General features: G+C 37.9%; 1 protein-coding gene across 2 annotated transcripts; it reads left to right on the top strand.

The window, feature by feature from the left end:
- The first annotated feature begins 4,434 nt into the window (after window positions 1-4,434).
- On the top strand, window positions 4,435-93,032 carry LOC149181296 (uncharacterized). Of its 2 annotated transcripts, none has more exons than XM_089416544.1 (6): window positions 4,435-4,790; window positions 5,229-6,220; window positions 8,523-9,237; window positions 89,531-91,316; window positions 91,497-91,580; window positions 91,724-93,032. In XM_089416544.1, the coding sequence occupies exons 1-6, from the start codon at window positions 4,729-4,731 to the stop codon at window positions 92,900-92,902; spliced, it is 4,818 nt and encodes a 1,605-aa protein (XP_089272670.1). In that variant the 5' UTR covers window positions 4,435-4,728; the 3' UTR covers window positions 92,903-93,032. The 2 variants fall into 2 exon arrangements, with proteins under 2 accessions (XP_089272670.1, XP_089272671.1); XM_089416545.1 differs by having other exon boundaries at window positions 4,436-4,790; window positions 5,237-6,220.
- The last annotated feature ends 51,147 nt before the right edge of the window (window positions 93,033-144,179 follow it).

Here is a 144,179-nt window from a genome sequence, read left to right on the forward strand (position 1 = left end):
AATATATTAAATCCGAGTTGTCTTTAGTGAGACTTTTTGGAAGCTTTTCCAGTGGGTTTTTCTAGTCTAATTTCTCTAAAGCTTGATGGGTAACCCCTGCACAATCAAAGCGCCTTAGGGTTTCACGCCGTTGAATCCATATATACAGTAAAAAAACTAGTTTAGATAACACAAATCAAGATTTCACCTCAACATTTTCTGTAGGATTCTAGAACCAGAAAATTCAAAAAATCCCACTAAAAAGAACTCTTATTAAATCTCAATCCATTTTTTTTTTTTAGTTTCAAAAATTTAATCTTTCTTTAAATCAATAATTTTAGGGATATGATGAATTTACATTTGTATTATTTTATTTTTTTTCTCCAAACATTAATTATACATATATTTGGAATGAAAACACAGGTAATTTGGAATACTTTCCCATATTTTCATGGATGGGAAATAACTAAACTATCGGGAATGGAAAAGATTCTAACCGATGATTAAAAACAACAAGCACAAGAAATTGAGAGTACTTTCCCATATTTTTGTGGATGGGAAACAACGTAAACGCGGCCTCACCCCAAGGGAATTCGAACCTATGATTAGAAACAACTAGCAACAATATTAAAAAAAACTAATCCTTGGGGATGCATTAATTTTATACGTGTGTTTATTACTAAGAAATTACATGAACTCAAGTGTTATTTCATAGAAATGTATTTATGACCCAATAAAAGGTAGATGCTGCAATGGAGCATTAGAAGAGTCCTTAGCTATAAAATAAAATTAAAACAAATAATGCTCACTCCATTATGGAGATAAATATGGTAAAAAAACCTTAAATAAAATGTTTAATAAAATTGAATATAATAATAATAATATTAAAATATAAATTTGACTTAATTAAAAAATAATAATAAATAATAAATTAGGTGAATTCAATTTATTATATTATAATTTCTTTTATCAACAAAATTATAAACAAATTTTAACAAAAAACCATAACATAATTATTACAATAAAAAGAAATTTAAATGATTATAATTCATATCAATAAATATAATATCTTACCATTTCATATTTAAATTTAGTTAATAAATATATTAAAATTCAATACTTAGAATACTATCTCTTTCTTTCATTCACATATATTAAAATTTAAATTAAAAAAAAAACCTACAGAATATTTAAAAAAATGTTATATTACGGAAATTTTAACAGAATTAGAAATAAAAATATTATTATATAAAAAGATGTTAAATTTATATATAATATAAATTATACCATAAAGAATTAGTATACTTTCATATTTTATTTTTTTTAAATGGGACGGGCTAGTTCGCAGAAGAAGCGGTATTGGGTCCTCTTTTTTGTACATATATACATATCAGTCAATGCTGACATCTGTCACATCATATTACATCCATCAATATTACCATATGCTCACAAAGATACGCCGCCCAGCATCACAATTGGGGATCCAACGCCCTCGGGGTGCGAGAAAGCCGACTGCCCCGACAGCCGACCATGCACTCATGTGCAATATACTTTCATATTTTATATGTTACGAGGGGATTAAATTTACATTTTAAATTTTGCATTAAAAAAAAATCACACATCAAAAAAAAATTCACACATTGAGAGTTTTGATCTTTTTGGAAGTCCGTAAGAAAATAATATAAATTTATGCTAATGGCGCGGAGATGCACTTTACAACCTAGTATAGGAGTGATGTGTACGTGTAATGTAAGCAAGTTTATCAACATTTTTACATTTCGGCTTAATATGTTGAATTTATATTAAAACATAAAAAGTAATAAAAATAATAAAATTTAGTTTGTTACATTGTAATTTTGTTGTTATTAATAAAATTACGAATATTTTTTTAGATAAAATAAAATCATAATATACATATTACATCAAAATATATAACTTATAAGTAGCAACAATAAGTTAAAATCCATTTTATCTTATAAAATAGAATAATGATTTTGTAACCATATTTAAATTTAATTAATAAGCATATAAAAACTTTAATAATTACAATATACCAATATGTTTAACTATGAATATTCCCATCCACTTTGCCATAGATATTATTAACTTATAAATAAGCTTTGTTACAATACAATGTGCCAATATCATGACTCATCAATACAACATGCCCAAAAACCATCTTTCATTTCACAATCAAAATATTCTATTTGAATTTAATTTTATACAAATTTTTTGGTTAAATCTTAAAAAAAGAAGATTATAATTACTTTTGAGATATACCTAGACCTATATCACATTAAAATATATAAGATATAAATAGTAGCTATAAATTAAGATCCATTTTACCATATAAATTAAATAATATTTTTTAAACATATTTAAATTTCATTAATAAGCACATATAAACTTAGTACTTACCATATACCAATATTTTTAACTATGGATATCAGTAACCTTACCATACCATAGGCCAATAAGATGGCTCATCAATACCACATGCCCAAAAACCATCTCTTATTTCACAATCAAAATAATACTTACAATATAACAAGATTTTTAACTATGGATACTCACCCCACTTTACTATGGATAATATTAACCATACCATACCATGGCTCATCAACACCACATGCCAAAAACCACCTCAGTTCACAATCAAAATATTGTATAATAATAATAATAATTATTATTATTTTTAAATTTATTTTTATTACATTTATGGGGCAAGAGACACTCTCCATCCTAGTATGGAAGCAATATTGTATATAAAAAAATTAAACAAAAAAATAAAATTAATAATTAAACCAATCTAGTTCCATCTTAACTCTGAATCTATTAAGCTCAGAGAGGTATCAAATCTCTCGAGGTGCAAACATTTTTTCAAGTTTTGCACTCGGAAGAGAAGTTTGCACTCAGAAAAGAGGTTTGCATCTTGAGAGATTTGATCCGTTTTGGCTCTTGATAAATCTCGAGTTAAGATGGATATAGACTAGTTATTTTTAATTAAAATTAATTTTTTTCACTACTATTACTTATATCACATTATCTTACATATTCTCATTATATTGTTATATTTTTTTATTACAAAAAAAACATCACAGAAATAACAAGAAATTATATTCATGAAAAACTTTTGCTAATTCAGAAATTGGTTTTGAAATGCATGTCCAGATGGTATTTTCCTGCACAATACTCTTGATATCTCATGCATTATGAGATATTTTTGAAAATTATTATTTACATGTTATTCTGGTAAAATGGTTATTATTTATTTTCATTTTCAATATTGTTGAGTTATTCAATATCTTTAAAAATTATATTTTATTCATTTTCAATATTATAAATTACCCAATATTTCTAAAAACATATTATCTCTTCATTTTTAATATCATGAATTATCCAATATCATAAAAATTGTTATTAATATAATATTAAAATCTATCCTAATACAACTACATACTAATACTAATATCTTTGAGATATTAATATCATTAAAACATTAAAATTTCATAACCCCATATAATCATAAATATAAATATAGTACAGACATCTATGAAATTGGATGTTGCTAGTATTCTTATTTGCCTCCCTTTTCACTAAAATTTTAAAATTTCATAACTCCATGTGAACATGAATGTAGTTTAGACATTTACAAAATTGGATGTTACTTAATATATTAAAATTTCATAACCCTATATGAACATGAATGAATGGAGTTTAGACATTTATAAAATTGGATGTTGCTTAATATTTTTATGAGTTTTAGGTAAATATTACATTTTTTTAAATATGATAGGATGATAAATAAGGTTTAGACATTTACAAAATTGGATGTTGTTTAATATCTTAAGTGGAAAAGTTTTTAATAAATTTGGGAAAAAATGGTGTGTATTTTTAGTTTTTTTGCACTCTATTGTAGTGGAATTAGGAAAAAAAATTATTTTGGAATGTGATGCTTTGAGAGATATTAGAGACAGTTATAGAAGTATGTTAACATCGTTTCCTTGACATTGTCTTTTCAATGAGGGGTATGTTAACATCGGTTCCTTGACATTAACTTTTCAATAAAGAAATGTTAGAAAATTGAATCAACTCATAGTAATAAAAAAATTGAATTGCAAAAAACGAAAAACAAAAAATAATAAACTCATAATCTAAAAAGCTAATAATCTCATAATCTATTTCTCATCAGGTGAACATTAAAATTTCATTCATTCATTTTCACTAAAACCAAAACCACACATGGAATTTAAGCATCTACCAAATTGGAAGTGGCTCTAAATGTTTGCTCACAAATAAAACCCCAATTCATGTGACCACTCGTTTAGAAATCTCGTATTATCACTCTACCGTCGACTAACAATATATTTTAAGTCAACTGACGGGCCAAATCAAAAGACGGAATCTGACCAATTGAAAAAACACACGACCCTTTTATTTTCGTCTGAGCAGAAATGTGGTCATCCGGTTCGATTATCGCTCCGTGTCAGTGGACAGAAAATCTACATACGAACAAAACATTACAGTAGACGATTACCATATCTACTGACGATCAGAGCTCCCGTCAAATGACAGACAGCCAAAGAAAAACAAAGGAAGAAAACCGATGGGAACTCGCAGCTAAGGTAGCTCCTAGCAATGGAGCGATACTGTTCTCGATTGGACACGAAGGAGAGGGGGCGAAACGGAGTCTAGCGGGCTCGATCCACGCGGTCAAACTATCAGAATGATCGGCCACGGGAAGAGCTTATGAGAGATTCTGAATTTGCTAAATCTCGAGCGAATTTTACAAAGATCGGGCAAAAACACGGGTAAGAGACTTTACTGATTCTTAAATTTACGAATTGCGTTTGGCCCGCGGTTTCCAGCCCTGCAGAACCTCCGGCTACCTGCGCCGGTTAAATTATGGATCCTGCGGTTCGATTCCTGCACGAGTTTTAGTCTGTAAGCGGACAAGACTCGGCTATGGTCTTTCGTACTCGCAGGATTTACAGTTGCAATGAAAAGTCTGACTAATTTTTTGGCACCTTTAAAGTTTTGGTTTTTTCGACAAACATTTGAATTTCGAGGGTTACAAGGGTTCCATGCTTACCAAGTGAAAAAATTAAGGAAAATTTGAGTCTTTTCCATTGCCTTTTAAAGTCTTGTTTTTGTGTTGTTGAGGGTTTGAATTGCAAGGGTTAAAAGGAGTACATGGCCACACAAAACGTTGGAATGAAAATTAATTTGTGACCATCGGCGTTTGCAAGGGTTTCAGAAATTTTGTTCACTATGCCTCGTGGCTCTAGGCATAAGTCTCACAGGCAGCATCACAAGCAGACTGTGAAAGATTCGGGAGATTCGGACGAAGGCGAGAATACCAGATATGGCCCGGAGTTGCTTCCGGACGCGAAAATAGAGGGCAAAAGGGGAAGAGATGAGGCGAAGGTCGAATTTTCGCGAGACAGACATGAAATCCAAAAGAGAAAATCACAGCCACAGCCAAGAGAGCTTGGTCCGGGCAGTTCTTCTGCGACCTATTTTTCTGCGAAGAAAAAAAGAGGGGAGCCCACGGAAGTTGTTGAAGCTGATGCCTCTGCAGATCGATGGAATGGAGGCGAGGCACAGGGTGATGCGCTTTCTTTGCTTGCTTATCTCCACTGCAGTAAAGATAAGGATTTGAAAACAGATTCAGAGAGTTCGGATAGAAATGTTGGGGTTGGCGATGATAAGGACGATGCAAGGATTGAAGATAAAGGAAAAAGGTCAATGAAAGGGAAGGGGCCTGATACAGGTTCTGGTAGCACTAAACCGTCTGTGATTGATACTCCCGATTTACTTCAAGCGAATCCAAATGTGAAGAGTGGCAGGATTAAGGGTAGCAGGAGGAGAGAAACACAAGAGTCTATACTTGATCAGGGAAACTCCTCGAGATTGGCGGAGGAGTCACCGCTATTGGAAAAGGCGATTTCCGATGCTTTGAACACTACGATGAAATTGGTGTCGGTAAGGTCTGGAACTAAGGGGAGATGGGACAAAGGCTTGCCTAAAAAGGAATTGAAGGAACCTGATGAAGGGGCATTGGGCCGTGACGTGGAATGGAGCTCAGATCGAGAGAAGAAAGTTCGCATCTCAAAGCCTGAGAAGGCAACTGGTTCCTTGGCTGTGCCTCTCAAGAATTTTGAAGGAAATAGGAAACAGGTACTTGAGAAGGATGGTTTTCCGGAAGAGACACTTTTAAAGCAAGAGCAGAAACATCCAGGTAAGTTGTGCTCATTTTCTGTGTTTTGGAGTATGCTTTGTACACTTCGTTTTATGAAAGTAAATCTAGCAGAGGATAGTTGAGTGAGGTATTCGTTTTTTAAGAATTAAACTTTGAATGATGATCTGTTGGGACTTGAGAGCAAAATTTTACAAAATATTCCCCTTTAAAAGGCTGTTAGTTGATTGATTTATAAGTTGGCAAATTCTATTGCATCATCCTTAGTTATATATTATGTTCTGCAAGTGTTATGCTGAAAGTACATATGTATGATGCTTTATATACTTTTTATACTCTGTTGATTATTACTGCATATTATTGCAACAAGCTAGAGTGTGTAAAGTTTCCCACGAGAGTGAAAAAGGTTATGATTCAGGCATACTGTGGGTGGACAGATTTGGGAGATATTTTTTGTATTTGCTTGTCATAAACTGTTCACGTAAGAAACAAAAATAACAGCGTGTATTATGTATCTGGTATTAATGCTAAAGAGACTATCTATCTGAAATATAAACTAGCCTGTTCAAATATTTTGATTAATAGTTCTTTATGAAGCGTCCGGATGTCTTATACGTTGCTATGTTAACAGTGGGTTATCTTCCAAATGAAAGTGCAATGTTTTGGCATGCACCCTTTGTTGTACTTAGTTATCTATCATTCTTAGTCTGATTCATGAACTTATTACATTATAAGTGTAAAGTTGTGTCATCAACCTTGCATTGAATTAATTTGTATCATTCATGCCTGACATAGATAAAATACTGCTAGTCTGTTGGAAACCTATAGTAGACTGTAATTTTATTCTCTCCAGGCACTTGAAAAGTCATTTAAACTTGTAATTAGGGATAAGGTTCAGATACTTTTTTGTCTTAAAAGTGTATCTCTTTCAGCCACTTTCAACCTCTTACTAGCATTTGTCTCTCTAAACAATGAGCTTGTAGAACAGACTCCTTGTCTTTAGGTAGCATTACTATAAATATCTAATATCACCATTTGTTCTTCATTATAATTATTTATGACTTTGTGAAGACTCTATGCTTTGTCATACCGTTGGATTTTTTGTTCACGAGAATGCTTTTGGATCCTACCCTTTGGGAATTTGCTTTAGTATCAAGTCTAATTAGCGACAGCTATTAATCTTAATGATACCTTTTTGATGTTTTGTTTGCACTAGGGTTTGTTTGATTACATGTGATTTCAGGTTAGTTATCCATCTACAAATAGCAATAACGTGGCTATTATCTCTTTATTTCTACTAGAGAATTTAAATCTGGAAACCATAATTTAGTTATGGCAGGGGCATGCCATTCTATTATCCATGACATTTGTTGTAATTTTTTTTTTTCAGTTAATGGCTGAAAGTCAATACTTTCACCTTTGGATGACATCCAGGGACTGTGCACAAGTTGCAGTACTCCACTGTAGGGACCAAACTTGAGCAGGAGGAAGCTGCCAAGCTACTATATCTCACAAATTCTTAATCGTTTTTTCTAGTGAATGACAATTGAACAAACTTGTTAGTAATTACTGTTGCACAGACTGTATTCTGAACATGGTTCCTGAGATTTGTTGACTTCTAATGTTTACTCTGAACAGTTTTCTTAGGAATCACAATCCTTACATTTTCCCTTGTTTATCATCCTTGTCAGAGACCCCGACATAAGAACTGCAACATGTCTTCCTGTGAAAGTAGACTGTAGGCTGTTCAATATGTATCTTCTCCTAGGTTTATTGTAGTTTGATATATTGCAGATATGACTTTAGATTAAGATGGGTGCTACGTGCTACTATGGGAGGCCTCTACCTGCTGCTGTATATACTACTTGCATTTATTCTGTTTAATCTCATGTTATCTTAACTTTTCGTTGCCTGTTAATTAAAGGTTCTTTTCATGGAGTTAATTTTGCAGGTTAAGTTTTTGTGGGGTATTTATTTTTATGTATTTGACTTGTGTTTTCTATTTGATTAGAAACATGCATTTAGAGTTTAATGGAAACATTGTGATGAACAGCAAAATGGATGAGCATTCTAAAACATCTTACCTCTAAAGTCTTACATCAAATATTTGGTGTAACCTTATTGTACAGCACTTACATTGTAGCAGGCAGTTTGTGGTATGCTTGAATTTACTTGATATTTTAGTTAATGGTTTAGAGTGGCAATGACATTTTTACACACACATATATTGGTGCCTTGGCTTGTTTTCTTATTGAGAGCAATTTGAATTTATTTTTTCAGCTTTGGCCTTCCACCAATAATTGACCTTAAGGAAATTTCATGTTACTTAGACTGTTTTCTGCAGAGTGGCAACTGCAAGATGACCTCCGCAATATCGAACTTGAGAAGGAACTTGAAAATCGCATACAGCGACGAAGAGATGAATCTGGTGAGAGGGACAGGTGGCGGGATGATGATAGAGATGGAGAAGGAAAACGCTTTTACAGAGATGATCGACAAAGGGATGACAGGTTCAAAGATCAGAGGCAACGGGATGATGAACACAAGGATGATAAGTATAGGGATGACAGGAATAAAGATGACAAGTATAGAGAAGAGAAAGATATAGAGGACCGTTACAAGGATGATAAGCTTCAAGATATTAAACACAGGGAACGACGACCATCCCGAGATGCTGTTGCTGACAAATATGACAACAAACTTTCCAGAGAGGGAAGTAGGGTGTCAGATAGTCGCTATAAGGAAAGCAAGCATTATGACAGTGACCGAGATTACAGTTCACATCGTGATGAGCGGTACAGTCAAAGCAGAGATCAGCGTGACCAAGGCCGACTAAGCCGTACTCATGAAGACTCTAGAGAGACTAAGGACTGCAGAAATAAATTTACAGCTGGTGAAGGTGATGGTAGAGGATTGGATACAGGTCATCAAGATGATAATCTAGACCATGAAAAGCCATCTTTGGTTCTTTTGAGCTCTCAGGCAGGTGACAGTATAGATGATAAACAGAACAAAAGGCTCCGTGGAATTGGTTCGGACACTGATAGAGAAGAATACAGGTAAAATTCATTGTGTATGGACTGTAGTTTTAGCTTATTGGGTTCCTCTCCCCTGCTTTTTGGTTGCAGAGTGAATTTTCGTTTGTATGGGCTAGTTCAGTGCAGCATTAATCATGAAATGATGCATGGAGAAGTCAATGTTGAGTGCATATAACATTTTTCTGACTGTCAATAAGTTCATGCACACAGTTCCTATCTTTGGATGACCAATTTGTCTTCAGTTTCTTGTATTTTAAGATATATTTCTTGGGCATATATTTGAAATTTTGTTTGATGCTAATGTTAGAGGACCAGCTATATGTTGTGCACAAGGTGAGGTCCATTTCGTATATTCTCAATACACTCTTTAAATTACATGCAACAGCTGCTATTCTAGAGATAAAACATCTCATAAGAACCATCCACTGTGATTCACTTATCATGTTTGAACTTTGATTTTGAAATTTTGACGAAGTATGCAGAGAATGTGTATGCAAAGTTGAGCAGAGGGGCACGTTGGGCTATTGAGATGAGGCTTCAGCCTCTATGCAGTTGGGACAATTAACAAAAGTGAGTTTTGATAACTCATGGACAAGGGCACCAAGGATTAGGGTGGAATCAGCTGTGGACTTTGATGGGCAAGTGGAAATAATTAGGAAGGGTAGTATATATCAATGTTTAGGATCATAGAAAATGTACTCAGGTCTTTTTTTGACAACACTTCCAAGCCAGGTTTTGGTGATGGAATCCATTGGAAGGTTTTTCGTAATTTTTATTATTGATTAACCATTTCCTAACTTCAATTATGATCCACTTACACTGCAAGTGCTAGAGTAGCATTGTTTGCATTGTTCTTTATTTTATTGAGATTGTGAGCATACGTTGGTATATTGCTACGAGTTTGAGTGCTGTTTAAAATGTTTAGTATTTTTTGTTTTTGTTTGTTTGTTTGTGTTTTTTTTCTCTGGTTTTAAATTCTTTTTTAGTGGGTAGAGAAAAAGGAATTAAATGTATATTAACAGAGATGGATCACAAACACTGGCACCTCAGCCATACCTGTAAGTGTAGGGAAGAGACTGGACCAGTCGCATTCTAGAACTTGGATCCTTGAGTATTATATTAGGATGAACAAATAGGAAACTAAATCATTCTGAAGGATTAAAACGTTAGCCACTGTCCCTGGATTCCCCTAATAAAGCTTGGGAAATCTGATAATTTCCTGTGAGCTCTGGGGTCTTGAAATAGGTGCTTCAACTGTAGAAGATCCTTTTAATATGGGGATATCTAATATTTTTTTGATAGATAGTGACATTTTCATGGTTGGTCCTTATCCCTTGTAGCAATTGTTGGATGCAGAGACTAGTGAGGCGTTGCCTTGAGCAGTGATGCTTATTTGTCATTTGCCATGTTCTTAGATCACTTATCTTAAGACTTAGATCTATTTTTCTAAATTTTTTAAATATAATAAGAAATACAATGGTGGTTGTTGATTTTGCGAATTGTGATTATTATGCTAGGTTACAGCATTTTCAGGTATCATTTATAAGATTTCAATAATTTATGTTAGAGTTTTTCATATTTATTTTAATTTGAATCTTTTAGTATTTTGGGCTTGGTCCCCCATGTTGAAAACCCCAGAGCCCTTATGATGTTCCTAACATTTTGGGGGTGCTTCCATAGGTAACCCCAGAGTCCCCTATGTTGTTCCCTAATTTTGGTGGTGCTTCCATAGGTACCTCGGATGCATTTCCCTCTGCCCACATCTCCACTCCTTGGAAACTTCGTGGAACAGGGAACAAAAGTAAGCCTTTCTCAGACCCCAATCCAACCTTATTTTGGTTCAGATATCTGTCACTCTGTGCGCCATTTTGCTATATTCACCCTTGCTCTATCCATGAGCAAACTTTGCATACCTGGTGTATAATGGTTTAGATTTTTGTTAATTTTATAATTTTTTATTCCAAGGAAAACCTCGTGGGATTCCCCCACATTCCCGAGATATCTGGATGGAGGGTGGCTCAACTGCCAGCCAAAATAGAAGATGTTAAACCCAAGGGATTTGACTGGATTTGAAATTTTGAACCTTTAGGCTGTGACTGAAGGTCTCCCCAACAGCTCTATGTCTTGGGCAGATGGTTCAATCGATTGAGCTAATCCTTGGGGCTCTAATGGTTTATATTTACATGACGTACATTCGATTGGTTGGTTCTTCATCACAGTTTATTTCCCAGTTCTGATCTGATTTGAGATTTTGGCTTTTCCAGTTCTGGTCTGGTTTGTTAATTTAGCTTTTCTGGAAGTGTTATCGGAACCAGTAGAATCAGCTGGTCTGATTGGTTTGACCCCCAAACTGGTCTGGTTAGAGGCTTGTAACTGGTTCTTTAGTGGAACTGGCCAGTTTAGTACAGAACTGGCCTTTTTTCACGAAACCAGCCTTCTTTCATTTCATCTATTTGCTTAAAGTTTTAACATTATCATTAATTGTTTCAGGATGTTTGAGAGTGGTTCCAACCTCATTTGGTTTTATATGTTGAAAGTAGAATTCTAGATTCCACTCAAAATCCAACATACTTAACAATTTTTAGGATTTCATGATTGGGGGGATTGCAATTTTTTCATTGGATTTTGTCATGTATGAGGGTATGGAACTAACATTTAATCAAGAGCACCAAGCCCCTTATGTACCTTGGCATTGATTGAACTCCTTTGTTATGACCCTAGTAAAAATGTACCCATCACTTGAACAAAGTCTTGACTTGACATGTTAAGCTTTTTCAATCTTATTTTAATGCTTAGAGGGTGATATTGATGACAAAGTTCCCAATATTGGCAATGATTTTTATGATATGTAGGTATTTATTGTAGCAAGCTTTTTTTGGATGCTAGAGGCCATCTAGAGCCTGTTTGTTGATGTATTTTCGGTTCAGAGATGGATTGCTTTTGGCGATATTTTGGTTATATGCACCATCAAATGTTATATAAATGATAACTTTTGCGTATTTGCATATAAATCATAGTTTTAAAAACCGGAACCGGGAATCGAACCGGTCTCATATTTAACCGTGATTCGAACCAGAACCGGATCAAACCGGATTCAATAAATTGGGAATTGAAAAAAATACATAAAATGTTATTTTTTTAATGAAAAAGCATATTTTTAAGATTGCAAACCATTATCACTAACCTTTAAACAAATTATGGAAATTCTTCTCATCTATATACCACCATGTAAGGGTGCATATATCAAAATGGCACCAGGTGTGCAATACATATCAATGATATCATCCACAAAATATATAACCAATGAGGCTCTAAATGGCCTCTAGAATCCAAAAACAATGCTAAAAGTCAAGCTATTAGGCCACTAGCCTACTACAAGTACAAAATACAAACTCAAACTCAAAGTACAAATAATTGATCAACATGATCACTCATCAAACTCATCACCACTACTAGAGATGGGTTCATCAGCAGGAGCTACATAAACATCATCTGGGTCAGAGTTTGAGGGCACCTCACACTCCTCTCCAGCCTTAATAGCAATACTAGGCCTAATAGAACTAGAAGCACGAGTTGGCCAAGCTGCACGACTATTTCTCCCCTCACCAATACCATGTGCCATGCTTGGTCCTGGTGGTTCGCTTCCTCCAGCTATTGGTTCAACTACTAGATCTGCGTTGGGATCAACACCCCTCGACTCCATGGCATCAATATCAAAATCAACTCGATGAGACTCCACCCATTTTGAAGAAGGATCAATATCATCCAACACAATGGGATCTATATCAGGTTTTTTGTTTAGCAATTGGTTGCGCCTTAGTCGAAGGTTGTACTGCACGAAGACAAGAGCATTCAATCGTTTTTGTTCCAAATGATTTCTCTTCTTTGTGTGAATCCGTTCAAAAATAGACCAATTGTGCTCACACCTAGAAGCATTGCAAGTTTGGCTGAGAAGTCTAATTGCAAACTTTTCAGTTGAGGGTATTGGCTTCTAAACGACTCCCACCAATGTGCTACAAAGACAAAGACTAGAGTTAGTTCATTTTTCAACAATTTAGATGGTAAGCTTGAACTTTGAACAATTTACAAAATACAAATTACAACTTCAATTTTAAATAATTGAACTTCACAAAAAAACAAATAAATTGGAATTGCTTACCTGGTTGATCCACATCTCTTGCAATCTTTGCTAGATTTTTGCCAAATGTGCCTGTGGCCCTAGAGAAAGCAGTGAGTTGTTGATGTATTTCCAATTGCTGCGACTCATCAGGTACCATGCGCTCCAAGCACTCATACAACCCATCTTTGACCTCCCCAGTATGATCTTCTCCTAGCTTAGCTTTATAATGATACATTGGGTTCAGGAAATACCCAGCTGCATGTATAAGACGATGGAGTTGATTGTTCCATCTGTTATCAATGATCTCCCAAATAGGCCAATATTTACCTACTTTATGTTTTTAGGCTGCCCGTATCTGCTCCTTTGCCTGATCCATAGCCTCATAGGCTATGGATTCTAGAATAACTTTGGTGCATTCCACATCCACCTTTCTTGCTATCAGATTTAATACAATTACGAAGAATATTGAGGCTATGGATTCTAGAATAACTTTGGTGCATTCCACATCCACCTTTCTTGCTATCAGATTTAATACAATTACGAAGAATATTGCCAATTTTATCAAATTGCTATTCTTCCCAAAGATAGATGGGAAGGTCTTGGAGCCTTACCCATGGAATTGTGGCTACAGACATCGTCGTCAGTTTGAGTTCTGTTAAACATGGCTTCATAAAGAGAGGCCAGTTCTTTGTCAGAGCTAGATGCCATCTTCTATCTTTGCCCCGAGGTCTTCGAAAATAAACTAGAACAGAACCTGTAGCACAGAAATTGATGAAAGTTTGTCAAACCAGTTTTTGTTTACCCATATTTTTACATCTTTGCTACTAGGTCAATAACCATTGAACCGGCAGATGAGAGCATTGTCTATGTAAAGAAGGGTTCCATATCTGATTGGATTTGAGACTAAGGTAACTGAAACTGTTTCCTACTCCTCTGTGGAGAGTTTCAAATGGTATTCTTGATGATTGACAGTGTTTGGAATCTGGATAACTTTGGTGCATTCCACCTCCACCTTTCTTGCTATCAGATTTAATACAATTACAAAGAATATTTTCCATTTTATCAAATAGCTATTCTTCCCAAAGATAGATGGGAAGGTCTTGGAGCCTTACCCATGGAATCGTGGTTACAGACATCGTTGTCAGATTGAGTTCTGTTAAACATGGCTTCATAAAGAAACCTGTTCCTTGTCAGAGCTAGATGCCATCTTCTTTTTACCAAGGGAAAAAATCGTAATTTTATTAATGAAAACAAAATTACATGTTGTAGCTGCGTACAAGAAGTCTGAGTCAAATACTAATGATCATAAGTTCAGACATACAAAATAATAAACTAAAAGCCGAGGAGAACTTTTCTCCATTTCTTCTTTTCAACCTTCTGCCATTCTCCTTGAGATGGCGTGGATGAGACGATAACTAGTTGATTTTCTTCTATTCTTGAGATTTCCTTATCTGAATTTGAATTTTCTGGAGTATGCTGACATTTGATTCCTCTATTGCCCTTTTCTTCAGGTAGTCTGATTAGCTGATTTGTGGGGCGCTGTAATTCTGTTGGTATGTGTGTCTTTTCGGTTTTTTCTTCATTTTGTTGAAAGTGTTGTTCTTCCTTATTTGGGCTGGGTTCCTTTTATGCTTCTTCCTCTTCCTCATCTGTTTCATTTGGGGGAAATTGCCATCCTTTTGGTTGTTTCCCTGATTTCTTCTTCCTTCGCTGCTCTTGCTTAGCAGCAGGGCACATATTTTGTAAGTGTCTTGTTTGGCGGCATATACGGCATCTAAAGGATGTATTCTCGAAATCCAGGATTTGAGTCCAGCTCTGTTTGTTGTGTATCAGTTGAATGCGATCCGTAGACCTTTACTGAGGTCCACCTCCATACATATGCGTGCGAAAGTATAGATTCGTTCTTCCATCTTTTATTCGTCGGTCTTTATGTATTGTCCTAAGATATTTCCAAAGCCTTCTAGCACTTGATTATGCCATAAGTGTAGGGGAAGCGCCATATTGGCATCCTTGATACAGTCATGGTGTTAGCATCAAATTCTGGAAACCATGGAGTGGGGAAGAGCCCCGTCGATCCCCAAAACCATGGGCCGTCCTATAGGATAATATCTCGCTCTTCCGATGATGCGAATTTTACAATGAAGAAACCTTTGGAGCAGAGGTGTATCTCACAATTTGTTGTCCAATTTGTGAAGATCCAGTGAAAAAGATCCATTGGCTTTGGCCAAAAACTGTTAAACCTGCAGATGAGGGCTTGTGCCTCATAGGTTGTGCAATATTCGTTTGTTTCTGGAATGTCTATTTCCAGTTCTGGAACATAATTTGCCTGCTCCACAATGTATGGGTTGGGATTATTATGTGTCTGGCTTGAGCTTGCTGCTGTAGCTGCTGCTTTCCCTTGGAGGATGTTTTTGTAGGAGAGACCAGCATTATTATGTTCCTGATTTGGTTCTGTTCCTTTAAGTAATTTAGATCCAGTAACACCTCCTGTCCCATTGGATTTACTTGATCCGGCTGCTCCTCCTCTTAGCCTCAAGTTGAGAATGATGGTGGTAGAAGGTAGTATATTGTAGTCATGTATACTTCGTTCATCCTGTACTGATGTACCTCCCTAGATCAGGTTTTGTAGCTGGTATGGATATCCCAGCCTATTCATAATATTCTGTTTCAGTTGTGGAACCCTGTCAGAAGCCTGTATCCAAAAAACTGTGGATTTACCTTTTGGGGTTTTTACGAAAATTTGGAAAGAATTTTGTTCTTCCTGTTCTAAGAATTCAATCTCTTTATATGCAGCGGTCTGTGAGGCTGAATCAATCTCCAACCCTTGAGACCAGGAAGCGTTTCGTTTTGTATCGATCTACATAAATGAGGTGCGGACCATCTTTCTCGTCTTCGATTTTCCAATGCCACAAGTCGTGGGTGCCTCTGTCCCTTCTTTGCCGCAGTCCTCTGCTGTTTCCTCCCTCCCTGTACACTGGAATCATTCGGATCCGGAGAGAGTGAAACAGATCTGTCCATATCGGGGATCGATCTACTACACAGCGCTCTAGATCTGAGGGATCTGGCCGTATCGGAGGCTGATCTGTTATTTGAAGAACCAGATCTCAGGACTGATCACTTATTCCCGAGAAAAAAACCAGATCCGTCCCAAACGGGTGCTTATCTACTTCTATGGATCCGAGTTCTTTGATGGAGTGAGGTAGATCTGAATCGAAATTCCCCAAATATCTTAGAAAAAGGTCTTGCAGAAAAAAACGAGGCTTCTCAGATTCTCAGCTCGTTTGCAGCGTGACCCAAACCTTCCAAAAGGATCTTCCTTTGTGTTTTACCTTCACGACAGCGGACCGGCATAACCGAATTGTGGACAGGTTTCCGGATCTGGCCATTGCAGGGGCCGATCTACCTTCCAGAAGATTAGATCTGATAGATCATGGCCTGATCTATGGCACAGTCTTCGATCCAAGAAGGGGGTGATCATCCCTGTCCATTGGAGGGAGCCATTCATCCTCTGGGAGTTTGTACTCTGGTTCGTGGCGGATTCGTACGAAAAACCGTGTGGCGGTGTCCAAAAAAGCACCTTCAGGCACTCTATGGATATATCGAACCCCCGTTCTGTGTTCGCCATTGCTGCCCGATTCGCTGGGCTGGTGAGCAGCGCTGGTGCGAAGAAACCCTTCAGAAAATCTCGCCATCCCGAGCTCCTCTAACACCACCTTTCAAAGTAATGGTTCTCTACCAGCTAGATGCCATCTTCTATCTTTGCCCTGAGGTCCTTTAAAATAAACTAGAACAGAACCTGTTGCGCAGAAATTGATGAAAGTTTGTCAGACCAGTTTTTGTTTACCCATATTTTGACATCTTTGCTACTAGGTCAATGACCATTGAACCGGCAGATGAGAGCATTGTCTATGTAAAGAAGAGTTCCATATCTGGTTGGATTCGAGACTAAGATAACTGAAACTGTTTCCCACTTCTCTATGGAGAGTTTCAAATGATATTCTTGATGATTGACAGTGTTTGGAGCCGGATGGGGAGACCATTACTGCTGTTCATTTCATCGTGTCTCTTTAAGAGACTTCTGGATGAGGATTGCTCCACTGTTCCTTGGGCTTTTCAGCAGCCTTGAAATCCTTTGAACCCTTTGTAGAAACAGGGGCACCACCACTGTTGAGGAAAGTGTATGGCACTGTTGACTTCTGAGGATGTCATGCTGTCTTCTTATGGATCTGCTCAAGGTATCCAACCATAAATCTTCTGGAGATCAGGCTGCTATCTCTGTAGTTGAGAGATGCTCAATGAAGTGTTTTTCAGGCTCTATTTCTGGTTGCATAAGAGATCTTTTGAAACCCTAGCTGCAGGCTGGAGCTGGTTAAACCCAGTCTCGACCATTCCTCCTATTCCCTTGTTGGCCTCCTGTTTATCTTTTTTGAAAATGCATCCTAAGACTTATAGTCATTGCTGACAATACATGAAGAATAATACATCATCAGCCATTAAGGTGGCTTTGAATGCTTGAATGGTCAGACAAGAGTTTCTGATCGCTGTAAATGGTCTGTAGTTTTTTTAGGTTGCTCTAGATGGGCTGTAAAATTCACTGGAGGTGGAGCACTGCTAAAAATGTGAGATGGGATGCATATTTGCTGTTGAATAGGCTAAGCGTTAGGTTGAGTTTTTTCTCTCTTCTGGATTTGCACAACAAATTTGTCTTAGACTTAATGCTGCATGAGTGGGATCCTGGATGGTGAGGCTGTCGGTGGAGAGATGGTTTGAAGGTGGCTACTTGGGTGCAATAGACAGTAAATGGGGAGGCTATGGAGGGAAATTCGATGAATGGGGAGACCATTGAAGGAAAATTTGGGTGGGGTGACAAGAACTGCAACAAGCAGGGTCCGGAAAATTGATGGCAAGAGAGAAAGCTTGTTGGAAGTTATGATTGGTGTTTGCTGTGAAAGAGGCTGCCATGAGATACCACTGATGGAGCAAGCCTGCTTTCCAGGAAGACAGCACTGGAGATTGTTAGGTTGAAGTTGATGGGGAAGAAAACTGAAGAATTTTTTCTTGGTGAAAAAGTAGAGTTGATGGTGAAGACAGCACTGAAGACTGTTAGATGGAAGTTGATGGGGAAGAAAACTGAAGAATTTTTACTTGGTGGTAAGGTAGAGTTGAAGTGGATAGTAGAAAAATGCAGCTGGATTGAACATGGTAAAAGTCTGGAGGACATGGTGAGTGAAATAACAAATTTGTTTCAGGCTGCAAATCTCAATAAAAGATCAGAAATTCTGCAGAGTACCAGATGTTGATCCAGAATCCAAAAGGAACTGGAAGCATTGGTTCAAACGTAGTGGTGGGAGACTTTGAAAAATTAGAGGTTAAGAGCCAAAATAAGGCTTTGATACGAAACTGATACAAGCACACACACAACAGAAATAACATTTGTGAAAGAGAATGCAAGGGCAACTGCAGACATGCATTCTCTTTGATTATAACCAAAATTGGACACCAGGATAAATCATAAGATTAAAGGATTAAAAAAATACCTAGATATAAAATAATATGAGTTTCCTGGTATAACAGTGCACATGAGACAGCCAACCATCGGATGGCTAAAAATATGATGGTTCATGCACCCAGGGTAGATTGTTGATGCATATGTCACACCAATACTACATATTATTTCTGTTATGCAGGAATTTTATCATTTTTATTTGACATGTGTGAAGACATAATTAAGATCTTGCTCCAATTATTTGCAAACTCAGCTTGACAATGATACTCTCTCTTGTTTGAGATCCTGCATTATGGATATTATCAAAGGATTTCTTTGACCAAAAGTTTTTGTTAGAGATTGTTCATGGAGCTGTTTGGTACAGACATGAATTTTTTTCTCCTGGTTAATTAAAACAAGTATACATTTTTAATTGAATAATAATATTTTTTTTTACAAAGATTGGGCAGTGCTTAGCTTGCCCCATGAAAGATTTGATATGGCCTGCATTATATTTTCAGATCTGCTCTGGCAGTTCGGATAATTTGTGACATATTAATTGGGGTAAGAGACCCCAAATTATCAAAAAATTCCTTGAATGTTTGCAAGGTTTTCTTTCTTGTTTTCCTGCCTTTCTTCATTCTGGGGGAGGTCTTGTTAACATTATCCTCCATGGTTTTTCCCTAATGTCAATTTCTCCTAAGGTAAGGGTCAGCAAGCTGCATCATGTTTGAGTTAAATAAAGCAATTAGCTCTTCCACAAGTCTTGAGCCCTGGTCTTCCTTTAGTGTGGTCAGTTCTTTCCATCTCTCCATCTCTGTTCTTGTTTGGAGTCTGGATTTTGCCTTTCCCATTGTTCCTTCTTTGCACTCATTTATATTTGCATCGTGATTTAATTTCTTCCCTCACTTTGACTATTTTGCTTTTCTATGTTTGTCATTTAGGATTATTGTTATATTCCATCCACGATTTCCCCTGATTCTGGCCAAGCATTGGTGCTGTGCTTTTCTGGTTTCTCCAACTCTTTGATTATACTCCTGTGTCTGGCTTCATATGAGTTGATTCGAGTTTCTCATGGTTTGTTCTGGTTCCTCTTTGATTTCTTTTGGCTTCATCCTTTTGCCATCTTTTCCATGTCTGGATTACCATATTGGTTCTCTGTGTTTCCGGCATCTGCAGCCCCTATTTTCTAATATTCTCTTTTAATAATATTTGCGTGGGGACGGTATCTTTATGAAGTGCCCATATTCATGGAAATGACAACACTTAAAAGGAATATATTGATGTAGTGACCTAGGGCAATTTTTGCCTTAGGGTTCTTAAGACTGACTAGGGATTACTGCTTTTCAATGCAACAGAAGCAAATATGTCCATTGTAATATACTAGGGTTTTCAGATAACTAGGATTTCAAATTTTTTAAACTGATAGTCCATTCAATGGTACAGAATGCTACCATCCAAACATAATGCCACTGTTCCACAATAACTTTCAATCACAATGTTGCAACAGTCCAAGTTCAAAAATTTCAGTACAAATGAGTTCTGCAGGCTCAAAATGCTGTGCAAATTAAATCTGATCCACACTTTGGAAATTACTCCACTACGACTATCTAGAATATACCAAGAGTACCTTCAACCAATTTAGTCAGTATCATTCCAAAACAAAACCCTAATAAATCCAACCATTAAGCAGAAATTTGATTTGCTGGCAAACACTACACAAATTCCAAAAACCCAATTGCCTCCAGTCCGCACTCCAATAATCTTGGGGATGTGCGCGTATACCCTTTGTGCTCCCACAGATTCTCTATTGCATTGTTACAGGTCTTCCCTTCCTTCAGGACATCTGGATCGTGAATTTTTTCTTCAGAAAACCTACATATCTAATCAATGAAGATCAATCTGCCACAGGACCCACAAGTTTGCTATCAGACAGACCCCCGCACTTCCTCAAAAAGTCTCGTTCCAGGGATTCGCACTTCAATTCCAGACTTTGGATAGCAAGTAATTGTGTTCTTCTGAATACCCGATCAACTATCAATTCCAAAAGGCTTGCTTTGCTCCAGAATAAAATTCAGAAACTCGGCTTCAAAAACTCAACTATCAATTCCAAAAGGCTTGCTTTGTTCCAGAGTAAATTTCGGAAACTTGACTTCAAAAACTCGTGCATCTCATGAGAATACTTCAGGAACCCTCAGACTGTTACAAAGCCTTTTCTTGGTCTTCAGATTGTAACTATAAGAGTCACGATTAGACGCTGAGAGGGTTTTTGGCCTCAGAATGTGTGATCCACTGCAGAATAATATTCCCTTGCCACAGAGCAGATTTGTGGGGCTCACGTCTTAAGTCTATTGCGATTTGATAATTTTCGCTGGCCCACTGAAATAGATCCGACTTAGATAATTGGGCCTCAGTCCACCCTCCGTAACTCGCCAATCTAATAAGAACCAGCCTCTGGGATTTGTGGCTTACTTCACAAAGAATTGACTGCCAATACCTTGAACTCTCCAGACCTTAGTTTCAGAGAAGGGTTCGTCTATCCTTAGTTTCTTTAGTACCTTGCCACAGACTTGATCACAAAAATAATTCGTTGCTCCATATATGAAGAAAAACCCTATGCGAGAGCAAGAATCAATACCAAATAGAACTTCGCTGTCTGTCCACACTTGATGATCGAAAATGAATTCAACCCTCTTATATTTATAGATTTCCTAGAGGGGTCTCTTCTTCTTAATTGATTGAGTAAATTTTACTCCAAACCCCAATTTTGGGTTTCTTTGCCCAGCTGCCCCAAAACTCGTCCAAAATTGGAAATTTTGGGGTTTTCCCCTTTATTGAGGACTGTAGCCTACGGGGATCGATAGGCTATTTCGTCCTTCATTCATCCTCAATTCGTAGAGGACATTACATCCATGTACAACAAATATTCATTCCACAATATTTCTAGAAAAATATAATACTCTATTAGAACACATTTAATTTTAAGGGCTGACTGCCCAATCGCAGTAAGTATATTCAACAAATAATTTCAGACACAACAACTTAGGGTTGGCTACCCAATTTAACAAATGTATCTAGTCAATAATTTCCCTAATACAATAACATCAAAATTTGATAGTCCAACATTTAATTGTAATAGTGCGAAGTCTATCTAACCAAGTGTTACTAAATGGATTACAACTCACTTCCTAATGACTCTCAGCAGTTGTGATAGAATGCACCGTTATAGGATGGTCCAATTACTATTAGAGGGTCGACTTCTCTGGTGCCTTTCATCAACAATGCCTTAACATAATTTTCTTGAAGCAACCCTTTGCTTATTGTTCGAGTGCTCACGAGGTTTGCTAAACATTGTACATAAATTTGTCTTATGCAACTTCCGCCATCACAGTTATTTGCTAACCGCCCATTAGGTATGCTGCGACCCACGTAGTTGGTCAAGGTAGTCTTCACACTAGCGGCGTAGTTGTCGGAGGGCGTCGTCACTGTAGTTTATGTTCGCTGCCGTGTAAATCTCAAGCGACATACGATCTGGTGAGCCGCTACAAACAATTTCTTGATTTGCGAGGTAAACCACCGCAATTGTCACCAACATCACCTTCGCTAACCCACTCACCAGGTAACCGGTTGCATGGATGTTTTCCATTCTTCAACCCTTCTGCTAAGAGTCGCTATCTCAGTTGTCCAATTGGCTGACAAAACAACCTATGCTTGACATAACTATCGTTTGTTCCTCTTGTATTAATCCGTTGTTGAGTGGTGTGCCACACATAGACGGATAGGGTGTATCAATATATTCCCACGTTCATTTAATCCACGAATTCCACAAAGGTGGCCCTCACCACTTGTGGAAGAGAATCTTTGGTAGCCACAAGAAAGAGTTGGCCTTCACTGCACTTTGAACAATAAAATATTACAAAGAGATCACATCCCAACGGCCAACTAGTCTAGAAATGCTTCAGAATCATTCTTCCCTCCAATCTAGGACAAATCCGAGTTGCCACAAAGAGAATAACCTACGCTAGAACAAGATAAAAGATAAAGAATATTAACTAGGGTGGAATCTTTCACCACCAAAATTGATAGGAGGAAAGGGGTCATAAAACCCTCAAAGCCTTAGGCTCAAAGAAAAACAAAGACTAATGATCCAATCCAATGATGATCCAAAATGAATTCAACCCTCTTGTATTTGTAGATTTCCTTGAGGGGATTCTCTCCTTAATTAATTGAGTAAAATTCACACCAAACCCAAACTTTGAGTACCTTTGTCCAACTGCCCCAAAACTTGCCCCCTGCTGCCCAAACATTGGGTATTTTGGGATTTTCCCCTTTATCTAGCACTATATCCTATGGGGATCGATAGGCTACTTCGTCTCTTGGCTAATTAATTTCCCGAGAATATTACAATCCCCCCTTCTCGACATTGCTTGCCCTCAGCAATGGCAAGTCCATTGCGGCTTCCTTCAATGGAATCACTCTTTTGGCAAGGATTCTTCGTCTTCTACTTGTTGTGACTTGGTTGAGTATTTCTGCAGGATTTCAAGCAGTCTCCTCAAAAGCTTGGCTTTGGAATCTCCAAACTCAAATAAGGTTTCATCGCCATCCATGCCCTCTTTTGCAGATTCGCTTCCTACAATCAGGTCATCAATGCTCCTTGTCTTCATCCTTCTTGGTTGATTTCCCTTTGAGCAATGTTTACAATTTGCATAAACGTTGTTGCTATAATGCATTTTCTTGGCATCTGAATTACTCACTTGACGAATATGGTCATTTGGTGTACCTTCTGATGTGGATACAGACTTTGGGAAGCCCTGCTTACCTAAAGATGCAGTTTGAATGCCTGAATTCCCCCTGATAATCTTACCAGAATATACAAGTCCCTTATAAGCAAGGATAGCAGATGCTTGGGCACAAGCTACTGTAATTTCAAGGTTGTGTTCCATATGGGAGGTTCAACAGAACTCCAGATAGTTGAAAAGAACTTTGATGGATCAAATGAATAAATGGTATGGGAAATGTCTGTAGGATTAATCACAATTGCACCCTCGTGTATTCCACTATTAGTGATAGCTTTGTTTTCAAGTATATGTCGTGCTTCTTTAGACTGACAAGAACAATATAATCCTAACTCCACTCCCTTGGCTAGTTCATCCAATGCATGCATCAATGCATTGCGAAAAGCCCTTGCACTGGTCTACTTTGCGTTTTGTGAGAAATGAGATTGAAAAGGTACCAATTGAGATTCCTCGCACCAACCAAAGGTGGCATCACCAAAAAATGCCACTAACAAACTATCATTTCAAAAGTATTTATTTGCAATTTTTGAAGCAATTATGGGATCGAAATTCTGTCCAGGCCACCTAGGATGGCTCCTTACTTTACCCCGTACCAAGTCCCCAATAGAAAATTGATGCTCTGATACATAATTAACAAGAGTCAATTTTTCAAACATAGAACCTCTATTAAAGGACCTTCTATGATGGTGTTTATTTGCAGTTTGTGGTAAAGGTGATGTTGATGAGCAATCCTGGGTATTTTTCTCCTTTCCTTCCTGCAGATTGGATGTTTCCCCGTGTCCTTCTGGTTGCGTTATGTCCCTCACAGAAGAAACTTCTTTTTCTTGATCAAAAGCTACTCCCTTGGAGGTGCCTTTCTCATCAACATTTCTTGAATGTACTGCTGCAAATCCAACATTTATAAAAACATTTTCTACAGAGGGTTTTTCAATGTTACCGACTTGGATTTCATCTTGAAGTTGTTCATTTAGTTCCACTTCCTATGACGTAATGTTGCGAACATCGCTATTGGGATTAAATCGGTGAGGGAAAAAAATCAGAAAAATCGGGAAAAAATCGGCAAATACAAAAAATATTCATTTTTTAAATATCCAAAGCATCTACAACATAAAATAAATACATTGACACATAAATATGATAAACGAACTAATATATAAGATGTGTAATATCATTGGTAGTGCTACATCACACATAACAATGAATCATGTCCGGAATAGTAAGTCCTGACTGCTGAGTCCCAACTCAGCTTCAAAATATCAACAAAAAATATAATAATGTATCTCATATCATGAGTCATAATGTCATATACAATGAAATGAACCAAATAACTAATACTACTGATTTCCTCTGCCCCTCTTGCGAGAAATGCAATAACTTTCCTTCTAGATGTAGATGCTGGTGGAGTTAGTAGTGGACTCTGCTGTGCTCTAGAAGTTGAAGAACTAGGAGCTACAAGGTAGACCACGTCCTCTACTAGTGACATGGGTAGCTTGGGTAGGTGGTGTCACCTCCTCCTCCTTCGCCCCCTCCACCCCTTCCACTACCTCTTGCTCTAACCAATCATCGATAGACTCCATGAGAGGCCTCTCGGCCTCAACCCTCCATGCATCAGTGGTGTCACTCGCATCCAATGAGATGACGTCCATATAAGGTGTCGTCTCAAGTTGCCTAACCCATAATCGAAGATTGTAGTAGATGTAGACGATGTCATTAAGTCGCTGGGACTCCAACCTGTATAAAGGTCATAAAATAATAATTATAAAAAAATATTATTTAATGAATTCAAAAAATTAATTGGAAATTTGGAATATTTTAAGTTTTAAGTTTAACCAGTTGCGCTTCTTGGTGTGTATTTTTTCAAATACACTCCAGTTGCGCTCGCATCTTGAGGAGCTACATGTTTGGCTGAGGATTCGAGTGGCAAGCTTTCGCAGATGGGGTACTCTGGCACCATAGTTTCTCCACCATGCATTTACAACAAAATTGCAAATAAGATAAACATAAGAAAAAAATGAAATTTGAAAGTTGAAGCAAAGTATGAAGTTATGAACTTGAAGAGACAATGAAATATGAAACAAACTAAAAAATACTTGGCCTCTCCCTCTAGTTTGCGGCTAAATGCCAAAGCACGCCACTCATCTGAAAGAAACATTCTCTTCACATCCTACATAGAATTCAAGAGGGATTAAAGAGATATGAAAGTGGTGGCAAACCATGTAATGGCGGGGTGCACCAACTCCTTGTTGTTGGTGAATTTTCTCATCAAATGAAGCACAGATGCATGATTATATATAAATTTTGTAATGCTTTTTGATGAGTCAACAATATCTTTGACAAAATGAATTTTTCCTAGGTCCTCCAACATCAAATCAATGCAATGTGCAGCACAAGGTGTCCAAAATAAAGTAGGATGCCTCTCCATAAGCATCTTGCCAACAACAACATAATTTGCAGCATTGCCCGTTATGACTTGGACAACATGTTCTGGACCCACCTCCAAAATAAACACATCCAGTAAATCACATAATAATTTTGTATCTTTGATATGTGCAGACGCATCAACAAATTTCATAAACATTGTCCCCTTGGGACAATTAACCAAGAAGTTTATAAGGCTTCTCCCCTTTTGATCGGTCCAACCATCTGACATCACAGTGCATCTCGTTGGTGCCCATGATGTCCTAAACTCCAATCTTTTGGTGCAGTCAACCTTTTCATCTTGAAGAATGCGGCCTCTAAAGTCATCATAAGAAGGGACTTTGTACCGTGGGCCAACAATTGCAATAGCATCAACAACAGGTTGGGAAAATGGATTATTCCTTGCAACGCTGAAAGGAATATCACTCTAAAGAAGAAACTTGCCCAACAACTTGTCAGCTTGTTTTTTCTCCTTTTTTTAAGCATTGAAGAGATAGATTGTTATGAACCAGCTGTGGTTCTAGGAACAAAATATGATGAGGTAGCTAGAGGGTTGGTTGTAGATATTGATCCTGAAGTAGAACCAGTGCCACTCTCATATTCACCTCCTAACACTCTATTCTCTGCTAGTTGATTCCTCAGATCTGACTTGGACTGTTTGGTTTGCTCTATTTCTTCCAATGATATGAGGGCTCTTCGGATGATTTCCAGATTTGTATTGGTGCAAGGCCCTACCTCATGTCCAGGGATTTGTGCAAGGTGATACTTCAATCTATACACCCCCCCGTCATATGATGCCCACACAACTTGCAAGACAAGTTTGCTCTGTCAAACCCTCCATCAGGTTCACCAAATTCCCACAGAGGGTTCAATTTCCTTGGCATGTTTGTAACTTGTTTGAACTCTTGAGTTTTAATGTAAGATGAAGTTTGAAGTAGAACTTAGGGCACAAGAAGAATTGCAAGTTAAAAAAAAATTACATACAACTCATTGGATTTTTGACCAAAAAAAAACCTCAATTCAATGCAACCATAATAGAAAAAATGCACATTGAAACCCAAACAATAATGATGCAAAAAAATAGAGCAGAAGAAGAAATTAAACTAATAAATCTAACAATCAAGTTTTTGCATTTTTGACCAAAATGAACCCTTTCCACTCTATCCAAAAAAAATGAAAAAAAACACAGTCAAATCCACTCAAAAGTCATTGATAATCAATGGGTTATAGAAACCCATGCAAAAACAAGAAAAAAACAAAAAAAAGGCCAAATTTGGTGCCCATACTTAGAAACCATGCTTTATCGAAGAAATTTGTTCCAAACTCGAATTTGTCTTGATTGGGATGCTAAAATCCAATGTTATCAGGCTCGGAATTGGCAATAAATCGGCGAGGCAAAAGAGCAAAGAGTTTTAATCAGATCGCGAAAAAATCAGGAAAAAGTCGGGAAAAAATCGGTATAGTCAATAAATAAAGGTATGCACATATATTGAATTAAAAAAAAAAACCATTTTCATCAATATTCAATAAAGCCATGTCCAAACAATGCATAATATCAATGGATGCCCAAAATATCATAAATGAATAAGTATCTCATATGTGTTATGAGTCCAAACATGATCCAAAGTACTGAGTACTTACTCCTAACCAGTGACTACATAGAACTAGAAGCATCTGCTTCTAAAAGTTTATAAAATACTGCATACTAATCAGTGAAAAAACGGTAACTGAAATCTCTTGATTGCTATTGAAATGAGACAATAATGAGTTGCTACTAAAATCTATGTCAGGGCACACGCTGAAGCTAATGTTGGAACACACTGCACACTATGTCTCTGTTACACTACGCCTCTATGCAGAGTAATCTGAAATTGAAACCATGCCTCTATTACCTTCTCGGCGTATGAGTTGTCGGGCCTGAGCAGTGAGAAGTGAGTTACGGACCAACGTCTAATTTTTAACCTAACTAAACCACGCAGCGAACAATGTGGCAACGCTAGAAGTTAAACCCTTGCTCACCGAGTCAAGGGCTGAAAATCGCCTCAGTCGCCTAAATCGTAATTAGTCGGTGAGTCGTGAGTCAAGCTCACGTTGACCATGAGTCAAACTCGGTCAATGCGAGTTTGACTTGCCCATAGTTGAATCAGATCGTTTGAGGGAAGAGCAGAGTTTGACTCGCGATTAATCGCGAGTGATCGGAGATTCATGTTTCAATGCTAAAATCTTTCATTTTTCTCCTCCTTTGTCCTTGTAGTCGACTTCCTCTCCTCCTCAGCTCTCAAACAAGCCCGCTGTCTGCAAAAAATGACAAATAAAAACCCAAAATTCGCTTTAAAAACGCGCTGTTTCGGACCCCCATGATTTTTTCGCATCGACTAGAAAAAATCGTGATTTTTTGAAAATAAAAAAATCGCCGAAAACATCAGCGATTAAATTGTTTGGGTGAAAAAATCGCGATGTTCGCAACACTGCTCTCACGAAGAAAATGTATTAAGGCATGATTCAGCCTCTGGTTCTACACATGGATTTAAGTTTCCCACCATAGGGTGATGTTGCATATTCGAAGGTTGGTCTCTTAGTTCTCCTTCTAACACTTCATCAACCAAAGGCTAAGAGGGGTGGGATTCAACAACGTGGCCTGCTGCTGGACAAACTTAGGTCACACATGTATTGTTCTCCTGATGCTGTTCCACAATAGTCCCACAACTGTTCTGACAACATCCTTGGTCAATAACAGTGGCCCTGAAGTCTCCATCTTGATTTGGCTCCTTAGGCTCGACAAGTTCAACTGCCAACTCTCTTAAAGCACCATCTTGCTCTACAAGGTGTTCTTTCTTTCTAAAGTCCACTGCATCTGATTCTTGTTGCTTTCCACCTATACCCGTCTCCGACTGAATACTCTCCCTATGTTCCTGAACAAATACAATTTGCTCTCCCTTATTGTTCCCTGAAACATGTTGCACAGATTCTTCAGGTGGTTGCCATGACATATTTTTGAGATCCTTCTTGTCTTCTAATTTTATTCATGCCATTCAGCAATCCAGAATCATCATGAATCTCATTTGCCCCATTTTGTAATCCATCATTGACTTTCGTGTCCACTGTCTCAACACCTGCATTCAATAACTCATCCTGTGATCGAATAGACAATCCACTGCCTACTCTGTTTCCATTTCCTGCATCACCTTGTGTAAAAGCATCTTCTATGCTATTTTCACCAATTGGAAAACAGGGTTGTGAAAAAATATCTGGCATTATATCATCTGTCTCATGGTTACCACCCACATCATTAGAAAGGACTTCCAGTCCTTTTCTTCCTTCCACAATTGAATTTGAATTCAAAAATTCGACATCCAGATTTCTTCCAGCCTCATCCTGCAATGGAAGAAGAGATTGTTTTCTATTCACTAACTCATCCTGCAAACTGACAGAAAATTCATTGCTTAGACTGTTTTCATTTCCTGCATCACCTTGTGTTAAAACATCTTCTCTGTTAATTTCACCTACTGGAAAACAAGGTTGTGAAAATACATTTGGTGCTATATCCTCTGTCTCATGAATACCACCCACTTCATTAGAAAGGCCTTCCATTTCTTTTTTCCCTTCCACACTTGAGCCCAAGTTCAAAAACTCAACATCCAGATTTCCTTGAGGTTCAAGCTGCAATTCAACTTGAGGTTTTTCTCCATTCAGTGGCCCATCCTCTGATCCAACAGAAGAATCATTGCCTACTGTACCACTTTCACAATCAAGATGTTTCCCCAAACCTATCTCATTTTCACATTCAAGGGGTGCACTAGCTGTGGTAGCTAAGGTTGGCATTCCATCTTCCAGTTGATGGCTGGACAATCCATCACGACCATTATCTTCATTCCTTTCCTTCCTTTTAGGGGGATACAACCACGTCCATGCTTTTGCCACTATCGTAGTTTCTCTTGTACTTTGTTTTACGGGCTTGGGCTTATCATCAGTGTCACTTGATTTGTTTTTCTTACAATTAACTTAAAGATTGACCCATTTCCAAATACATGCCTTCTGTTGTGTGTTCTTATCATCAGGTTCAAGGAATGGATCCCCTTCATTGTCCGTAGATGTTACAGCCTTTATGTTAAATTCTTCTAATTTTGTATTGGTCACTCTGTTCCCTTCTTGCAATCTTTTAATAGTTTCTTTTTGCTGCTCTTCTAAGTTCCACCAAGACTCTGGAAATTCCTTGCCAAAATTTTTATCCAGTTGCTCCATCTTCAAACACCATCCAGGCTGGTAGGATTTCCGCTCTGATACCACTGTAGTGACCTAGGGCAATTTTTGCCTTAGGGTCCATAAGTCTGACTAGGGATTACTGCTTTTCAATGCAACAGAAGTAAATATATCCATGTACAACAGACATTCATTACATAAGATTTCTACAGAAATATAATACTGTATCAGAGCACATTCAATTTTCAGGGCTGACTTCCCAATCACAGTGAGTATATTCAACCAGTAATTCAGACACAACAAACTAGGGCTGGCTGCCCAGTTTAACAAATGTATCCATTCTATAATTTCCCCAATGCAATAACATCAAAATTTGATGGTCCAGCATTCAAATGTAACAGTGCCAAGTCTATCTAACTGATTGTTACTAAATGGATTACAACTCACTTCCTAATGACTCTTGGTAGCTGTGTGACAGAACACACCGTTATAGGATGGACCGATTATTGTTATTGGAGATGGTACAGTTATTGTTAGAAAGTCGACTTCCTTGGTGCCTTCCGTCAACATTGACTTAACAAAATTTACTTGAAGCGACCCTTCACTTATTGTTCGAGTGCTCGCGGGGTTTGCTAAACATTGTACTTAAATTTGTCTTATGAAACATCCGCCGTCACAGTTTTTTGCTAACCGCCCATTAGGTATGCTGTGACCCATGCAGCTAGTCAAGGTAGTCTTCACGCTAGCAGCGTAGCTGCCAGAGGGAGCTGTCACTATAGTTTATGTTCACTGCGACATAAATCTCATGCAGTATATGTTCTGTTGAGCTGGTACGAACAATTTCCTGATGCGTGAGGTAAACCACCACACTCATTGACAATGCCAACCCCACCTTCGCTGAACCACTCACCAGGCAACCCTTTGCATGGATGTTTTTCCTTCTTCAACCCTTGTGCTAAGAGTTGCTGTCTTAGTTGTCCGATTGGCTGACAGAACAAGCTACGCTTGACGTAACTGTTGTTTGTTCCTCCTGTTTTAATCTGTCACCGATTGGTGTGCCACGCACAGACAGATAGGGTGTATCAATATATTCCCTCGTTCATTTAATCCACGAATTCCACAGAGGTGGCCCTTGCTGCTTGTGGAAGAGAATATTTGGTAGCCACAGAAAACAGTTGGCCTTTGCTGCTCTTTGAACAATGAATTATTACAGAGACCACATACCTACAGCCAACCAGTCCAGAAGTGCTTCAGAATTCTTCTTCCCTGCAATCTAGGACAGATACGAGCTGCTACAAAGAGAATAACCTGTGCCAGAACAAGATAAAATAAGTTTATCAACTAGGGTGGAATCTTTCACCACCGAAATTGATAGGAGGAAAGGTATCTTAAAACCCTTAGAGGCTTAGACTCAAAGAAAAATAGAGACTATTGATCCAATCCAATGATGATCCAAAATGAATTCAACCCTCTTGTATTTATAGATTTCCTTGAGGGGATTCTCTCCTCAATTAATTGAGTAAAATCCCAACTTTGAGTTTCTTTGTCTAGCTGCCCCAAAACTTGTCCTCTGCTGCCTAAACATTGGGTATTTTGCGGTTTTCCCCTTTATCAAGGAATATAGCCTATGGGGATCAATAGGCTACTTCGTCTCTTGGGCAATTAATTTCTCAGAAACATTACAGTTGATGACCTTATATCACCAATTGGTATCGATCATATACTGAGATTGCTGATAGATGGATATGTATGCTTTATCAAGTTGTTTGCAAGACCAATTGGCCTAAACAAAGTATATAAAAATACAACAGAACAATAGAGCAAAGAGAAGGTATGAACCAGGTGATGGTAGGATCTGTTTTGGACTTATCTAGACTCAGCCTCCTTTTCGTCATGCTGAAAGCTGGTTACCCATCCACCACTGACCTCATGATCCTGTCTCTAGCATGTGTTATTCTTGTAATTAGTTTTGTTATAATTCCTCTTGCTGCTCTCAATGCCCTTGAAAAACTGTTTACCAGTCGTTGACTTGAGATTTTCATCCTTCTCTGATGGGAGTACACGCTTCACATTCTAACGCGAAGTGCTGTTCTGTTTCCAGCTCTCCTTTCCCACAAATCAGACATGCTCTTTCTTACCGTGGATCCTCAATTGAGCTATCAGTTGTTTCTCCCCAAATAGGATCTTAAGCTTCAGGGAGTCCCGAGGTCTGATTTCTTCGTTTGAGTGGAAGCTTTCAATGTGATAGTGTTGCCTCCTCTTGAATTAAGCTTCTGGGAGTCTTGAACTTTGATATTTTCCTTTGAATTGAAGTTTTCTACGTGATATTGTTGCTTCCTCTTGAGGTATATCCTCCATTTACCTTTCCCAGAGCCGTCTTGTAAGTACACTTTTAGTTCCTTTCTGTCCACTCGGCTACATTCCTCCACTATATCCTATTTCTTGAACCACATTTTAAATTGTAGATTCCAAGTATTCTTTCTCCATTTCAGCACCTCTTGGTTGATTTCGACAGAAATCCAATTGCTGTCCACACCTGTTATGCTTTGTCTATACAAAATCACCTTTCTTAGCACTTCCAGCTCTATGTGCTTCAGGGAAGTTTTAGCCAATAGTATCTCATAAGGGGTGCTGGTTTTTACTATCAAAAAATCTATGGCGATTAAATTCTTTTGTATCCTCTGCGTCTCTCCATCTGATTCCATCAGTTTCTTAAGATACATGGACTCCATACCTCAAACTCATATAGTAGCATGGGGGTGATCAATGCCTGGAAAAGGTAACACAGCGTGTTCCAATCCCTCCACCTCTTCAATGTGCACATGACTCAACTCTGTCTCTCATTGAATCAGTGATCTCCAATTTTTAGTATTTGTATCAGGAACTGCTTTGGTTTTTTTTGATTGTGAATCACACCACCTTGGTCTTGTCTATGTTTATCTTCATCCCTAGTTTCTACACGAAGCTCTCCAAAGCCAGCAAGTGATGTTGTAAGTTGTGTAGTCTTTTGAATGTCAAGTCAACATTATCTAGGTACAGTGTCAAATGCTTTTCTGAAATGAGCAACACCAAAGCTCCTCGTTTTTGTTCTCCTGTGTATTCTCTATCATGTGCATTAATGCGGGGCAGTGATCTATAGTGGAATGCTTTGGTCTAATTCTGGCATTTCCCTTGGCCTTTTCCTCTCCTCTGTTTATTTGCTGATTTTCCTTTCTACCATTCGTCCAACTAACTTGGAGAATACTGGGCTGATCATAAAGGTCCTGTAGTTTCCTAGGTTGTTTTCTATAGTTTAACTCTCCTACCTGCTTTAAAAATGGGCAAAATAAGGCTTGCTTGTTGAAAATAGTAGCGAGAAAGGCCCTTATTTGATTTGTGCTTTAAGCAAAGGGACCAGCACGAGTTTGTCCTTAGCATGTTCGAGTTCCCTATAAGTTAGGACGAATTCCCATAATTTGGGATTCGTTCCTAAAAGTTAGGAGTTATGAAGCAGTTAACCAATGCGTTGAAATGGAGGGCTGAGTTTGTTGTCTTCTAGTGCGAGTTAATTTGGGAAAGGACGAGCTAAGAGATCCTTAACTTCTAAATTAAGGCAGGACGAGTTACAACAGCTTGATAGCCTTTGTTAACTCCTCAACCAAGAGTTCGATTTCCTAAAATAAAGGCTTGCCAGATTTAGCCTTTTTGAAAAACTTAAAAGGAGGATCAAGGCACATTGTTATTCATTGTTTTGTGAGCACGAGTTGGTGAGACAAAGCAATAGAGAGCACAGGTTTGTGTGTGTGTGAGCTTGTGAGAGGAAGAGTGTGCAAGAGGAGCTTGTGCACAGATTGGTAGAGGCTATTTTTCCCTTGGGAATTGCGCTAGCAATTAGGAGGTATTTCCTAGTTAAATAGGAGCAGCCTATGCACATAGATTGAGGGAAGCAGATTAGGGGTCTTGCAGTTGTTTCAAGCTTAGGACAAGCAGATAAAACCAGATTGGTTTCCAGTGAAACAAAGTTGTATTGTAAGAGATCTGTTGCTCATTTTTTATCAATAAATTTCTCAATCAAGCAGAGGGTTCTCCCAGTTGGGTTCCCTAGAAAATTTGTTTTTTTGGCTATCGTGTGACTGCATTTAATTCTGTTCTATTCTGCTGCAAACAAGTAGAGAAATTCTGTGTCTTAATGAAGAGAAACTAGTTTTCAGATTGTTCATTAGAGCAGTTGCAGAATTTTCGTGGATTTTCTACATTGTTGTTCAGTTGTCTGGGAAACCTTCCTTGAAAATTTGAGTAATGGAACAATATGCTGGCTGAGATCCTTACCCCATTTCAAGTGCTCTGCCTGAAAGCCTTTGAATGTTTTTCACTCGCCCAAATCCACTCTTCTAGTGCCTACCTTCACATCTGACTTTCAAAACTATCTCTTTCAAGCTGGTTTTTTGTGGATTTTTCCTCACAGATGGGTTCTTAATACTTATAAAAGGTTTTGGTGTGGTAAGCCATCGTTCTGGTGTTATATTTGTTTCCTGCACCAGTTTCCTCACCTCCAGTTCTGTCCTAGTGGCTCCGGGGACTTTTCCTTTCCATCCTCGGCAGCTTTTCTTGCTGGGTCTTACAAATTTGCTCTTTTTTTCCTTTATGAGCAGCTTTTATGCAGTGAGGTTCTCACTCTTGTTGTCTTTTCTGTATGCTGCCTGAGCTTCCTTGCAGTCCTCAGTAAAACCAAAGGAGAAACTCATCTGTCACATACTTTATTTGTTTAGATATATCTAAATAAACACAAAACCTGGCATAAGTGGTCGTCATTCTTTTTTTCCCTTGTCATCTCCAAGGATCAGAAATTTGCTCAGCAAGTTTCCATCCTTCCAAAATCTGTTTGCATCAAAATTCCAAATGGAATGTCTTACCTACAAATTTCAAAGATCCGATAGCTGCAACCAAAACCATCTTTTAGACGGTGAATGAGTCCCATGGCATTTGGAAAATATGGGCCTCCATCAAAGATCTTGCCTCTCTTTCTTACTAGAGAGGAGAGTAGTAAAAAACCCCTTTGCGCATAGGTTTAGATTGATTTTACCATCTGTAGCTCATTGTGTTGATATTTACAATCTCAGAGTTTTTTCAGAGGGTCAGAACCTTACGAGTCCGCTGATTATATTGTGGTTACTCAGATAATCAACTTTATTTTGAAATTTCTCTGATGTCATTACTTGTTTTGTCCTCTTTTCTAACTTCTTCAACCATCCCGAGACAATGGTCAGAATGTTTTGCTCTGTATTTGTTAATTTTAGGTATGTTCTATGCTAAGAGCAATTTATTTCAATTTTTCCATTTAGCTCAAAATCTATTTCAGATTAGCAATCACATCAGCATCATAGTAAATTGCAGATAGAACATAAGCATAAACATCAGAAAACAAACCAAGACAATAGGACACAAGATGTGGCGCCAACCAGGGACAAACCCCAATGTGGGGAAACCCTTGATCACTTCTTCTTCTTCATAGTTCAGCAGAGCAGTGCAGGGCACTGATGGCAGAGATAGTACAGTCTGGTTGATGGATTAGCTAGAGTTCTCCCTAGTTGAGAGGGAGTGTTAAAATTGGCAACTAGGGTCAAACTCCATGTGGGCTTCTTATTCATGGCAACTGATATTTTTCTTGGATTCCTCTCGTCGAGAGGTGTAGGATTGATCTAAAGATCGTCCGATTCCGACAAGTATTCATGGAGATATGAATTTATTTGTGTTATGGGACAATTCATCAAGGTCGGCTAGCAACCAAATTGCCCCCACTTGTGCTCAACGTTTTAGCATAAAAAGAGGTGGCTTGCTAGTCATTTGCACGCACACTCTTCTTGTTAATGAATCGTGCTACCCTTTGAAGGGTAGCATTCCCTACACCCTTTCTGGGATAGGTGGCATTGACTCCAAGTATAATCTCCATGATTGTTTCCTTCTCTATCAAATTAGAGAGAACTTCCTTCTATCCAATGAAGTGCCTTGGAACACTACTATTAATAAGCCAGATTCCCAAAGAGTCTGGATCAGAAGTAGCGGAGAGGACCAATATAAGATAATACTTCTTTAGCTTATCAGAAACAACATTTGATTCTTCATACCTAAGGTTCCTTGCTTTCTTGAAGAGTTGGCCATTTCCTTGATGACCTGCATTCCTTTAACCTTTGCCATTGTACTTGTCATTCCTTGAATTGTTCAAGATGTCCCAGGAATGATTGTTATCATCATCAAGTGATGTGTCCCTACCATTCGGACGCTCCTTCGCATAATAGCCGAACTTATTGCAAGCAAGGCATCTGCGTTTCCTTACACCCTTAGATCCGGACATCCCATTGAAGTGATCTTTAGGTAGGCCATCAGATGCTTCTGCTGCGCCACTCTGATAATATTCTCTACTTCGACTTCACCCTTGGTGAATTTGAAGAGGGATTAGGAACCCATTGAGCCTTTTTGTCCTTTCCAACTGTCTTCGGTGATTGCTCTTTCACTCTTGCTTGGGTTTTGTCTTCACCTCAACTATGATACCATGTTAATTTTAGGTATGTTCTATGCTAAGAGCAATTTATTTCAATTTTTCCATTTAGCTCAAAATATATTCTAGCTTAGCAATCACATCAACATCATAGTAAATTGCAGATAGAACATAAGCATAAACATCAGAAAACAAGCCAAGATATGAGGACACAAGATGTGGTGCCATCCAAAGACAAACCCCAATGTGGGGAAACCCTTGATCACTTCTTCTTCTTCATAGTTCAACAGAGCAGAAAAGAGTAGTGCAGGGCATAGTGGCAGAGATAGTATAGTCTCGCTGATGGATTAATTGATGGAGTTCTCCCTAGTTGAGAGGGAGTGTTAAAATTGGCAACTAGGGTCAAACTCCATGTGGGTCTTCTTATTCATGGCAACTGATATTTTTCTTGGTTTCCTCTCGTCGAGAGGTGTAGGATTGATCTAAAGATCATCCGATTCCGATAAGTATTCATGGAGATATGAATTTATTTGTGTTATGGGACAATTCATCAAGGTCGGCTAGCAACCAAATTGCCCCCACTTGTGCTCAACGTTTTAGCATAAAAAGAGGTGGCTTGCTAGTCATTTGCACACACACTCTTCTTGTTAATGAATCGTGCTACCCTTTGAAGGGTAGCATTCCCTACACCCTTTCCGGGATAGGTGGCATTGACTCCAAGTATAATCTCCACGATTGTTTCCTTCTCTATCAAATTAGAGAGAGCTTCCTTCTATCTAATGAAGTGCCTTGAAGCACTACTATTAATAAGCCATATGCCCAAAGAGTGTGGATGAGAAGTAGTGGAGAGTGCCAATATAAGATAATGCTTCTTTAGCTTATTAGAAACAACATTTGATTCTTCATACCTGGAGTTCCTTGCTTTCTTGAAGAGTCGGCCATTTCCTTGATGACCTGCATTCCTTTATCCTTTGCCATTGTACCTATCATTCCCTCAACCATTGAAGATGTCCCAGGAATGATTGTTATCATCATCAAGTGATGTGTCCCTACCATTCGGACACTCCTTCGCATAATAGCCGAACTTATTGCAAGCAAGGCATTTGCGTATCCTTACACCCTTAGATCTGGACATCCCATTGAAGTGATCTTTAGGTATGCCATCAAATGCTTCCGTTGCGCCACTCTGATAATATTCTCTATTTCGACTTCACCCTTGGTGAATTTGAAGAGGGATGAGGAACCCATTGAGCCTTTTTGTCCTTTCCAACTGTCTTCGGTGATTGCTCTTTCACTGTTGCTTGGGCTTTGTCTTCACCTCAGCTCTGATACCATGTTAATTTTAGGTATGTTCTATGCTAAGAGTAATTTATTTCAATTTTTCCATTTAGCTCAAAATCTATTCCAGATTAGCAATCACATCAACATCATAGTAAATTGCAGATAGAACATAAGCATAAATATTAGAAAACAAGCCAAGACAAGAGGACACTAGATGTGGTGCCAACCAGGGACAACCCCAATGTGGGGAAACCCTTGGTCACTTCTTCTTCTTCATAGTTCAACAGAGTAGTGCAGGGTACTGATGGCAGAGATAGTACAATCTGGATGATGGATTAGCTGATGGAGTTCTCCCTAGTTGAGAGGGAGTGTTAAAATTGGCATCTAGGGTCAAACTCCATGTGGGTCTTCTTATTCATGGCAACTGATATTTTTCTTGGATTCCTCTCGTCGAGAGGTGTAGGATTGATCTAAGGATCATCCGATTCCAATAAGTATTCATGGAGATATGAATTTATTTGTGTTATGGGACAATTCGTCAAGGTCGGCCAGCAACCAAATTGCCCCCAGTTGTGCTCAACGTTTTAGTATAAAAAGAGGTGGCTTTCTAGTCATTTGCACACACACTCTTCTTGTGATCTCTTCCTATCCACTTGTCTTTGGGTTTTGGTGGGAGGAAAGATCCTAAGAGATAACGTTGCCCTATGTGAAGAAGCCTTATGGAGAAAGCTCTACGCTATCATGGAGAAGGCTAAACACTGGTATTAAGAAGCCTTAACCGCTAGCTTAATGATACCCTAATGCTGCCCTAAGGAAGATCATATCACAGCCATGGAAGGAGATGCCCTATAACATTGTCAAGAAGGTGACATGCAGCAAGGAGGCCTATATGCTAAAGTGAACTCAATGCTGTCCAAAAGAAGTCTATCGGGCCACTTCCCTAACCTTAGACGCAGTCTTCTATCTGCAATCTCTGAAGAAACTAGGCTGCAGTTTAAAGAGGGTCTTTATGTGCCCTGACCGCTGTCAGTTCATGCCCTAACCGCAGTCATAGAGTTGGCTCTCCATACACTGTTCAAAGGGACCTCAATCCACTGTCCAAAGGTGAGGTCTACACGCAAAAGAGACCTAGCCGCTGTTATATGTGTGCCCTATTCACAGTCCGGATACACCCTAAATGCTGGCCTTATTCTGCAGCAAAAGAGAGACTCCATGCTGCCCTAATCCGCAGCAAGAAGAGGATTTCTATAAGCTGGAAAGAGGAAGTCTTCAATAGCTCTAGATGCAGTCAAAAGGAAGTGTATTCAAACATGCCCTAGCCGCAGTCATACCACAGCCAAATGATGCCTAATCTGTCCACTGTTTTGGACAGGGACAGTGTCCAGCTTCAAGCATATGACGTGAAGTAGAGTACTGAAAGATGTGTGTGCAGCAATGCGTGATTGGACAACATATGATTAGGGCTATGTTGACATAAATGCAAGAGCACAAATTGTTGTATGTTGCAGACTTTGATTCAGATGGATGGAACAAGGGGTAAAGGCAATAAACAGTAAATGTAATCACTGCATTGAAGACCTGTTGAAAGGATCCGCAACTATAGCCTAGCTGCTCTGCTAGGCCGCAAGCCATAGCAAGCAGCTAAGGCTGGTGAGTGTAAATGGTTGCAGCATATTGGAGGCAGTGTGTACAGCAGCATGTATGGGTACAACAGTGAATGGTGCAGCATAGTGCACAGTGATGGGTACAGCAGTGAGTGGTGTAGCATAGTGCACCGTAATGGGTACAGCAGTGAGCGGTGTAGCATAGTGCACCGTGATGGGTACAACCATGATTGGGTGCAACTCAGTGATAAGAGCAGCTCAGTGAATGGGTGCAGCACAGTGAGGTGCAGCATGGTGATGGAGTCGCCTTAGAGGATCAGTTGAAGCAGTATGCCTTCACCTGAGTCCAGATCAGCTACCTCATGTGACATTTTCTAAGAGAAGATCTCTGCTCTTATTTTGATAAGTCAAAATACTGACTTCTGATGTATATGTACTATCTCTCTCTCTGCTGAACTATTGAAGAACATATAAGAAGAATTGATCAAGGGTTTCCCCACATTGGGGTCTGTCCCTGGCTGCCGCCACATCTTGTGTCCTCTTGTCTTGGCTTGTTTTCTGATGTTTATGCTTATGTTCTATCTGCAATTTATTATGATGCTGATGTGATTGCTAATCTGGAATATATTTTGAGCTAAATGGAAAAATTGAAATAAGTTGCTCTTAGCATAGAACATACCTAAAATTAACAGTATTGTTGTCTTTAATGTTTTTCCTGAGCAAAACATTTGTCCTGGCCCTCAAATCATTGTACCTCCAGTCATTGTCCCCATTGTGAATTTGCTCATTAAAGCACTCTGAAACGGGAAGGACTTAGTCTGCTCCCTCTTACAGCCTTCCAGCGTACTCGACTACTTAATTTTCAATTGCTAGACAATTATAGGCTGATGTGGAAAACTAGTAAACTGGATACTGCAGGCAAAGATGCCAATACAGAACTAATACAAGTAGGATAGGATTATCGAGATAACAAAGATGTGCTGCTAGATGCCTGTTAGAGGCAAACTGTAACGTTTGCGTCTCTTGCTTAAGGGGGATAACTACAACCACTATAAAACTTCTGCTATAAAGAGTCCTGTGAACACCAGACACCACCATGAATGAATGAAGTTAAACATTAACGCTGGCTGATACACAGGCTATGGGGACTGAAAATGGCACAATTACAGTTAATGGGATCTGTGGCAGACTGCTGTGAGAGCCAGAGCCAGAAACATTTCTTCTTCTTGCTAGGCATATTGCTGTATATGGAGCTGGATTTTGTCATTGAACTTGGAGACATGGCAGCCTAATCATGCTTATTTTGTGATTCACGTATCACAGGGCTCCTTTTTTGTTGTGCCATTGCTGGTCTTGCTCTTCCTGGCATGTGCCACTGTGGTCATTGTGTTTATTTTTTAAACTTTTATTGTTACTTCAAAGTTCTAAGCTTCTACTCGCCTTTTCCTATTATTTGTTTCAGTTGCCTAACATGTTGCTGATTGTCTGTTGTTTTGTCTTGCAGTTTTTGAGATTCTATTGTGTGCCTTTTGTTGCTAACTGTGGCCTGTCTTTTACTTTTGTTTCCTAGTGGTTAAGAACATGTAAAGAGGGGGCTAGAGTATGTACGCCTGCATAGACTTTACCAGTGAAATTGCTGCATGGAGGTGGGTCCCTTGTCCCACAAACAAGGGGTCTCATACATCAATTTGGTCTCTGGCTTGGCTGTGACCTTAAAAATAGATTATTATTATTCTAATAATAACATTATCAAAAGATCTTAGCTCGAGTGATTTAGTAAACAATTCGTTTCCCCAGCGGCATGGGTTCAAGTCTCTGGATACATGTTGTAACTGGCCCTTTTGTGGCATTTATGAAATAGTTATTACTCCAACGAATTACTGATTCACCATGGCGAAAAAAAAGAAGAAAAAGTATTATTATTATAATATTTATTTTTATATATGATGTTGCTCTGGGTAACTTTGGTAACTTGCCGTTGTTAGATGGTGCTCTTAAAAGTTACTGGATTTACCTGTGGATCTTTTAGGAAAATGCTATCTATGTTGTTAAAACTTAATCCTATCAAACTTAAATTATAAGATCTTGCTTCTTTAGGTCATTTCATTGAATTTCCAGTTAAAATGACCAACTTTATCTATGATAGCAGAGACTTGAATGCAATGATAAATACGATGTTCTCTTATGAGACCTATTCAATCAAAACAAAAGTAAGGCAAGTGGATTTATCGTCAAGTATTTTGCAAAGTGATTTGCCTTTGGTAAAAGCATTTGATTAGAATATTCCAATTTGAAACTGGGGCCTATCTTGCATTACTACTGTTTTCTCATGAATGTCAAAAAGGATCTTTGTTCAGATGGAAATTATGAATGAAAATTTGAAGTCCTGTGAAGAGATCTTGGTACAATGTATAAGATAAGATAAGATAATTTTATTGATGTCCAATGAATGACCACAAAAGTAGGCCAACGAGACTGAAAAACACAAGTCGTATGAATACAGTGTGGAGTGCAAGTGCAGCTCCTATATAATGCTGAAAACAACATAAAGAAAGAAAGAAGCCCACAGTAATACATCCTCAAGATAAAACTGTGTATATAACTGTGACAAATGTATGGTTGATACAAAATACAAATAATAAGTATGTCCATGGCTGGAAAAGTGGAAAACTCAAGAACCTGTCAAGAGAGAGAGAGAGAGAGATGAGATGATGAAGCTAATAATGTCAGTCTCTAGGGTCTAATGGCTGAAGGTGAGTGGGGTGAACTACGTACTGGCATGCTGTCGCAGTCCTCTGGAATCAACGGGGGGACCGGCTGAACAATCTTGGTGGGGATTTAGGATTGGGGGATAGTCCCTGCATCCAAGGTTAGAAACTCTGGATAGATCTCTGGGTGCTCCTCCGGATCTGGTAGGTACTCTGATGAGTGGAAGGTGCCCTGCTTAAGGTCTGTCTGCTCTGAGGATGTATAAACTGATGTACAGTTCAGCACCTCTGAACTGGTTTCAATGATATAGACACGTGGTCTCACCAGTCTACTGTCTGGGTCATGAATGCCAATGCCCCACCAAGTTTTCAGGATGTGGGGACATGGGAACATGGAGATGCTTCTAGGAGAGGTGTGGATGCCCTCAAAATTTTAGGGAATGTCACAGCCCTGCCTCAAATATTAATTTTATGAGAAAAATAAGAAAAGATTAAAAGGAGAGATGTTTACTTTTTATAAAGATATCAAAATTATGGTATAAGTTTGCTGCTGTCCACTTTTTTTTGTCTCGAAAAGCTTGCTTGCCACAAAAATTAGTTTGCTTTTCAACCTCCTTAGTGTGCTGCTGTTAGTGGACAATGAATGGATGAGGGTTTATGTGCTTAAAATAAGTTAATTTGAGTGTGAAAGGGACCCACTGGCTTTTCTATCATTTAGGAGTCAACAATATTTTTTTAATTAAATTTTTATATATATTTTTAATTGCCATAGCCTGTATTAATGAGAGGGAGCTTCCAGGTGTACTTGTTATCGGATACTCTTGGGAGTCCCCACTACTTAGGGATGTGTCCCCAATAATAATTGGGAAGCCATTTGAGAGAGTTCGTTTCCAAAAGTAACTGTTGGTATCTAGTACTCCCTTGGAAGTCCTTGGTACTTGGGAACATCACTCTCAGGCACTGGGGACATCTCACCTGAGCAAATGTTCTCAGCGATGTACCTTGCCAAACCCCAATTTCTGGGGGATGTCAGGGGATGCCCCGGAAGATGCTTCCACACTCACAGATTGTGGAGAGCATTGGGACTTGGGATGCATTCCCCGGATCACTAATTTCAAAATTTTGTGTCAGAGAATTTTTATTACAACCTTTCTTGCAATGTTTTAAACATATAAAAGTGGTTTTTGGATATGATCCAGTTAGTACTATTTTGCGAGGCCATGTTCAATGTAGGCAGAAGTGGACATGAATCCTTCCATTTTTTTGGATTAAGAAATGGTTAGTTGGAATGGCATTTGTCATTCCATTTTTGTGGTAGACAAGTGGTTCAATGCAATTAATTCTACTTGATGTCACACTCAATGGAAGCCAATTGACAAAAGTGAAGAGAAGACGAACTTGGTCTTTTTATTAGTGAGTGGTGTAATCATTTTTGCCCGAGTTTACGGGAAAAACTGTTAGAGCCAATTATGATGATGACAGAACAACAATACACACTTAAGTAGAAGTTTCTAGAAAAAGAGAACTGCTTGAGAAATTCTGATCCATGTTGGGTTAATAATGGATGTTATTTTTCAATGACAACTGTTGGAGTCAGCTCGCCAATTTTTTGCAAGCAATGTTTAGATACAAAGTGGGACTCAGCTCACCAATTTCGATGTCTCAAATCATGTCTATCCCCATGAAGAGTTGTCTGCATGTCAAGATAATACTATTTGTTGACAAGCAAGGCTGAGGCTCAGGACTCAAGAAAACCATTGAATGCGTGAGCAAATTCTGTGCAAAGACTGGCGATAACAAAACCAGATTTGATGATGAGTTATTTGTAACATACCTAATTTCTATTATTTACACTTAACAATTTTTATGCAGAGGTACATCCATTAGGATACTTCTTGACTACGTACCTTTCACATATATTATATTTATTTCTGTCTATTGGACTATATTTGGCTTTGTTTTTTTACCTATGAACCTTTTACATATATTATATTTATTTTTGTGTATTGGACTATTTGTCATATTTTTTATACCTTTGAATGCCTATAGCATGGAGTGACTGCTGCAAAATACGTCACGAGTGGTATTCAGACAGTTCTTCCTGCCACATGGTTGTCCATATGCTTCTGCTGATGAAAATGAGGAATGCTTCTGTGAAAAGGAATCCCATTGTTGTGGACACTGGAAATGGCTGCCATTTCAAACAAAAAGAATGATTACAGTAAAAATTCCTACAGATCTTTCCAGGACATCTGCCTGGATATTTCTGCCACTCCAGAATTCACAGTGTTGTGGAATAATGCTGTTGCACAACAGGGAAAATTTTAGGAGCTAATATTAGCAGGTGGGCTAATTTTCCATGCTTTTTCCAAAAAAGAGATTCATTAATTTCCATTTTTTTAAAGAAAAGTTTCGCCCAAATTTTATGATATAAAACTATTTTACCTTGAAAATTTCCAACTTTTATATAGAGAAACTGGTTTTCTGCTAACCTTCACAGAATGACAAAAGTTGGTAATGAAGAACAACAATAAATTTATGAAGAAGTGAAAAACTGTACTGAATGTTAAAAGTTAAAACAGCTATCACTACTGGCATGGAAGAAAAATACAATAAAAATAATAAAGGGCAATGACATTTAAAAGAGAATCTAAACTAAGCAATATAGAAGTACAACAGTTCTTCAAAATAAACACTTTAGGAAGATAGATAAGACAAACTATTTTATTAATGTCCAACTAATGACCACAAAAGTAGATCAATGGGCTATGGCAATGTTGAAATGAATGATAGAAATAGCTTTAGAATACAGAACCTCCCTCTAAAGAATCGCATGATGTATAAGACCGGCTTTTCTTTACGAGTCACTTTCCAAAATAACAATTATTATTTAAAAATAAACGATGTCCTCACTTGTATGCTACCATTTAACGCTGAGATAACAGACAGTTGTGCACCACTTCCATTCAGCGGTCCTGTCTTTTATTTGCAGGCTGCTGTACTAATTTAATTTAAAGGAAATTATAAGATGTAGGTGAAAATAAACAACTGCTATTCATGACCCAATACACAAGTAAAGTCATTAGTCTTCTTTTAAATTAGATAAAGTTCAAATATTGAAAGGTGTGTTGTCCAGGATTCATAGCTAGTTAAAGAGGTTTGAATGAGGTCTATTATCTATATCTAAGGCGGCAAAAGGCATTTTTGTAAATAAGGAATTGAGTATATTTTCTAGAAAAGAGGTTTAATAGATTTCACCGAGGTCAAAGTCCAAAGATTAAAATTTTATAAAGGAAATATTAAAATAAAAAGGTAAAAAATATTATATTATAATAATCATGGATGTGTTAATCCCCAGAATGGAGTTATTTGGGAGGCAAGAAAGGGATGTTCATGTATGGCTGGAGGAAGTACAAAGTACAAACAGAAGGGATGTTTGGCATGGTTGAGGTCTATGGGGAGACAGGTAAGAGAGTGGTGGAGGCCTGGAGCCATTATGGCTCACCGTCCATGCACAAAACTTGATGTTGCTTACCTCCATCAAGGGCAATCTTTAAGCAGGTCTATTGTGGTAGGAGTGGTCACTGATACGGTTGAATTGATGATGGCTTAAGGCAGGAGAATTGTCACTAAAGAGAAGAATCGGGTCTGGTCAATTCTGCAGGGATTTCACTACATGTTCCAAAGGCAGTGGGTTAATATGCTATGAAGGCTTGTTCCTGGCCTTGCTTACTGTTATTTGAATTTGGCCCCTAGCTGCCAGCTTTGGGTAGCCACTTTTGGCTCATCACTTGGTCTGTCTCAGCGCTGCGGGGGAGTGGTCCCCCCCTCGAATCTGCTCCCGAAGCGTGCTCCAAGTGAGAGCGCATCGGGAACGACTTGGGAGGGAGCGAATTTCGGGAGCGCGTTCCTGCAAAAAAAAATATGCTCCCTGGCTTTCTTTGCAATTTTTTTTCACCAAACACAATTTTTTTTTCAAAGAAACAAGAGTTTTTGAGTGGGGCAGCCTAATATTCAAGCATATGGCCCTAGTATTGATATGCAATTCATGGTAATGTTAAATTGTTAAAGTAAAAGTGGCATTCCTTTTATTTAAAATTCTAACATTACCATGAAATGACTCAGGATGTTTGAGAGTGGTTTTGAGAATCTGACCTCATTGGATTTCATATGGAGAAAGTAGAATTTTAGATCTCATATAAAATCCAGCAGACTTGTTAGTTTTTCAGGATTGGGTGGATTGCAAATTTGCAATGTTTCCATTGGATTTTGTCATGTACTAGGGTATGGACCTCGTATTTAATCAAGAGCACCAAGCCCTCTATGTACCTTGATGTTAGTGACATTGGTTGTCAAAATCCTCTATCGTGATCTTACTAGAAATGTAGCCATCACTCAAACAAAATCTTGACTTGACATGCCACATTTTTTGTATCTTATGTAAATGCTTAGAGGGTGATATTAATATCAAAGATCCCAAGATAGGCATTGATTTTGATGATATGTAGTTATTTGTTGTAGCATGATTTTTTTGGATGCTAGAGGCCATTTAGAGCCTATTTGTTGACGTATTTTTGGTTTGGAGATGGATTGCACTTGATGCTATATTGGTTATGTGCACCCTTGCTATATAAATGAGAACTTGTAATTTGTGGATGTGTGGTTGATGAAGATTATAACTACTAGATGAATGATGTTATATGGTTTAATCCATGTTTTAATGTTTTTTTCAGTATTTCATCATTCTACATGCTTTTGTTGACATATATGCATCAAAATATATAAAAATATATACTATATAAGATTCGCTTGCAAAATTGCTCCTGACCTAGGAGCTTTTATATACTATATAAAATTTGCTTGTAAAATTGCTCCTGACCTAGGAGCTTTTGAAAGTGTCACTCTCTGCTCCCGCTTCTGCTTCTGCTCCCAAGCAACCATGGTCTGTCTCAGTGGCATTGAGGGTGGATTCTCTCTTCAGAAAGGATGGGAAGCAAGTGGCAATTTGATCAAGGGGATATCAGCCAGGGCCTACATTGAGGGAGGCTGAGGAAATGCAGATAGTACTCTGCCCCTCCTCAGTCACTTGAATAGGGTTAAATCCTTGGCGTTGACAGAAGCAAAGAGCTTACAATAGTCATTTTCTTGTTGAGTAAAGAGGGAAGTAGAAGAAATTGAAAACCAGGGTGAGGGAAAAGCGGGTCATGACTTCCAGTGTTAAGATAGATGAGGAGATACTGCCTTGGGTTCCAGAATCTGGTTTTTCTCATAACAGAGAGAGACCAAATAACTAAAGCTTTGGATATGTACTGGCATTTGAAGACATCCATTGCCATGACTGTGGAAGTAAATTGGACCAACTAGACCAGAAATATAAGAACTCAATCATAGCAATTTGGGGTCAGAGCCAGGGAGTGAGGATCTAGATGAGGATGGATGACCTGCAAGGATGGTGGAACAGAAGCAGGGCAGGATAGAAGCTGTTCAATCTGAAGAAAGCAGCCAGGGCCAATCCTGGGGAGGTATACCTCCATCCTCATCAGTGTGGACTCAAGCTCAGTATATGATGATTAGTCTTTGTCATACCAGGTCTTACTGCTGGGTTGTATGTAGCTTTTGATTTATATGTACCACTGTTATCTTCTACAAGTAGGTCTGGTCGTAAACTGGAAAACTAAGCTCTGGTTTCTGTTACTATCAGTATTTTGCGAAAGCCCTTTATGGGACAGGACAAATCTCAGAATAGCCCTAGTCCCTTTTTGAAGCACTGTAGCGCTGCTTTCTCTGAGAGCAGGTTACTATAGGAACTGCATGTGAAACATTTTGTATATTATTAATAGAATTCAGATAAATTAAAAAAAAATCATGGATCAAATATTTAAGGTAGAACGTGAATGATTGAAAAGAGTATTGATGGAGCTCTGAATGAAATTTTCAAAGAAAACTTTTGAGACATGCGATTAACAAAATGATAGCAAGAACTTGACTAATGAAGTCAAGCAATTAGAGAAGTTCCAAATTATTAAAGTATAATTTGAGGAAAAAGAATAAAAAAATTACAAATTCCAAAACAAACTAAAGAATTAACTCAATGTTTGTTTTGAAAAGATAAAAAAAATAATTGACCTCAATAGAAATTAAATGAAATTTGACAAGATGTTAAAGAAGAAAATTTAAAAATTAAAATGCAAAATATTGACAAATTTCTATTAGGAAAAGATGAAGTTTTCTGTCTAAAAAAATGATATCTTGCTTCTGGAAGTTAAATGGTTAAAACAAAGGAAAAGGATGTTTATGAAAGTTGAAGTACAACTTGCTGACAAAGAACATCTACATACTCATTTACATTTGAAGATCAAATTGTTGCTACTGACAAAATCAACTGAATTATATTGTGAAGATATTGATACACGAACTAAGGTTAATAAGGAATGTCCTAAATTTGAGATCAGGAAAAAACCTCCTACAATAGAACCTTATCATCATGCAAACAAAAGAGTTGTTGCTCTAAAGTTACATTTCATCAACATCCACGTTACTGTGAAAACACACTTCACATTCCAGAATCCAGAGAATCAGAATTCTAGTATCTTTCTGAAGATATATTCGATTCATAATAAGAGAATTCTCATTCAAAAATCTTATCAACAAATACCTAGGATGGATTGATGCTCTTACAATGAATCATTGTTGCTTGGATCTTCCGTGGTTATTTCATCTTATGCTTCAAGTCTGAAGCCTTTCTAAAGGGATGGGCATGTGATATATCTAATTACTATTATTTACTGGTAATAGTTATTATGTGGAGTTGTGTCCATTAGGGTAGTCATGCCTCATTTCTATATGATAGTCTTCTGGATGAGAATATGATATATCTACTTACTATTATTTACCCTTAATAGTTATTACTTGCGCTTAATAATTATTATGTATAGTTGTATCTATTAGATTAGTCATGCCTCACATTTCTTATATATATGGTAGTCTTATTGATGGCATATGACTGTACCTTGCTTTCATATTCATTATATTTATTTCTTTCCAGTAGATTATTTGACAGATGAATGCCTATGACACAATGCAAACACCACAAGGTATGCCAGTCTATTCGAAAACAGTAATACATTTAACATACTAATATATTATTAATTCCCACAAGTCACCAAATTTGGGCAATAGGACCTGGGAAAGAAGACATACAAAAAGAGAAAGGGATCACCTAAACTAGAGGATATACAAAGATATAAGGTTGATCTTGGCTAAAGGCTGTAATGTCCTCTCCAAGTTGATGGGCTGAGGAGGATGAAATAGCCTATCCGACCCTGTAAGTTATAGTTTTGATAAAGGGGTAAAACCCAACTTTTCCAATGTTGGGGCAACATTGTGTAAAAGTTGGGTCGGCTGCGACAAAAAGACCCAAAATTTGGGGTTGCACTCACATTTGGGAGCCCATAGAAAAATCTATAAATAGAGGGGAGATGAAATCAAATCTTCATCATTGAATTAGATCAAATACATCTGTTTTTTTGAGCTGTGGTTCTGAGAGTTTTAAGACCCCTTTCCTCTACTAATTTCGGTGGTGAAAGATTCCACCCTAGTTAGTTCTATTTTCTACTTTTCTCTGGCAATAGCGATTTGAGAATTCTCTTTTTAAGGAGCAATGAAGTATTTTATGAAAAAAAAAAATCTGTGGAAAGGAAAATCATGTCACCTTGAAGCTGGAAAAACTTCTCAGAGGCTACTTTCTAGAATAGATTGAAATTTTCTTGAGGCCAAATCCTTGCGAGGTCATCTTGTAGTAGAGGAAAATCCATTTGAAGTAGGCCAAAGTGCTCTTGGGATTGAATGTCATCTTCTAAACAGTTTATCAGGTCGAAATTGTGGACGGATTCAATGATAGCCATTCTGTGACCATTCAAAATTGACTAAGTATTAATAGAGGCCCTTCAAGGTAGTTCAAGCCCTCACTAAGGCTAGATGAAGGTCTGCAGCAAGCACGAAGTTCCTGAAGCAAACACAGTAAACAATAAACCTTGAGATAGATTTTGGAGGAGTTCTGAGCAATTTAAGGACAGCCTTAAGTTTGATCATCCACTCAGACACCTCGCTCTCTCCTTGAGGCAAATCAGATTCCATTCCTGAGTTTCAGTTGCATCTCGGATAGTTCGTCCTAAAGAAAGTCAAGTAGTTTCTCTGGTCAGAACCGCATAAGCAGTATAGTGTAGCTCAGATCAGTTGATAAGATGCAGTTGATCAGTAATCAAGCTTTATTGAATTCAAAATTAGATTAGAATTGTTTGAAATTGTACTGGAACTGGTTGGATTTATATTGGATTGTTGAATTCAGACTATATTAGTACTGTTGAATTAATGAACGATTAAATTATAGTCTTGCACTGTATGGTTTATCGTATTGCTGAAAGAACAATACTGTTTACTGAAGGTTATATTGGTACTGAAATAGTGTCATTTTCTGAACAGAAAAATAATTTTGTCGAAAACCTTAGTTGCTTAAGAAACCCTAGGGCAAAAATTTCCCTATAATATTGTAGTGGTATCAGAGCAAAAGCATCCTGCCAACTTGTGAGTGCATGAGCTTGTATGCTTCCAGAAGATACAAGCAATGTCATTGTAAGAAGAAAGAGAAATACCTGTCAGCTAGCCATGGGGGATAGAAAAGGGCAAGGGGAACAAGATCCTGGTGCCCTACTAAATGTAATACTCCAACAACAGCAGCAAATGACTAGCGTGCTAATGCAAGGTCAACAACATATGGCTAAGGTTATTGTCCAAGCCATAAATAAGCTTGGTAATAGTGGTTTGAAGTTTGAACACATGTAATAGCACTGGTACTGAAGGAAACGACAACCATAATCCTGGCTCCTCTAATGCTGTTACTCAAACACACAGCAGGACTACTAGTGGAAGGAGTCATAGACCCGTACTTCCTCAATTTTTAAATAGTTAGACAACAACAACCAAAGGAGCAACAAAGCCAAATGGAATTTTTGACGATTACTTTCAGGAGTATGCAACACTAGAAGGGAATACTCGGGAAACCATGACTTTCTAAGAATACAACAACATCAAATACAAAAATAGACCCAGGGGACAACCTAATTTTGATTTAATGCCCAAGGTAAGTAAACTATTCCACCCTTTTTTTGATGGACCATCTAAATGTTCTGCAAGAGCTTGGGTGCAAAATTTGGACACCTACTTTAGACTCGATCTGATGTTAGAAGTAGATGCTATCCAATTTGCCACACTACTCCTGGAAGGAGAAGCACATGATTGGTGGTATCATGGATTGGTTACGTTGGGGCATGCAAACATCACTCCTTATGTAGACTTTACATAAATATTCATAGATATATTTGATCAAAAGAATCGGATATCCACTTCAAAGAACTCGCACAACTCAAACAGACAAGATTGCATGAAGAATACATCACAAAATTCAAACGAAGTTTTGTCATGGTGACGAACATATTTGAAGAAAGACTAGTCATGCTCTTCACAGAAGGATTATCTGAACCCCTACAAGGCTGGGTTAAGGCATTTGATCTCACCACTCTACAAGAGGCCACCAAGAAGACTTGTGATAAGGGGAATGCATCAACTAAATCTAAGGCTCCACCCAAGCCCCTCATCCCTCAAAAATATATGGAGAAGAAACCTTTTCAATGAGACAGGCCCAAAAGGGACAGATTGGATGATGAAACCCGAAGCGAAGTAAGGTAGAAAAAGATTTCTATCACTTGCAAGGAACCATGAGAGTCGGGACATTGATGTCTAGGCAAAGAAAAAATCCACTATATTGAAGTTGTCTTTGACGACGAGAATGAAGAAGAAGAGCCCACCCTAAATGGTGAGCTTAACAACCCAAAGAAAGAACAAACCCATGATGAAGCTAAAGAAGAGGAAAATCCCTGTGAAGAGAAGAAACCCCAACTGCAAGTTACGATTTTGTCTCTATCAAGAAACCCCAGATATTACACTTTCAGGATTAGGGGAGTTATCAAGGGACAACACATCACAACATTTGTCGATGGAGGAGCTACACACAACTTCATTGATGTAGCATTAGTAGCAAAGAGAGGGCGTCCCACAAAAGAGGTCGAAGGCCTTGAGGTGATAGTAGAATATGGGTACAGTTTGCACTGCACACGAGTAATTCCAGGTTTGAGTGTAACACTTGGTAATTACACTTTCAATAGTGACTTTTATGTAATAGATCTTGTAGATATTAATGTAGTGTTGGGAATGGTTATATTTATTGCGAAAGTTCATTATGGATTACCTAAAGTAGTTTTGGGAGGCATGGCAAATGGTGGTCCACAAGTCGATTTTGCCAGAAAAATGGAGGCTATATTTAGACATGGAGATGTAGCATATGTTGCCAAATGCATGATTACAAGCCAAAAAACACCCAATAGTAGCAGCGCACAGTACAAAGTAGACGTTTAATGAGTGCTGGACAAGCATGACCATGTTTTTGGTGATATTCCCTTGGGATTGCCTCCTAAAAGAGGATTTGAACATACTATAGAGTTGGAAGAAGAGGCTAAGCTCATAGTTATTACACCATATCGACACCCAAAGAAATTTAAACATGAGATAGAGATGGCAATCTAAGAATTATGAGCAATGGGCCACGTTAGACACATCTCAAGATTGTTCGCCTTGTCAGTAGTTTTGGTTAAAAAGAAGGATGGAACGTGGAGGATGTGTATTAACTACTGGGCATTCAACAAAAAGACCATCAAAACCAGATACCCTATTTGCAGGATCGATGAATTACTAGGTGAATTACATGGAGCAATGTAGTTTTCTAAAATTGACCTATGATCAAGATATCATCGAATTCGGGTTCGAGAGCAAGATATGCCAAAAATAATGTTCTAATGCCACTATGGACACTTCGAGTTTTTGGTCATGCCATTTGGGTTAACCAATGCTCCTACCACATTCCTATCTTACATGAACAACATCTTCAACAAGCAATTAAGGAAGTTCTTACTAGTTTTTTTGACGACCTTCTCATATACAACAAGACATGAGAAGCTCACTTGGGACACCTAGATGAAATTTTGAGCATAATGCAACAACAATCACTTTATGCCAAGGCATCAAAATGCAAATTTGGAATGATAATTTCTTTATTTGGGACACATAATTAGTGTGAAAGGAGTGGAGGTACATCAAGAGAAGATTTAGGCAATATTTCACTGGCCAACACCCAAGAATCTGATAGAGTTACAAGGATTTTTCAGAATTTGTAGCTATTATCAACGATTCGCCAAAGTCTTCTCTCAACTAAGTGCAACATTAACAGATTTGACAAAGAAAGGAGACTTGAGATGGACAGATGATTCAATTAAGATATTCAATTAGCTTAAGGAAGTAATGAGCTCATGCCCAGTACTAGCACTTCTTGACTTCAGTCAACCTTTTGTATTAGAATGCGATCCATCAGGAAAAGGAATAGGAGCATTGTTAATGCAAAAGGGCCATCCAATTGCATTTGAAAGTCAGAAACTCCATGACGCAGAGAGACTTTAATCCATATATGAAAGCTGGCTATTATGCATGCCTTGGCAAAGTTCAGGCAATACTTGGTGGGAAACAAGTTCGCAGTGAAGACAAACCACAACAACTTGTGCCATTTCTTGGAACAAAAAGACTTGAATGAATGACACTAGAAGTGGGTAAGCAAGGTCCAGGCTTATGATTTTGATATTGAATATGTAAAAGGAAAAAATAATATTGTGGTTGATGCACTCTCTAGAAACTAGCAACATGTTCTCTCATGGAGCTCACAAAACACTGGAAGGCTCACCTCTCGGTGGAATATTGCAAGAACAAGTTTGCCTTAGCTCTTATGGAAGGACTCATTCAAGATGACAACTGCAAGATAGTCAATGATATTGTTTACTATAAAGATAGGATATACTTGGTTACTGAATCTACACTTAAGGAGAAAATCTTGGAGGCTACACATGACATACCATTAGTTGGACACCAAGAATTCTTCAAAACTTATCGATAGGTCAAGGAGTGGTTTTCATGGAAAGGTATCAAAGATGACATATTCAAATACTTTAAGGAATGCGTGACATGTCAACAAGATAAGGTCGAACAAATGCATATTGTAGGTTTACTCTTAACCTTTACCAATTCCAGAGCCAAAATGGGAAATCATCTTAATGGACTTCATTACAAAACTACCCAAAGCACCAGGCAAAGATTGCATCTATATAGTGGTTGATAGGTTGATCAAATTTACACATTTATTTGCCATTCCAACTGAGTACTCGACCAATCAGGTAGCATAATTGTTCTTCAAAGAAGTTTTCAGACTTCATGGACTACCTAAAAATATACTCAATGATTGAGATAACAGATTTATGGGAGCATTTTGGCAGGAACTCTTCAGGCTAGTAGGGACAAAATTAACCCCAAGCACCAACTATCATCTGCAAACAGATGGCTACACAAAGATCGTGAATAAATGGATTGAGGGATACTTGCGTAACTACGTGACTACTCAGTAGAAAGCATGGATCAAATGGCTATATCTCGGGGAACATTGTCACAACACTGCTTTTTATTTCTCTGTTGGGATGACACCTTTCAGAGTAGTGTACGGTTATGACACTCCATCCTTTATTGACATTGTCTTCAAAGATAGTAGAGCCCCATTAGCTAAAGATTGGATACAAGAAAGCCAAGACATTCTTAGGACACTCAAAGAAAACATGCAGGCTACCCAAAATTGGCAAAAGATATATGTAGATGAGCATCGAACACAATGCAACTTTGAAGCAGGAGACCTTGTTTTCTTGAGATTGCAACCATATATGCAATTTAAACCCAAGAAAAGTGGTGTAAAAAAGATGAAATCAAGGTTTTATGGACTTTACAAAGTTTTCCAGAAAGTAGGAGAAGTGGCATATGAGATAGAATTGCCAAAAGAAAGGATAATTCATAATGTCTTCCATGCATCATGTATTAACAAGGCTGTCAGGTAGCGGTGCACTACTTCTATCAAATTGCCCCCTTTGGATGAAGAGGGACTACGGGAGCTAATCCTAGAAACAATCATGGCAGTACGAGAAAAAAAACTATGGGGTAGAGAAATTCAAGAGTATCTTATCAGATGGAAAGACACACCAAAAGAAGATGCACATGGGAAGGAGAACGAACTTTACAACACTTGAATTTACAATTGCTTGAGGGCAAGCAATTTCGAGAAGCGGGGGCTGTAATATCCTTTAAAAATTGATTGGATGATGAGGACGAAATAGCCTCTCCAACCCTGTAGGCTATAGTCTTGATACAGGGGTAAAAACCCAACTTTTCCAATGTTGGTGCAACATTGTGTAAAAGTTGGGTTAACTGGGGAAGAAAGACCCAAAATTTGGGGTTGCACTCACATCTGGGAGCCCATGGAAAAATCTGAGGTGAGATGAAATCAAATCAATGTCATTGAATTGGATCAAATACATCTGCTTTTCTGAGCCATGGCTTTGAGGGTTTTAAGACCCCTTTCCTCTTCTAATTTCGATGGTGAAAGATTCCACCGTAGTTAGTTATATTTTCTATTTTCTACTTCGTTCTGGCAACAACAGGGAATTCTCTAAGGAGCAATGACATATTTTATTGAAAAATTTGTGGCAGGGCAAATCAAGTCAAGTGAAGCTTCACGGTGACTTGATTTGCCTTGCCACATATTCCATAAAATACGTCACTGCTCCTCAGATAGAGAATTCCCTGTTGTTGCCAGAACGAAGTAGAAAATTGAAAATGGAGGGGAGTTAAAATCAAATCAATGTCATTGAATTGGATCAAATACATTTGTTTTTCTAAGCCATGGCTTTGAGGGTTTTAAGACCCTTTTCGTCTTCTAATTTCTGTGGTGAAAGATTCCACCCCAGTTAGTTCTATTTTCTATTTTCTACTTCATTCTAGCAACCACAGGGAATTCTCTAAGGAGCAGTGACGTATGTTATGAAAACATTTGTGGCAAGGCAAATCAAGTTACCGTGAAGCTGGAAAAATTTCTTTGAGGCCATTTTTTGGAACAGATCGAAGTTTTCCTGAGGCCAAATCCTTGCGAGGTCATCTTGTAGCAGAGGAAAACCCATATGAAGTAGACCAAAATACCCCTGGGGTTGAACGTCATCTTCTAAACAGTATATGAGGTTGAAATTGTGGACGGATTCAATGATAACCATTTTGTGACCATCCGAAATTGTCTAAATATGAAAAGAGGTCCTTCAAGCTAGTTTGAGCCCTCACTGAGGCTAGATGGAGGTCTGGAGTAGGCCTGAAGTTCCCGAAGCAAACACAAAAAACCTTGGGACTGATTTTGAAGGAGTTCTAAGCAGCTTAAGGACAGGCTAGAGTTCGATAATCTACTCAAACACCTCGCTATCTCCTCCAGGCAATTCAGATTCCATTCGTGAGTTTCGGTTGCATCTCAGACAGTTCCTGTAGAAGGATAAGGGTTTTGTTCTGAAGCTACTTAGGAAGTTTCTCTCGTCAGAACCGCACAAACAGTATAGTGTATCTTGGATCAGTTGATCAGATACAGTTGATCAATGATCATTGATCAGTAATCAAGCTTTGTTGAATTCATAATTAGATTAGAATTGTTTGAAATAGTACTAGAACTGGTTGGATTTATACTGGACTGTTGAATTCAGACTATATTAGTAATGTTGAATTGATGGATGATTAAACTATAGCCTTGCATTGTATGGTTTATCGTGTTTTTGAAAGAACAATACTTTTTATTGAAAGTTATATTGGTATTGGAATAGTTTGTGTCATTTTTTGAACAAAATTTTTTGTTGTTGAAAACACTAGTTGCTTAAGAAACCCTAGGGCAAAAATTTCCCTAGAATATTACAAAGGCCTACAAAGAAATACAGGGAGTGGTTTCTCTTAAGGTTTGAGGTCAAGAAGTGAACAATATGCCACATTGAAGCTGTACTTTTGCTGAGCTTTCCCTTAAGATCAATGTGGAAAAAGTCGAAGTCAGGATTAAATCGGCCAGGGTCCAAAAGTTGAAAAACTCGTTAAAGTCGGGAGTTTTTGAAAAAGTCCGCAAAATTATAAAAACACTAAAATTTTTTTTTTTTTTTTTTTTAGCATCTAGAGTATCTACAACATCAAATAAATGCATTTCCACATAAACATGTAATGAAAGCTAATATATACTTTGTATATGAAGTCTAGTGCTAGATCACATATTAAAATAGTGAATCAACTCTTGAATCTTGAGTCTTGTTTGAGTCTCAACTCTCAAGAGTCAAAATATTAAAAAAAAATATAATAAATGTTTATCATGAGTTATCTACATGTCATAAAGTAATCAATCACTGAGATCCTCTGCCCCTTTTATGGGAATAGGGAATGTTTTTTACTTTTACTCTAGAGGAAGAAGGCCCAACCCCTGGAAATACAAATGGAGTCAGTCGTCCTCTAGAAGCCGATGAAAGAGGTGGCCTCTGTCCTATGCTGCTGCTGCCCATCCTAGATGGTGTCACCTCCTCCTCATCATCCTCATCTAGCTCTGCCTCCTGACCCTGATGTTGCTCCTCCTCCTTTACCTCTGGCTCTCCCTCCCCTGCAACTGCTACCTCCTTTGGATCCACATTTATCCAATCCAGGATCGAGTCCGTGGTCGGCCTCTCATTCTCGACCCTCCATGCAGTAGTGGTATCAATATTGTCCAATGAGATGGCTTCCACATCAGGAGGTTTCTGAAGTTGTCTCACCCACAATCGAAGATTGTAGTAGACGTAGACCATGTCATTGAGGCGTTGGGACTCTAATATGTATTAGGGTCATAGATTGTAAATTAGTACTTAGAAAACTTAAATATTAAAAATAATCAAATGAATTCAAAAGATTTAATTTGAATTTTTTTTACCTGTTGCGCTTTTTGCTGTGTATTTTGTCAAATACACTCCAATTGCGCTCACACCCAGAGGAACTGCATGTTTGGCTGAGCACTCGAATGGCAAGCTTTTGGATATGGGGTACTCTACCACCATAGCTTGTTCACCAAGCATCTGCAAGTTAAAAGAAAATTGAGAAACATAAAAAAAACATTGAAATTCTAAACTTGAAAGTTTGAAACAAACTGAAGCTTACCTGGAATTTTGGTTGTCCTATTCTTAATAGCCATGGTAAAACCAAATGTGCCAGCTCCCATCCTATATACCTCCATTTCTTTAGAAATATCTTCACGTTCTTGCTCTGATGCCACCATACTCTCAACACAAGTGAAGAATTCATTCATCACCTCGACATCAAATCTGAAACCACAAGCGTAAGCAAATGCAGGGTTGAGGTAGATACCTGCACCATGAATGGGGCGATGGAGGGTATTGTTCCATCGCTCATTAATCACTCTCCATATGACCTGTTGTTTCTCTAACCCCTCGTCTCCCTCATCTTCATAATAAGCATGAATGGCTTCTTTGGCCCTATCCATGGCCTCATACAAGTAGCCCATTGCGGGCTTGTCTCCATCAACCAACTGAAGAACCCTTACCAAAGGTCCTGAAATGGCACACACCTCCTCTACTCCTGCCTAAAAGCTTTGATCATATGAAACGAGTTTGCATATGCCCTCTCCCTTTGGTTTGCGGCTAATAGATAAAGCACGCCAATCCGCTGAAAGAAACATGCTCTTTACATCCCACATAGAATTCAACAAAGACTAAAGAGATATATGAAAGTAGTGGCAAATCGTGTAATGGCAGGACACACCAACTCTTTGTTGTTGGTCAATCTTCTCATCAAGCTAAGAACAGATGCATGATTATATATAAATTTTGTTATGCTCCTAGATGATTCAACAATATCCCTCACAATAGGATTCTTACCTATATACACCAACATCAAGTCAATGCAATGAACCACACAAGGTGTCGAAAACAAGTTAGGATACCTCTCCATAAGCAACTTGCCAGCTGCAACATAATTTGCAGCGTTGTCCGTTATGACTTGGACAACATTGCTTGGGCCTACTTCTCGAATGAAGATGTCCAACAACTCACATAATAAACGTGCGTCTTTAATGTGTGCAGATGCATCAACATATTTCATAAACATTGTCCCCTTGGGACAACTAACCAAGAAGTTAAGAAGGGTCCTACCCTTCTAGTCTATCCAACCATCTGACATGACTGTGCATCCAGTGTGTTTCCATGATGCCCTAAACTCCTCCAATCTAGAAGTGCAATCTGTCTTTTCATCTTGAAGAAGAGGTCCTCTCAATTCTGCAAAGGTGGGGGCTTTGTACCCCAAGCCAACGACAACAACAACATCAAACATAGGTTGGTAGAATGGGTTTATCTTGGCAATGTTGAAAGGAACATCACTCCATCGAAGACACTTACTGACCAACCTGTCAGTTTCTGCCTTTTCCTTTTTTTTCAAGTGCCGATTTGATGACAGGTTGTGCACCAAGTGTGGTTTTAGGAACAAAAAAAGATGAGAAAGCTGAGGGGTTGGGACATATGGGTGTGGAAGGTGATGTTGAAGAAGCACTCTCACTTCCCCCCACTCTTGAGGCCCCTACAAGTTGGATTTTTAGTGTTGCCTTGGTGTCTTTGCCCTCCTCTTTATCCATCAACGATTGAATGACTTGTTAGATGATTTTTGGATATGGATTTGGGCAAAGGTCTACATTTTGCCCCGAAATTTGCCGCAAATGGAATTTTAATCTGTTGATACCTCCTGACATATGCTTGCCACAAAACTTGCAAGTCAAATACATTCAATTGATCCCCCCAGATTCGAGTATAGTATCAGGTTCACCATATTCCCACATAGCGTCCGAAAGCCTTTGCATTTTGTTTTAAACTTTGAACCTGAATTTGAATTTGGGCACAAAAAAAATTGAAAAAAATTAAAAATTTCCCATCACATAAGAAGCAAACACAAATGCAATTGTTGATTTTAGATTTTAAATGCCTCTTCTCACTCACTTGAAGACACTCATGTTTAGTAAACAAGGGTTTCAATTTTTGTCATTTGATTCTTGAAAGTTGAAGTTTTGCCTCAATCTAGATTCTAAACAATGTTTTGATTCAAATTCTAGGCAAAAATAAGATATAAACAAACTAATAGAATTATAGAAAGATTTAAGAAGCCATTTGTGTAACAAAGACTAAGAGAGAAATTAAAATACATACTTGGCAGTAGCAATTCGGCACTTTGAATCTCTCACGTTGAGCAGTGGACAAATCTCCAAATCCCCACCACAGAACTAGAAAATCTCCTCTTCTTGGGCAATGGCAAACAACTACTCTCTCCATAGGGACGAATGGGAGCAAAAACAGCAAGCAAATGTGTTTTTTTTTCGGCCTCTTATCTGCGGCCTGGGAAAGATGGCCGACTTTTTTGGTTGACTCACAATAAAATCGGGATTAATTCGATTAAATCACAATTTTTTTGTTAGTGAAAAAATTGGAAAAAAGTTGGCCGATTTAATCGTTTTGATGAAAAAAATGGATTTTTGGGATTTAATCCCGACTTTTTGCCGACTTTTTCCACATTGCTTTAGATTGTAGATGAGGTCCAACATCAAGTGCTCCTTTGAAAGTTAACAGGACCCATTTGGTTCTTTAGATTTTCTTAAATAATGGGGTAGTAAAACGTAGAGTTCTTGGATGGAGCTGGCACTGGGGCATTGTAACATCTTTATAAACTGAGTAAGCTTTCTAAAGAAAATCACAACACACCTCTAGTCCTCATAATGAATCAAGGATCAAAGTGTGAGGATCCCTAAATGTACAATGATATCATGGATCTCATAGTAGAACTAATAGGAAAAAATAACAGTTTTCTTTTGATTCAGGCTTGCTGTTGCATAGTTTATATATTCACTAGTCAGAAGGTATGTAATGGCGAGTTTCCATCATTAGGTTAATGAGAAGAGATCTTGAGTGGATGAAGATGAGAGTGAAGGCTATGGGAGGGTTGGCTCCAAAGGTAATTCAGAGTGATGATAACATATTCTCAATCTGGAGATAAATATAGTATAGTGATGAAGTTTAGGATAAAGTGGCCCTCTTGGTGAAATCCAATTATGCCTCAGATATGCTATGATCTCTACCATAGTTGCATTATGGATATCTCTTTCATATTACATAGGATCAGGGATATAGAGACTGGATGGTGGAAGATTGTCAATATCAAAGCCAAAAGAACACAGAAAAGTTGCAAGCTCTGCATCCCAAGAGTGTCAGTAGCCATGCTTGGCCAGAGACATGGAAGACTGTAGTGCAAGAAAATAATACATCTGCATGCCAAGACCAGAATCAACTAGGCAATGAAGTTGGTGCAGGAAGGTGATAATGTGAAACAGTGCCCTAGTGATAAAGAGGGTAAATTATGAACTGTGCAAAAATCTATACTAAATTGAAGCATATTTACTGAAATCACCTATACAAACTGTTGATCACTGAGTCAGGACTCAGAATCTTCGAACTGTATGAGAACTGTTTCTCCTTTATGGAAACGGTTTGGCATGTGATGGATCTGTTTCCTGGAAGAGGAAATGGATCCTTTGTAAAACAATTGCCTATCAAATTGTTAAAAACAAAGCCACATAGAAAACTGAAGGGAATATGGGGGCAAAGATGACGGGGGAGGGGCCCACAACCACAGGAAGTAAATCTAAACGTAAAGCAAAAACTATATTAGCAATATCATTTTTCACATTGATTTGCAAACTCTGAGTGGTTGAAACATGAAAGTACTAACAATAACAAGGATTTGGAGAGTATTAGCATGGGCACACAACCAAAGGAATTAAACTTAAACCTGAAACAAAGCCTATCTCAATGATATCATTTTTCTTATTCACTTGCAAACTGTGAGTGGTTGAAACATGAAAGCAGTAACAGTAACAGGTATATGGAGCACTGTTGATAATATCGGCGATATTTGAAAATATCGCGATATTTTCGACAAAACGATATATCGCCGAGAAAATATCGCGATATTTTGAAAATATTGGCACAATATTGGCTATGTCTAAAAATTTGAAAAAGGTATTTTTTATGCTTGCCGATATTGCCGATAAGATGTTTTCTGGACACTCACCAATATTTTGCTGATACCGATATTTTCAACACTGATATGGAGAGCATTAGCACAATAACAGTGAAAACATAATGTCAGCGATTTGGAGAATGAATATGGCATAGCAGCACTCATTTTGTGAGTTTGAAGTGCAACATATTTAGGCATCTTCTTTTTCACCCAGAAAACCCTCCTTTCTATGATTTTGATTATAATTTTGGAATGTACGATGTAATCTCCTGGTCTTGATTTTGACATATCTGAAATGAAAATATGAAATTAGGGTTCACAAATTTTGTTTATTTTGAAATCTGAATTTCTGCTAAAAGTTTAATATTTTATTATTCAGAAATCAGAAATAATTCTGAATTTGTTCACGGATCATTTTATGAATGATGAATCCAAAGCTTGAATATGAATTATGGCTGTATGAATGATGGAGTTAGAAACAGTGTAACCTCTAATTTTATGTGTTTTCCGAAACATTTTTTTTACAACATATAAGTTAAATACATATTTATAAAAGAAATTAGGATTAGTTTGCTAATTCCCTGATTCCTAATTTTGGGATGGTTGGCACATCCACACCAGAAACTTCTGCTGAAGCCTGATTCTGATCACACCCATGATTGGTGTAACATTGAGAGGTGCCTACAACTCTGTTAGAGAAAGTTGAGATATATTTTGCAATATATGTAACATGATGGTAATGTAGGAGCCCAATGTACTTCCAGAAATCGACCAAAGTCTTGTAACAAATAACAAGCAAGTTATAGCTTAGATCAATGACATGGGATTTTAGCGCATCCATTATTTCTGAATTCTATCGGATCTAAAACCTCAGAAACATCACAGAAGGATTCCATGTAGTATAGAAAAGTTCATTTTCAAGGCGTTGAAAAACTATCCTAGGTCCACTGAGGAAGTTCGATACAACAAAGAAAAAGGCAATGTTCTCTCCAGGAGGTGACAAATATATATCTGATGGCATCAGAAAAACTCACAGACATGGCGAAACAAATATACATTGAGTTCTGAACATCATAGGAAGGATGCAGTTTAGTACTGAGAAGGTGCAGGAAAACTATGCCGGGGCCAGTAAAGACGTTTGATACAAAGAAGAAAAATGCAATGCTCTCTGCAGGAGGTGACAAATATAAAAGATTGGTTTCCATGTAAACTTTATGTCGAAGTGTGTCTATTATATTGTTCGAGCCTCTAAGCTTCTCTGCCACTTTCTGACATGTTCACTTGGTTTTTACTGCTCTTGGGTCTTGAGTAGCTCATTTAAAACTTGTTTGGTTTTTTCCATCTCTTGAATGTCATCATTGTTTATTGTTGGTTATTTCTATTCATTGTTTCTGTAGTCTCTAAGAATATAAAAGTAAAAATAATAATGACAAAATCCCAACAATAACAATTCATCCAATGCAAAATCATCATTGTGCATTGTAAATAGTAAAAAAGTACTGAATTCAAATTTGTAAATGAAATAAACATGATTTATATTCATATTATTATTGAAATACATTGATTCATAACCATAAATAAAACAAAAATACAAAAATACTGATACATTGCTTTCAATTATTTTTTGGAGATCAACTGTGTGCAAGAGTGTGAAACACCCAATGTTTTGAGTGAATATTCTACCCGTCGTCAGGAACAAAAGAAGATATAGAAAGATATCAGAAGAGAGTGCCAAGGTTCCATTTATAAAGAAAAGTTAATAGCAGTTGCGAGAGATGTGAAATAGCCATTGAGGAAAATTCTTAAAATACCTATTTAGAACTGTCGAAGATAGATCTAGCCTTATTCTTGACCATGGTGTTTACCAATTTTTGTACTCCTGTGGCAAATCATACATAGGGAAAATAGACAGATCTTTCAAGGTCTGCCTCAAAGAACATATAGCAGACACTTGCCATAATCATATCTCTAAATCTGCCATCATTGAACACTCTCATAACTTGAAAGACCTCATCTGCTTTGGCCAAACCAAAGTTCTTGCCACTACTCTACATCATTCGGTTTGTATCATTTGGGAAGTAGTTGAAATTGAAAAGCATCGTAATTCAATCAGGAATATGGCTATAAACTCAGCAAGTCCTGGAAATCTATTATTCACTGACTCAATAAAAATTCACCCTTCTTTAGGGCTAAATTCTTTCTTCTCTATAGTCTCTCCCTTTTTATTGTCTTGGTTCTCTCTCCTCTGTAATCTCTCAGAATTTAGCTTCCTTAATTTTTATCCATCCTCAATTTCTTAACACTCCCTCTCGTTCTCAATTTTCCTATTCTCTTTTTCATCTTAAGGTTGCTCATTCATAATTTATATCTCATTCTATATCAATTTAACCTCTCTCATTTAAGGTGAGAATTTATTAATATTTAACTCTAAAATTACTTTATAAGCCTAAAATTATTATACATTTTTCTTTATATCTTTATTAGCTTTCCAAATTTTCTTTTATCTTCACATTTGCTTTTAATTTAATTATTTTACTTTATTCAATTTACTCAATGGCTATTTACCCTCTCTCACAACAGCTATTAACCTTTCTTTAGAAATTAAACCTTGGCACTCTTTTTTGATACTACAACTTCTTTTGTGCCTTTGTGCCTGACAATGGGTGGAGTGTCCACTCGAAATATTGGACGTTTCACACTCTTACACAGAGTTGATATCCAGAAATAACTCAAAGCATTATGAAGAAATGTGTAAACTTTCTCAAATATTGATAGATTGATTTAAATTCATCATTCTAGAATCTAATTAGTACAAAGAAAAATAGTAGATACTGAAATCTGAAATGGTAAATTGAAATTACTCAAACTCAAAAGTAATCAGGAGTGACAACTGACAAGTCAAATACTCGGTCTAAGGTCATTAGTATCTAGAATCAAGACTCAAAAATTAGCAATGAACAATGAATGTTGGAAATAAAATGAGCATCAAGGAGGGAAAGCGAATAATAATGATAATTATTATCCAGTTTTAAGATCATGGTCAAGCCAGTCACCAAATTGGTGTATGAGACCCCCTTGTTTTTGGGACAAGGGACCCACCTCCGTGCAACGATTTGACTGCTAAGTCTACGAAGGCATACATACTCTAGCCCCCTCTAGTTTTGAACATGTGACCTCTTAGAAGGAAACACATGCTCTTAACCATTAGGCCCAAGGTAAATAAAAGCAAAAGTCAGGTAAGTTTTTTTTTTAATATATTGCTTCTGTTTATTTTTAATATACTTTTGATTTTTAGTTTTTCTTTTTTAAAGCCAAAATTTGGGGGAGGGACACCCAGATGCCCCCCTTCATGGGGGGTGGGGGGGGGTTGGTGGGAATGCATAGAAGTGCCCCTTTTGGGGAAACAGGTCCTCTGCATTGGGGAAATGTTTCCCCACATTTTTCTAAGCGCCCCCATCTCGAGAATGTCAGAAATGTGGGGGGCATGACCCCACCTTGTTGGATGCGTCCCCATAGAACACTGGTATTATGTTTTCCATTGACTACTGTGGTTTCGTTTATTCTCAAGCATATATTCATTAAGATAATTGGATATGCAGGTTATAGTGATTGAATGAACACGGAGATCAAAGTTCTTTTTTTATGTTTTGTATTTTAAGGGATAGTAGATTAACTCTCCTATTATGGTAAAGCTTTCTAGACATGCCACCTCCTCTATCTCACATATGGGCAAAAGTGTGGCAATCTTGCAGGGGAGATGTGCCTTTGTAAGAGAGTTTTTTCTGGATGTAGCGAGGACCTGAGAGATTGTAACATGTTCTTTTTAAATCCGTTGACTTTCATTGTTGGGAAAAAGTGTTACTCAAGCAGTCAGTATTATTCTTGTGAACTATGTTTGATCCCTTCCTGGTTGGCTTGTTAGAGGGTGAATACGATAACCAACTTGGGGTGCTATACAATAATGTAATGAGGAATGATTAACTTGAGAGAGATGTGCATTGTATACAGATCATCATTAAAGATTTTTTTTTTCCCTCCACCTACATCTCTCTCATGTGTATTTCTACATCCTAATATCGTACATGGTATCGGGAGGTGGTGTTGGATTATTAGTTCTTCAATAATATTTAGGAGACATATTTTTATACAGTCACTTTGATCATATGTTGTCTTTGTCTATATTTTTTTGTGTTTGGAAACATGAATGAAAATCTTTGAAATTATGTTTTTTTTATAAAAAAAAAAAATATTTAATGTATTTTTTACAACGACTGAGTCATTGAAATCAAACCGGCCGAGTCAAGTCGGAGTTGGAGTTGACCCTTGGTCATTTCCGAGTCGGAGTCGGAGTTTTAAAGCATTGGTCTATATAGCATCTGGCGTACTTGTACGTTATGCTAACTTGATCCTTTATCCTCTTTTCTTTTTTGTGAGGTGATTACTTTCATAGCTCCTTCATGCTTGCCTACCCTTATACAGCAAGAAAAATTTGCCTTTCCATGAAAGAATTTTATTTCTTATCTTTAATCTCAATTCTTTACCAATTCCTGCTATGAATTATGTTGTCAGTTGGGGCTTTGACATCATTATTATGATCTCGGACCGTCATAGAGACAACGACTGCACTATCAATAACTGATATATCTATAATAACAGATCCAGTACACTCCATTTACCAATGGAAATACCGATAAATGGATAAATTATAGTAGAACAGTACACACTTCAGTAAATTCAGCTGCAACAGAGATAATAGCATCTAAAAACTACAAAATGCAGCGCTGTAAACTTCAGATCTGCACCAAATACCAACACATTGGACAGAAAAGTTTACTGTGAAGGTATTAGATGTTAACCCGGACCAACTTGAAGAGCAGTATGGGTGCGCTGCACTTGGCCAGATGCCTAGTTTCTCATAGAATACTCATACAAAACATTCGCCAAACATGTACCATTTTAAGGCTTAATAGCCTGTTTTTAGCTAATACTTCTACCTGTGCTTCATGGTTTACATGTGGGATAAATTGATTTACATGATAAATCTTATTCAGGTAAATCTGAATGTATTATCTTTAAGTTCTCTTACTGAACTACCATATACAACCTATGATGCCTCTAAAATCCTGTGCTAACCCTCTGAAATCTTTGGTCTCCACTGCTCCATTTTTAACCATTGCTAGGCATTTCTTCCTAGCTGGAGACAGCACATAGTATTTTGGCAATGTTGACAGAGCCCCCTTGTTGAATTGCCTTGTAAGTTGTCCCTAAAGCAATTGTTATAGTGGATGTGGAAGTATTCTTGGGTGATAGGCATTCCCCATGTAGCATTTTTAGGGTAGATCTTTGCACTGAATGAAAACTTTAACAATTGTTGTATTGGATGTGGAAGTATTCTTGGGTGACAGGCATTCCCCATGTAGCATTTTTAGGGTAGATCTTTGCACTGAATGAAAACTTTAACAATACTCTGTTCCTCAATTTTAGCAACCGAAGGTGAATCGACTTAATACTATTTGCAGTTTCAGATAAGATTTGGCCAATTTTATTATTTCACTCTGCTCCAATATCAATGCAGTCATATTCATCATTATCAACGTAGTTATCAAAAAGTGGCTGAGTAGCTCGAGAGGAAGCTGAGGGATTACTTGAATTGAATTTATTTGAGACTTTCATTTGTTTGATTGTGTTTCAATCCTCTCGGACTGCTTTTGTTTAGCAGGCACTTTCTCGTTCCTGGGAAAGGCACTAAAGTTGTTCTCCTTCCCATTATTTTTGTGGTATTCCAAATGTTGGCCATAGTTACATGCAGGAAAACTTTTCACTTTTGATACGGAAGCTTAAGCCTCCAAATGTTCTTTGCCATTCAAATGTGTACCAACTTTCTGGCATGGATGAGTTCTTGCAAAATAAAAACTGGAGTAGGAATCATAGTTTGCCTACTGTTTTCTGTGTTTTGAACTTGTCATGTGAATAGCATTCTTAGTCCTCAGTATATTATTAGTATCTTCACTGTCATTTCCTAAAAAATGAATGGATTTTGAAAGGGTGGCTTCAAGAGCTTGTTTCATCAAGCTCATTTTAAGAACCAGCATTCCTTACAATCATCCTCAGTGTTATGATGTGGAAAAGCTAATCCTACCTTGCTGATTACTGTTGCAACATCATTATGTTGGAGTATCATTTGTGCCTCTTTTGTCATGGTTGCTATCACTTTGCCCCAGCCTATATTCATGCCAACAGAAGTGAACATCTTTTTACCAGAACCACCCTGGATATTTTACTTGACAAGAGAAAGGTCCAGCAGTAACTGCTGCCTTCTGAGTATCACTTCTTATTCCACAAAGAGCACCACATTTTATGAACTTTGCATTATCTCAAGCATCTCCAGTATTGTTAAAAAACAGAGGAACGAGAATACTAGCACATAGTGAAACTGCTTCATAACTCGTCCCGATTTTTAGGGAACTCGAGCGTTCTAAAAGAGAACTCGTTGAGATCTCTTTGACTAAGGCACACGTCAAAGAAGACCTTCACTCGCTACTTTTCAACATAATGTTCCCTACTCAAAGGGGTTGCTAATTCTTGGGCAGATTTCATTAAGGAGTAATAGTTTCATCTAAAGATCTTTTAGATGATGATGTTGATGCATGTTTATGTTGAAATATGTTAGTGTACTCTACTTGTTTGGCTTTACCTGTTCCAATATGTGATGATTTCAACTCCATTATTGAAGTTGTTCATTATTTGCTAGAGTTGGTTGTTTTATATAAGAAGCATTAGTGGTGTGATGTATACTTCGCTGCTATTAGAGTTGGTTCATAGTGACGTTTATTGATGTATGACCACTTGCTTATGAAGGGAGGACCTCTTCATTTTCCATGATGTAGATTCTACTCATGTCTATCGTATTTGCCCCTCCATGCCTTATTGATGACTCTACAAATGATTTTCATCTTATGGTGGATCATGTTTTATACGTTATGATGTTGGTCTTTATTGGACGTACTGCATTCATCTTTAGCGTCAGAGAGAACTTGAGCTACTCTATCACCTTTAGTCAACCAGCATGCTTCATTGTATCCTTCTTCAACATCTCTCTTAGAGGCTACCTTTGTTGGATTGTGTAGCTCTATTTGTATTAGAAGTATAGTGCTTATAATTGGATATTCATAACCCAATCCTAGATTGTATTTCAGCTTTTATGTTCAAGCTCCCTCAAATTTATCCCTTTTGCAACTATGACCAACTCTATTTGAGTTGGGTATCCATAAACCACTCCCACTTGTATATCATTCGTCATTTTTTAGTTGGATGTGCTATTCAATGTTGGCATTTCTCCTAGGGATGCTTAAATTAGTGATGATGATGGTTGGGTAATCATAAACACATTCATGTCTTGATTTGGGCAATCATACTCCCTCTCTATTTTATACTTGAGTTGGTAATCCATGGAACCACTCTTATTCATATTTTAGCTACCATTGACATTATATTGAGTTGTGCATATATATAACTATGCTTTGAGCACATCATAATCTTTTTCCATGATCCCATGCTCAAATTAAGGGGCGATGTTGAAATGATGGTGTAATCTTCACTTGTGTACACATACCAACATTACTTGTGATTAAGGCTATGAGCCTACAAGTGTAACACACGCATTATATTGTAGTTTTCTAACTGTTTTGGGTAAGGTTGACCTAGTCAACCTCCTTTGGGCTAGTGCCTATGTTGTAAGAAACATGGGATTCAATGTTGTACTAGGTGTGTTTGTAAGTAACACCAACCTAAGCGTTGAGAGGGATCAAATCTCTAGTGGTGCAAACCTCTTTTTTGAGTGCAAAACTTGAGGAAATATTTGCACCTTGAGATATTTGATCCCTCTCGATGCTCAATAGATCCAGAGTTAAGATCGATCTAGGCTGGTTTGATATATATAAAAGCTTGGTGGTTAAGAAAATCTATTTGAAGCTCCGTTGTTAGACTGTAGAACCTAATAAGCTCCTTTGCTATACCGTAAAACCTAATAAGAATATATACCTCTATCTTTGCAAGAGTCAAGGATATTAACTATCCTTTGTTTATTTTTATATTGATGCTATCATTCGATCTCCTGAATAAAACTCAATAACAATTGTATCCAAATTAAGTTGTTATGAATATTTGAGAGACATATTCCAGCAAATTTTCATGTGGAAGTTAAAACTAATGGTTGAAACAATCTAAATTGAGAAACTCCAATAAATTTTAATGCAGACAAAAAAAACATAAACAAAATGTAGGACTGCATGTACAATATTTATTTATTATTTATTATTTTTATTTCGTGTTTCCTTTTCGCTTCTCACTCGAGAGTAAAATTTCAAAGATATAAAATAAAATCAAAAACATATAGAACAACCTAGAAAATCTAATCTTTGAAGGCTATGTAACAAAGTGAGTAAGGCTGATTTTCCCAAGTTTTACCTAGAAGACATGCATCCACAAAGCTATAAAGTCTTCGTGTAATGTGCCTTTATTGAGTGGTTTCCTTTGCCAAATCGGATATGAAAATTGTTTAGGGTTATGATATTTGTTGTGGAAATTAGGATTTATTTTGATCTAGCTAAAAGCTTTTATTGCAATGAATGTCTCACATTAGCGAAGAATACCTTTAAATAGGCTACATTAGAGAAGAATACTATGGGGAAAACCATGGGTTGATAAAACTTGGAGCCCAAAAACCTCCATGCATAAATTTACTATTTTATCTCAATCTTATTTGAATTATTAACTATTGTTTTTTTTTGTTTTATTTTCTTTTTAATTTTTATTTAGTTTTATTTAAATTTAAAATTTTTAATGTAATTTGACCATTAGAGTAAAATACCATGGGTTGTGACACTTGGAGCTTAAAAACCTCCATCCATAAATTTACTATTTTATCTCAATTCCGTTAAAATTATTAGTCATTTATTTTTAATTTTTATGTAATTTGACCATTAGAGAAGAATACCATTGGCAAAACCATGGGTTGCAAAAACCTAGAGCCCAAAAACCTTTGGTGAATTTACTATTTTATCTCAATTTTATTTTTAATTATTAATTATATATATATTTTTTTTATATGTAATTTGAAATTTTAATTATTAATTATTAATTATTTATTAATTTTATTTTATTTCATATGTAAGTTGATGAAGTAAAAAATGTTACATAACAATGAACATAATATAACTTAACATATGTATACTCATGAGCCCGAAATTAAAAAAATATTCACATAATTAACTCCTGCACATCTCACATCAAACACCTACACATCTAACATTTAACGCCTACACATCTATCCCATACTGGACTATAGAGCGCCTCTTGATGCAATGGCATGTTTCCCCCCGTTGTCACGAATCCTTTTTGTTGGACACAACACCACTATGACATGTGCTGGACCTGAGTTTGACTTGTGTCTTGGGCATAGGACACAAGTCAAACTTGTGTTAGGAACATGCCAATTTCGTGATATGTGTCCCCAGAAAAATCCCTCCATGTTGTTTATAACTTGCTTTTGGGTCTATTTTGCGCTCATTAGTTTGTTGTTTTGGAGTTGTAGGAGCATTTGGATTGCAAGCAAGGGAGAGAAATGAGTTTTAGAGGAGATTCAAAGTGTAGGTAAGTGGATTTGTCTTCCATTTTTTTTTTTTAAAATTTTGCTACAGAGATTCATTTTTGCTTACAACAGTCTATTTTTATTCATATAATGGCAATCATGGCTCAATCAAGGGCAATTGGAAAAGGGAAAAAGAAGGGGAGGAATGCCCCCACTGATAATGCCCCCCCCCCTCCAATTTCATCAGGGTCCACAAGTGTTCCACTAGTTGGAAGTGGGGTTATGGGACTCTTCCATCTTGATCTGTGGTTCTAGTATTTACCTTATTTTGTATTTGCTATTTACATTCCCGCCTATAGTATTAATGACTTAGTGAGTCAGTTTTTATGTAATACATTTTGATTTTGATGACTTAATGAGAAAATTGCAGTTTATGGTTCTTTTTTGCAAGTATAAATATTCTATTAATTCAAAAAATAGTTACATCGTGAGGAGCATACCTTCAAAACTCCATTAGCCGCATTCCTACTCGACTTGTTGGCTAAGCGGTAATGACAAAAAGATACTGACAGAAACAAAAGGAAGCTGGGAGACCATACAGAAATTGTCCAAATTAACCAAAAGAGCCCAAGTATTAATATGCAACCCAAAGTCATCCTTGATCATCAATATTGACTGAAGCTGGGTCATTCGAACCATTGGCATGTGGCAGATGAAAGGCCTCATGAACGTGTGCTTCCATGTGCGCCATCCGACCTTCAAGGTGGTCCAGCCTCTCTTGAAGCCTCTTCTATCCTCAACGAAGGGAAACCAAGCAATCCATCATGTGCCATTGATTGTGCTGGGTGCCGTTAATAAGAGCAATGACCTCATTGTTGTCATCATGACGGTCACGGGCCAACTGCTCCACCAATGCTGTAACCTGGTTTATTTGTGATTTTAAAGAATCAAGGACAGAGTTAAGTCCACTCGCCCAGGCGAGATAACATGTTGCTGCTCCACCTCTTCTCTATAATCTTGGTTCTCCACTCGATGTGCTATACCATCATTGTGAGGACTAGCGTCTCTTCGAGATCTCCCACATTGGCATTGCATTATGCTCTTGCTAGCCCCTGCACACAACCCACTCAACGAGCCCAACCCACTCGCCCTAATATCAAGATGGATGAACTTATGGAAGTCTTAAGACTCCTTGCCAACTAACGAGCAAGCTCCAACAAAGGATTGCCAAACTACAAAATACCCTTGACGCGAGTCTGACCACCTTTCGACCACCAAGCTGAGCCGAACCAACAACCCCTCCTGACAGAGCCAGCCTACCACCAACAACGCTGCAAGCCTGGACTACTACCGAATTCTCCCACCTGCACGAGACTCCCTGACCTTACTTCTGAAATTGAAGTTTTGTGGCCTCTGTGAACTACAAACCTGCTACCCCACTAGTGTACCAGATGCACAGGGCTACTGAAGTCAAAGGAAATAGCTGCAATTGGGCAACCATCAACCTCTGCCACCACCCCAGCCAATCCCCACCATACACCAGACACTACTACAAAGACACAACCAAATATAAAGATAAATGATGCAAGAAAAACTTTACCTAAACCCAAGGGAGCGAAGAATCCTCAGTAGCCGACACAAACGCGGTTCGATCCACAAGGTGAAGCACGCGCCCCAACTCCAGAAGCTCGCTCACGACCATGACTACCCAAAATGAGCTAGGGTCCCAAATGATTTCCCTTAGCACCACCTCTTTGACAGAATTGAATCCATTAACATCTGAATTATCGCTTGTCTTTGAACTCACAGAACGGAGGGTAGGCTATGGTTGTGGCTGGTAGCCACCCTGCGCTCCAAGTATGAAAATCCCCACCAACAATGCTCTTCCCATTCCTTGAAACCAATTGTCACGGATCACAACAAAACATGGAGCACAAATAACCACCTTTTGTTTGTCAAACTTCTTATTTTGTGCGCCCTAGCTAACTTCTTTGACACTCCCTATTGTCCTTGTGAGGGAGGGGATTAAATGCCTCTTCATGATCCCTTGTCCCTTCATTCATCGCCCTCATCAGGGAGCAATTCAAAATTTATGGTTTTAATTTCTTTTGTGTTTGTCAATTTATTGTCATGGATGTAGTAGTAAGTACTAGTTGTATCATTGATGATTGTATGTATAATGTATGATTGAATTTGTGTCATCATCAGGTAAATGTTTTAGTTTCTAAATTGAATCTTTGTCCATATTTCATTTTTTTGTGTGATGCACTAATTTGATATATATATATATTATAATGTGTCCTCTGTGTCATATTTCGGGGGTCACTGTGTCACGTGTATTTTTGTGTCCTCTATGTCTTGTGTTGTTGTGTCATGTGACTTAGGTGTGTTTTGTATGAAAATGTGTTTCGAGTCATATATATGTCTCCCACGTGTGGGAAACATGTTTTATATGGCTTGAAATGAGTGTCCATGTTGTTTCATGTGTCTATACAATGCGCTTTCTTTGAAAGAGGATTTCACTCTTATTTTTCACAAAAATACTAGCAATTAAGGGTAATTTAAATTCTTGAAGTAAAAGTTGGCATTTCCTTTATCTTTCCTTTTTGTCCCTTTACCTTATTTTTTAACATTACCATTAATTGTTTTAAAATGTTTTAGAGTTGTTCCAACCTCATTGCACTTCATATTGAGAAAGTAGAATATCATATCCCATAAAAAATTTAATAGACTTAATAGTTTTAAGGATTTTAGGATTGGTAGTGTTGCAACATTTTCAGTTAATTCTATCATGTATGAGGGTATATGATTTTGGAATTTAATCAAGAGCATCGAGCCTTTTATGTACCTCAATGTTGATGGTTTTGATCGTTGAATTCCTATTTCATGGCCTTAGCCAAAATGTACCCTTAAGTGAAACCAAAATCATTGATTAGTCATCTTAAGCTTTTTCTACCATATTTTAGGGGTTGGATTAGGCATTTTCATTAAAATCGGGCAGTGGTGATTGATGTCTCTAAAGGATCGAGGTAGATGCAAAGGCTAGATAAGATAAGTTATGATAATTTTATTAATGTCCTTGTTTATCTCATGTGATGTCAACAAGAAGTATCTTCAACTTTTCTTACTAAAATGCAAAGGGTTATACTAATGATCTTGCTCATTTATTCACAATGCTCTTTTTTCGAAGTTTCAATATAATGTACTCTTTATAAAATAACACATTTATGGGGGTGTATCGTGCAAATTAGGTTAGCACCCACCCATATGAGTGTATAAATACAAATTGACTCTCATCTGTATTACACTTTATTCTATTTTGAGCTAAGTGCTTTCTTGTGTCATTCTTTAGCATATAGGAATCTACATCTTGTGTTTCTCTTGTTTTGGGGTCATCTTCTCTTCTTTATGTTTTTATGGTTGATGTTGATTTAAGGTTGTTTGGTTGGTTCCATTTTATCCTTGTTTATCTCATGTGATCTCAACAAGAAGTATCTTCGTTTTTTCTTTCTAAAATGTTTACTTGTACTAGCCTTATGGTGCTAGATGTGCACCCCTAATCTGTATGTAAGCATTACTAGACATTTCTTCTCAACTAGAAATAGTACATAGTCTTTAGGCATTGTGATAATGTAACTCATCTAATGGACTTCACATTGTTACATATGGATTTCACTCTGTGTTGCATGGGTTTGCAAACCTGGGGGCGGGGTTCTCGAACCCATCCCGAGTTCCTGTCCCCAAGAACTGGGAGCTGGAATGGGTACCTCAGAACCCAATACTTAGTATCTTCGCGCTAGGTTCTTTTGTGTAAACGGCTTCGCCAGACCCCCAAAATAGGTGCATAAACCCTGAAAATGGGTGCGTGAGGGGTTCTTGGCAGCGTTTTTCCTTTGTCTAGAAATCCTTTTCTTCTCACATTCCACATAATGGCTTGTCGCTGGGTTGAATAAGTTCATGGTAGTTCAAAATTCCAGTATCAAACAAACGATAGAGAAATGATTTGGGTATTGGATATCCATATGATATATCAGATGGAAGATAGTCTCCTCTTGCCAAAGAGTAGCTTACAAATAACTTAATAAGTTTAATGCATCCTTAATTAGCCAATTCACTATAATGACATTTTTACAGTTGAAGTTGGGTTTTAGATATTGCTAGGTTAGTGCAGCGGGATTATTGTACCATACTTTTATCTGGACTCTGAATATGGTAGAATCATTCTGGAAACGCTGTTATGTTATTTTTAGTGCAAACCCTATTCTCAGCCTTCATAGTTTACAGGGATGTAGTTAGTAGGTCCACTAATATATAAGGTGTTGTTCATGAAAGGGTTGGTAGAAGGATGGCATTATGTTATCTGGAAATATTCTCGGAGGGACTGATAATAATGACTGTAAGGTCAGCTTCATCTATAGGTATTCTTTGACTCATAGGAATCAAATCATCATTTCTAGCATGAATATGTTGTCCCTGTTATTAACTTTATTATAGACCTTAACAACATTGTGTTTCAACTTTCAACTTAATAATGAAGTGTATGTGTATTTTAAAAGGATTTTAGTTTGCCAGCTAGTGTCATAGATGAGTATTAGATTGTTAGGTTTCAAGTTTCAACTTAAACAATTGTTAACATGTAAGTTGAAAGATTTCAAAATTTATATATATTATAATTTATAAAATATATATATATATATATATATATATATATATATATATATATATATATATATATATATAACATACCCCTGACGAACCCACGTACCCTGTTTCAAAAAGCGACACACCCATCCTTGAACCCATGTTTCCTGACAACATACATTTCTCTCCTTTTTGAACTACGTTCTCATTTATTTACGAAACTTCTCTTTGAAGATCTAGAGCTTGAAAAATCAGGATTCAGTATCAGTCTCCTTTCATTGCTTCCATTGCTATTTCATAGGTGTAGGTAAGACTTTTAGTTAACATTTGCTAGTGTTAGAAGGGGACATGCTACATTGCATGGGGAGTGCTTCTCGACTTTTCCATGCTTTTGGAATAGGTAAAGTTAATGGGGCATATCTCCCCATGTCCTTGTTTTGGGGAAAGTTGAGGGGACATACGTGGTGGGGACATATGTGGATTGTTCCACATTTCTAGGGGACACTTGGGCAATGTTTCCCCTAAAAATAAGGACATTATAATGACCATTATTGTTGCCTAATGACCTTATAAGAAAGATTGTTTTGAAAAAAAAACCTAAAGCACTTATAGATATTTATTATTTATTTTATGCTTTCATTATTCATGTTTGTGTCTTGTCATTGTTTTTCTTAAATTATAATTTTAGGATTTTGGATGGTGTCTCTTTTATCAAGGACCCAAAGGTTTTACTTGACATTTCGTGAAATGTTTGGGGCTGTCTCTACATATCCTTCATATGTGTGTCCCCATTTTCATTTGCCCTTCATCCCCAGACATGTTTTTGTGCCCCCAACTGTCCCGAGATTTGTTTCCTTTCTTTTGTGTCTCTGGATCCCTTGAACCTGTTTCCTTGTTTTAACATTCCCCCCTCTTCAAATACTTGGTGGAAAACTGGTATTAGTATTTGCCATTTGAGTGTGATATTAAACATATGACATTGTACATTGTAGTTTGCCACTTGTGCATGTCTTGTTTAACGAATTTATTGGGTCAAATTCCGATTTTCCATCGGAGAGCATCTTATTTTGGAAATTGGCGAGTTGAATTGTATTTTATTGACCCACACCATTTTAGTGTGATCACCATTTTTGTTTTTCCTAGCCGAACTAAAGTGCACAAAAGCATTTGTTTTGTTGTTCCACAAAAGAAAATTGTTTGCTTTTTGATTAAGAATTTTCATGTTAGCCTTTTTCCAATTGACTGTTCTTGAGCGTATTGGTAAAACTGAGTTTGGTGTTTACTTTTTGTCTAAAAACCATCTTGATAATGGAGCTATATATAGATAGGGTTAAATGCATGGGTGATACATATGCATAATGAAACACACTTATTTGGATGGGATCTTTATTAACGAGTCACCACATTCATGCCTATGTATCACTTCAATCTACATATATGAGATCCTTGATAAAAATTTGAGTGCTTATGTTTGAGTAGTGTTAGGTAGCATTGATACTCAGGTATTTTCTTTCCAACTTGTTTGTTACATTGAGTAAATTCCTCATGCAAATATCAAGTTCTTTTTTCTCTACTTACAGTACGAAGGGACAAGTCCCTAGAACTAGGAGGTGTCTCATGCATTAGGAGTGGAAGTGGGGATGCCCTTCTTGCACTATGGTTTGGGAATGTTCCAGCTTGTTTAGGGATGTACTCTATTCCCCAAACACACCTTGGTGGTGTTTTCTTTAAGTGTTGTGCACGTAGTGCCCCCATAACAGTCACCGTGGTCCTCATTGACCCCCATAATAGCAAATCTCAAGTCCTCAAGTGGTCACCATGCAAATCTCAAGTTCTTTTTTGTCTACTAACTTTACTAAGGGACAAGTTCCTAGAACTAGGAGGTGTCTCATGCATTAGGAATGGAAAAGGGGATGCCCTTCTTACACTGGTGACTGAGGTGTGGGATCTCTCCAGCTTGTTGAGGGATGTATTCTATTCCCCAAGCACAATAAGGGGGTCTCCTCTTTAAGTGTTGTGCACATAGTGCCCCTGTAATAGTCACCATGGTCCTCATTGATCCGCTTAATAGCTAGGCCAACAATAATATATATGATAGTTTAACTTTATATAATATTATGTATCATGCATAATATAATTTGTTCTTGATTTCTTTGTTTGACAATTATATATTACTATTAACATTTTTTGTTATGTATAATATATTATGTATCATATATAATATAATATATACTATGCAAATATTATAATACATATATATTATATATCATCAGAGTAGAAATCATGCCTTCCCACATGGATTCTCTGCCAAGAATTTGATTATGACAAATTGCCCCTATTGAAGATTCGATTCAGTTTCAAATTTTCTCCGTGGGTAGTATGAATTTCAAGTTCACCCTTTCATATTCTTTTGTATAGCGTCTACCATTCTGGTCGCACCGTTGAGCTATTTATATTTTTGGCTCCGTGGCTCACTCTACAGATTTGTTGCATCTTCAATCACCGATGTTCATGGTTTTGCATATTTGGAATTCATCCAAGTATGTTTGCAATCATTCTTGTGAGATTTCCAGCTTTTGTTTGACAATCTTTTATGCCAAGGTCTTTTTTCTTCACGCCTCTCTGATGTGCGCTTTGTCATGATACTTCATTGTTGATTGATTGAATGCTTGGCCTACTCACCATTGTGGGTTGGCATTTGGCATTTCTTTTGCTGTATGTAGTTGTGGAAAGCAATCATGCCTATGCAATGCCTTAATTGAGGGCCTCCTAAATAATGTGATCATGTCTCAATGTGTACATAAAGTACATTGCATAACAATAATACAATACATACTAATACTAATAATAATTCAAAGTTCTCGAATGTCTCTTTAACATGTGACCACACATCAGATCTCGTTGTAAAAATCATACATTATAATAAAAAATATTTTGTCATATATGGGTTTTAATTGTTTATCTTAGTGTTGGATACTCTTAGTTACTGAATGCATCTGTTTGTAATATTGGCATTAGAGCTCATTCGAAGGGATCTTTCATTGCTGTTCAAAGTGTTACAATCTCCAAAGCATACAATAAGTTTGGATATTCTTATTTATTGAATAGATTGGTCTGTGACATCGATATTAGACTTCCTTCTAAGGTATCTTTCACTGCTGTTCAAAACGGTCCACTTTGCAAGGTATACAAGAAGTTTGATTCCTAGCTTGTGGCCAAATTTTTCTTGGAAGCAAATTAAGGAAGAACAACAAGACAATGTCCCATTCATCTCTCTGCCAATAAACTATTTTTACATATTAGAATAATTACATATGAAAAAAATAATTGTAGAAATTGCTGCAGAAATCACTATAGAAATCGATATGCACAACCTTCAGTTGGTTCTCCTATTGTGCCACTACCATACAAAGTCACTGTTACCCATTTAGATACATGTGTAATCCTAGGTGAAATTTTCTCCTATTTGGCAGTTTTCCAGCCAATATCCCTACCATGATCCACATATAGCTAGCCTTAGATGCCTCTCATTCATGATTTGGTGGGTCGTCTTTTATGAGGTACCTTAACCTTTTTTGCATTTAGATGCTTTCATTCAATGTTGTAGGCATTCTAGTATGGATCACACGTTGAAATTGGATTATAGAATGCTATTGGTTGTCCCTAATCTAGTTTGACCTTCCTTAGGGTCTTTTCTTTCACGATCTAGGAGGGGCACAAATAGGAGGCCGTGAAGATGGTAGCGTTCTAATGTTATTCATACTTAACACTTGTCATCTTTCCCATATATTTATTGTCTGATCTTTTGATGGGTTTTTGTTAGTCGCTCATATTGGTTCACTGTTGGCCTTGTCCTATGTGAAGAAGGGGTTAAGTATACTTGAGGATGATGCAACCGTAAGAAAAGAAAGAGCATGAGCCGAATGTTAAAACGCAAAAGAATGGCAAAGGATGTAAAGCAAACAAAATCCAAATTTAGCTTGAGCTCCACCACCTCTTATATAACACATGTCTCCACAATTATTCATGCATATCACACTTATCAAAGTAAAAGAAACTCTCAATAAACATCCTGACCCCAATGAAGTGATAAACTACCCATCATTAAGGGGGTTTTGTATGATCATTTGATAAATCCATAAAGCTTGTTAAGCAATCCATATCAAAGCAACAAAGAAAAAGGAAATTATTAGGGGATTAGAAAAACAAAGGTGAGGAAAGGTAACTCTAGTAGCTAAGTGCTCCCTCTACAAAGGTGCTCATGGAGAATGGTTTTATATAACCTATTATAAGACTATGACAACTTTCATGATTTAAACCCCAAGCCATTACACCTATCACTTACACCTATCATTTGAAAGGATTGGCCTAGGTGTTGTTTCTTCCCTTAGGATTGGAAGCACCTAATAATGTCATGTGATAACCCTCCCATACCCAAGTGAGGTAACTTGTACACAATTATAAGCTAGGTGGACATTTGAAGACGATACTTGTGTGAAGCACTTTGATGGCTTTGGCATGAATATGGTCCACCTAGATGATTTTATGGTTCTTGTACCCATGCTGTTGATCTCACTTGATTCCTTTGGTATGTGCTAGATGGTTCTTGTTGGTGTAGCTAGGATTCCTTAGGGGATAAGTGATGATTCTCCAACACATTGTAGGGCATTTCCAACCCCATTGCATGATGATGTAGAACACTCGATGGAGGAAATTGGAGCCTTGTTGAGGAGAGTTGGATTAGATGGTGACTTTGCATTGTGACCCTCCTCCAACCCTAGGACCTTAGACATTGAGCTTTGGTGCCAAGAAATTGTGTTGAGTGATGGTGCACCCTTAATGGTGATTGATGGTGTTGATCAGTTTGGACCACTTTGGAGGGGTAGATGCACATTTTACCTCGATGATGTCATGCTATTCCTTTAGGTTGTCATCCTAGTTCTTCATTGATGATGACGTGAGCCCTTTTGAGGATGACACAGGCTTTGTTGGGTTATGTTGGTGATATGCCACCTCATTTGGATGGAGATCCATGACATAGGGGATAAGACATGTCCCTTAAGTTGTTCCTTACACTTTTTCATGGAGAGACATGCCCTTTGGATGATAATGTCACCTTTGGAGGACATTAAACTCACGCATGTGGGCTAATTGAGGTTTAATTATATATTTGTTCATTCATTTTTCCCTCTTCAGGGTTCAACTTCTGGCCTATCCACCTTGTACCATAGATTTTATTATATTTTTGAGGTTTGTAGCATATTTTAGGGTAAATCGACTTTAGATACCCTCAATTTCCCATGGATCATTGTTACACTTGTTCATTAGTGATCTCTTCTTTATTGTGTGCAATGGAGGATTGGTAGAGTGATTTTTTCTTGGGTGGATCTTGAATGTGTGATGTGATCTCTTTTCATGAATGCTTATGGTGGATCTTGGATGTTGCATGTTGAAGCACATTAGTTTTCTTTACTTTATTTTGGTTTTATGTTGCATGGGATGTATGTGTTTGTGCGAAGTTAGATTATTTGGTATTTATTTATTGTTTCATTATCCCTTGTTGAACTAAGCCCTTCCTCCTATTATTTGAGGAATAGAGAGGCTTTTTTGTTAATTATTATTATTATTATTATTTTTTTTTTAATTTTTAATTTTTATTTTTATGTTAACTCTTAACAATTCAGAAATTTGAGAACCGAAATTGAAAACCCTAAGGTATGTTAGTTTATTTGCCCAGTTTTGTTTCAATTTAGAATAACTCTAAAAAAACCCTAGAATAGTGTTGTAATATGTATTATGGTTTCCATTTTCCCTAGATTGATAAGGCACTAGTCTTTATCATTTGTGGCATTCTATTTGAAACTCTAAATTTTTTTGTCTTCTTCTCATGGTAACATAGGTTTAAATTTCAGCACAATCTTGGGTTATTAGCATTTGATGACCTTTTGATGTATGCCCTAGGGTTCAGTTGTGGTTTAAAGGTGCATTGGAGAAACTAATTCAAAGTTTGCATTTTCAGGCTTTTTCTAGGGCTGACATCATATTTTATTGGTTGTTATGTGCTATTTTAATTGTCAAATTTTGTTGTAAATGCCCTTAGTTTTCCCTTAAATATAGCCTTCATTTCATATAATTTTTGTATGTTTTTAATGGCTAAATTTGCTGCTGTTATAAATTATTATTTTGCAGCAATTTGTTGCTCAAAAACCATAGTTTTTAGCAGGCTTGAGTTTTTCTTGAATAGGTATGTTCAGGGAAGCTGTTTGAGACTCCTTAGGCTAACCCTAGCCTTTAGATTGATCCATAGGTCCTGTGAACCCAAATCTTGGATTTCCTCTTTCGTCCATTGCAAACTCTAATTTGACATGCCCTTATTCAGTGGATATTTTCATTGTAGGAACTTTAGGGGGCACTTAGCTTAAGCTCCTTACTTGATCCCTAAACCCTATCAGGGAAACCTCCCTTGTGTTGGATTGTGTCCTTCAGTAAAAAGAGTGAAGTAGTTGCTGAAATGAGATTGCGAACACTCTTGTGTGTTGCATGCTGTCTAGGTCACTTAGTGAGGTTTTCCACTAGCTGCTATATTTTGTTATAACAATCACATACCAAGGGAAAAAGGAGGAAAAATTGTGTGGGGCAAATGGTGGAGTGGGAGATCTCAGGCATGTGAAGGGTTAATGAGTAAAAATATTTGTCGTTGATAGGATAAAGTAGAAAGTATCATGTTAAATTATTTACTATTAAGCTATCAGGGCTATTGATTTAAAAGGGAAGGAATACTTATTTATAGATGTCCTCATATTGCTCATGCATGCAGACAAAAATATGGTAAATAAAATTTAAACTACTGATGGAGGGTTTATGGACACATCCATCACATAAATAATGAATATAGATCAATCTCTCATAATCATTCATTGTGGCTAAGGCAAGTCAAAGGTGCCATTAATGGAAAGCATCAAGGGAACCCAAACTGAATTTTCTTATCCAACCTTTTGAAAAGAGGTTCCTTGCTAGGAGCATTGATTGTTTAAAATGTGAAATTACTAAAAGATTATTCAAATCAGTCAATTATTACAGTAGAATAAGCACAGCTTTGAAAAAGTTTCAAAACATTGATAGTTTTATGAGATGTAGATGAGGAAATCAGTTTCCTAAATTATTTAAGTCAAATCTTGCTTAAAGAAGTTTAATGATTGAAGTGAATGCAAATGCGAATTCCAAGGCTTGACAAAGAAATATTCATTGACATAGTTAAAAATATTTTTAGAATTCAATTTATAAACATTTATAGGGAAACCCGTAGAGAATCCATTGGAGCTGAAAACCCGCTGAAAACCAATTGTCATTACTAATGAATTTTTATGCATCAAAAGATTGACAGAAGTGTTAGATAAGGGGTGTTCTAAAATTGGGATCAAGCAACAAGAACTTACAAGGAATACCCAATTGTCACCCTAATCACAAAAGTTGTTGCAGGGAACAATCAGCTTCCCGACATCACTTGAAATAAAAATTAGTTTACAATTATAAATATTGGGAGTCCAATTTGACTTATTTTCTACATTTTGAGAATTGCAATTGAAGATGTCCTAATGAAGTCTTTGTCCGTATAGTTCTGAAGTGAAACAATCTAGGGTAGATTGACCCTTTTATGGAGCAATATTGTTCAAAGCTTTGAAGTCCTTGCCGCCTTGTTTCCTCAACTGAGGCAACACCAAGAGTAGCTCATTAAGTGAAAATTACAATCTAGAACGAAGTGGTAGCCTTTTCCTGACCATGCTTTGAGGACAAATCATCCATTTAAGGGGGAGGACATGTAATGTACATAAGTACATTACATAGTAATAGTACATTGCATAATAATAATGCAAACTTATGGGTCACGAGTCATGTCTCTTCCGCATGTGACCGTTCAATGTTTGTATGAAATGTCAAATGCCATTGTACAAATCAATCGATCATATTATCAAATATATTTGATCTTATATGGAGTTTAACTCTTTATCTTATGTTGGATATTTTTTTATAACAATCTAGATGTATTATTTTCTGATTTTCTAAAATTGTGAATGATTTACATGTTTTTTTGTATTAATGAGATATTTATTGCCATCATTTTTTTCAATTAGACTTCTATAATACATTTTTCTCAAATTGTACTGAATCCAAATCGGAATTCAGTAATGGTATAACTATATTATATATCGTAACATATGATATGAAATGATATTTTAAGGTCCGCGAGACTAAAAATAGTCTATGAGACCATTAGTTCCCTGTTTTTCGCTCTTTGCAATTCAGTCCTTTTCCGATTCAAATTGATGATGAGCTGACCCAACCTTCCAACAATCTCCTCGCTAAAAAGACAATGCCAAGAAATTGATGCTAACATGTTCTCATAACTTTCTCTGATGTCTTTGAATGCATCACATTCCAAAATGAAATGTTTTTCCAATTCCACAGCCCCAAACGTGCAAAATGTGCACACCCTTTCTTCCCAATCTTCTTTAGGCCTTTTCCACTGTCTTATTTCACACCGAAGTTGATGTGAGTTGGTCCTTATTTGAGCAATAAGAATCTTTGCCCTCCATGAAATGCTAGCTCCAATGAACTCTTTTTGTTGTAAATCACACGTAGGGTTGAATTCCTCAATGTAATATTTCTTCTTTCTACCCAACTCTTTTCCCCATACCTTTTTACGAAACTTCTCCATAACAAAATCCTTTAGCTCCTTGCTATTTGTGGGACAGGCATTGAGGTAGATATCCCATTTTTGCATCCATGTGTAGTTTTGTTTCATCCATATTTTCTTTCTTTCACTGATGCCTTCATTGGAGATAACATTAGGTCATCTACCTACTCTCATTTGTTCAATTCTTTTTAGGTATCTTATGAGCCACACCATAGCAATTGCTTCAATGGAAGTTACTCCTGTTTCACTCAACGTTATCTCATAAGGTACTGAACTTTTTATTTTGAACTTGCTCATGATCAAGCATTTTTGGATTTTCTCAATTTGTTTCCATTTTGAGATGGGAGTGCTGCTAGCCCACAATTCACACCCATATAGAATCACTGGACAAACTAGGAGTCCAAAAAGCACTTTAATCATTTTCCAATCGCATAACTCTGCCTCTCTACATCTGTTTTGAAGAGCATATAGTGCTTTCCACCCTCCTAAAATTCTCTTCTTTCTGCAGTCCTCCCAATTGAGTTTGTTGTTGAAATCAATCCCAAGGTACTTGTACTCCTTTACTTCTTCAAGAATGTTGTCTTCAAAGAAGAAAGTATGCTGGCTATGCTTCCTTTTATTGGAAAAAATCATTATTTTGGTCTTGCTAGTATTGACTTGCATCCCCACTGCTCTACAAAAATGCTCAAGGGCATATAAGTGCATTTGCAATCCATGGGCCGATTTAGAAATCAATACAATATCGTCAGCATATAAAAGAAGCTTTATCACAAACTTCCCCAACCGAACACCATCTCCTCCTTGCAGATTTAGCCACTCTTCCAATTTATCAATATATAGAACAAAAAGAGTGGGGGATAAAGGGCAACCTTGCTTGACTCCAATGTCACTTCTAAAGCTTTCTGAAATACCTGCTGAGGTTCTAATTTTGATTGATAGAGAAGGTGTTATATATAATATTTGAATATAAGTGTTTTCTTAATATCTTAAATATAAATATATTTTATATGCGAGGCAACACCACACATCCATGCACCGTGACTTTAAAAGGGTTGTCCCTGTCCTTTCATCCATTCCCATCTCTGCTACCCACACCCACAAACCCTGGAAGCTTAGTAAATGTTTAGCTTTGGATTAAATGTGGGTCTCATATGTTCTAAGACCAATGTGCTTGGTTTTTGTAGGTTAGAGGTATTGGAAAAAGAGGTTCAGGAACATATTATATATCTTGATGCCTGATCTATTGTTTGATTAGAGCCTAATCGTGTTGTTTGTTTATATCTGATGGACAGCTAAGCTGAAAATAGTGGTTAATTATTCTGCCAGAGTAAACATATTTTGGGATGATGTAGAGTTGATTGATGGGGTTCAATTCATATATTTCTGTCACTTTACCCCAATATGCTCATTTTCATAATGCTTCTATTTTGAATGAGTGTGTTTAGCCATTAACTGTTTTTTATACTTGGCAATATGGATACAGTTCTTCCAACTTTGTTGTTTGCATTCTTCACCTTATTTTCTTTCATTGGAGGCTAATGTTAATTTAGCACTCATTATTTTTATCTTTGCATTAGTGACTTTGGCTATGCTTTTCGACCTGCTGTCCCATATTTAATGAAACCTTATGTAAAGGTGTTATTGATGCCTTTTACATTCCTTCCATTGATCAAGAAACTGATGAGGAGTTACTTTTGATTGACTAATATGGGTGAAAGTTTTATGTTTAAGAGTTGTATCTCCGCAACTGGATTACTATTTTCATGGATATTACTTTGCCGTGTGAATTCTTCATCTTATATTTTTAATCTGTGTATACCAGTGTCCTGAAATATTTTTTGTTGCTAACTGAGATGGATACAGTTCTTTGTTGGTTGCCTTCTTTACCTTTGCCTCCAGGTTATGCTTGTTGACCTACTGTACCATATTGTATGAAACCTTTCATAGACATTATTGATTGCTTTTACTTCCTTGCGTTGTTCAAGAGACTGACGAGGGGTTCCATTTTATTGACAAAAGCTTTGCATGATGATAAAGAGGTTGGGGAGGGGGTTTTCATTATAAACATCAATTTGGCTATGATTCTAGGAGTGATTGTTGAAGCATCTTTTCTAGCCTGCATCTATGATTATCTGGAACATGCCAGTATCTTCAGTGTAAACTGGCATCTTTAAACCAGGCATTTTTAGCAAGCCCTAGTGGCCATGGATAGACATGGCATCACATCATCACAGTAAGTTATTCACATATTTTCTTTTTAATCTTTTTTACCACCCAGAAATGGTCCATATTAATTTTTCTTTGTAGCTATTATTGTAAGTTATTTAGATCTGTTGGGCATTCTATGTTTTAATCCCTTTCTCATTTCCGGTTTGATGCTGCCTTTTGTAGTTCTATGTTACTAGTTAAGCATTTTTATTTGCACTCTTTTTTTTTTTCTCCATGTAACTAAGAACCCCACCCTCTAGCCAGTAGGCAAGGGTAAGATATTCCTCAGGGCTCAAGGCCACTCAACAATAAGTCTCGAAGTCATTACAACAATATACTTGATATGAGCTCAATATGTCACTTGTGGAATTGAACCTGAGTGGGGAGGAGAACGATCATTCCTCCCAACCACATGAGATAAAACCAATTGACAATATTCATTTGCAGTTCTGGATAACCACTTGTCCATTTTCATTTGCAATTGATCTTCCTAATATTGGTTGCCAATCCATTTGATAGGGACCAGCTCCAATAAGAGGTATTTGCGAGGATTGTTTTTAAAATCCTAACCAGATAAGTGATGATACTTGATGGTTACTAATGACTAATATAAGGGATTTTGATCATGAGTATAGTTGAGAAAGAAATCTATATGATGCATCATGTATTGAAGCTGAATGTAACTCCTTTATTGGAAAGCTATGGTTAAAGTTTGTAGACAATTATACTTTCTTTGTATGTTAGATGTTGCAATTTGGGTAGCATCAAATTTCAATATTCCTGAGTCAATGTTTTGAATGAATAATGATTTCTTTTCACAACTTTTTTCAGTGTCATAAATAACATTCTATCCTGTTATTGAAGAAAGTTGATACACAGATACATAATCTGCCAAAATAGCAGAGCAAGTGTTCTGTAGATGTATAAGAGTTGTCAATGGCGTCATGGTTCAGCAGTGAAGATGGTGGCATCTCAGGCCACCCATGAAGGTTTGATTCCCCGGGAGACACAAATTAGTGGTTTGGGTCATGTGCAAGTCCTGGGTGGTTTTGGTGGAAGAGTAACCCCCTGCATGGAAGTGGCTGTGTTGCACTTGCAGGCCACATGTGGTGCATGACCTCTTTTGGCCAGTTATAATTATTGTTATGAGTTTAGAAAAAATACTTAAAAAAATATTTACAAGAATCAAGGTCTTGATTGAACTGTTTATTATGAATTTTATGATAGAATGTTCTCAGACATTATTTCTAGGCATGTTATGGATTTTGTGGTACGTTTAGCTCCACCCATGCATTGCAGTGTTATGATGAATCTGTAAAAATCATCTACAAGGATCAAGGTCTTGATTGAACTGCTTATTGTTATTCACAGGTTTCATATCTAAGCATGTTATGGATTTTGTGGTACATTTAGCTCCACCCATCCATGCCAGTGTTATGACAAATCTGTGTGTGTTAACTCTGAGATCTGTTCAGCTGTGATCTTAGTTGAGCAGCTATACTCTTCAAATATTATTCTAATTTTTTAAAGATTGGAACTTTTTAAATTTTTGGCATTTCTGTGATGTGTCAGCTCAAAGCCTTTCTACAAGTATATGACCTGATGCACATTGTATACATGTTCATTATGTATTGTTTTCAGTTTTGGGTTGTTTCTAATTTTATGCTTTGCTTCTTCATATGATATCTGTGCACTGTCTTGAACTGCTGCACTACCATTTGTTGCAGTTGCTTATGCATCACCATGTTCAGGAGCCTAGACACAGCACCATGGTAGTCTGCCTTGCAGATAATCTCCGCTGTGTCCTTGCTTCTTCAATATTTTGATATCTATTAGTAGGTCTGTCTTAATAGAAGGTGGATAACTTTTGCATGCGAAAATGGATTCACAGTTTGGGATTTTAGTGCTTTTCCATTATCCTTTTGCTAAGCTGCTGCTTTTGGAGTTGGTTGGGATTGGAAATGCTGGAACTTTGGAAATTTCTGCAGGTTGATTTTTCTTTGGTTTTGCAGATTGAAATTGAAGCACTCGGAGTCTGAGTCCAAAGATAAGTTGGCTGAGGAAAAGCCTCAACGGACTAGAAATGATCGACTTAGAAGGAACATAGATCAGCTTCATGGCCATTCTAGAGAGCCTGGTAGATTGCACTGCAAAAACAAGGCTGAAAAGAAGCTGGATGGCCATAGAGATGAATCTCCTCTTGGAAGTGCTAGATCTTCTGTTTATGATGATAGAACTTCTCCTGTTTTGAGTCATGTTGAGAGCTCACCCAAGGCCAATGGAAGGTTTTCTCCTCCTGTCAACGCGATGCGAAAATCTCCATCATATATTCATGACCTGGGACATTCTTTGATGTATGATAAAACAAGCCATAAAAGCAAATCTGAATCTGGAAACAATCTAAGCGGTGCACATGGGATGCACCACCAGGCAAGCAGAAGCTGGGTTTGTGTTGACGCCTCAAACAATGATAAGCAACAATCTTCAGCAGATGGAATAGGGGGCAGGGAACCTCAAGGAATCTGTAAAAGCTCTGATGATCATAGGCGATCTCCAAGTACAGAGAGAGGTCATGATTCTCAAATGAATAGTTCCTTTGCTAATGAATTCTCCAGGGCTTCTTCTACATTTGCTTCAGGATCAAGGGTTGGTGGTCCTTCAGATTCAAGGAGGATTCCTTCCAGTGGCACTTCAGTTTCATCTGAGAGGCCTTCTAAAGGTCGTCGGTTAGAGGAGGCGCCTAGTGGAAGGTCAGATTGGACAGCTCATTCTACTCCAATGACCAGGGCAATGGGAAGTCCAATAAGACCCCAATTGCCTTCTTTGACAAGTAGACCTTCTGGTGTCCTTCCCCCTCCACCACCTTTCAGACCTGGCATTGATAACCCTGCTATTCTTGGACCATCAAGTACTGGATTTGAGGAAGTGACAGCTACTAGAGATCAGCGAAGGACTGATCGCCAAGTTGGTGGCCATTTCAAAAGAGAAGTCATGGGAGGAACAGGACAAGATGTCTGGAAAGGTGTTGGGAACTGGAATCCTCTTAGTCAGGGACAGGGTCCAGGCAACATGTTCATCCCCTTTCAACATCACATGGCTGGTCATCCACATGGAGGCTTCCTCAATATGACACAGCAATTTCCAGGCCCTCCCTTATTTGGAATCAGGCCATCTCCAGATATGGGTGGTGTTCGCTATCATATGCGGGATGGTGGAGATGCATTTCCAAGTCATAATCGCACCTTTGGTTGGCAAAGACAGGCTGATGACGTCTGTGGTCCCCATATCCAGGTTCCTCTGCATGCATGGGATGGGCCAACATCTTATGGTGAGGAATCCCATGTTTATGGACGACCTGCTCGGGATCAGATTGTCCAAGGAGTTGGTGCCCGCAGCTGGGATCGAGGTACAGATATGTGGAAAGTCAACACACGGGATACTGATGAATCTTGGGGTGGGCCCCAACTTCCTCGAAGTCGTCCCGAGAAGATTAGAAGGGAAAGGTCTCCAACAGAAAGTATTGAGATAAAAAGATCTGATGATTGTCCACCTAAGATTATAAGTGAAAATCAGTCAAGTACTTTGCCTTCTAATGTACCGAAGCCATGTAAGACCAAGCGTGAGAAAATGTCTGTGTATTTATCCAAATTGGACATATCTGCAGGTTTAGCAGGCCCGGAGTTATACAATGATTGTGTTAGAACAATTGATTTGAAAGAGAATGTGATCTCTATCAGTGATGCTGCTGTAATGATGGATGAGAATACTGAAGCTGCAATTGATAATTTCCATTTAGAGGTGATAGTTGCTGATATACCTTTGCTGGCAGCAGTTATAGGCCATATGAATACTGTAGAATGGCTTTTCACATTGACACCAGCTCTTTTAACTGCAGGATTTTGAAAATGTTTCCTTTGGGAATGTTTTATTCCATGTTTTCAAGATAATGAGAGTTGCTTGTATCGTCCTTAATGGCAGGTAGATGCAGATGCAGAGGCTCTTTTAAACAGTTTAAATATGCAGTCAAAATTCTTCCCTAGCTTACCGAGGGACACATTTGAGGTAAAAAAATTGGTCTTTGGTCTCATTGAGTTTGCTATCATTTCCACTTGCTCAGTAAAACAGTGTGTGGGCATAATGGCTTCTTTCTATTGTAAAGTATCTTGGATGCTCATTTAATTTGATTTTGTTGGTTTACTTTACAGAGAGCACTGACACTCTACAAAAATGACCATGTCAAAATTAAGTCTTATGCAAGTCCTGGTGCAAATGATCCGCACAAGGTATTTGTGGCTTCTGAAAGCAGTAAAGAGAGTTTCTGTCATACTAAATTGTACGATAAAACAAATGCTGATGTTGATGTAACAGTAGTATGTGATAAAACATCAACAGATGTGACTTCAGCCAGTGAGTTTACCAATCCTTTAGAATATGCAGTGAAGAATAATACACAGACTGACCAAGAAAACTCTCATATGGTTCTTCAAGATGATGCAAAAATGAATAACTCCATCAGTCCAAGTAAAAACAGCCCAATTTTTGATGTGAAAGAACCAATGGTGAATGTAAAGGATGCAGATATTTTGGGACTGGGATGCAATACTAATTCCAAAGGTTGTTCAGAACATCCTTTGGATGATGTTAATACTAGGGTGTTTTCAGCAGAATGTGAGGATGGTGTCACTGACCCAGAACTGGTGGACAGTCATGATCCGAGAGGATTCTCAGAAGAATCAAATCTTAATACCAGAGTTTCTCCAGAAGAGCTTACTTATGGGATTAATTCAATGCATGTCTCAAAAGTACCTGTGGATCCTGTTGATGCAATAGTCTTGTCAGAAGAGCAGGCTAACATTGTAGGTCCTTTGCAAGTTAACAACGTCCCTTCCCTTATAAAACAAAACATTTCCATATTGAATACGGAAGAGCACAAGACAATGTCAAATAGACGCACAGCAAACATTGATTTCAGAGTGACTGAAAACTCTTCCAGGGACTTTCCTGTACCAATAGACAGCTGTACAGCGATTGCTGTCACAAATAAAGCTGCAGCATTTCTGGAAACTTCCAGTTCTATATCCATGAAGTTAGTGAGGGAATGTGAAGGAGAATCACATTCTATTTCTATGATGCCCAATTCAGAAACTGTTAGTCAAGTCTCTGAATTTCATGAGAGGTGTGATAATGTAGAGTTGGATACTGTAAATGTCGGGTGCTTAGATCCAAATCAACAAGATGTGGATTTGTGTGGTGAGGCTGGAATTCAGCAGGATGAATCACCTGGAAATACAGAGACAGCTCTGGAAAATGCAGTTGAGTCAGTTGATTCTAAAATAGGCATACGGAATTTCAGTCCATATAATCTTCCTGGAAGTACACGTTGAGACAATCTAAGTATTTTTTTTCCCTCTTGTTGATGCCATTCTTGCTCATGTTATATTTCTTGCATGCATTCCTTGTATATGTGGCCAAATTATGGAAATATGTCTCTTTCATAAAGTGCTTTTTGTTGTACATATCTTGTTTTCTTTTTTTTGCATGGTTCTGTTTGTACTGAGAAATTCAATCCACTTGCAGTATCTGTTCTTTGAGGTAAGTATATTTTTTCTTGTCTTTTGTTTTTAGTAACCTATATGTGGTATCGGCAATGCTTTAGATTCAGTGATTAAGGAAACACTTGTATTAGAATTGCTAGTGGTTCTATGTTAAATAACATCATCTTCTGTTAGCTGTAGTCAAGTTTCTCAACTTTAATAATGTTATGAGTTAATAAAGGAGCTAAAAATTTAATCTCAGTAAGTATGCTTAAAAGACGTCTGTATCTTCATTACCATGTTTCCTAGTATGGCCTTCTTGTAGTCACTAATCCTACTTTTCAGCTCTTAACCCCTTGTGAGTATTCATATGAGCTTCCTTTGAAAAATGCCCATAGGATAGTTTTGCCTGAAGTATTGAGAGTTTGATACCTGCTAACATTCTATAGATGGTATTTGGAATGTGATGAACAGACCATGGCACCATGAAATTCAACTATTAAAGATTTTTCTTGAGCATCTGTGATGCTGCTTAAAACTGCTTTTTAGTTGGGGTCTGATAATTCTTTCAGAATGACTATTAGCTGTCCTCTTAATCCACAATAATTACATTCTTGTTTTCTTTGCCGTGACACACATCCATCTGTTGCTTCTATGAGCTTGCATACTGAATCTTGACACTGAAGAAATTACTTTTGGGCTGAACCTTTTTAGTTTAATCCTGGTTATTGATGGTTTTGAATCACTGGACCGTCGTAAACATGCTGAGTGAGCTTCTTCATGCATAAATTGGATAACTTCTAGATGCAGTTGATCACACAGCAACATTAAGTAAATGAGCTGATACAAGGCATTGCAATTTGACCATTTATTTATTCCACTATTCTTAGTCTAATTTTCCAAGTTTTGAAGAAAATTGAGCTTATTTTTCTATGACTCCAAGTCAGCAATACATTCTATTTCCTAAATGATATCGTGGAAGCTAGTGGATGGAGTGGATCTACAACTGCCTAATGTTATGAGATATTAATGTTGTTACTCAGCATCATATCGGACTTATTGATGAAAACGCCAGTGGTTAATAAATTTGTGTTTGTTGCGGTTTTTGGAAAGTTCTGGTAAGTTTACATTATCACACATTTCCTTGTTTAGTGTGATTCCTTGGTTGTTTTGAGGGAGCTTAGAATTTGTATGTGTAACTTACTGCCAACCCTACTTACACTAGTGATTATCACCTTATATTTTCTACTCAGTAATGTAATATCTTGGGATGTATTTATTGCCTAGAGCTGAATTGGTATGCAAGCTTGCATTGAACACATTTACTGTTACTTATATACACCTTTTTATTGGTAATGATTGTAACATTTCTTGATTACATATTGTTTTCGTAATTATTTATCTTAAGATCTGATCTTTCATCGACAGTGTGATTCCCTGTTGTTACAACAAAACCTAGCACCCACAAAAAGTATAAAGTCTCAATCACGATGGTGTTAATTTTTTATAATGCAGGAATATTACCCACGGGCCACTCTCACCTTGAGCAGCTTTTCCTTTCTCTTTTGGTTGGCTCTTCTCCAACTCAAGGGGACTTCGCTAAAAGGTAGGATTGCTAGGCTATAGAATGGGGGCGCAAGGTGATTTAATAAAGAGTTAACCTAAGCAAGATGGGTGGTGGTTGTAGTGTATGAAGCTAGTGGATGGAGTGGATCTGCAACTGCTTAATGTTATGAGATATTAATGTTGTTACTCAGCATCATATCGGACTTATTGATGAAAACGCCATTGGTTAATAAATTTGTGTTTGTTGCGGTTTTTGGAAAGTTCTGGTAAGTTTACATTATCACACATTTCCTTGTTTAGTGTGATTCCTTGGTTGTTTTGAGGGAGCATAGAATTTGTATGTGTAATTTGCTGCTAACCCTACTTACACTAGTGATTATCACCTTATATTTTCTACTCAGTACTGTAATATTTTGGGATGTATTTATTGACTAGAGCTGAATGGTATGCAAGCTTGCATTGAACACATTTACTGTTACTTATATACACCTTTTTATTGGTAATGATTGTAACATTTCTTGATTACATATTGTTTTTGTAATTATTTATCTTAAGATCTGATCTTTCATCGACAGTGTGATTCCCTGTTGTTACAACAAGACCTAGCACCCACAAAAAGTATAAAGTCTCAATCACGATGGTGTTAATTTTTTACAATGCAGGAATATTACCCACTCTCACCTTGAGCAGCTTTTCCTTTCTCTTTTGGTTGGCTCTTCTCCAACTCAAGGGGACTTCCCTAAAAGGTAGGATTGCTAAGCTATAGAATGGGGGCACACGGTGATTTAATAAAGAGTTAGCCTAAGCAAGACGGTTGGTGGTTGTAGTGTATGAAATAGGATGAGACAAGGACAAGATAAGAAAATGGACAAAAGCAAGGAATGAATGAGATGGAAAGAAATTGGTGCCTATCAGTTATGGGCTAATGGAGTCATCAGGCATTGGATAAATGAGAGAACTTGTGTCACAAACAACTACTTTGAAGCAGGTCATACGGTAGAAGATTTTTGTTTTACCATTTTCTACCAATCAGTAGATGAAGAAACAATTTGATACATTCATCTTTAAGGTGTGTACTTGAGATGAAAAGGGCCTATTGTTATGCATTTGATCCTTATATGTTCACTGGAAATGTGTTGTAGAAAAGTAGTCTTCAAGGGCTAAATTGCTACTCATCAATCGATTCAGAAGGTGCTGTTCTAACTTTTATGGCTGTAATATGCTTCTAAATCTGCAACATGGTTGATAGAAGAAAAGGAAACAAGTGCAGAAGTGAAACAACAAATAAAGCAAAAGGGAGAACCTCCTCAAATCGCTTTATACTTGGATGAATAAATTCATTACTAAGCCTTTATAACAGAATGAAAAGAAGAAGAATCTACATTAACATGAACAACAAATTGAAGAACATAAATGAACCACACATCAAAGTGGATCAATACCTCAATCTTCCATTAATCTTCAAGAATGGTGGTACAAAGGAACTCCATCAAGCTCAGTTCCTAAGCTCGATACTCAACACTTTTCTCTCTCCTAAATATCCATTTGCCAAAATCAAATAAAATGGAGAGTATCTCCTCTTTATATAGAGGTAAATCCCATATAATAAAATAAATTATCTTTCTTACTAACTTCAAGACAAGTCAATAAGTAGTAAAATATTGTAGTTAGATCCATAGTTGATAATATCAAGACATGTGGATGCTATTCCTTTTAAGAGAGTTTTCCCTCTTCCAAAAAATAGGCAATTATATGCAACAATAACCTCCAAGAGAGGATGCATCATCCAGAAATAGGTATTATATGAAGTTGCTTCCTCGTGGGACAACGGGGTGGTTGTCTCATTGGGATGTTATCCCCTCCACCCAGCCCACATCCCACGGGGGGTACACCATGGCCTATCATAGTAACGCTGGAAGGATAGGCGTCTTGTTGGAGTTTGGGATCTCGGCTCCAGTGTCTGGTGGTCTCTGGATGTCTCGGTCCTAGGCTGAACTATGAGTTTCTTATATATGTGGCTTGTGGACTCTTGCATATATCTGGGGAGGTTGCTAGTCCTATGTCAACCATTTATTGTTGAAAAAAATAGGTATTATACCAAGTCAAATGTTAAATGGGTCCACATAGAATTCGCCCTCCAATAATGGATGCATGCATAATATAGTAAAATACTCTTCAATGGAGGATGTGCTCAATGGTCCATCTAGAAGGGATCACCAAGCACGTCCTCTAAGGTGCATGAGAGAACAATAAAATATTCTTCCTAGGAGGTTCCATAACTACCCTTTAAAATTAGGAGCCAATTCGATGGATGAATGTGCAAGATGTAGTGACAACTCGATAGTAAGTAGACATTCTCCAACAAAACAAATGCAAGGAGATAGAGGCGAATTAGGGTTCTGATCATGCCAAAACTCCGTGAAATAAATAAATTTGCACATCCAAGAATAGCAAGAAGTGTCTTCCCAAGTTCAGCCTCCAAGGATATGCCCAATATACTAAGGGGACAAATGAATGTAATGTGCGGCCCTGCAAATATGCCACATGCTTCCCAATAAAAAGCCTCTATAATGACCTCCAAATAATCCCTTCAAGTATGAAAAGGAAGCCAATGAAGTAGGGCACCCAAGCTATTAACCTTAATCTGGATAAAGTTAGATTAATTTAACCATTGAACAATTAAAGCAACCTCAACATCTGCGCGCAAAGGTTAATGCTCAAATATAATAAACCCCCCTCCAATTAGTCACCAACATATTGAATCGTCAATGTGTGTACCATTGAAGTGGTACATTCGAAAGTGTTATATGACGTAAATAAAAGATGTTCTCCATGGCAGAACCCTACCATGATAACAACGAAACATAAAGCTGGACCTAGGCTGCACCACCACCATGGGCTTGTTACATCAAAAGTCATCATCCAAACTTAGGAAAAATGTTAGAAGAATAAACACAGACAAGGCTTAGTTCAAGAGGGAAAAGTACTTTAATATATCATAGAAGAATACCATGGCAAAGGCACAAAATCCATCATTGGTTTGAATGGTTTTTGGAATGGCATTTAAATAGTTTTAACTTTTGGCCATAAAACACTTTCAGAATTACCTCCAAAATTTAAAAAATAGACAGGTGATTCGGGTATTGGTTGCCTGAAATTGTCACTTAGTTCCAAGTACCTACCATCTGTAGAATCTCTCTTTTTATTCCTTTTCTTGCTTCTCTCTGATCCTTCTTGTTGAATGGATAAAGTGAAAACACAGATAAAAGGGTTCAGTTTCAAAGATGGAAAAACAGGTTATGAGCTAAGTCAAAGGACACGTCCTCCAAGGTCCCGTGTCCCGTATTTTACGTGTCGGACACGAAAACGACCCTAAAACGTGTCGAAAACGTTTTTCATCGTGTCCTGTAAAATGTAAAACGTATTCTCCGGTTTTCGTCGTGTCCTGCATCTGGAAAACACGTATTTCGATGATAGAAAACGTTGCCTGCATAAGCTGCAATTTTTTTTGAAAGAAACAAATAATTTTTGAGTGGGGCAGCTTAATGATCAAGTCTAGGCCCTAGTATTGATATGCTCCTAGTAAAAGTGACATTCTCCTTAATCTTCATTTTCATCATTTTTCTTAAATTTTTAACATTACCATGAAATGACTCAGGATGTTTGAGAGTGGTTCCGGCCTCATTGGATTTCATATGGAGAAAGTAAAATTTTAGATTTCTTTCAAAATGCAACAAACTTATCAGTTTTTCAGGATTTTAGGATTGGGAGATTGTAATGTTTCCAGGTGACATCACTTGCTCGGGCTACCCCTGCCACTAGTAGAGGACGTGGTCTACCTCCTATAGCTCCTACTTCTAGTTCTTCAGCGTCTAGAGCACTGCCAACTCCACTGCCAACTCCACTAGCACCAGCATCTACATCTAGAGGGAAAGGGAAAGCTGTGGCATTTTCTCGCAAGAGGGGCAGAGGAAATCAATAGGATTAGACTTTAGTTATATTGTGCTTGTAAGTTGTACATGAACAATGAACATTGAATATTCAAGAATCAAGACCAAGCATATCACATTCTAATTTCTAAATAGTAAATTTTGATTCTATTTATTTTTTGAAAGTGAATTATGAACTTTGAGAAGTAATTATATTTTAATTTGATTAGATAAGCTACAACCTGCAATTTAATATGGATAAAAAACTATATTTCGGTATATATATATATATATATATATATATATATATATAAAACGTGTCCCCCGTGTCCTGTTTCTAGGTCGCTGCGTTTCGTATTGAATACTCGTATTTACGTGTCCTCCGTGTCTCGTGTCCTCGTGTCATGTGACTTAGGTTATGAGAAAATATACAAGAAGAATACCATGAGAAGCAGAATTGCATCAATTGGTTTAACTTAGATTTTAGAAGTGATGGATTGGTAACTGCAGGTGATTTGGATTTTGGTTGTTCAATGTGTGCCCATGTAGTCCGAGTATTTATTGTCTGCAGGATCTTTCTTTTTTATTTCTTTTCCTGGTTCTTCAATTTTGGTTCCAATTCACATAAGTTACCTGTCCTTTAATTATACAAATCATCTCAAATCAAATACTCTGAGTAGATTTGCTGGCAATACTTTTCTTTTGAATTAAACCGGTCCCTTGATCCCTGCTCAATATTTTTTTCTTTTGGGTCTCAAATCCAGTTTTTGCTTGCTGCTGGATTCCCTAATGCTATCACAAACTAATCTCAGACACAAATAATACTATATTCAATAATCAACTTTATCCATGCAGCACCTTTTTATTATCTTTTTGCAAGAGTTGCAGTGGCACATAAATTTGAAGCTCAGTGGTAATGCTGAGTAAATGCCCTCCCCATCACATCCTTTTGCAAGAGTTGCAGTGGCACATAAATTTGAAGCTCAGTGGAACCAGGTTGGGAATGCCAATGCACATTTGTTTATATTTTAAATGGATAGTTAAAAGCAGTAAGTGTACTGGACTTTCAATTTTTTAGCTTAGTGTAGGACGTGTGAGGTGTCACATTTATATGTTGGCTTGTGAATTTGGTCTGTGGGTACATAACTAGAAATACAAATGCCCTACTGCATTACAATGTGCTCGAACATTGTGAAATGTCATGGATGAAAATTAATCATCATGGTGAATCTCATAAATGTTCTACTTATCTGCAGATTTAATACCTCCCATTCTTTCCTAGAGATATCAGTTTGACAGAGCCATTTTATTTTCTCCACGGCAGTATGACGACCTGTAGCTGCTTTTCATTTTCTTCTAAGTTAAGGTGGGTGTAAGCTGTGGGTTCCATGTGTCATTTCCTTGGCATGTGGCAGTGCAGATTAAATTGTGGCAACCTAACTGAAGCAGTGATGCCTGATTCTTGTTGCCTAATTTAGTTAGCCGTCTTCGTATGTTGTTTCGTCACATGAATATTAATTTTAAAGGGAATATTATTTTGTAATTAATTTTAAATCCATCCTTGGTAATAATTTTTAATTCTGTATTACTTTTTAGGAGGTTATAGACAAGGGTTTATAATCAATGTTTTTGTGGAGAAGGTGGTGGCAATGTTATTTATTGATTCACATATGTTGGATGGACAAGTTAAATGGTATAAGGGAACACTTTTACATGCTAAGGAAGCTTAAGATTTGTAAGGGTAGTTGGGTTAAGAAAATCCCCGCATTCTGGAGAGTTCTAATGAAGTTTAACTATAGACAAGTGGTAGTGACGAGAGCAATTATCGAAGTAGACTTCACATGGGTGATAATGGGACATTGGAAATTTGTGTTTTATGTGGCTTATAAAAATCAAGAGACGACTAGGTTGAGAAGGATGAAATGGGATTGACGATGCATACACCCTAGGGTAAGGCACATTTTACTGAATCTTCATGGATTCTTAGAGATTACTAGGGATCCAATTTTGAGATGATGGTGATATGCTTGGTACATTATGCCCAGTAGGCCCCTACAAGAGTCCTACACTCTTAATAGGTGTCCCAGGTCTTTGTACGATGTCATGGAAGAATTCATTCCACAACTTGAACCCTTGCAGAGGATTTACAGGCATATCTACTTCATATGGATACCCATGGTGTCATTTATGTGCCCTCAGACCCACTGGGAGCACCATAGGTCTAGTACTTTGGAGAACAAGCTCCTTGTTGGGACAGGGTCCCCTGGGGTCAAATGTGTAATAGTTTTTTATTTTTGTAAAGTCTCCCCATTTTGAGGAAGTGGAGCGTGAAGGTCGTAGAAGTCAAAGGTGTAGGAATTTACAGGGTAAGTTCCTCAGAAAGAACACCAAAAGGACACCGCTCACAACCAGATCACAGATCAATACACCAGTATTTTTGACGTGGTTAAAACCCTCAAAGAGGGAAACAGTCCACGGCCTGCGCCAACGTGGCTACTACAGGCAATTTATTAATCAAAGAATGAAAATTTACATAAGCTTCTCTCATGCATGGATTACCCGAACAATGACCCTCCATGCGCTTTAAATAGAACTCATGGACCAATCGGGTGTCAAGCCACGGATCAAGTGTCGGTAATACCGAGGAGAGAGTGAACCGTCGGATCACTACATATCGTGACCGTCGGATTGTAAGTTACAAAATGTACAACGGTAAAGAAACACACTTTACCTAACTCTATACTAGACCAAGTTGAACTTAACTATTTCCTATGTGTCGGAATATCCTAACATCCTCCCTTAAGAACAACTTGGGATAGGATTGAAGGATTTACAAATATGACACAATAGGAGAAGGAAGGAGGCACTAGAGCCTATCCCCCCTTAGTGACAACTTCCTGAACTCCAAGCATATATCGAAGTTTAGTGAACTTCGCCTCTGTGAGAGCCTTTGTGAAGATGTCTGCAACCTGATCATCTGTTGAACAATATTGCACTTCAAGAACATGGTCATGAATGAGCTTTCTGATGAAGTGCATGTGTAGTTCAATGTGTTTGCTGCGCTGATGCTGGACTGGATCTTTGCATAACTGAATGGCACTTTGATTATCACACCAAAGTGTGGTTGGATGCTGCTGCTCAAAGCCAAACTCTGATAGGATCTGACGAAGCCACAAGGCTTCCTTACTAGCTTCCACGGCACCACGATACTCTGCTTCTGCTGATGAAAGAGAAATGGCAGCCTGTTTCTTACAAGCCCATGTAATAGGTCCTGAACCAAGAGTGAAGACATAACCGGCAGTAGACTTCCGATCATCAGGGTCACCAGCCCAATCAGAATCAGTGAAACCAACTAATAGAGGAGCTGCTTTGGCACTGTAATGAATCCCAAACTGTACTGTACCTCGAACATAACGAAGTATTCTTTTGGCTGCTTTCCAATGACTTTCACGGGGGTTTTGCATAAAACGAGCAACAAGGCCAACAACAAAGGAAAGATCAGGACGAGTATGGGTTAAATACAAGAGTTTTCCTACAAGTTGACGGTATAAGGTAGCATCAACTTCAGGAGAAGTACAAGAGACTGAAAGTTTGACTCCAGACTGAAAGGGAGAAGGGGCTGGCTTACAGTCTTCCATGTGAAAATGACGAAGAATATCACAAGCATACTTGGACTGGGAAAGGGAAATACCCTCCTTGGATTGCAAGACTTGAAGACCGAGAAAATAGTGTAAGTGTCCTAAGTCTGTCATTTCAAATTTCTTTTTAAGGCTGGACTTCACATGGTTGATAAGGTTGGGATCACTACCAGTAAGAATAAGATCATCAACATAAAGAACAAGGATGATAAGAGAGTTGCCCACTTTCTTGGTGTAGACAGTATTGTCAGAATAACACCGAGAAAAGCCAGATTCTAAAAGAAAGCTGTCCATTTTGGCATACCAAGCCCGAGGAGCTTGCTTGAGACCATAGAGAGATTTCTTAAGTCGACATACAAGGCTGGAGTCTGTTTGGATGAAGCCAATGGGTTGTTCCATATAGATTTCTTCATGCAAGTCCCCATGCAAGAAGGCAGATTTAACATCCATCTGATGGACTTCCCATTTTAAAGAGGCAGCAAGGGAAAGAATAAGGCGGATAGAGTTCATTTTGGCAACAGGGGAGAAGGTTTCAGTGTAGTCAATGCCTTCAACCTGTGAAAAGCCCTTAGCAACAAGACGAGCTTTATGTTTATCAACTTTCCCATCTGGTCCATACTTGGTTCTGTAAACCCATTTACATCTAACAAGTTTGCGTCCCTTTGGTAGAGGAACAAGATCCCATGTATCATTTGCCAACAATGAATGATATTCTTCATTCATAGCTGCTTCCCAATGTGGATGGCCTGAAGCTTCTGCAAAAGTGTCAGGATCATGATTTACTGGAGCTTGAGCCAGTAAAGAAGAGGCTCTTTCAAACTGAGAACGTGTACGTCGCTGATCTGTAGGATCACCGGCAAGATCACCTGCTGCATCCCGAGTAGCACGGACCCATCTTGGAAGTTGAGGATCCTGAGAAGGTGGGGGAGGATTATCATCTTCACTTTCATCATCTGAAGAAGAAATGTTTTCAAAAGTAGAAGAGATAGGAAGGGGTGGCACATCCGCCGGACTAGGCTCGCAGGCCGATTTATTTTCATCAAATTTTACATCTCTTCTAATGATAATATTTTTGGACTTAAATGGAATAAGTCTATAACCTTTTACATCTTCAGAATATCCAACAAAAGTACATTTCTCACTCTTAGGTTCTAAAGCTTTATGCTTTTCATCTGGAATATGGGCCCATGCTTCACTTCCAAAAACACGAAAGTGACTTACATCTGGTTTAGTGGAACTCCAAGCTTCTTCTGGAGTGATATTCTTTAGAACCTTAGTAGGAGTGCGATTGATTATATAATTTGCACAATTAATTGCTTCGGCCCAAAAACTAAGACTGAGTCCTTTAGATTGCAGCATACAATTAGCCATTTCCTTTAAGGTGCGATTTTTCCTTTCAGCTACACCATTTTGTTGTGGAGTGTATGGAACAGTGTGTTGCATTTGAATTCCATTTTCGGTGCAAAAGTTGATGAATGTGTTTTTAACATATTCTCCACCATTATCAGTTCTTAGCTTAAGAATTTGATGTCCAGATTGTTTTTAAACAAAGGCTTTGAAGGCCAAAAATGTGTTAAATACTTCGCTCTTGAGTTTTAAGAAGTATACCCAAGTGCGTCTGGAGAAATCATCAATGAAAGTTAAGAAATACTTGCAGCCAGAGAATGAAGCAACAGGAAGTGGACCACATAAATCACTGTGCACAAGCTGTAAAGGGGCTGAGGCGTGCCAAGAGGCACGTTTGTCAAAACTGTCCCGATGATGTTTTCCGAGTACACATCCGGAACAAACACCATCTCTGCAAGATACCATAGGAAGACCTGTCACCATATTTTCTTTACATAGATGCTGAAGGGAGCGATAGTTTAAGTGACCAAATCGCTCATGCCAAAGTTTGCTCACTTCATCATTATGAGCAACAAATACTGAGGGAAGATTTGATGACCCAAAGTTGTGAAACTTATACAACCTAGTGGAATCATCAGCAATACCAGTAGCTAGAATCTGTTTAGGATCTCTTAGATCCTTGATTACAACATCATGAGGTGAAAATTCAACAATTTTACCTTCACCTGAATGAGTTATTTGATATACAGATAGAAGGTTGCAGGATAAGGTTGGAACACATAATACATCATTAAACTGACCATTGTCTAGATGAACAGTTCCAGTCCCTACAACATTAAGAGATCTATCATCACCAACATATATATTTTTGGTGTTACAATCATTTAAAGAAGAAAACATGGCTTGGTTTTTGGCCATGTGATAAGAGGCTCCAGAATCAATGAGCCACTCATGAGAAGGAGAAGAAGAAGATACATTTAATGCATAACTAGACTGAGATGATTGACAACGACATGCAGAAAGTGCCATTCCGGAAGTTGAAGTTGAAGTATGCTCCACATGGATGTTATGTTTCTTCATTGCGGCTTCCAAGGCTTCCATCTTCTTAAAGCATTTAGATTCTAAGTGGCCATCTCGATTACAGAAGTTACAATGTCTATCAGTCTTCTTCCATTTGTTTTTATTGGTCTTATCATTTTGCTGAAATGATCTTTCATTTTGAGGCTGAGTTTGCTTAGGACCCTTGTTTGGTTTAGGACCGTTCTTTTTAGGATATGACTTCTTAGGATTCTTTGAATTTGGTTGCTGCTGGGCGGCTAACGCTTTCTTGGAAGAGTTTCCAAGATTAAGAAGACCAAGGTGTAAGAGTTTTTCTTGTTCTCTTATTAAGGAATCACAAAAGGAGTCAAAGGAAGGGGCCTTGTAGTCTTTTCCTTGACAAATGAAAGTTTCCCTTGTAGAATGGAAAGTAGAAACAAATACAGAGTAGGCTGGTCCCAACTTAGTAAGGATGGAATAAATAAGGTTACTATCTTCTTTCTTAACCTTAACACCTTCCAAGAGATATCTAAGGGTCTTGAATTTGGACAAGAAATCTTCAATGCAAGAAAAATTATTAGGATCCAAAGTAAGCAACTCATTTTCAAGTTGATGGGCTCTAATTTCATTTTTAATCCCAAAAACTTTAGTGATTTTTTCCAATGCTTCATGAGGAGTCTCAAGTTCTGCAATATGGAATCTAAGATCAGGAGAAATAGACATCCCTATCAAACCACGTGCTTGATCTTGTCTATTTTCCCATTTTGCAGCCTTATCTTCATCTTTTGGTTTCTTCTTTTGGTCTGTGGCTATTCTGTAGACACCTTTACTTCTAAGTAAATCTTCCATGTAGGCTATCCATTGGAAGTAGTTAGTGCTGTCAAGAATGACTTGGCATGGACTTTCCATTTTAAAAAAAAACTGAAGCTGAAGATGCTGAAAGTAAGTGTTCCAATGGATAGATCTCGAAAAATTAGGCTGTTTTAAAAAAAACGGCTCTGAAAAAGGATTCCGGATGAAGAAATCCGCCCCCACAAAATGGAGATTTGAACCCAAGACCTCTACTCTCTTAAAATAGCTTTGAACCAATTGATCTATACAAAAAATTTGAGAGAGAGAGAGAGAGAGAGAGGGGGGGGGGGGGCTTGGTTTGCGTGCTTGCCTTGAGAAAGCTCTTTTTCCCTACAAAACACAAAACACAAAACCCAACACGGACATGCAAAGAAAACGAACCTTATGGCTCGAAGTTAGCTTTAGCCAAAAAACTAGATATTTTAAAAAAATGAACCTTGCGGCTCAAAGTTAGCTTTAGCCGAAAAACTAAATATTTTTCTCGATGTTTCTGATTTTCCGAGATCACACTAAGGTGCAGGGAAAAGAGCATACGCATGAGAAAAACCCTTCCTTTCTGTTTCTGATTTGCCCAGATCGTACAGAGTCGCAGGGCAAAGAGCATACGTAGAAATGAAAGGTATAGATCCGGTTAAAAAAAAAGACTAAATAAACCGAAACCGAAATAAGCAGAGAGAAAATAACAGTAAACTGCAAAAACACTGTATACCTCCCGATCTGAAAAATGACGCAGCTAGGGCTACCGGAAACCTTTTCGCGTGAAACGAAAGGGGTTCCTCACTGGAACGGATGCTCCGAACGCAACAGAGCAGTCCTCTCGGCCCGAAAGCAGTTAGAAACAGCATATCTAGGAAACGACAGCCGCATGCAGTTCTAACGGCTTCAGATTTGGATCACCAACGGACGCGGCCCTCAAATAGCTCTGATACCATGTAGGAACTTACCCTGTAAATTCCTACAAAAGGGGCTTTAGGAAGGTCAAAGCCCTTTAGTTTGTTAGAATTTAAGATGTTTTGTGACCCACCCATAGTTCGCCAACCATGGTATTGTAAAGAAAGATGCTATATAAAGGAGTCATAGGAAGAAGTTAATAAATAATTAAAGATCTATGTATGGGCAAGTAATCTAAGTCAAAGAGTATGTTTTGTGTACTTAGGCGAAGGGGAAGGCTCCTGAGTGCGCGGAGACCTTGATAATTCTGCAGCTGAGTGCGTGGGCCCCTGCAGCTGTGTGTGCAGGGAAGCAAGAATATATAACAAAAGGGTTGAACATAATAAAGACTATTTTGGAGCAACACCTATGTATCTGTGCCTTTATGATCACTTATGCATTTTCTGTGTATTCGCTCTATTTTTTGCAATTATCTTAATAAACACTTAGTTGATGTGTGAAAGTGGTAGATATGTTTATTTACTTGATGTTATGAATGTTTAAAGCAATCAACATAGAGTTAGGATCTATTTATGTAAGTCACTGTAATTTTTGAATTTCAGGGGTTAGGGTTCGCGAAGGTCGGAATAAAGCCCTGGGAATCACATAAGCCCATCACATAGACCTATGGATGTAGAAACTTGGTTCTGTCATTCCCCAACACTGCCTAGGGTCAGGGTGCAGCCTGCACTGCACAAGTTATTGTTGAAAGGGCCGATAGTGAAGGGTTTTGTTGGTTAGCGTAGCTAACTTTGAACCTGGGTCCAAACCCCCTCAAGCCAACAAATGGTTCATTTCCTGGGACTGGGATATGTCTGAGGAATGTGTGATGTAGAATAAATAGTTCCCAACTAAGAAGGAAATTGAGAAGTGGATAGATCAGAAGCTGCACGAATTTGCAACCCAGGAAAACAAGAATCTGCGCCTGTCGAAGGAAGAGTGGTTGAATATATATCTATATACAAATGAACATGGAATTTTCTTCTGCTCTTTTCCGTGCAAATTACACTAGTGGTTGTCTAAATTCGCAGACAATCAAGGTATGTGGAAGTTGGACAACCCTATTGTGTGAACCCCAGATTTGGTAAGGCACCTAGATTCTTGAGAAAACAAGATCGCAAGGGCTGTGAATTACTAGATCGATAGAATTTTGGGCGGTTTCATCACTGAGTTTGTGATCGATACATATGTCAGTGATAACGAAGCTAAACATTGGATTTTCAAAGGACCAAGACGTAAGTATCTAAAGTCCCTGAAAACTTGGATTAAAATTCTATTGTGCGAGAAAAGGGTTATGCCATTGAATTAATGTTTAGAAGAGATTTGATGGGAGCTACGCGAAGTGGAAAAACATTCAGAAGAGATCTAGATTCAGGTGTTGAGTACAGTCCTCTGTTGGGAGCATCTGACAGTGACGAAGAAAGTAGTGTTCTGAGGACACCTCTAGGTGTGCTGCAGACGGTAAAGCAATGTATCGCGGGGATACCACATCCATCCACTCCACCTCCACCATCACCTCCACCTCACACACCTACACCTACACCTCTGCCTCCACCCCAACCTCTACTATTCAAGATGGCCAACACTATGAATATGCCCATATTGAGGGGTTTGGGGACAGAATACCCTGAAAAGTTTTGGTTTGTAGCAAACGCTGTGTGGAAGTCACAATAGATTACTAATGATGATTTGAAGAAAGCGTAATTGGTTATCTCACTACAAGATAGAGCATTAAGTTGGTATATTAAGTATTGTTCGGCTCATCCAAATGCAACACTGGGAGAAATGAAGAAAGAGCTCAATAATGAATTTAAGAAGCCTAAGTTGCGACCCAGTCAGTGAAAAAGGTTAAAGAGATCCAACAGAAGGTGAACGAGTCCGCGTCGGACTTTGATCAAAGGTTGAAATCTCTGCTCCAGTAAGCTAATATGTAGATCACAGATGACCAACACAAGGACTGGTACATTACTTCGCTATTGCCCCATTTGAGATTGCCATTGTCACAACAGAATATTGGGACGGAGGCAGAGGCATGAGAGGTTGCTATGAAATTAGAAGCCTCACCCATTCAGGGTACAAATCTGGGAGTGCAGCAGATCTAGTCACAACTGGATAGCCTGCATATGGAGGTGCATAGCCTCAAGAAGGGAAAATATGTCCAGAATGAGGTTCGCATAGAAGTATGGTGTTTGAAATGTAAGGGCCAGGATCATGGTAAGGATCATTGCCTGATGTACCAGAATTACCTAGTTGGAGGGGGTCTTGTTCCCATGAACTTAGAGAACACCGCTGGGCCAAGTACAGGAGTGGTACCATGGTGTGCTATTTTTCATATTACAGAAAAACATATGACAAAAAATTGTCATTTGCTGCAGAAGTTTGTGCAGACTCCCCAACAACTGTTCTGTAATCTTTGTAAGTCTATGGGTCATGACGAGCACAATTGCCAAAGTTATGAATTGATGATGGAATGAATACCAACATAAAGAGTATAGATGGAGGCTCATCCTCAGGATCAAGGTGCAACTGCGGCACACAGAGGGTTTCTGGGACGAGGAAGAGGAGTCGTCGGAAGAGGTCGTGGCCAGATCATTTGTTACAATTGTGGAGAAGCAGGTCACTTTGCGTGAGATTGTTAGAATCCAACACACCCCTCATGTCAATATTGTCGCTAGTTTGATCATGTCATGGAAGATTTCCCTGTGCTCATCGCCAAGATGAAATAAAAGAAGACTCAGAATCAACAACCTACCCAGAGCATCTATATGATGAGATCGGAACTGCGCGAAGAGGGTCCTAGTGTTAATATTGTCACACGAAGTGGCATAACTACTGGGGAGGATAAAGGGAAACAACTAGAGGAAAACATATGGGTTCGCAAGGCTGCTGATAAGGAGACTGAATTTGATGTAAATAAGGTAAAGGAAACATTTATGGAAGAAAAAAGGAGCTTCACCGATGCAAGAGCTTCTACATCAAGGACTCCAAGTACAGGAAAATCTGAAGACATCAGTAATGCACAAGAGGTAGACCCCTCAATATTAGCATCATTTTTAAAAACCTGCATGAATCTCCTAAGCGATATGAAGGCAGTAGAAGGGCTGCAAGAATTGATAGATAACTACAATGGCAAGAATAAGCCACTTCCAGAATAAAATGCGGTACATAAGGTGGGAAAAAGTAAGAAAAGGACTGGTTGCAAAATGAGTTTGACTGCACAGATAGGAGAATTCGAAATGGACTAGGTAATTCTTTATTTGGGGTCTGATGCAAATGTTTTTCCAAAGAAAACATGGGAAAGAATGGGTAGGCTCGCGCTCCAACGGTTCCTGATCTAGTTGAGAATGGCAAATCAATAAAATATTATTCCTATGGGCCGCCTAAATGGAGTGACTGTGGATATTGAAGGGGCATGCACCATAGACGAATTTGAAGTAATCGAAATAGTGGACGACAATAACCCATATCCAACACTACTTGGAATTGATTGGACATTTGATATGAACGTAGACATCAACCTTAAGAAGTGTAGTATTACATTTGAAAAGAAATCACTGAGGGTTATTGTACCATTGGACCCAGTCGAGGGTGCACGATATACTAAACTAGTCCGCGATTATGATGAGGAGGATGATATTTAGCAAATATATAAGTTGATTGCGCGAGATGAAGACTCGATCAACCCTACGATGGATGGGTGAATTACGTGGGAGAATGACAACTCCTGCAATTCAGTGTCAGACGAGGAGCTCTAGCACTGGAAAAACAGGTTGCATGAGGTATCGTCACTGTAATGCAACAGGCTTTCAAAGTCACTTCGATGTATATACACTGAGGTACGCTACTTACTGCATTATGATGGTTTAGAAGATGTCCATTTATTTCTGGATAAATTTGAAAGAGATTTACTGAAGGAACATCGGTTCCAAGCAATAAACATCACGCTGCATGTTACGCCTGCTAGATGGTGGGGTACACATAAGAATAGCTTTGTTGATTGAAAGGAATATTGATAGATGATGAAGCTGCGATTTGGGTATGTCGATACCCGAATTACGGAGAAATATACAGGGAAGGACGATCTGCACAAACATCTGGCTTGATGGATGGAAGCATGGGGAGAAGAACCACAACCATAATGGGTTCATATATTTTGCCAAATTTTGGATACGATTTTGATGAAATAGTATCTGGAAACAGATCTGCGACATGGAACTGCAGAATGGGACGTTCTGAAAGAGATTTTTCTGTTAACTTTTAGCTTTGAAGATGGATTTAAATGCATTGATGAGGCGTTAAAGGAGATCAAAACTGCAATATTTAGAATGCTTGAAGAACCTGTTGCATGGGTACCACCATATTGGAGCACGCAGCTGCACCACGCACTCGAATGCTACAATGTGACCAGTGAGGAAGGTGAAAAAGATCCTAGGAACATCAACATCCCTGAGTCAGAAGGACAACGTGAAGTCGCATCCCCTGAGGCAGAAGTCCCTGATATCTCAAAGCCTTTAAAGACCAAGCAGGTGAATATTGGATCGGAAGTGCAGCCAAATTTTGAAAACATAGGAAACTATTAGGACGAAGATACTCTGGACAAAGTCGCGGAGTTACTACGGGAGTATTAGGACTTGTTTCACATCAAGTTCTTTGATTTATGATGTAGGAGCATGAGGCTTGAAGACAAAAGACTTCAATTTTTATTCCAAAAATACAAAAAAAGTTTACAAGCAAAGGAGTGGGATCCTTTCGCTGTCATTTTACAAAGCTTTCTAGATAGGATTTGAGCTAGAATTCAGGGATTTGAGTTATCTTGTAATTAATTCAAGTATTTAGGCTTAGTTGAGATTCTTGAGGAGAATATCATGCAGATTAGATATTATCTAGGATTAGGCAGATTCGATCCATTGATTTAGGATCTGATTGTTGTATGTACAGGTATTTATGTAAGTTTTGAATTAGTAGAATGGGATTTTTGGCTGAGGAGGATTGGAATGTAAAATTTGGAATCTCTCTGTATCTCTGTGAATACTGTGCATGAATGGTCAAATCCCAGAGGTTTTAATTTCCTTCGAAATATTTCTGAGTTTTGTTGATTTCCAGTTTGAGCCCTTTAGAATTAGATTTTGTATAATATTGTGTTGTCACATCTAAATCTTCACTCCTTGTGCATTAAAATAACTTAGATTTCCTTCGAAATCATAGAGTTAGTTAGCGATAACCTGAATCTGACAGATGAGAAATAAACTTGGCGGAAGTGCTAAGTCTAGTGGAACGAGGAAACCTGACAAATTAGCGAGAAACCCAAAAGAAAATCAAAATCGTCCAATCAGACAGATCCAATAGATCTAATGGTCATCGCGTGCCAACAAGCGCAAATGTTAATTCCAAAATCGGACGCGATAATTTATAAAATTGAGTTAATAGCTCAGTTAATCGTGACCGTCTGCTTGAAGGGGTCAGATCTGACGGTGATTGCGTCAGAAGATGCACGTGAGTTAATTTAAATTTTGGACGCGATAAGGTTATGAACGGGGTTTTAATTTCTTTTGGTTCCGTGGAAAATTTGAAGTTTTTCCATATATCAGGTAAATTAAATATCTCTGCTATTTTAGCAGAAGAGCTAAATTTGGAGGTTGATGACTGATACTCCAAAGGAAAATCGAGAAGAAGTTCCACCCGAACTTGAAGGAATAGTTTCTCATTTTGAACGATTATCCTTAACACCTGCAACCAACCCACCATTAGTGGTATCAGAGTAGCTTATTGACATTGAACAAGATCTCAAAGATTATAAAAAGAAATCCAACATGGCTTTCAGAGTTGGAGGAAGACGTAGTGGTGGTCAAAGAAGAGGAAGACCAGTTGCAAATGCTGAAGTGTTGGAAGCTATGCGACAGATGCAAGCTAGATTAGAAGAAGTGGAAATGGGAAATCAAAGAGACGCAGGTGCTGGAGATGTCAGTGAGCTTGAAGTTGAAGCTGCAGAAGATGAGGAACCTGCAGAAGTTACTCCTGAAATGAGATTCTTTAAGTCAGTGTTGGGATCCACCGCTAAACCTAGACTTGAGGTTTCAGTTTATACAGGAGGTTTAAACCTTGAGGAGTTGATACACTAGATTAATGACATGGATAAATTATTTGATTATGAAGAAATGGAAGAAAGAAAGAGAGTGAAATTCGCTGTCACAAAATTGAAAGGACATGCAACACTTTGGTGGGATGGAGCGTAGGGAGAAAGAAGGAGACTTGGTAAGCAGCGAATTAAAAATTGGAACAGGATGGTGGCAAAGTTGAGAGGTAAGTTTTTGCCAAGTGATTATCAACAATCATTATTTAGACAAATGCAGAATCTTAGACAGAGGTTTCTGACAGTGAAAGAATACACAGAGGAATTTTACAAAGTGAGCATAAGAGTTGGACAAATTCAAGATACAAATGAGAAGGTTGCAAGATATAAATGGTCTTAGAATGGGGATCCTAGATGAGATAAGTGTGTTGTTTCTTAAAATAGTAGAAGAGGCTTATCAGATAGTATTGAACGCTGAAGAAAAACTCATGAGGAAGCAATCTTCTAGAAGTAGAGGTACTTTCTGAGGAAGAGGAAGTCAAGGTGGTAGAGGAAGATTTACAGCACTTAGAGATGGAGCTAGCAGCAACTCGAATTAGGATACACCCACAGAGGGTGATGCAAGTGGCAGAGGGAGTTTTTCCAGAAGAAGAGGAGGCAGAGGAAGAGAAATTAGATGTTACAGATGTAACAAGCTGGGACACAGAACCTATGAGTGCCCAAAAAACGCAGGGACAAATCAGAGAAGTGTAATTGTTGCTCAAACTAAAGAGGAAGCAACAAAGGTGCCAAAAAAAGAAAATGTACCAGAGAAAAGGGAATCTTTGGTAGTTAACAAAGTTTTGATAAATCCAGCAAAGGAAGTTGTTGAACTAGCACAGAGAAAGAATTTGTTCAGGATTGTGTGCAAGGTTCAAGGAAAATGTTGTCAAATGGTAATTGATAGTGGCAACACCGATAATTTGGTCTCTACAGAAGTGGTGGAAAAGCTGAAATTAAAGATAAAGAAACATCCAACACTTCACAAGGTGTCATGGCTTCAAAAAGGACATCAGTTGTTAGTGAATGGATAGTTTGAAGTGGAGTTGCAGTTGGACAGCTACAAAGACAAAATTCTGTGTGATGTGATGCCTATGGATGTGTGTCACATATTGCTGGGAAGACTTTGGCAGTGTGACAGAGGAGCTATGCATGATGGGAAAAAGAACAATTACAAATTTGGTAAAGATGGTGTTAATCATACATTGCTTCCTATGGAAAAAGAGGATGCATCAAGAAAATATGATCCAAAGACTCTATTGCTGAGTGGAAAAGAATACTTGCAGCATACTGAAGAGAATGAGGTAAATTTTGCATTGATTTGCAAACCCAAGGTAATAACTACTTCTAATAAAATTTTTGATTTGCCAATTGAAATTCAAGAGATGCTGGAAAATTATTGTGATATCATTGTAGATGATTTGCCTAATGAGTTACCACCCATTAGAAAAATCAGTCATCATATAGATTTGATTCTAGAGGCGAATCTGCCAAATAAAGAAGCTTACAGGATGACTCCCACAGAAAATGAAGAAATCATAAAACAGGTTCAGGAATTGTTAGATAAAGGATTGATTAGAGAGAGTTTGAGTCCTTGTGCAATGCCAACAGTGTTGAGTCCAAAAAAGGATGGAGGCTAGAGAATGTGCACTGATTCAAAAGAAATCGACAAAATAACAATCAGGTACAGATTTCCTTTACCTAGAAATGATGATTTGATGGATTGTTTAAGTGGAGCAAAATATTTTACAAAGCTGGATTTAAAAAGTGGGTATCATCAAATAAGGATTAGAGAACGAGATGAATGGAAAACTGCTTTTAAAACAAATGAAGGATTGTATAAATGGATGGTAATGCCTTTTGGGTTATCAAATGCTCCTAATACATTTTGAGGCTTATCAATGAAGTGCTGAAAGAATTTATTGGTAAATTTGTAACAGTATATCTGGATGATATATTAGTTTACAACAGATCTAAAGAGGAACATATGAGACAGCTGAATTTTGTCTTACAGAAGCTACACCAAGAAAATTTATTGCTAAATTTAAAGAAATGTTCATTCATGAAGGAAGAGTTGATATATTTGGGATTTGTTGTTTCTGTTGATGGATTAAAGATGGATCCAAAGAAGATAAAGGCAATCATAGAGTGGCCTTCATCGAAAAGTGTTTTTGAGGTAAGAATTTTTCATGGTATTGCTAGTTTTTATAGAAAATTCATAAGGAATTTTAGTAAGATCAATGCTTCTATTATTGAAACTATAAAGAAGGATAAACAACCATTTAAATGGATTGTTGACGCAAAAAAGAACTTCCAGCTGTTGAAAAGAAAGATCACTGAAAAACCTATTTTAATTTTGCCTAATTTTAATAAACCTTTTCAAGTGAAATGTGATGCTAGTGGAGAAGCTATTGGCGTTGTTTTAATTCAAGAGGACAGACCTGTAGCTTATTTCAATGAAAAACTGAATGAATCGAATAAGAAATATTCTTCTTATGATAAGGAATTTTATGCAGTTGTGCAGTGATTGAACAAGTGGAGACATTACTTGATGTCTAAAGAGTTTATACTTTATTCAGACAATCATGCATTGCAGTACATTATGTAACAACCAAAGCTTAGTCAGAAACATGCAAAATGGGTAGAATAGCTTCATAGTTTTAATTTTGTATTAAATCATATAAATGGCCAATCAAACAAGGTAGCATATGCCTTAAGTAGAAAAAGCATTTTAGTTCAAGAAAATCAAATTCAAGTGTCGGGTTTTGATTTTCTTAAAAAATTATATGAGAAAGATTTAGATTTTAAAGAAGCATTTGAAGCTTGTAAAAACCCTGTTTTGTTAGACAGAAGTAAGTGGCTAGATTTTTTCTTGCAAGAAGGATTGTTGTTTAAAAGAAATCAATTGTGCATACCAAATTGCTCTATGAGGGAAAATTTAATGAAGGAGAAATACAGTGGTGGACTTGGAGGACATTTTCGTGCAGACAAGACTTATGAACAGTTGAATCGATTTTGTTTGTGGCCGAAGATGAGATTTGAAGTGGAAAAATATGTAAAAAATTGTAAAGTCTGTCAGTATGCAAAAGGAAGGAGCCAAAACACAGGTTTGTATGTTCTATTACCTATTCCAGATAGACTTTGGGATATAGTAAGTATGGATTTTGTTTTGGGTTTACCAAAAACTCAAAGAGGAAATGATTCAATTTATGTTGTGGTTGACAAATTTTCTAAAATGGCACATTTTATTCCATGTTATAAAACCAGTGATGCTACTTACGTTGCTAATCTGTTTTTTAAGGATATTGTAAGGTTGCATGGGTTACCTAAGAGCATTGTTTCAGACAGAGACACCAAATTTGTTGGTCATTTTTGGAGGACCTTATGGAAGAAACTTGATACTAAACTAAGTTTCAGTTCAGCTTATCATCCTCAGACTGATGGATAGACTGAAGTTGTAAACAGAGGCTTGGGTAATCTTCTGAGATGTCTTGCAGGTGAACATCCAAAACAGTGGGATCAAATTTTGCCACAGGTTGAATATGCTTATAATGATTCTCCTAACATGAGTACATGGCAGAGTCCATTCCATATAGTTTATGGAATGCACCTAAGAGGAGTGTCTGAATTAAGAGATTTGGGAAAAGCTGAAATGAGAAGTGCTAAAGGAGAAGATTTTGCTTCAGAGATTCAAGCAATACATGAACAGGTAAAACAACAGTTACAAGATAGCAAGTACAAGAGGAGAGCAGATTTGAAGAAGAGATAAGTTAATTTTGAGGTTGGAGATTTGGTTTTGGCACACCCGAAGAAGGAAATATTTCCAAAAAGGGAGTATAACAAGTTAAAATTTAAGAAAATTGGACCATGCAGAGTCTTGAGGAAATTTTCTGCAAATGCATATGAAATTGAGTTACCGCCTGACATTGAAATATCTCCAATTTTCAATGTTGCTGATTTGTACATGTATGAAAATAGAAATGCAGATGATACAACAGAAGAGAAAGAAGAACAAGAGGTTGACTAGGTAAAACAGTTACCTATAGCAAAGGCATTACAGCCAGGAAATATTTTAGATAAGAGATTGTTTAAAAAGACAAGAGGACAAGAGTATTTTCAGTATTTGATCAAGTGGAAGGATCAACCAATTGCTGATGTAACCTGGATGACAGATGCCATGCTACAGAAGTTGGGCAGTTTTGTAGAAGAGTTCATGGACAGGAGCCCATGAAGAATATCGCCCTCAGGAGTCTGATGCAGGAGCATGAGCTTGAAGACAAAAGACTTCAAATTTTATTCCAAAAATACAAAAAAAGTTTACAAGCAAAGGAGTGGGATCCTTTAGCTATCACTTTACAAACCTTTCTAGATAGGGTTTGAGCTAGAATTTAGGGATTTGAATTATTTTGTAATTAATTCAAGTATTTAGGCTTAGTTGAGATTCTTGAGGAGAATATCATGCAGATTAGATTTTATCTAGGATAAGGCAGATTCGATCCATTGATTTAGGATCTGATTTTTGTATGTACATGTATTTATGTAAGTTTTGAATTAGTAGAATGGGATTTTTGGCTGAGGAGTATTAGAATGTAAAATTTGGAATCTCTCTGTATCTCAGTGAATACTCTGCATGAATTGTCAAATCCCGGAGGTTTTAATTTCCTTCAAAATATTTCTGAGTTTTGTTGATTTCTAGTTTGAGCCCTTTAGAATTAGCTTTTGTATAATCTTGTGTTGTTGCATCTAAATCTTCACTCGCTGTGCATTGAAATAACTTAGATTTCCTTCGAAATCACAGAGTTATTTAGCGATATACTGAATTTGACAGATGAGAAATAAACTTGGCGGAAGTGCTAAGTCTGGCAGAACGAGGAAACTTGACAAATTCGCGAGAAACCCAAAAGAAAATCAGAATCGTCCGATTGGACAGATCCAACAAATCTAATGGTAATCGCGTGCCAACAAGCGCAGACATTAATTCCAAAATCATACGCGATAATTTATAAAACTGAGTTAATAGCTCAGTTAATCATGATCGTCTGCTTGAAGGGGTCAGTCTGATGGTGATCGTTAATTTAAATTTCGGACGCGATAAGGTTATGAATTGGGGTTTTAATTCCTTTTGGTTCCGTGGAAAATTTGAAGTTTTTCCATATACTGGGTAAATTAAATAAGTCTGTTATTTTAGTAGAAGAGCTAAATTTGAAGGTCGATGACTGATACTCCAAAGGAAAATCGAGAAGAAGTTCCACCCGAACTTGAAGGAATAGTTTCTCGTTTTGAACGATTATCCTTAACACTAGCAACCAGCGCATCAATTTATAAGGGATAGTAAGGGATCTGGGTGTCATGAAGATCACTCTGAAGCCGGATGCAAAGCCAGTGAAGCAACACCCTTATCGATTGAATCCTAAATACAAGGAAAAAGTGCACGCTGAATTGGATAAGATGCTTGCAGCTGAGATTATTGAGCCCGTCGAAGAATTCGACTAGGTTAGTCCTATGGTGGTTCAAGAGAAGAAAACGTAGGGTGAAATTTGGATATGCGTAGATTTGAGGAAGTTGAATGATGCTTGTGTCCATGATCCATTTCCTCATTCTCTCTAGAACATGCATCAATCTTTTAGCCTCTCTGGTGCGCTTCCTTCCATCTCTAGAAGCCTGTGCACGAGTGGGTGCTTCCACACTCTGCGCCTCTGCATGTGGCTGCTCCTCATCATCATGAGGTTCTTCCTTTGGAGCTCAAATATCCTCATCTCCACGCAATTGAAGCTCCCTCTCAAGGGAACATCTCATGGCCTTATATTCGTCTAAATTTACATCTCTATGAGCCACTATCATCCTATGAGATGGCGAGTACACCCGATAGTTGTGAGGTGTATCAGTGCACCCCACAAATATGTCTAACGCAGTTGTTGGTTCTAGAATTTTCCTTGCATCCTTGGTAACATGACATTAAACTGATGAACCAAAGATCCTGAAGTGTGCCACATCTGGTTTCTTACCTGAAAAAACTTCTTCTGGTGTACTCATCCTGAGAATCCGATGATGACTTCTGTTCTGCACATATATCACTGAGTTGCATGCTTCAACCCATAAGTGCAACGATAGTCCCTGATCATGTAACATCATCCATGCAACTATCACAATTGTCGTCGAATCTCTACTTGCACCAAGTTGGACCATAAAATATCCCACTCTGGTAGCTTCTCCCTCCCATTACTGAATCCTGGTAGCTATACCAGCTCTTGGGAAGGCCTAGAAGTGCTAGGCTAAATAGATCATCGTCAACAACTGTAACAACAACACTTCCAAGCTCATCTTGAAATTTGGTGACCTTTGTGAACTACTTTGGTATTATGTCACCTTTCTCCATCTTGATTTTCTTGAGCTTGTCTTTAAGTGCAAACTTCCTATAGTAACTGCTGTTCTGAAATAGGTCTTTCAAGGCCTTCCACATTGCATGTGGAGTCTCCTTCCTGTGGAGGTTCAAGACAATAATGGGAGAGAAATCATGAGAAGAAGATTGAAATTATGAGAAGGAGATGAAAGAGTGAAATCAAGGGGAGTTGTACATGTAGAAGGAGTATGTGTGTTGCCATCAATGACAAAGGGATAGATTATTGGAGGGTGTTGTCATTGATGTCAACCCATAGAGTCGACTAGGTTTGAATATAACTACAAACACCATTCATTGATGTCAAATGTTTAATGAAAACTTTTTAATAATTTCCGGATTACATCAAGTTGGTAGCTACACTGATGGATGGTTGAAAACCCAAGTTGCGGGGTTTGGGTTTCCTGGACTAAAGGTGTACCCCAACTTTGTTGAGGGTTTTTGAAGGGTCAAAATATTTATTTTTACTTTGAGATTCATATCATTGGATTCTGCTCGTCGATATCTTTCCATTGGTATGTGGAATGCCACATTAGTCCTCCTGGTTTGAGAGAAAATTTAGTATGAAGTTAGGGACCAAAGTTTCTGGGCTAAAACCCCAAAAGGTTGTGACATGACACCTTATCATTAATTCACCTATGGTTGTCACTATATGAAAATAATTCTTGCCGCAATAACATTGTTTATAGGTTGAATAACTTCAAGAACCAAAGGCAATAAACCAATCATTGACTTCACAATCTTAAGACCATATACACTCGTTTAAACCAAATAATATCCTAAATTAGGGCAACAACCCTCACCTTAGAACAAAAGTCATATAATAATTAATATGTTTGTTAACAATTATATAACCTTAAACAAGCCCTCATATACTCAACGTCTATCCTTAAAGAGACGCTAACTAGCCTAACCTACACAGTATAAAAGAAACATATTCATCAACCATATAAGTCACAAAATTACACAATGAGCACTTGTTTGAGCTTTGAAATTTTTGTCCTATCTGAGGATAGGGAAACAAATGTTTTTTAGGCGATTTAAGGTGTGGTTAGGTGAACAACTTTACTCCAATCTTCCTTCTTTTACTCGGTCTCAAAGGTAAGTCCTTGTATTAGTTATGTTGTGTTTTTTGTTGTGAGCAGACCATGAGCAACAAAGTTTTGTTTTGGGTAAGGCTTGTTTTTTCTTGGTCATAGGTCTATGTTTTCCTTAAAAAGGCCTATAATTTTCCTCCAAAACCTTCAGCTTGACAGTCCTAAACTAACCGAAGGCTTGTTCTCTTGTTAAGCCCTCTTGCAAACTTTTTGTTGGTCTCCCTACTAAATTCAAATTTTTGCTAGGGCATCCTCCAATTTCAACTCTTGAGTAGGAGAGAAGTTCTATGAAAATAACTTGTTATTTCCTTGTTGTTGGAGGGTTCATCTTGTTTCACACTTGTTTATCTTAAGGGAAGGTTCTTCTTGGTGCAAGCAGAGGACAGTTCTTTAGGGAAACATCTAAGATGCGAGGGTTTTGATAGCATAATTACGTGATTGTTCTATGTTTGTTCCTTATGATATGATGGAAGAAAAAAAGAAACTAGCGCCTTATCTAAATTTGTAAAATAGAGACACATTGGTGAGACATTACATGATATTTGAACTCCTGACTTTACAGTAACCTTAATATTGAAACAATGACTTAATACATAGAAAAATGTGACAATAAATACAAATTGTGACCTCATCTTAGCTTCAATATTTGTACCATAAATGTAAACAAATTGAAATATTCAAGTTGGAGAACCATTCCTATGTAAATACTTATGACCGTGATATAACGTTGAAGGAACAACACCTTTGGAATATGGTTGAATTCCATAGTATAAGGTATTGAGCTATGGACATATGAAATTATTAGATAATAAAATTGACATATAGATGCTCAACATTTGATTTGATTACTTACCATGACATGTACCTTGTTTATTGATGAGCCTTGGTATTGCAACAAGAATGCTGCAACTCCCAAGGCTACTGACTTTAATTATCAACCCGGGGCTTGTACAAACTTAAAAGGTATCATCATTACATGTGCATCATACAATGTGTCCTTCCTTTGCTGTCATGAGAGAAAATAAATGTTCCCTATTTACAGGAATGAAAGACTGAATTTAAAAATGCTTGTAAAGTAACATGAAATCCTCTATTTACTTATTAACACACTTTGCTTGCAAAAGAACCCTATTTTAACCCTATTTGTCACATGTGATGTTTTAACTAATCTAAGCATGAAATATGATCTAGAGAGTACTAATTGCTGTGCACATGTGTAAATATAAAAGAACTCATTTTTTTAATCTTTTTGCTTTATAAATGCAAATGCTAATCTTTCCTTGATCTTTGGCAGGGGAGACAGGTGTGGAGGAAGAGGGGTATAATGATTTTCATGGATTGGAGGTCAAGTAGGGGTGTAATCCCAACTTCAATGATGATTTGTCTCAATCCAGGCTCAAAACAGGCTGCTACAGGATTTCTTACAGGATGTAGTAGTTCTCCTACAAGATCCCCTAGTTCTTCTACAGGATGTTACAAATTTACTATACAAAATTATAATTCATCGAATGACCAAGAAAATCAAATACAAATTGGATGGGACCATTTGCTTATTTACTAAGATGTCTTAGGTCCCCATTCCAAGTAAAATAACTCAAAAATACCTTTGTTAACCCATGCTAAAAAATAACAGAAAATTACTATTCAAAATCTAGAAATTCGAGAATTAGTGAGCTAGTAAATCTATAAAATGGCTAACCTAATAAAATGAAAATGCAATGGGATAATTTTTATTATTAAAAATATTTTTTTTGGTGATCTAATGCATGTTAAACCAACTCAATTGAAGCTCATTAGCATGCTCTAAAAAATAGCATAAAGTTACTCTTTTTTGCCACAAAGGAGTTTCAAAAATCTAGATTTGGGAATAAGAAAGCTAATCCAAGTAGCTCAACGATTAATATGACCTTCCAAATATTTTCCAAGGATGAAATGATGCTTGTGATCCTGCAAAATAAGTTACATCAACCATTTAACCCAAACCTACAACAAGAAATCATTAATACTAAATGCACAAATAGAAAGAAATAAAAACAAGAGATGCATGTGAATAAGAAGTGAAAAGAAGGAAAGAAAATGATACAAAAGGGCTCTGAGGCTCTTGGGATGGCCAATCCCGAGGAAAATCAGAGACCTATGGAGGAGAACAAGATTTAGAAACTGAACATGACACCAATCTTCATTATTTTCATCAATACAATTACATCCCTGCAAGAAAATACAATGGAGCTACAGAAATACGAGTTCTCTCCACAAGAACACTAATGATCCCCCTAGAGGCAAATTTGACTTGAAACTTATACAAAATTGTTATACATAATTTATACCTACGGATAAGTACATCTTCCCTAAGTGGTAGTTACACTTAGAACAACATAAATAAAGTGGTTTGACCTTTTCCTACAATAGATAGATGAGATGAAGAAACGTACTTGTGATCTTTTGCTTCCTTTGATCTCCTTTGAATTGCTCCCGTCACTCCCGCTCGAACTGAATTCACTCAATCGGTACCCTCCAAGACAAATAGAAGACGACAACGATCAAAGCATATGATCTATCTACTATAAACAAATGGAATCGATAACATCTGAACATATATTCATCACAAATATAAACAAGAATATGGGAAAAAGAACAAACAACTTTATTGATTGATAGGAGGAGTTACACCCAATATGGTTTGATCCCGTGTCACTCATCCAACTTAGTCTGAACTCTCATCACAATAATAACACATCAATCCAGGAGCATAACATTACTTGACAATGATCTCAAGTCTCAAACCAACAATATTTCTCTACAATCTTCAAATTCTAGCCCCTGATCACTATGATGAGTAGTCAATTTATAGGGAAATGCAAGTGGTTTTGTCATAAATTAGGCATTGAATGGTTTTCCAAAATTGAAGTTAGTTTCCATGGAGAAAGGTATGAGAGGATAGAGGGCTAATTGATCCATAGCCTATCCAAAGTCGAGGTCATAGGATGAGATAAGAGCTGGGCATCCTTCTAGAATGATCTAGAATCAAGGAATATTCCCAGAATCCTATGTCAATTTCACTCATCCTCGCTTAGCATAGGTCAAAGTGGGTGTAAGTTCATTGCAGTGCAGGTCTGAATGGGCCTACCTGCTCTGCAGCACAGTTACCCCTGACCAAGGCTGTGCTGATGTCCGAAGGAGGCATTTCAACATGGATGAAAGCATTTAATTTGATGACTTGTCTAGGGCATGTAGCGACTGAATTAGGGTTTAATGGTTCCTAATTATACTGATCTGATCGTTGGGAGTGATGTGCCCAAATAGACCTATAACAGTTTCCCCCTAAAGCATGAAGTCAAAAATGATAATGTTGAGTGATATGCTTTATGATGTGATGAGGAGGCTCTGAAGCGAATGGTGTCCCGCATCAATTAGAATACATAATATAATGATATTTTTGAATTTTTCATGAATTGTTGAGGGAAGGCATACCCATACTCAGCGTATAAACTTTTCATTACATATACATAAATTAGATAGTCGTCTACAAATATAGACCCATGATAAGATGACCATCTGTGTAAATCCATCGTACAGATGATTTAGTACTCTCCTGAATTTGCATTCTGGAAGGATGAAACTAGATCCGGTGTGTTCTATCTCATCCAATTGTTCGATCAAGTATGAGTCTAACCATGTGAAAATGTGATCTGAAGTCGAACACGGGAAGACATCGTTTGATTACCAGCCAATGATGTAAGCTGTTAACAGACATGAGAGAAATCACCGATAATGGTGATGATTCTCAAAGTACTACAATACATTCTGCATGGTGTGAATAGATGTTTTGATGTCGAACACCATACAAAGTCTTTCGGTCGAAGGCCTGTGATGTCAACTTGTCACCGGAAGCGAGAAACTTTCCAATGATGTATGCAAGCCTCAAGGTACTGGAAGGGTACTTCTTAGTCAACTTCCTGGATAATGTGCCGATGTCGATAAGAAGAGACTTGTCGCAGGAGGGCCTTGATGTATTCTCCATCAATGACACAAAACGAGTGTAATGATTTTTGAAGACAGAATGTGACTGATGACACAATGTTCATGAATGGCGGTGATGAAAATGAAGGTTTATGAGTATTGCAAAGGCTGGAGTTTACTGAGTGACTTCTCTTGAACATGTCAGCGACATTGAATGAATTGGCAGCATTGACCCAAAACCAAAGTGATGGATGGTGTGATAGACCATAGGTATGATAACCATCAAGTAGATAACCCAACCCAAATAGTCACAGAGATGAAGTGGAAGTGTCATGTTCAAGTGCAACTTTCTACCATAAAGTGATTTATCCCTTTTCCCATTTGCCCTAGTCATTGCTAACTAGTACCTCTTTATTTTTTTTAAACAAGCTTAAGGAGGATAACATATGCTTGTAGTATAATTCCACCCTTCGGGTGAATCCATTGCTATGTGATGTTTTAATGAGTCTAGCGAAGGTGAAACTTGGTCTTGTCATGATGGAAAAGTTTGTCGCTATTTGATGTTTTAACGAGTTTAACGACAATGAGAACTCTATCCTTTTCATGTTTAGAGAGTTTGAAAAGGGACAAAAAGAAAACTCCACAAGTTCTTTTTCATAAATTTGTTTCTCAAGTCAGAAAAAGCGTAAATAAATACAAGAGAGAACCTATTGACCATGTTCAATCAACATATTTCTTTTTCATAAGTATTCTATCTCAGCCCAGAAAAGGGTTAAACTTATACTGAGTAGATGTCGTTTCCAATCCATTTACGAGCTGAAAAAGACGAGTGCTCGATAATCTTTTCATATTTTGACAGTCTAAAAAGAGCTTAAAGAGGACTCAAGGGGGGTTCCTTTTTTGATGTTTAACAGAGCTCGAAAAAGAGATAAAAGTATGCTCTGTGGTCAAAAGAACAATTCACGATCATGCATGTCAAATTCACTATGTTAGCTGTAAACCTACTCAAAGAACCACCAAACGGATTAAACATACCTATTTCATTGGGAAAAATAGGTAAAAACATAGTTTATTCATTTAATGAACATGAAATAACAATAAAACAAGAATTTACCAAGTTATTTTTACTATTTGATATTTATCATTCAGTTTTGTGCGTTGAACCAGTTTTTACCTTGAACTTCAGCAGCTGATTGCGGGAGATTCTGTGGATCATTCTTTGTGCCGTCAGGATCAGCTAGGAGATCTACCTCTTCTCTTTCATTTAAGGTCATTCTTTTCAGTTTCAGACACATTTTTTAGGGTTTTGGGGTCCCTAGGGAAAATATACCTCACCCTGGGATCAGTGCAGCCTAATGCATTGAAAACTGTGCTGCAGTGCAGTCAAGCAGAAGGGTACCTACTCTGCAGCGCACTGTCTCAAGACCAGGGCTGCGTTGGGCACAGTTTAGAAATTTGTTTCATCAGTTTTACCCAAAATCTCTCAAGTTTTTTTGCATGAAATGGATCCTAACTAAGCCTATGGTGTGATTTTAGACTTTGATCGGATCAGAATAGCTATTACTTGGCATGAAAGAGAACATGAAGAACATGATATGGTTGCCCTAACTGATCCTGTTATTTTTGAGGCCCTCAGAGATTGTGGGTTACTCAACTATTTCAGATTATCTGGGTTGAGGCAACAGTTAGAACTATTGCAGTTCTTGGTTCATTCATGGGATCCAACCGAACATGCTTTTCACATAGGGGACAAAGTGCTCCCTATATTGATAGATGATATTTACTTTCTCACAGGATTGTCGAGATGTGGTGCCCCCATTTCTCTTTCAAGTTCTGCCCGTGGGGGTGAATCCTTAGAAAGTTAGCCTTCCCTTGGAGTCTCTGTAACTGAAGTAAAGTCGAAGGTGGAGGCAGATCAAGAATTACCTTAACCTTCAAAGGGTCGAGTCGAATTCCTTCTTTAGACACTATGAAACGAAGCAAATGACCAAAACTAACACAAAACACACATATATGTGGATTGAGTAGAATTTTGTAGTGTAAGAACCATAAAAAGATGGTTCTGAAATGATGCGGGTGATCAACCCATCTCCGTGAATGAGTAGGTAAATCATCTAGATAGGGTTGAATAATGTGTTTGATGTCGTGGAAGGCATAATTCATTTCCCTCTGAAAAGTCGCCCCAATATGCGCATGTGCCCCAGGGACAAATAAAGGCAGTTTTATATTGGTCTTCTGGGCGGATATTGATCTGATTATAGCCAAAAAAGCTATCCATAAATGAAAATATTTCACATCCGACACAATCATCAATTATCTAGTTGCTAAAGGGAGTGGGATAATTGCCTTTTGGACACGCATGATTAACATCCCTATAATCAACACACACTTGTATTGTTCCTTGTTTCTTCATGACAAGAACAAGATTGGAAACCCAATCGGTAAGAGGAACAGGGTATATGAAACCAACATGTAAAAGTTTTTCAATTTCTGCTTTTATGGAAGCAACGTTTTTCGGATGAATAAGGTGGAGGCGCTGTGATACCGGTTTGACATCAAGATACATTTTAATCTTGTGTTCAACTATACTAGAATTAATACCCGACATTTCCTCATATGACCAAGCAAATATATCGCGAAATTCACAAAAACGAGAATGGTAAGTTTCAAGTTCTGACGGAGAACAAGATTTGCCAACATGGATGTTTTCTACAATTTCAGGTTTGGTCGAAATATCGATAGAAATGGTTACTTCGATATTTGATAAGTTTCATTTGGAATCGACTGTGTCTATAAATACAGAATTCGAAAGGAAATCAACGATTGAAGGGTGATTTAGTTCATTTGGAATATCTTTTATGTGATCTGGAAGATGGGATTGATGATGATAATCTGTCCATGGTTCTTCTTCTGTCATCATTGATTGGATGATTCCTTCATCAGTAGAAAGTGTACGTGAAAAAGGATCAGAGGAAGTACCATATTCTAACGAATGATCAACCCATACAATTGGTGTTGATGGATTTGGATTTGCCGCACAAGCCAAAAAGATTGATTGCTATGCGAGCTCAATGGGCTTAGTGGCATGGTTTCATTACGCATATCAAATTCAGAATTATTGGAAATCTTCCATGAATCAGATGAAGTGGAAGATATAATGTTACAAGTCTCAAATTTTGCAACTTCCGCCATTTGTGATGGTGACGGTAGCAAAAAATGCCCATTAGGAAGAATCTTTGAAGAGACCTACTTTAATGTTTTGAAGAGATAGCAGAGGTTCGTGAACTAACATAATGGTTCTAGTTGCCTATGAACTAAAGGTGAAGAAGGCGATTTGATAAATTAATGTGATTCCACCTTTATGAGGGAAAGTGATCATATGAAAGTATGTCGAAACTACAGAAGCCATATCGTAAACCCATGGTCTTCCTTGTAAAATATTGTAGTCGAGGGGTCCGTCAACAACCTCAACTTCAACAGTTACAGTTTTTTCCCCTAGTTTTATTTGCAGGTTACTTAAAATTCCACAAGGTGTATAAGTGCAACTGTCAAAAGCTTTTTACGTTGTAGTTTGTAATCACTTAGATTTTCCCTGAAGTTGTAAGAAGAGGGAAAGGGGTCCGAGGTAACCACAAACCAACTTTTAAGTACATAATCTAGCCAATTTGTACTTAGAAAGGGCTCTCTCTTTAGAATTTAGCTTTGTTTTATAAGGTATTAGGCTAGTTATGAAAGCTTGGGGGTTTTGATTGTGTTTGGTGGTGGAATCTAGGCGCAGATGGATAGAACTGAGTATTTCAGGCCATTGGGCTATGGAGTCAATCTAAAGATGGCTTAACTGGACTTAGCTTTTCAACAAAAGGATGGCTTCACAGGGCAAGATAGTTAAACAGGGAACAAATGGTAACTTGAAAGGATGGGATGGACTTAAAAGGGAAGAAGGGCAATTAAGAATCTTTCAACATGTTTTAAGAGAGGGAAAATGACTTACTACCAATAAAAAGCAATTAAGAATTTTTTATTAAATGACCGAAATGATAAACTAAGAAGCAGGAGCAATTAAGAATTCATTGCCTATGATAGTTTAGAAGAAAACATTTAGAATAAAAACGATTTTAAAGACAGATTGCACTTAAGCACTTTCTGAATTACACTTTTTCGTTTAATATTCAAAGATGGAACACAGTTGAAATATTTAAACAAGAAAACAATAACACATGAGATATAGATACTTATTTGTCCGGTGTTTGACACATGAATCCTGTGAAAAGTCCTTTGTATTATTCCTTCATCCAGCCAGCCATACAAAAAATTGTCCAACAATACTTCTTTTCCAAAATAATCAGTCTTACAGAAATGTCTAAGAATCCACCCTCAATACTCTGAATGAGGGAGTATTTATACAAAAATTTACAATAAAATATCTCATAACAAAGAGAGATATATTCTAGGATGACTAACTATATGTTACATGAAAGTAGAGACAGATGGTCTCGAATATAGAAGATAAAGGTAAACTGATGGCTTGCTGTCCCTATTTTTGTGAATGAGCTGGAGGTAGGCCCTATGATTGGGCATCTTGCTGTCTTTTTTGTAATTCTGTGTTGCTGTTTTGCTTTTCATCTTCTTACTGATACTCTTTGACCTGTTCTGATACTCTTTACCTGTTTGATCCTTGTTTACCTTCTATTACCACCATTGACTATGGTAAATAATGAAAATTTACCTTTTTTACCAAGGATAAATCACAAAATTTCTGTCATATCTGTCCACCATTTTTCCTGTGGTATTCTGGTCCTTTGAAGTTTCCTGAAGATCTCATCAGCCTCGGTGTATTTGACAAAATTAGGCTGAACTGAAAAAAATGTTTTATTTCATGTTCAACATAGAAAAGGTTCTCTAAACTGTCATAGAGAACTCTGCCTCTGGGTAGTGCTTTTGGTGCAGATGCACTAGCTGATGAGCTGGCCTGGTTGTCTGCATATTTTGCCAACTTGTCAACATAGTCTATGTGTCTCATCAATTTATCATTAATAACTAAAGGATTGGGAAGTCCTTTGCTCTGCAACATGCCAAATTTCTCCATAAAATCATTAATTTCTTCTTGTATATTCTGGCATCTCCTTTCCAAATTCTGCATGAGAGACCTTTTGGTCAATACCTTCTTGACTTCTAGAATAGTACCTGTTCTATCTTCAATGCCCAACTCTTCTAGTTGGTACTTATTTTTGTTATTCAAAAAATTTATTAGCATGGTGGCCTCCTTAGGCTTTCTTCCTAATTCTTAGTCCTCTGGATTTATTCGAGAGCTACTTTTACCAAATCAATTTGTTCAAAAATTATTTGTATTGATGGCCAAGCATTATTTATTGACTGAGTGATGTTGGTCCAAAGAATTTTCCTAATGTATACTAAGGGATTGTCAAAGGTGAGGTCCTTCTCTAGTGATTTCACCTACTGAGCTAATCCTTTATTCTCCCTCACCTTTTCAGCAAAATTAATTTTGGAAAGATCATATTTTTGTTCTAAGGTAACAAATTGTTCTTTTACCTTCTGCAATTCTGAGACTTGGAGCTTCATCTCCTCCATTGACTTTATTAATTCTTCTGTGCTTAAACCTGAAGTACCTGCCTGTGCTGTTTCTGCTGTTGCTGTTCCTGTAATTACTTCTGCTGTGACCACAGGGACATTTGGTGCCAGAGTTGTTCCAAGTGTTGAGGGGACTGCAGTGGAAACCACTGGTATCACATTTGGAGGCTGAGAGGTCGACTCTCCTTGCTTGCTCTTCAATGATTTTTCCAATTCTTTCTTAGTCTCCTTCAACTGTTCATTAATCTTTAGGACTAAGTCCATAAGCTCTTCTGCAGATTTCTTTTAGACAACTTCTACAGTTTGTGGATGTCTTGATGGTGGCAATTTTAGCTGCTTTCTCAAGGCAACTATGTCTTCATCTTTCTTTTTTATTAAGGCCTCTGCTGCCTTTACATCCTTTGGGTTATGACCCAATCCAATCACTAACTCCTCCAAAGATTTAATTCTGTTATCTTTAGCCTGTGAGGAGGCTTTTTCCAGCTGTAGTTGGGCAGTTGTATTATTTAAAGAATTTTCTAATCTTTGGGCCATCATGGATTTACTAGTCAATGTTGAATACACCATTTCCCCTATCTGTTTGTGTAACTCAATCTGGTCCAGAGGATGAATGTCTTTTTCCATGACCTCAAAATCTGTTTGAAGGTAATTTTCAATTGTTTGAGGCTGCTGTACTTTGGGCTTGAAGAAGCTCATTTGCATTTTGCCTTCCTTGATGTCATACGCTGACATCAACCTATTCTGATTGGTGGGTGCCATTTTTAAATACTTGTTGTAGACCTGGATCCTTAATGGCTCATTCTTAGCCTTCATTTCCTTGAATTTATTTTTAATATCTAGGTTGTCATTTCCTGGGGTGTTACAGGGAAAAGTGTCTATATAGAACTGCTCTATCCCACTAAGGTGTGACAGCTGCCTTAGAAACAAACAGAGAAAAGCTACTTTAGTTTTTCCTTTATGAATTGTAGATAGAGAGGAACAGAAAGACCAACCTCTGTCTTGTGCTAATCTCCTGATTTGATCCCTCTCTTCTTTGATAGTCCTTCAGCTACCTGCTCCCTTGCACGCCCAGCTTCACAAAGTACCTGTAAGATCACAGAAGCATAGCACTATACAAAGACATGGATCTATAATCATAAACAATCTAGGATCAGATGTAAATTGACCATACAAATGTAACAAGCATCAATGATACAAAAGCATGGAGGAAAACTCAAATAGCTTTTATTGATAAACAAGAAAAGAGCCAAGAGGAGTTACAACCAGTTGTTCTGACCCAACATCAACCTCCCAGCAAAGAAGCCCCTCTTCACCTCAAACAAAGCTTAGATCACCCAACAATCTGATGTTTGTCTCAAGAAACCAACAACAATTCCTTACAATATGCAAACTTCCAGCCTCTGGATCTCTGGGATGAGGGATCCATATATAGATATCTGTAAGGGGGATGAGTCAGCTTGTGATTTGATTAGTGTCTTCTCTCTGATAGTTCTTGCTTCCACTTGGAGACTGATGGCCTCTTACTCATCCTTGGTCGAATTCAGTGAGGCAAGTGTCACAGGAGAAGATTCTGGAAGCTTCCATTGCCTCTCCACCTCGCAGAATGACACTGCCATTTTTCATTTCTCGCCCATCGCACCCCACAGAAGGGACTTTTGAAATGAAATGCACCCTCACAGTGTATTTGGGTGAGATGCAATGCACCTAGCCAGTGGAGCAGCTGCAATGATCTTGTTTTGACCAATTTTGAGCAGTTTCTCATGGAGAACTTCTGGGAGAAGCTGTAATCTATTGACCTTGTTCCTTTAGGAACAACACTTTTAGGGACTTAGGAGCCCTTGGTTTATGGACATTTCATGCTTAGGGTTGTAGGGCCCAAAAATGTCTATAACAGTTGCCCCCTAAAGTATGAGGCCGTTAATCTTTTGATGTCGGGTGAATTGCTTTATTATGAGGATCCGAAGTTCTTTCAATGCTGGGAGGAGACCTGTAATAAGATACAATACAATACATTATCTTCATACTATTTTCATGATCTAGCTGAGGTGGGCATTCCCATGCTCAGCTTTATAAATTCATTTTCATGTACATATGACAGACAATCGTATGAGTGTAGACTGATGATTCTGATAGAGCCATCATCCTTTTGAGTGGATGATTATCTGTGCAGCAATGATGTACATTTAATGTCTTTATTTCCCTGAATATATATCGCAGCCCGGATGGATGAAACTAGATCCGGGGTCTTCAATCTCGTTCGATCTTCACTCGGAGTACAAGTTGATCCATGTGAGAAATGTTCTGAAGTCGAACATGGAAAGACATCGCTTGATTACCAGTCAATGATGTAAACTGTTAACAAGCGTGAGAGGAATCACCGATAATGATAATGACCCTCAAGGTACTGCAGTACAATTCACGTGGTGTGAATAAAGGACTTGGCGTCGAACACCACGCAAAATCTTTCGGTCGAAGGCCATTGATGTAAACCTGTTGCCGGAAGTGAGAAACTTGCCATTGAGGCATGCAAGCTTCAAAGTACTGAATGGGGTGTTCCTAGATCAACTTCTTGGATAATGAGCTGATGCCGACAAGAAGTGATCCATCACAGGAGGGCCTTAATGAATCCCACATCAATGACACGGAATGGAGCAAATGATTTTAATGGAGGTGAAAACGATCTGGTGATATAAGGTTCAGGGTGGCGGTCATGAAAGAATGGAGTATAATGTATGGTAGTGGGTGAGACACAGGTGAATTCTCTGAATGACTTCTCTTGAACATATCGGCGACATTGATGTGATGGATTGGTAGCATTAACCCCAAATGTGGATGGTATGGCGTGACCATGGTGATGTGACCGGTGAATGAAACAACCCAACCCGACTCGGACACGGAGCGGAAGTGTCATGTTCAAGAGCGACTTGCTACCAACAAAGTTTCTTCAAGTTTTCTTCCCAATTTTTCCCCAATCATTGCTGACCAGTACCTCTTTATTTTTGTCAAGCTTGAGGAGGATAACATATGCTTGTTCTATAATTTTCCCTTCGGGCAAACCCATCGCTATGTTTTAACGAGCCTAGCGATAGTGAAACTCGTTCTCGTCTATAGACAATTTTGTCGCTATTAATCTTTTTAACGAGTTTAACGACAAGGATAACTCGGTCCTTTTCAATTTTAGAGAGTCTGAAAAGGAACGTAAAGGTAACTCCAAAATTCCTTTTTCGTCATCTAATCCCTTAAGTCCGAAAAAGTATAAAACAATACAGAAGGGATGAATTTTCGATACTTTTAACGAGCCGAATAAAACAAGCGCTCGATCTTTTTGTGTAATAATCCCTCAGGTCCAAAAAGATTAAAATCTAGAGGAGGGATAGCACTTCCTGTCCCTTTATCGAGCTGGAGAGGCCAATGGCTCGGCAATCTTTTCATATTTTACGAGTCAGTTGAAAAGAGCTTAAACGAGACTCGTCTTTTGAGGAACGAGTGATAAAATGGGTAGCAGCTGATTCCAGGTAAGGTTTGGAATTTTCCAATCACGACAGTGTCACAAGGATGGCTAGTGAAATCACTCTTCGCAGCTGTTCCTCAAAATGGGTAAACAATCAAATGGAGGTGAATGATCGGCCAATGAAAAAGTGGAGGTGACGGTGCAAATATGACCAAGGCTTTAATGGCTGAAGTACTACATTCACGATGGTTATTTACTGGGGAATAGTTCATTTTTTAACGAGCTTAAACACGGGGGGAAACATTTGCTCATGTCTTATGTTTATTTTTTAACGAGCTTGAACTATGTGCTAAAACTGCTCGATGCGGGTTTATTTTTTAACGAGCTTGAACCTTGCGGTAACACTGCTCGATTAATCCAGTCGTGTGATAAGAATGTCTCATATATAAAAACGGCAATTTTTAGAGTTTTGCCCCACATCCTTTTTTTATGCAAGTTAGGAAACGACCAATCCTACGAGTTTAAAGGGTTAGAGGTCCTACAAATTTAAAAAATAAATAGTCGCTCTTCGCTTGCACTCCAAAAGGTTTGCATGCCCCCAGGTATAAATTAGAGTTTCAAGGTTACCCCTTCTTTAGTCCGTTAAAACATTTGTTTTACCGAGAGAGGCCTACCTCTTACAAGTTACCCAAATATTGTTCTATTCACAGCGCAAACAAAACACTTCTTCGGCGATGTATACCGAGATAAACAAAGGTGAGTGAAGGAGGCTACTCCACTCACATAACTTTGACAAGAGAATCTTGTTCTAGAATAACCCCCTCTTCCAATCACGAATGGGGGTACAGACTAGTCATATCCTCTCGCGGAAACCTGCCCTATACCCGAAGTTTTCCTGCCGAAGCAGACCAGGGTGCATGCCCCCTGGGTTTCAGTCATGTCCTCCCGAATCACTCGCGCTCATCGGGTGGACAGACCGGGGGTTGAGACATTTCTTGCGTGAAAAGACCATTTAGGGATGGCATATGACTATTTGCTATGCGTGATTCGGGAAATGAAAGCTGGTCTACGAGCTTGACCACTCTTCTTTCGTGCGGAAAACACATCACTCTAAAAAGTGATGAGACAATGGCTCTCATGCAATAAATATAGTCTCGTCCAAGGAGTAGATTGTAATCCAGGGGTCCTTGAACTACCATAACGTTCATGTGAACGGTTTTCCCTCTCAATGTTATGGGCACATTGGGAAGGATCCCTAACGGTTGACTGGTTCCTTTATCAAGGCCCATTATATATCTCATTTCAGGCAAAAGCGATGGCGAACCAAGCGCTTTCCAAGCAGTTGAGGAAATGATACTCACAGAAGCCCCCTCATTGATGATGGTACCAGCCATAACCATTCTATATATTTGAACAATGATTCGGAATGGTATACTAGCTGGTAAACGGGGTCTGCCTAGTTGATTCCAGTCGAAGGAGACAACTAGGTTGCTTGGAGGTGGGACCGAATAGACAGCCGGGTACGACTCTGACGAACTTCCTTCCTGCGGTAAAGGAACGGGTAAATTGCCCCCATGTTCGTTGGAGTCTGTGCTTATGAAAAGAATTTGGACGGTGTCATCCTTGTTCTCTTCTGTGACTGTATCATCTGAAGATGGAACCTCTGAAGGCAAGACCGGGTCAACTGCCGCCTCGACCTTTTGACTTTCGTCTGGTATGGGTTCAGATGGTTCATCTTCAATGATAGATGCTTCGGCTGACCACCTGAGCGGGCCAGCTGGATTTTCAACTAGCGACGGACTCGGCAAGAGTTTTTTATATCTAGGAGGAAGTCGTAATGGTGAAACCGAACGATCATCCAAAACTCTTTTAGCTTCGTCTAAGAAGGGACAACGGTGGACGGCATGATCGCCTTCGCACAGTTTACAAGGAAATCTATATTTTCCTTTTTGTCCTGGGGCTTCACTTTCACTAGTTGACATTGTGTTTTCAACATGACCATCAGAGGTTGACGACACCGGGTTGTGCAAACGAGGAGACCAGTCCCTTAAGATCCGAGGGATGTAAGGACAATCTCTGTGATAGTGGTCTCCTTTGCAAATGACACATGGCGATTTAGGCCTGGTCGGTGCAGTGTGTGGATTTTCGCTAGACGACACTCGTTTGCCCCCATTTGCTTTTGGCTCCTTCTTCTTCTTTTCCTTCTTCTCCTTAGGTACTTGACTTTTGGCTTTACCAGCCCCATCAAGCGAAGAGGAAGAATTAGAGGAAGTAGAAGGTTGGTGGGTAACTCTGAACTCGTCTAGTTGCTGATTCGATTGTTCAGGAATAGTGGTGTTCTGAACGACAGAGGTTGAGAAGAGCCATACAGGCAAACCAATTGTCAGTCCTGGAAGCGACAATGTGGCCATATGGGGTGCACCAACATCTCCCCAAGAGGAGAAGGGACTAGGATTTCCTCCAAGGGGAATTCCTTGATTGGTGGATTCCATTTTCTTAACCCAAGATCAACGTAGGAAAGGGTAATGAATATTCCGTTTAAAATAAATTTTAGACGCTTTGACACAACTTGTTTTTTCAATTTTTAAGAGTCGAGAAAAAACAAAAGATGACTCTAGTCTCCTTCGATTTTTAATGAGCCTGAAGTGACAAGTGCTCAGATGGACCTTTTCCGTTAAGGAGTCTGAAAAGGAACGAAAGGGACTGCTCTAGAAATCTAGGTAGAGGGATTACCAAACCAATCGCAAAACTGCAGAATACTTTTTACGGTACGGCAGTCAATCTTCCCGAATGCTGTGTTCAGTGCATTGCGATCGATAGGGCGGCAGACACGGCTTCCTATGGATAAAGGATTAAAGCCTATTGGGGTCTCCCAAAATATACTCGACGGTACGTGGGAGCACAAGTCCGTACTGGCACTTATTGTCTCAAAGTGGAGGAATCACCCAACCATCAGTGAGAACAACAGTTACCAGGCTTTACGACACCGGAATACGTCTCTAGCCTAGACTTCTAAATGTTGTGCGTTAAGTTCCAAAGCGTTGTTAGATTCATTGAATTTATTTTAAGTTGATATTGTTTATGAAGTTTGCCTTTCGGGTTCACCATGAGATGTAGATGTAATTCCTAAAATGCAATCTAAGATGATAAACAAACTTTTTATCTCCTTTATGCGATGAAAATCCTAACTACTAGGGAAAAGAAAGACAGAATCTTTTCACAAAGAGCAAAGAGCACACTCTAAATGCACTTTCTTAAATCAAGCCAATCAGACTGTCTATATGCAAATGCACATGCATGTATTTGTTTTCGACTTTCTTAGTATATGAATGCTAAAAAGAAAGTTGATGCACAAATCTGAATTTCTTTTCAAGAAACAAATATCAACAAGTTTTTTTTCGAAATAAAAAATGGAGACGATCACAACACTTTACGATTTTGAACTGAATACTTGTTCTTGACACTAGAAAATTACAAATTCAGACCAAAAGCAATAGTAACAGGATAATCAACCATCAACAACAATCAAGCTCTTTCCTACGATTGAAATCGACACTTGCGACAGATTCAAACCAAAGGACGACAGTACGATTACGCTACTTTTGCAAAGGAGAACTGTAAATGACTCAACAAACACACAAAAACATCTACAGTTCTTTTGTACAAAGGAGGCGGAATAACAGCAAGGAAAAGGGGTTTCAAACAGACATATACTGATCACAGGCAGAAAAATTCAGGAATAGAACTGGAAAGAATGAACCACAGAAGCCACAACTGCACAGAGCTAGTCTGATCAGCGCACCTGCAACACAGAGAATCTGAAATGCAACGCAGGTTGTCCACTCGGGAAGTGTGCTGAAATTCAGAATCTCTGAACAGTACCTGCGCTGGGCTAGAAACGAGACTCTGTTCGGGTTCTGGGTCACAGTTTGCAGTTCAGTTCTTGGGTTTTGGCCGAGCAAAAAGCAATCAGTAATGCAACAATCAGGGGTAGATCTAAGGAGGATCTAAGAGCTATTACAAGGGAAATCAGATAGTTTGTGAATCAGTTGTTTAAATCATAAACAGATCCAGTAGATGGATTGAAGTAGCAGTTATCTACTTTGCATTTGTTATGGCAAATGCAGTTCGAATGCTACTTGTAGGTTTATGAAACAAACAACAAAGAATGATAAACAAACAAACTAATTATCTCCCCAGTGGGGTCGCCATTTTGTTACAGGGAAAAGTGTCTATATAGAACTGCTCTATCCCACTAAGGTGTGACAGCTGCCTTAGAAACAAACAGAGAAAAGCTACTTTAGTTTTTCCTTTATGAATTGTAGATAGAGAGGAATAGAAAGACCAACCTCTGTCTTGCGCTAATCTCCTGATTTGATCCCTCTCTTCTTTGATAGTCCTTCAGCTACCTGCTCCCTTGCACGCCCAGCTTCACAAAGTACCTGTAAGATCACAGAAGCATAGCACTATACAAAGACATGGATCTATAATCATAAACAATCTAGGATCAGATGTAAATTGACCATACAAATGTAACAAGCATCAATGATACAAAAGCATGGAAGAAAACTCAAATAGCTTTTATTGATAAACAAGAAAAGGGCCAAGAGGAGTTACAACCAGTTGTTCTGACCCAGCATCAACCTCCCAGCAAAGAAGCCCCTCTTCACCTCAAACAAAGCTTAGATCACCCAACAATCTGATGTTTGTCTCAAGAAACCAACAACAATTCCTTACAATATGCAAACTTCCAGCCTCTGGATCTCTGGGATGAGGGATCCATATATAGATCTCTGTAAGGGGGATGAGTCAGCTTGTGATTTGATTAGTGTCTTCTCTCTGATAGTTCTTGCTTCCACTTGGAGACTGATGGCCTCTTACTCATCCTTGGTCGAATTCAGTGAGGCAAGTGTCACAGGAGAAGATTCTGGAAGCTTCCATTGCCTCTCCACCTCGTGGAATGACACTGCCATTTGTCATTTCTCGCCCATCGCACCCCACAGAAGGGACTTTTGAAATGCAACGCACCCTCACATTGTATTTGGGTGAGATGCAACGCACCCTCACAGTGTATTTGGGTGAGATGCAACGCACCTAGCCAGTGGAGCAGCTGCAATGATCCTGTTTTGACCAATTCTGAGCAGTTTCTCATGGAGAACTTCTGGGAGAAGCTGTAATCTGTTGACCTTGTTCCTTTAGGGGTTAGAACAACACTTTTAGGGACTTAGGAGCCCTTGGTTTATGGACATTTCATGCTTGGGGTTGTAGGGCCCAAAAATGTCTATAACATGGGGGCCTGAAGGATGACACTTCAACACTTTGTTGTCTCTCTAGCTCCTGTCTCTGTGAGCTAGAAGGTGTCCCACCTGCTGGGAAAGTTTGATGACTGTCTACACCTTATTTTCTTTGACTATCAGTAGTTTCTTCAAAAAATTCCTCTTCTGAATGAGGATTTAGCCTGTGCCTCTTAGCACCAGGCTGGTTTGATGGGCCACTGGCAGGGGTAGCTACTTCCCTGTCTCTCTTTTTGTTCTTTTCCTCATTCAGAGGAGTCTGCAAAATTGGGGGCTCTCCCATGTTGACTTGAGATGGGTGTGCCTGTTTTTGAGCCTGCCCCTGAGAAGTTTTAGGCTGTTTAGACATGGTTGATTGTTCTGTTGCTTGAGTGCTAGTTTCTTTTTCCCTTCCCTGTGATGTTTCTGCTGGTGGTGTATTGGTCTCTTGTGAGTGCCTTTGTGAGGTATCAGTTGTTGAGGCACTGATTCCTGATGCTGTCTTTTGAGAAGTCTCAAAATGTACTTGTCCAAAAGAATCCAGGTCAAGTGTTTTTTCAAGATCCTTCATTACATTTTCTATATTGACCTGTTCACTATCTGTTTCTACTAGGGTTCCTTCCCTCCATTCATCCATATTAGCAAATTTCTCAATCTCTGGAATTCTGTGATGCAAGTATGGTGATAATTTGTTTTTCATCCTTCTATCACAGATAAAACTATGAGGGTCATATGGAGTCCAACTAAAACTTTTGTTTAATTTCAGATCATCTTCTAGAATTCGTTCTGCCTCTCTCCATGCTTCCCTAGTGTTGCAGACAATTGGGCCTAAGTGATCCCTGATTCTGAGTTGGGCTTTCTTCTTGGCCTTAGTAAAATGTGTCAAATTTGAGTGTATCATCTGTCTATAGTATTCCAATGTAAATAGTCTTATTGGAACATATTTAGGTAGCTTGAATGGCGAAAGCTCACACCCATATACCCTGATTTCTGTGTGATTTTGGTATAAATACCAATCACCCACTCTGTATTGTTTAGAGAGCTGAAGAATCCTTTTGATGTCATCATTAATCCTGGGAGAGGAATTCCCTGTCAGCAAGGTGGTCACTGGGTGGACAAACTGATCAATGAACGCATTATAGGAATAAGGGCAAGCAAAAGTTTTATGGAAGATGGAAGTCCAAAAGATGACAAACCTTGGATTTCCCTTAGTATCAAGTTTCTTGACAGAAAATGGGAATTGGAATGATTGATAGTAAAGGATGAGGTGGTATATAAAGGTGGAAAACTTGAAAACCCTTTCATTCTCCAGTCTCATGAACTGGTCATGAATTTTATCAGCAATATAAGAGGCATAATCATATTTTACAATAGGAGGCTGTCCTAGGGTAAAAATAGACATCATTACTAGGGTTAATTCATCTACATATTCACTAGTGTTGAATCCCATGACTGCTGATATCATGTCAACTATGATTTTTCCTGTGTCTGTGAAGAAAACTGACATATAAGGAGGGGGATCTTTAGTTTGATACTGTGGTAATATGAAAGTCTGACAGAGGCGAGTGAGCTCAGCTTGGGATAATTGAGTTGATTTTTCAAGTAAATTTCCAATGGAAATGGGGGTAAGGGCATGACTAGGGTGAAATTGCAGCATCTCATTAATTGATTCAACAGTTATTGTAAAAAGGACTATTTGGTTGGGAGACATGACTGCTCTGCGAATGGGGTCATAGTTTGCATGGCACTGATGGATTATATCAGGGAAAACATGGACAGAGGGGAGAAAGTACATTGGGAGATTGGATTCCCACAGTCCCATGGCATCATAGCCATTCAAATGGTTATCTCAACATTGGCAGAAGACTTTGAGGTGGTCTTTATCAGTGGTTAGGTCTTTTATTTGGAAATCTTTATCTGCCAGAGGCAGATAGTCTAAATCACGATGAGGAGTGGTAATGGGAGCAACATTTAGGGCTACTGGAGTTTCCATACTGGTTCTTGTGGGTTTTAGGAAGGAAACTAAGGTTTTTTAGGTGGAAATGATAAAATAACAGATCAGGGTACTTGAATTTACAAATGCAATAGGAGAATTATGGCGATTTTTGGTTTTTTAATCAATCTGCAGTGAAAACAAGTATTTGCAGGGTTTTCTTGTCGAGGAATTGGTAAATACCTGCTTTTTGGGGACGGGCAACAGAATGCAGGTACTGGTCATAACTGGATGGCTTTGGGCAGCATCGGCTGCGAAGTTTGGAGCAGGTTGGCGGCTGAAAACTCAAGCTGGTTGACCTCGACGTATCGTTTGCATGGGCATACAGGTTTAGAGAATAAAACAATGAAAATGACATTATTTTGTTTTATACACAAAGTCAAGGTTTGGTGGGTTTTGGATGGGTGACGTCAACGGGAGAGCGACGTGATGTTTTTGTCGTTTAGTTTGGAGGTGGTAAGTATTTTATATCGCATCGCTTATGGGGAAGGGGCGATATTTGGCCTCGAGTCAGCGATTCAATAGATTGCTTGACGCGTGGCGGATGCATTGTACAAAAAACCGCTTTGCGATCACACACTAACATGCGGTCGCAAAGGGTCGTGCGATATGCATAACAGCCGTCAGATCTCGGGGACTTGATCGGACGACTGTCGGGGATATGAAGTGATGGGGATTTAATGAAGGCGGGCCCAACATATTTAAGGATTAATTAATCATATTGGGGGTGACGGGATTGGACGGGGAGACTGTAATTAACCGTGAGGGTTAATTAATCCCTTTTTTAATGTGGTGGGGGTTAGGGCTGTCAATTAGTTACGGATTAATTAATCCCTATTTACAACGGATTATGGTTATATTTTAACCAAAGGGGCGGGATATTAATATTTTGGGTTTTTTTACTATAGTTACCATAATACGGGATTGGGTAAGTTTTATAGGGGATTTATATATTAATATGCTAATAGTCAATATGACAATGAAATGGAAAAAAGCACTAAGTATAAAACATTGAAGTGTGTATTTAAACTTAGGCTAAGGTGAAAAGAGGGTTTTGTGGAAATATTTTAGTTTTCCTAAGTAAAATAGGATTTTACTTAGGAAAAAACTTATCAAGGGAATGAATGATTTTTATGAAGGGGTATGATGATTAATGAATGGTCTTAAGTACTTAGGCTTTATAAATTATTGGGCCGAGGGTCCGGTCCCTCCAGAAGTCAGAGAAATGCTCTGAGCCCCTCTAATTTGATAGATACCTTGGTACTTAGGGGAAATTAGTGAAAATTTAGGGAAAATGAATAGGGGAGTTAATTACTTTGACTTTGTTTGCTTGATATGTCTTTCATGTATTGCCTGCCTTTGCCTTGTGATGAAAATAAAAGATTTACACATTTACACTTATCATTCATCACCTATTATTCTGCAACCATCATCTACCTACCCTACTTACTTTAACCTAGCATTTTTACTTCTTTATTAGGGTGCACTTAGACTGGCAAACCCTTATGAAACTTTCTTTTCTTTTACATGGCAATGCCTATCTAAATCTACACTTATTACATCCAAGGGCTCAGATTAAACTGTTGAGCTCCTTTTTCACTCTACCTATCTACTTATCTGCCAAGATTACACTGTTTGGTCAGATCTTTATTCTCTATTTCTACAACATGAAATTGAAATATGAACTAGCCAAGTTTAAACTGTTTGACTATTCATAAATTGTGGCATAAGTGACAAGTTGCACACAATTGTTTATTATACAAAGTAGTGGCATTTAGACTTGCACACTTTCCTTGGCCTTTCTTTTTGCTGGGGTTCATTTTCTTTCATTTTTTGACCATCTTTTATTCTTTTCACCCTTTGATTTTTCTTTTAGGGAATACCCTCTTTACATTTTTTATTTTTATTTTTTAATTTTTTTTTACAAATATGGAAAACCTTTGCAACAAGTAAAGGTATGAACATATTACATAGTTCATCAAGTCAATCATGATATATGACACTTATTGGTATAGGGGCATAACATAGTTGATCGTGACAAAGGTGGTGAGCCAAGTGCTTTCCAACAATTCATTGACATGATACAAGTAGATGCACCCTCGCCAACAATGATTCGGTGAACAAGTTTATTCAAAGCTTTTACTTGGATCAAGAATGTTAACTGTGCTGGTAATTGTGGCATATAACCCGCATGGTTAAAAATCATGAGATTGGAATCTGTTGGATCTATTTCACCAATTGCTGACAATAAAGCCTACTTTTGGGAGGGACAATTTTGAAGCACCTCAAGCATCGACATAGTAGAAGGTGAATGAGCCAAATCTTTTACTATGTTATAATTTTGTGCTGCTTGAGCTCGAGGGTTGAATGTGGATTTATGCACAACTCCCTTAGGCGGTTTTATTGTAAACTCTGGTGCAATGGGTGGTGGAATGGAATTAGACGAAGTCGAAATCGAAGCATCAGGTTGATCTGTAGCTTGGTTATTCGACGACAACAATGGATTACCGTAATCTTTACTTCGTATAGTCACCAAAACATCAGTCTTAGGCTTAGTGGCGGATAGCATAAGCACTTGTGAAGTGGAAGCATGATTTGTAGCAACCAAATGAGTATCTGGGTTTAGAAAAGGGTCTATCAACACAACGGATGTACTAGAAGTCTTAAGAAGTTTTGAGACTTCCGAGTGGTGAGGAAAATCTTGCGTAAAGTGCTCCTCATTACAAATTAAACATGGGTAACGAGGTTTCCTAGCCGGAGAAGAGGAATTAGATGATTTCTCTTGAGGGGGAGGATTTTGTTTCTTTTTGGTTTTCCCCTTTTTCTTGCTTCCAGGTTCCTTTTCATTTTTACCTTTGTCAGATGACACTGTTGAAATTTGGTACCGGAGGACAGGTGGTTCCTTAAGGCTTTGATCTTTGGCCTAGGGAAAAGTGTCCAAAAGAATTTAATTTTTCTCCTAAAGTAACTTTATAATTTTTATAAAGTTAAATCTAATTTAAAAGTGACTTTAAGTGATAAAGTTATTAAGTCTAATTTTAAAGTGACTTTTATAAAGTCAATGAAAAATTAGAAATGAAAAGTGACTTTGGAAATAAATGACTAAGTGGGTCTTTATTAAAGTGGGGTGAATTAAAAAATAGAAAGTGAGATTTAAATGAGCATTTAATCTCAGCCTTAGATCTCAATCTATTTCAGCCATTGGATTTAGGGATTACCCAAAAGTCACTTGGATCACCCAAAAGTCACTTGGGGTTAAATTAAAGGAGGAAAAGGAGGAAAAGGTCATTCATTCTTTCATGAGCAGATTGGGAGAAGCAGAGCAAGAGAGCAAGAGAGATTTTTGAGCAGGGAGGAGAAGGAGACAACAGCTTGGCACACATTCCAAGGCAACAGTTGAGCAGATTTGTACAACTAATTCAGCACACAGTGAAAGGCAGATTTTGGTACGATTTTCGAGGAGTGGTTTGCACAAAAATCGAGGAGCAGTTTGCTGGTTTTTCTGCACGCAAAAGGAGAGCCGTACAATGCATTTATTGCAGGCCGTACAACGCATTTAATGCTGTCAGTACAGCTGCATTTAATGCTGAAAGTGGGCACAAAAATCGAGGAGGCCGTACAGCATTTATTGCTGTCCTATTTGCTGTAATTTCCAGTTTGTTGTAAGGCATGGGAAAAGAGATAAGTTGTAAATTTACTTGCTGATTTTTTGCTGAATATTTCTCACTGTAAAAAGGCAATTTTCAGAAATAAAGAAGAGCTCTCAAACTGGTTTTCCCCAAGAGTTGTAGGGGTTTTTTTCAGGTCACATTGACAAAAAATCTCAGTGTTTAAATGTGTTTTAATGGCTGTTTATTACTGCTGATTTTTATTTCTGCAATTTCCAGCATTCTGTAAAATTTCCAGAATTTGTGTTTTCAGCAAATTTTTTTATTTTATTTTATTTTTTTTTTTTTCA

The sequence above is a fragment of the Pinus tabuliformis genome, chromosome 3_2, assembly GCF_031772625.1.
Source record: "Pinus tabuliformis cultivar Carrire ecotype Pingquan chromosome 3_2, CPIR1, whole genome shotgun sequence".
Classification (NCBI taxonomy): Eukaryota; Viridiplantae; Streptophyta; class Pinopsida; order Pinales; family Pinaceae; genus Pinus; species Pinus tabuliformis.

What these genes read in the sequence shown, in the direction of transcription:
- LOC149181296 (XM_089416544.1), top strand. Translation starts at nt 4,729, where the DNA reads ATGAGAGATTCTGAATTTGCTAAATCTCGAGCGAATTTTACAAAGATC. An exon ending in GCAAGAGCAGAAACATCCAG is followed by an intron (nt 6,221 to 8,522) that starts GTAAGTTGTGCT and finishes TGTTTTCTGCAG; the next exon opens with AGTGGCAACTGCAAGATGAC. An exon ending in TTGATAATTTCCATTTAGAG is followed by an intron (nt 91,317 to 91,496) that starts GTGATAGTTGCT and finishes CCTTAATGGCAG; the next exon opens with GTAGATGCAGATGCAGAGGC.